Source organism: Bufo gargarizans, chromosome 6 (genome assembly GCF_014858855.1).
Source record: "Bufo gargarizans isolate SCDJY-AF-19 chromosome 6, ASM1485885v1, whole genome shotgun sequence".
Lineage (NCBI taxonomy): Eukaryota > Metazoa > Chordata > Amphibia > Anura > Bufonidae > Bufo > Bufo gargarizans.
The window spans coordinates 124,054,279-124,198,457 of NC_058085.1; the positions used below are offsets into that span (position 1 = coordinate 124,054,279).

The following is a 144,179-nucleotide window of genomic DNA, read 5'->3' on the forward strand; positions in this document are numbered from 1 at the left end:
ATCGCATTTTTTCCTAAAATGGCTGCTGCACGTGTTAGGACATGGAGCAAAGAACGCTGGGAATGAGGGATCACCCATAATGCCATTCATGCAGCCAATCAGCAGCTAGCCAGACCTGTGATGTCACAGCCCTATAGATAGCCTCAGCCATCTTGGATTCAGTTATTTGCCAGTGTACAAGGAGAGATGTCAGCAGACACTAGGGACAGTGGTAGAAAATACTTTATTGTGGTGAAAAATCGATTTACAAGTTCAGGAAAAGATTATTCAAGGTGTAGGGAAAGGATAGGGAGGCATTATCTACACTATAAAAGAACAGAGTGCAATAGGGGAGTGTACAACCTGGGTAATAGGAGCGATTCTATTACACCTTGCTGCACTAATTGGGGATCCAAATTGGTGTTATACTGCAGCTTTTAGGTTGTTTGCACTACATGATGCATCAGTAATTCCAGCCAACCTTGCTTGTTATTGTGGTGTAAGTTCTGTATGATACAGCCATTTACTGGGTGTATTAACCACTTAAGGACCACCGGTTTATACCCCCCTAGTGACCAGGCCCTTTTTTACAAATCGGCACTCCACAACTTTAACGGTTTATTGCTCGGTCATGCAACTTACCACCCAAATTAATTTTACCTCCTTTTCTTCTCACTAATAGAGCTTTCATTTGGTGGTATTTCATTGCTGCTGACATTTTTACTTTTTTTGTTATTAATCGAAATTTAATGAAATTTTTGCTAAAAAATGTCATTTTTCACTTTCAGTTGTAAAATTTTTCAAAAAAATATATTATATTAATTTTTCTCTAAATTTATTGTTCTACATGTCTTTGATAAAAAAAATGTTTGGGTAAAAAAAAAATGGTTTGGGTAAAAGCTATAGCGTTTACAAACTATGGTACAAAAATGTGAATTTCCGCTTTTTGAAGCAGCTCTGACTTTCGGAGCACCTGTCATGTTTCCTGAGGTTCTACAATGCCCAGACAGTAGAAAAACCCCACAAATGACTCCATTTTGGGAAAGTAGACACCCTAAGGTATTCGCTGATAGGCATAGTGAGTTCATAGAACTTTTTATTTTTTGTCACAAGTTAGCGGAAAATGATGATTTATATATTTTTTTTTCCTTACAAAGTCTCATATTCCACTAACTTGTGACAAAAAATAAAAACTTCCATGAACTCACTATGCCCATCACGAAATACCTTGGGGTGTCTTCTTTCCAAAATGGGGTCACTTGTGGGGTAGTTATACTGCCCTGGCATTTTAGGGGCCCTAATGTGTGGGAAGTAGTTTGAAATCAAAATGTGTAAAAAAATGACCTGTGAAATCCTAAAGGTGCTCTTTGGCATGTGGGCCCCTTTGCCCACCAAGGATGCAAAAAAGTGTCACACATCTGGTATCGCCGTACTCAGGAGAAGTTGGGCAATGTGTTTTGGGGTGTCATTTTACATATACCCATGCTGGGTGAGATAAATATCTTGGTCAAATGCCAACTTTGTATAAAAAAATGGGAAAAGTTGTCTTTTGCCGAGATATTTATCTCACCCAGCATGGGTATATGTAAAATGACACCCCAAAACACATTGCCCAACGTCTCCTGAGTACGGCGATACCAGATGTATGACACTTTTTTGCAGCCTAGATGTGCAAATGGGCCCAAATTCCTTTTAGGAGGGCATTTTTAGACATTTGGATCCCATACTTCTTCTCACGCTTTAGGATCCCTAAAATGCCAGGGCAGTATAAATACCCCACACGTGACCCCATTTTGGAAAGTAGACACCCCAAGGTATTAAATAAGGGGCATGGCGAGTTCATAGAATTTTTATTTTTTTGGCACAAGTTAGCGGAAATTGATTTTTTTTTTGTTTTTTTCTCACAAAATCTCCCTTTCCGCTAACTTGGGACAAAAATTTCAATCTTTCTTGGACTCAATATGCCCCTCAGCAAATACCTTGGGGTGTCTTCTTTCCTAAATGGGGTCACATGTGGGGTATTTATATTGCCCTGGCATTTTAGGGGCCCTAAAGAGTGAGAAGGAGTCTGGAATATAAATGTCTAAAACATTTTACGCATTTGGATTCCGTGAGGGGTATGGTGAGATTTTATTTTTTGACACAAGTTAGTGGAATATGAGACTTTGTAAGAAAAAAACAAAAAAACAATTTCCCGCTAACTTGGGCCAAAAAAAATGTCTGAATAGAGCCTTACAGGGGGGTGATCAATGACAGGGGGTGATCATTGATCACCCCCCTGCAAGGCTCCATTTAGACGTCTGTATGTGTTTTGCGGATCCGATCTATGTATCCGTGGATACGTAAAAAACATATGGCCGTCTGAATGGAGCCTTACAGGGGGGTGATCAATGACAGGGGGGTGATCAATGACAGGGGGGTGATCAGGGAGTCTGTATGGGGTGATCACCACCCTGTCATTGATAACCCCCCTGTAAGGCTCCATTCAGACGTCCGTATGTGTTCTGCGGATCCGATCCATGTATCCGTGGATCCGTAAAAAACATATGGACATCTGAATGGAGCCTTACAGGGGGGTGATCAGGGAGTCTATATGGGGTGATCACCCCCCTGTAAGGCTCCATACAGACGTCCGTATGTGTTTTGCGGATCCGATCCATGTATCCGTGGATACGTAAAAAACATATGGCCGTCTGAATGGAGCCTTACAGGGGGGTGATCAATGACAGGGGGGTGATCAGGGAGTCTATATGGGGTGATCACCCCCCTGTCATTGATCACCCCCCTGTAAGGCTCCATTCAGACGTCCGTATGTGTTTTGCGGATCCGATCCGTGGATCCGCAAAACACATACGGACCTCTGAATAAAGCCAGTCTTACAAGGGGGTGATCAATGACAGGGGGGTGATCAGGGAGTCTATATGGGGTGATCACCCCCCTGTAAGGCTCCTTTCAGACGTCCGTATGTGTTTTGCGGATCCGATCCATATCCGTGGATACATAAAAAACATATGGCCATCTGAATGGAGCCTTACAGGGGGTGATCAATGACAGGGGGGTGATCAGGGAGTCTATATGGGGTGATCACCCCCTGTCATTGATCCCCGCCCCCCTGTAAGGCTCCATTTAGATGTCCGTATGTGTTTTGCAGATCCGATCCATGTATCCGTGGATACGTAAAAAGCATATGGCCATCTGAATGGAGCCTTACAGGGGGGTGATCAATGACAGGGGGGTGATCAATGACAGGGTGGTGATCAGGGAGTCTATATGGGGTGATCACCCCCCTGTCATTTATCACCCCCCTGTAAGGCTCCATTCAGACGTGGATCCGCAAAACACATACGGACCTCTGAATGGAGCCAGCCTTACAAGGTGGTCATCAATGACAGGGGGGTGATCAGGGAGTCTATATGGGGTGATCACCCCTCTGTCATTGATCACCCCCCTGTAAGGCTCCATTCAGATGTCCGTATGTGTTTTGCGGATCCGATCCATGTATCCGTGGAGCCGTAAAAAACATATGGCCGTCTGAATGGAGCCTTACAGGGGGGTGATCAATGACAGGGGGGTGATCAATCACAGGGGGGTGATTGGGGAGTCTATATGGGGTGATCAAGGGTTAATAAGGGGTTAATAAGTGACCGGGGGGGGGGGGTGTAGTGTAGTGTAGTGGTGTTTGGTGCTACTTTACAGAGCTACCTGTGTCCTCTGGTGGTCGATCCAAGCAAAAGGGACCACCAGAGGACACAGGCAGCAGGTATATTAGACGCTGTTATCAAAACACAGGAAATCTTGGCTCACGCGAGATGACGCCAATTGGCGTTAGTGTAGCCTGAGAGCGCCGCAGCAATGACGCCTTTCGGCGTTAGGTGTGCGGCAAGTGGTTAATAGGAAAGATACTTACATCCTATCTGCATTGATTTTACATTGTTTTACTTTTTTTGGGGGGTGTATTAATAGGAAAAAAATATGTTATAATTGCCATTCAGCGGTGAAGTTACATTGTACTGCAGCCATTTACAGGGTGTATTTAAAGGAAATATACGTACGTCCTATTAGCCGTTCTGCGGTAAATTGTGATTGTTATATTTATTTTTTAGGTGTGTATTAATAGGAAAAAGAATACGTCTTAATTGCTGTTCTGCAGTGAAGTTACATTGTACTACAGCCATTTACGGGGTGTATTGAAAGGAAATAAACGTACATCCTATATATTAGACGTTCTGGGGTGAATTGTGATTGTTATATTTTTTGGGGGGGTTTATTAATTGGAAAAATGATGTGTGTTAATTGCCGTTCTGCGGGGAAGTTACATTGTACTACAGCCATTTACGCGGTGTATTAAAAGGAAATATACGCACGTCCTATTAGCCTTTCTGCAGTGAATCGGGATTGTTATATTTATTTTTTTTGGGGTGTATTAATAGGAAAAAGAATACCTCTTAATTGCCATTCTGTGGTGAAGTTACATTGTACTACAGCCTTTTTTGGGGTGTATTATTTTAATTTTAATAAATTCTTTTATTATACAGTATGTCAGTCAGGCCCTTCAAAGGGAACGGGCAGTGGCCAAAATATTTCTGTCGCAGGCAGAAGTAGCAGAAGAAGAAGGAAGGGTGTCAGCAGGAGTCGCAGTGAGAGGCCTGAGCTCCTGGTGTCATCTAGCAGTCGTGTCTTGACCAGCAACCCAGGGGTGCTTGAATGGTTGACTCAGTCTTGGACTTTGTCTCAAGTGACCTCAGACAACCCCAACCAAGAGTCAGTGGGTTCCTCTGACACGAAGCTTAGTTTATCCTGTACCCCCAACTGTCCTCAATCTGCCTCTGTCATTTTCTGTTCCTCAGAGCAAGAAGCATTATATGCCGTAGGCTCGGCTCCACTTTTCAGCAAGGATGACCTACTAGAGGACAGCCAGCAACTACTGCCCAGCAAAGTTCTGGAGAAGACATCTGCCGCTTTCTCCAGTAGGACGACGAGTAGTGATGATGGAATTCGCGTGGGAGCAGGTGTTGCGAGCAGTCAGGCTCCTGGCCTTGAGACTCTTGAGGGGGACATCAGTGATGTGCAGACAGTAGCGGATGATGATGATGATGTAGCCGATCGCACTTGGGAGTCGGGTGAAGAAGGGGCTTCATTATCATCATCATCAGGAGAAGAGGGTGGCAGCTTGCGTATGAGGCAGCGGCTGAGCCAGCAGGGTGGTAGCATGGCAATGAGTCAGCAGGGTGGCAGCAGTTGGAGGTCGGGAGCCAAACGTGCCCATGGTAGACCCCTGCTTCGCAGGAGCCTACCTGCCCTGAAAGTAGCAGTGCAGGGGTTCACGGATGCAGCAGTAGCAGGCAGTCAGAGTGGAGTGTTGGGGGGAAAATGCCATAATCGGCGGTGTAACAATTTTTTGTTAGGCCGCCAGAGGAGGTGAACATGGCCTTTTGCCAAATTTGTGGACAGAAGGTGAAGCATGGCCAGGGTGCCAATGTTGGCACCATGGCCCTGTGTCAACACATGCAGAATCACCATAAAGTGGCCTGGGAGAACCGTGGCTCTGATGTGGTGGTCCAGCATACCACAGCAACCGCTACATCACCCAGTGGCACGCACCCATTTTCATGCGGTCAAGGCTCCACCACCTCAGTCAAAGGGAGCTCTCTATCCTTCCCATCATCTGCTGGTCCTGATACTCCTGCTCCTCATCCTCCTACTCCTCGTCCATCATTCTGCCAACAATCGATCACCGAAGCGATTGCCAAGAGACAACAGTATGTGTGCTTTCACCCAACAGCACAGAAGCTGAACGTGCTGCTGGCCAAGTTGCTGTTGCTGCAGTCCCTCCCTTTCCAAGTGGTGGACTCTGCATCTTTCAGAGAACTGATGGTTTGTGCTGAGCAGAGGTGGAGAGCCCCAAGCCATCATTTCTTAGCGATAAAGGCAGTACCAGCCCTGCACACATATGTAGAACAGAAGGTGGGCCAGTCCTTCAGCCTGTCGGTGTCTGCCAAAGTGCACGGCAACGCCGACGTGTGGAGCTGTAACTATAGTCAAGGACAATATGTGTTTTTTTTATGGCCCACTGTGTAAATGTGGTTCCTGCCCAGCCACACCAGCAACTTGGCCAGGTGACGCCGCTTCCGCCTCCACGTTCTCACGCCGTTGGTCTTGCGACAATGTCCACCTCTCCCTCCTCATCCTCCACCGTGTCCTCATCCTCCACTGCAGGGACAATTCACAGGGCTCCTACAGCATACCACATGCGCCTGGGCGAACTGAGTCACATAGGGGAGGAACTGGTCTGCATCCTTCATCAACAAATCAAATCCTGGCTTTCTCATCGACAACTCAATGCATGGCGCACGTGTTCTGGTTGTAAAGCAGTTCCTGAAGTCTTCTCCTCATCTGCAAGATATCCTAAAAATGGCCAGGAAACTTTGCATGCACTTCACCACTCGTACACCACAAAGCATACCCTCCTTGAGCTGCAGCGACAGAACGGCGTCCCCCAACATAGGTTGATATGTGACATTTCCACCCATTGGAATTCCACCCTCCATATGTTGGACCGATTATATGAACAGAGAAAAGACATAAACGATTTCTTGATGATACAGGCGGACAGAGGTACACCCCTTTGTAACTTCGATGTAGCCAGTTGTAGCCAGTTGCAGCTCATGCGTGACACCTGCCGTTTGCTCGGGACGTTTGAGGAGGTCACTTTATTTGTCAGTCGCCAGGACTACGGGATGAACGTCATTCCACTGATTCATGTCCTGGAACAGATAATGCTAAATCTGTCTGGCCAGGAGGAAGAAGACATGGCGACTACATCTCAAGGCCACATAAGCCCTGTGGGTGCTGAACTAGAGGAGGAGTAAGAGGGGGAGGACATTTGAGCACAAGCAATGCGTAGAAAAATGGCTGGTTCTTCTACATAGGTGACAGGAGAGGAGGAGAAGGCGAAGCAGGAGCAGCCGGAGGAGCTACATGGCGATGAGGAAGACAAGGCAAATGACCCAGACACACCATGGAGATGAAGGCAGGGAGTCCCTCTGAGTCACTTGCACAAATGGCCTGATGCTAGCTCAGTTGCTTGCGTAGTGACAGCCGAAGTGTCACCATTTGGCAGAGGGGTGACTACTGGCTCTCCACCATGTTAGACCCTAGCTACTGGTCCAAAATGGGGGCCTTTTTTACTCCCACTGAGAGGGAAGACAAACTGAACTACTATCGAGACATCCTATGTAGTCAGTTGGCTGCTGCCTATGTGCGCCATCGGGGCCTTCTGTGCTTATGTTCCACTGCGATAGCTGCTGGTGTGGGGGGGTCTCCTCATGCTGCTGCCACATCACCACTCTGTGGTCTCCTCATTCTGCTGCCAGGTCACCACTATGTCACTGGGCCGCTGTGGTCTCCTCATGCTGCTGCCACCTCACTACTCTGTCACTGGGCGACTCTGTGGTCTCCTCATGCTGCTGCCACCTAACTACTCTGTCACTGGGCCACTCTGTGGTCTTGTCATGCTGCTGCCAGCTGACCACTATGTCACTGGGCCACTCTGTGGTCTCTTCATGATGATGCCACCTCACCACTATGTCACTGTGCCACTCTGTGGTCTTGTCATGCTGCTGCCATCTCAATACTCTGTCTTTGGGCCACTCTGTGGACTTCTCATGCTGTCCCCACCCTCCCCACTCCATGACTGGGACACTATTTTGCCTTTTTGGCCTGGTTGACATCATCATTTATTTGACCCTTCTTCTTATCTGTCAGAAGGAAGTAAAAATGAGACACACAACGGATCCTGTCTATGTAACAGCTGTAAGGTCTGTATGACATGGTACCTATTTTGCATCAGAATTGGCTTATGATTTGGCAGGCAAAGCAGGAGTGGGTACAAAACACAGAAGATATGCAAATATTCCATTCACGTGTGATCTCTGTTTTGGATCCACTCCTGTTTTTTTTTTTTTTTGCTTTAGAAATACTGATGAATTACTGACCAAATGCTGGCTGAGTGAAGGTCAATGTTCAACAGACAGCATATGTCTTTTGGGGGTTATTGTTCTGACAGACTAGGGGAAGGGCAAAATATTCAGTGACGTCAACACTAGGGATGAGCGCTCGTACAGTATTCAAACAAAGTATTATGCAAATCGACTTCAGATGTTTCATCCGAAGTCGATTCGCTTATCCCTAGTCAACACAAACTTACCGCTGACACATTCTCCACTCTGTCAGGGTGGCTCTACTTGTATAAGGGTTTAATAGAACAGCTTTTGTAGAAGTCTATGTGGAATCAGCTGGCGACGGTGTAAAAGGAGTGCGTTCTTTCACGCTATAATAGGATCTTGGGCCTCTGCATGGTTCTTTATACCTGGTGCTAACATTGACCTGTACGGCTGAGTTAACACTCAAGTTATTTGGTCAGTTATAAGTGAAGTGTGCACTGATTCTAAGAGCGATGCCTGTCACCTGTGTGTCATACTGTAATGTTTCACTACTACAGCAGACTCCCTATGCGTGTTTCTGCAAGGCACAGTGTTCTACACCACTATACAGTGGTATACGGATCGAATTAAATCTATTTGGAAAATTCTGCAAACCGACCGAATAGAATTTTTGAGAAATTTGCTCATCTGTAGTATAAACTACATCATGTCTTGTAGCCTGATTATACGGTACAGGGATTTAACCTAAAGACAGAATCTCTACCTTATGTACTTCCCCCCTCAGCACTGCTACATCTGTGGCTGGCAAAGGTTTGACTGCACGTAGGATGGTGTGCTCCATGCCAAGTTTTTCTTGTTTGCTGTTACAGTGTTTATGCAGTTTTGTAAAGCAATTACAAAGCACAAACGACAAGACCCGGGCACTGCTGTATAGCTTTATTGACATACGCTCAGTGGGTTTTGTGTTTCTTCCATTAACCTTTCAGGGCATCTTCATTTGGTTATTGAGCTGAAAAATAAAAGAATCAATGTTTATAATGACTGGAGACATAGGAGCAGTCAGAACAGTGATATTCACACCTGCCCCTAATCCCTGTCTTATATTGTATATGACATCATAGCTCTGAAGGGGCAGGGGTAATATTCTGAGTCCTTGTCCATTAAGGCGCACTAATCCAGATGTCCTTACAGGACTAATTTCACACTATTAACATAAGCTTTGAGACATGAAAGACAGAGATGACCTAGCTAGTACTTGATCATCTAATCCACTTTTAGGGTAATTACTTCTAATTCTTGTTTGCCCTTTAGAATTTACTGTTGTCAACATCAAAACTCTGGGATTTTATGTAGCACAAAATTTTAAAGAGAAAGTATATGTAAATCACCTGGAAATTACAGGCTGGGGCTGGTAAGGTCTGTCATACACAGATAGCTGCTGACCAATGTATGTTTGGGCGACCACTATTCTCCGTGACCCCACAGCCCCATCTTACTTGGGCATACACCTTAGGTGGTGGCTTATCTCCCTTGAGAACGATCGTACATGTTCAAATCCAACATGCCTGATCCTTGTTTTCTTCCAATATCTGCTGTTGGGGGAAATTCAGATCCTGCCATACACCATAATTGGTAGGTTTGGACAACATTCATCAAATGTTAAATAGGCAGATTTAGCCTCTAATCACTCTGACACCATGACTTTTTCTAGGGTGGTAAATATTAAATTTTTTAGCAGGTCCCTTAACCATAAGCAGACTGTAACGGTCACGTCCACACACACACACAGGGGGAAGGATAGTGACCACTGCGCTCCACCCTCACCCCTGGCCCTGCCTACTTCCCTCGTGAGTCCTGATGATAGGGGACAACTGGACAGCAGTCCCTAGCTTAAAATATGTGCAGGGAAGACAGACAAGACAAAATACAGACTGTAAACGGACAGGGTCAGAACCAAGAGGGCAACACAGTATAGAGGGTTAAGCAAAGAATGGTTAGGAAAAGCCAGGGTGAAATACCAGAAGAGTCGAGAAGTACCACAGGAGTCAACAAAGAGTAGTCAGGTGGGAGCCGAGGTCAAAATACCAGGAGGGATGCAAAGTACAGGAGGAGCAAGCAAAGGATCATCAGGGAACAGGATCAGGTAAGTATTCAGGAGTCAAACAAATCGCCAGGAACCTAAAATTAACAGGTAACCTGTGGCCAGCATAGTAGAAAATAATGATAGATGAGGGTCCTGAATGGAAGACCTTTCTACTAATTCAGAATTCCCTTAGTGGGTACTTTTGAATAGGCTTTCCAAAAATAGACTGCTACTTTATCAGTTTCTGACAGATCTCAATCACTTATTATTGGTCCATCAGGATTCTGTTTTTATTTTGATTGGAAAAGCTAATGGAAAGGTATTGGTTCAAACATGTCTGTCCTTGCAATAGACATAAAGTACCACAAAGCAGAAATAATTCCACTCTATTGAGAGGTGCCTATTGCTTGTATGATTCAATGTCTGTATAGGGCCTCTTGCTGCTTTTAGGCTCTTGGCTATCCATCACAATATTATAAACCTCAGACTGAGGCAACATCATAGCTCGGGTTTCCTTCAACAGTGGCACAGAGTATTATTATTATTATATTTTTTTTTATTTTTTTTTACCCAAGCTCTATATCTAAACAAGTCAGGGTGGCTTGTTGGCACTTATTTTGGTAATCATGTCCCACCTTCTCCTTGCTACATCCCTGCACTGAGGCCTCACCCAGAGGTTTAATCCTGGGCCCCAGTGCAAAATCTGGACAAGGTCCTCCACCTGTGCTTTCTATACTGGTGTCTTCTTATGAGGCAGAGGGGTCTTTAGGGGATTGCTACCTCTGCACCCCCATAGCTAAGCCCCTTACCTCACCTGTCCAATCTTGGATGATAATTGAAATGAAAACATCACTCGCTGCAACCTTTTGGTAATTAATCTGATGAACGGAGTACTTAAAAAGGTTAACAGTGGTTTATTCCTGATAGTGGGTCATTGAGCCCCACTCGCTTGTTAGAGGGCACCACTGAAGACAAAGGAGTGTTACATACATATTGAGGACAGTTGATCTGGACATAATACCCTTCCTCTAGACCCTAACAGACCGTTATTCCTCTATAACCCCAATCTATAGTACAGTATAACTATCAACATGGGCTTTTACTAACAAATTATGTAGACTATGGCCTACTTGTATTAAAACCGGTGCTTAAATGCTAGTCTGGAAAAAATTAAGTGCGTCAAATGTCTCTTAATAAATTTGACTCATTTTTGGACTGTCCCAAAGACAGAAAATAAGATCTATGATGCCTATGAGTAGGGGTAGATGTGCACCAAAATTAGTGCCATTTCCTGGCCTTTGTATTAATAAATCTGTATGAAAATTGTAGACTATGCTCCCCTTGACAAGTACTGAGAAAAGTCATACAATTTTGGCTCAAAAATTGCATCTGATATCATTTGTAACTTTTATGTATTTATTTTTTTACTTGCATTAACCAATTAATATATATGGGCCATTGTCTATTCCATTAGGTTTATGAAATATTGTTGAGTGACAAGTTTAGTCACTTGATTATCCTGTAGCTTTCCTCGAATTTTATGACTGCCACTTTAATCCTAATAAAGTTTTTAATCCCGTCACTGATCTCTATAGGGATTAACTGTTTATAACCCTAAATGCACTCTCACTATACCAGTAACAGTGAAGCAACATTCTACTTTTGTCTACGTGACTGTCTTAGATAAGGAGTGTTACAACCCAAGCTTGTGCTTTTCTTTGGTCGAAGGAAATAATCAATAATATTATACAGCAATTCTTATTTTCACAGTACTTTTATATAATCTAATAACGCAGATCTGGACATTACAAGAACAACTATGTAAGTTTCCTGATGTCCTACAGCTAATTTGTCAAAATGAAGTGCTCATCACAGAGGACAGTTTTCTTTACTTTGAAGTAGATCCTCCACAAGTGTGCCAGTTTCTCCTTGATATCACAAACCATCAGTTGTGAACCTACAGAATGACTAAAATAGCCCATGAATACAATCTAATAGACAGCAGGAAACACACTTTTGTTAGCACGGTGGGACACCTGCACAGTCTGCATAATTTGCCCCTGAATTATCCATAATTTTTGTTGGAATCCAAACTCAAAAGAAAGGAAGGGAAGTAAAAAGACTACACAACTGTACTGTAGAACCACTACATTATGATTAACACTGGGCCTCAAGAAAGTCATGGTGTCCGTTTGGCCTATGTGCTATAGAGGAGTTCACTGGTACTAAAATAGGATCCAAGCAGAACAAAGAAACATCCTGAATCTTTGAAAGATGTAGAATTTGTGGTCAACAGGAGTTGTCAATATATAGCCTGTCCTTATTCAGGAAAGATATAAAATGACCATTTCTCACCTTGTTGCTCCATCCAGGAGACTACGATAGGTTGCAATCTCAGCCTCTAGTCTGTTCTTTAAGCTCAAAAGAAGAGTAAATTCGGAGACCTGGTGGCCAACATCTCGACGTGATTTCTGAAGTAGCGTTTCTATGTTATTAATATTTTCTTGAACTTCTGTTAGCTGCATTGAATTTTGGGCATCAATATTCTCCAACATGGCAACTGCTATATTTTTCTGTCAATACAATAATGTCAATGTATTATTCAGGTAATAGTCAGAGCAATAGAAGAAAATAGAGGTGTTGTTAGGTCTCATGTGCTTGCAGAGCCAAGTTCGCGGAGCATGTATGAGTTCCTGTGGCTGTGTACTATAAAACCATAGGCATTCTGTGTGCTGCAATATGGTGCTTCTATATGACACTACAGAGCTGTTGAAGGGTAGAATAGCTTCAGAATTGCGTATATGATGGAATGTGCCATATTTTTCACTCAGATTCGGTAAAGTAAGATTCCACTGAACTTTATAGGCATAATTTTACAAGACGTTTACAGACATAATAGAAACAGCTTAAAATTGAGGTATTATACTGTACTAAAAATGGAGCAAAGACTGGGGCGTGACAGCTAGAACACCTACAATTTGATATAATTATGTGTATTATGACATGGTTTAATGGAATGACAGATAATAATGTCTCTGTTGATATGAATAAGGGGGGGGAGCAAAAATATAGTAGCACTGATGCATTTCATCATACGATGCAAACAATCTATAAAAGTGAAAATAATAGTATAACTGTAATATAAGTGTAATATAATACAACACTACAGTGTAATAGATTCTATAAAGTCAGTCTCTTGATAGCAGATTATTAGTGGCTAATCTTTATCCCGATTATTTGGATTTCCACTGTCCATGTAATCCATATATATTATATAAAACTAGGAATATATTAAATTAGTGTCCTTTATTTGATGAGAAAGGTAAAACCCTTATATCAAAAAGAGGGTTATAAAAACCTGCGGGTTCGTTTCAGTATGCCGTCCTTATCATGCATTCACCTGTGCACTCAGTCGGTATCTCTTTCTCTGGGCAAGATCATTCAAAATAGCAATGGCAATCCGCTATGCTATGTTTTTACAGCCATTTCAGAGAAAATTGATTCATTACCACGAAGCGCGAGAAACTTCGGCTTTGCGCAAATCAAATTTTCCTGAAATTTGGATCAAAGTCAATTCGTTTGACTTCGATTAGCTCAACGCTACTATTATCTTTATCATTCTCTATGGTTTCTCAATTTGTCTGTAAAAAATGTTGGCTGTCTGTGATTTTGGGATAAGTTGTCCAGAAAAACGAAAAATTCTGGTTGGCAACCCTAGTGTGGGGGCAGACAATGGGATTGCCAGACCTCATTAGAATTGAATAGGTCTAACATGTAATATTACACAAGACATCTGTGCAGGTATAGGACAGTTTTGAGAAAAAAAATTCATGTTTTTCTGACCATGCACAACCCTTTTAAAGGGCTTGTCCAGAATTAGGAAAAAAGAGTTTTCTTGAAAAAGAATCTACTTCCAACAAAAATGCTGCAGATATACGTAAACCACTGACCTTATTGAGTTCAGCCTCGGATTCCATCTCCAGTTCTTGCACCTTTTGTCTGTATTCCTTCAGTTCTTGCTTAAACTTCTCTAAATCACTAGTGTTTATTTGGATCTCCATATTCCACTGCTCCACCTGTTGGATACATGGTTGATTATCTTTTTTACATCACTAAGTAGAGTAATTTAAAGAGAATCCGTCACCACCTTTCTGTCACCCTCCGTGATGAGATGGCAGCGGGAGGAGTGGTATAACCTCGATCACCTGCTGAGTATGGATTGCTTTCTATTAGGGCTCACGCACAGAAATGTATTTTTGTGCGTGTCCGTTCCGTTTTTTTACGGCCCGTATGTGGAACCATTCACTTCAATGTGGCCTCAAAAAAACAGAAATGACCCATGAGTATGGGTTTCATGCCTGTATGTCCATTCTGCAAAAAAATAACATGTCCTATTATTGTCCTCATTACAGACAAGGATAGGGCTGTTCGATTATGGGACAGCTGTTCTGTATCCGTGTTTTGCAGATCCGCAATTTTCAGACCACAAAACAACAACAGTCCTGTGCATGAGCCCTGACTGTGCATAGGGAAAAAGCTATCAATCATTGGCAAATCGTTGCATAAGAAGAGCGCACTGCTGCTCACTACTCTGAGCCACTCGGTACAGAGCAAATATCTGGCATGGAAACGGACCATCAAGCTCCACAGATAGGTACCTCTCCTCTACCCAACCTTCCTGTAGGAATCAGGGAATCGCAACCATAGTGAAGCACTGACTTCCTCCGTACATTAAAATTTTTTTATTATACTCACAAGCAGGATCTTGATTAAAACATATGTATAAAATCACAACGGTGCACAATCACAGGTATCGCCCGACCCGGGTTTCGCTTACGTGCTTTTTCAGGAGAGCACCTTTCTACTTGTGAGTATAAAAAAAAACATTTTTAATGTACGGAGGAAGTCAGTGCTTCACTATGGTTGCGATTGCCTGATTCCTACAGGAAGGTTGGATAGAGGAGAGGTACCCATCTGTGGAGCTTGATGGTTCGTTTCCATGCTAGATATTTGCTCTGTACCGAAAAAAGAGGAGGCTCAGAGGAGTGAGTAGCAGCGCGGTCTACTTACACAACAATTTACTGGATTCTGTGATTTTAACCCACATCACATCGAGGACCTGCAGCGTTATGAGTACAGATACGTATCTAAGCGACTTTTATCATTGCGATCAATCATTGGCAGGTGGGCAGGGCCATCCCAAGGGTGGATGGGGCTCATAAATAAGAGGACTCACAGCATGATACCAGTGCAATATGCCAGTCCTGCAGGGTGAGCGATTGTGAGGTCACAGGGGACAGTTAACAGACCGAGGGTTGCTCTTGGTACTCACAGTTTTTAATATACCCTGGGCAGGCGTACCGCAGTGATAGAGAGGCTGGCACATAGATCCTCTGAGGCACTCTCTGGGTAAAGGGACCAGGCCTGGTAGTAGGTGAGGTGCCCTGGGTGTTGTAGGTTTAGTGTGCCGGTGGCAAGGTCCCTTATGGTTCGTGAGGCCAGTGCCGGTAACGGTGGCACACCGATTTGTTGGAGGAATAATGGGGGTACACACGTTTGTAGTGAACTAGAACTCCTCTTTACTGAACAGTTCAACTATATACAGGCTTTAAACAGTTCCATATGAAAGATCTCAATAACAGGCAGGCTTCACATAAATGGCAGGCAAAATCCTTGCAAGATAACTCAGAGGGAATAAACTCACAGATCAGGCTGTACTTTCTTCAGATCCTGTCTGGCTTTCTCCAAGGCCTGTATGCCTAATAGCTGGCTTTATCCTTGGGTAGGGAAACCTTCCTCTGGTATAAATCCTCTTGCTGTAAATATCCTTCTGCCCTTCAGCTTTCTACTTGGCTGGATAAGATTGGCTCTGCTCTGTACTTTGCAAGATGCAGGATCACTTCAGGAGGAAACTTGTTCCCCTGGATGCAAGCTAGGAACCTGGGCTATCTACAGGGCCGGCATCATAACCCGGCATCCCCGGGCAAGTGCCGGGGCCCAATGCTCCTGGGGGGGCCCACTGAGCTGCTATGAGCGCTTCCATCAATACAGATGGGAGCTCTCACTGCTGTCATTTCCCTTACGCAGTACCCCTTTGGTGGGGCCTCTGAGCTGCAGACACTCAGACACACCCCCTCTACATAGAACACGCCCCCTCTACACAGGACACGGGCTGCCTGAGGAGAGAGACCGCAGGGCTGGAGCTGTGAGTGAGTCTGCACTGTGACTGTCTCTTGTCTGCTGCTTCATTCTATTTAGCTGTGTTACGGTTTCATTAAGCAGTTTGTCTCCATGATACCTGCCCCCCCCCCATATCCTGTCCTATCTCATCCTCATGGGGCCCCTGCTGCCTCCTTTCCTCCCTCATGTATCCAGAGCTCCTGTTTCACCCTCCTATCTCCTGTTGCTGCCCTGCACATACCTCCTGCCACTACTTGTTGTATGAATCCCCCTCAGAGCCCCTTCCACCTACTTGCTGTGTCCACCACTCCTGTCCATCCAGGGCCCCTGTCTCACTCCTCTGCCTCTCATTATGGTGGCATCTGAACAGCATTCACCATAAGGACCTTCTAACGTCACAGGGTCATGTGACTGTGCCCCCCACCCCGTACTGTGCCCCTTTATACCCTGCATCGTGCCCTCTTACCACACCCTGTGCAGTGCCCATAGTCATTCCCTGTACTGTGCCCTCTTATACCCTTTTATCCGGTCACTGTATGGTGGTTTTATCATTGTATGGCGGTGTTATCACTATATGGCGGTGGTATCCAATAACTGCATGGCCATAACTGTATCCCCTTCCATGCCCACACCACTTTTTTTAGACCTGGCATGAGCGGGAAAAGATACAGATTGCGGTGTTAAGGGCCTTTGCGCCACAATCTGTGTCAGAAATACGCCTAATATAGACGTATTTCTATATAATAAATGACCCCCTAATTGTATTATTATTCGGGGTAGGGCTAATATCTTTATATTATATAGATTCTAGTGTATTATACTGTGCCCTCTATTTCCCTGTAGAAAATGATCCTTGGGAAGCACAGTCCTCATCCCTGACCACCAGGACCAGGTAGCGCTCTGTCAGTACATGGCGGCCTCCCCTCTCCGCCACGCTGCTCCGCTGTGTACTGGTGCTTATTCTGACACTAGGGCTGGGTTCACATCCCATTTGTGCCATCCATTTAATGTATACCAAAAATATATGCGTTACCAGATGCCTCAGACTGATGCCGTACAGCGGCGTCTGTTCACCATACAGTTCCATTGTAAAAAAACATATAGGTTAACATATGCATTTTTTACTTGACTCTGCAGGATACAAAAACGTGGAGTGCAGCACATTTGTATGCATCAAACCGATAGGAAAAACGTGATGTGAACACACATTGGGGGGAGGGGGGCGTAATAAAATTAGCTGTGGGGCCCAGTCAGTTCTAGCTACATCACTGCACATCTCCTTCTCTCCTCCAGGCCTGGCTCACTGCTGCAGCGGGCCGCCGGAGAGAAGGAGGGCAGGGAGCTGCGGTTAGTGAATGACAGGATCACCAGCTCCCCTGCAATGATAGGTATGTGAGGGGGCCACGGGGGGGGGGGGGGGGTCATTCATCACACTGTGAGGGCCCCTTACACAGTATAATGACTCCCAGTGCCCCCAGTATAATGATCCCCATTGACCCTCCATTTAGTATAATGACCACCAGAGCCCCCATTAAATATAATGAACCCTCGTGCCCCCTCCATACAGTATAACCCCCAGTGTGGGGGTGACTGGGGGGTCATTATTCTGAATGGAGGGTCACTGTGGGGTCATTATACTGTGAGGGCCCTTTACATAGTATAATGACCCCCAGTGTCCCCCATTTAGTATAATGATCCCCAACGACCCTCCATTCAGTATAATGACCCCCAGAGCCCCCTCCATACAGTATTCCCCCAGTGTGGGGGCTACTGGGGGTCATTATTCTGAATGGGGGCGACTGGGGGTTATTATTCTGAATGCAGGGCCACAGGTGGTCATTATACAGTGTGGGGGGGGGATTGGGGGTTCATTATACTGTGTGAAGGGCCACTAGTAGTCATTATACTGTGTGAAGGGCCACTAGTAATCATTATACTGTATAGGGGCCACTGGGGGTCATTATACCGTGTGGGAGCCACAGGGGGACATGTCAATGTAAAATAATGCCTCATGGGGGCCCACTGGGATTTATCGCCCAAGGGCCCACATGAACCTGGAGCCGGCCCTGGCTATCTAGCTACATGTTAGAAGCTGATCTTCAGCTACTCTCTAGCTAAAGTGTACACTGGCTTCTAACTACACACTAACGCTCCCTGAACTGGACCTGACTATATATACTAGGGGGTTCCCTAGCTCCCTCTACTGCCTAAGAGGAGGAAATACACCCCTAACAGGCCTGGTACACAGGAGATAACATGACAACATACATTAAAATGCACTACAAAATACCATAACCATGTTCCACAAAAGGTGGGGAACAACGTGACCCAATTGACCCTTGAGTAGTGCCCACATTTACGTAGTGAGACACTACACCAGCACTGCTGCTAATAAAAAGTAATCTTCTCAGAAACTACATTTTGGACACATATAACAGAACCCTGGAATCAGCATACCTGCTACCAACTTATACTGCCCTCAGAGAGGTTGTGACAGATTCCCTTGCAAACAGTATACTATTTGTCTGCTTTTCAAGGAGGGCAGGTCTCAACTCAGCAGAGTAAGATAAAGCACTCTACTCAAGTGTATAGAAAACCTTTGGAGGTTACTTAAGATCTCATCAAGATCTGTTGGGATGGGCATAGGGCAGCAGAAGAACAAGAGCCTTCATTTGTTCCATATAATGATATAGAGAATGTGATTAATAGCATTGCTTTTGTTTTTGCAGGTGAAACCAAGCTATGCAATACTGTGCAGTCTAAGAAGGAAATTCAGAAATTACAAGCCAACCTGGACAATCTGAGTCTTTGAGCATGCCCTTGGCAAATAAGATTCAATGTGGATGAATGTAAAGTTATAAATCTGGGTACAAGTAATTTACATACATTATATGTCCTAATAGAAGCATCACTGGGAGGGCCATTTGTAGAGAAGGATTTGGGTGTCCTTGTAGATCGTACACTTGAAGGATCTTAGTTATGAGGAAAAAATAAAAGCATTAAATGGGTTGTCTCATCATCGCTAGGATATTCCCCAATTGTCTTATAGGTGTGGGTCCCACCACTGGACTTCAACTCATTAAGTTTTCCCTTTAAGTGCAGGGATACGGTGTGTTATATAACATCTATCTACTACTAATGTCCTATTTGGACTTATTAACACCTTTTTTCCCCTGCACCTACCAATTTACCTAAAACTTAGCTTTTAATAGTCATAACTAAACTTTTTTATTTGTGCTCCGACACATATTTAGTGATTTAAAATTTTCAGTTTCACTGTCCTTTTTTTTGTCTTTTAGAGCTTATTGTCAGTACTCTTTGCTGACCTTTTAAGCCTCCTACTTAATTTTGACACTCTATTGCCATGCTGAGCTGCGCGCTTGCCCAGGATTATAATGGCATTGTGTCTAATGTCTTCCTCTACACACTGGTTTCAGTGATAACTGTGTTAAAATTCAAGCCTCACGCTGCCCCCCGACATGTTTCGCCGTATCACGGCGTCCTCAGGGGTAAGGGCAGTGTTTGTGCGTGCTTTGCCTCCCTTCCGGCTTATAAGACCTTTGCTAGTGATGCGTTGGTTGTGCGCCTTATTGGGGGCGTGACTGGCGTCTTCACTGGGCTTCTGATTGGATAGGCCATGGGGCTCGCTTTCATGACGAGCTGACTTCGCCCCTTGACGTCAGATGTTTTCCCTTTCTCTCGTTTTAATTGGTGCGGATCATTCTTGAGCGCTGCGCTTGTTTGTGACGTCGGAGCTCTCTCGGCTTCCGTGTTAATGCGCATGTCTTCACACTCTGTTCACGATCCGAACTCCACATTGCGCATGCCCATGGACTTCAACTCCCACGATGTTTCTACACAGCTATTGCCCAGGTAACCGCCGCCATAGCCTATTAGCATTATCATTTGTCATTATGTTTTATGTCTCATTGTTCTCCGACACCATTAGCCGTTTATCCGCAGGTATCCTCCGAATTTTTGTCATATTATCTCCCTCGTTTTGAATCTACTTTCCAACTTATGGATTAATTTTAAATCTAAAAATATCCCCCTTAATTTTACTTATATTTCTGTGCATATCTATATTTGGATGAATTTTCTTGGGGAGTAGACTTGTTTATGATATTTGTCATCATCACTACACTCCAAGATAATGGGGTAGGGATTATGATATAGGAGGTGTATGGCCTTTGAGCTTTTTTGACTTAAATGGTTTTCTTGCCATGTCTCATACCTGACTTTAATTATTCTTTAGATGATTTAGTTTCCAATTATTAACGTACCTGGCTCCATGGCATATTAGTAATGCCCTGCTCTTTATTTCTCCTTTTCGTTATATTCATCTCTTCGGATTTATTTATTTTTCCCTCCTCTATTTTTATTATTCTGTTGTTTACTCTAATTCTTTGTATAGTCCTCCCTTTATACATACCTCATTCTACAGATTGATGGCTCTTTCAGTAGTTTTTTTCTCCTTGCTTTAAATAATTTTTATTGTTATTATTATTGTTTTTATTGTTATTATGATATTTTTGTTTTTTGTAGATTTATTGGGGGATATCTTTATATTTTCAGTATTATTATTATAATGTTATTATTTTTTCTAGATTTCTTGGGGGATACCTTTTATATTTTCGGTCTAGCCTCTGTGAGGCTGCTTATTCTCTATACATTCTGTATCGTATTTTAATATCTATAGTTATTTTTTGTATAAATATTCTTATTTTCTTTCTTCGTTTTCTCAGGTATGAGTGACATCTTATAGGAAAGACGAGAACGTGAACCCCTCATTCAACCCATTTGGGGACAGACTATTCAGCAGGTATATCCATTTAGTTTCCTCTTGTTGGAGTTTCTTGTCTATGTCCCCTTTTCGTGGTCCTGTTTTAACCCTCATGACTCCCCAAACTTTGATTTCTGTATTGTTTTCTTTGTGTTTTTCTCTCATGTGTCTGGCTAGGCTGGTATCCTCACCAGTACTTATACTGCTCAGATGTTTTGATATGCGCCTCCTCAGCTCTTGGATAGTCTTTCCTACATAAAACTTCGGACATTCGCATCTGATGACATAGACTACTCCCTTTGTTTTGCAGTTGATATAGTCCCTAACTTCATAGTTTTTTCCATCCACTGGATTAGTAAATGTCTTCGTAGGTTTCATCCTACTACAGAAGACGCAGTCCCCACATGGGTATGACCCATTGTGGGACAGCCAGGTAGTTTTTTTATTATTACTTCCATGGGGTTGATAGTGACTGTGGACTAGTTTTTCTTTTAAATTTTGTCCTCTTCTGTACGTTATGGCGGGATATTTGGGTATCACTTGTTGTAAATCTACATCATTTCTACATAAAACATAATGACAAATGATAATGCTAATAGGCTATGGCGGCGGTTACCTGGGCAATAGCTGTGTAGAAACATCGTGGGAGTTGAAGTCCATGGGCATGCGCAATGTGGAGTTCGGATCGTGAACAGAGTGTGAAGACATGCGCATTAACACGGAAGCCGAGAGAGCTCCGACGTCACAAACAAGCGCAGCGCTCAAGAATGATCCGCACCAATTAAAACGAGAGAAAGGGAAAACATCTGACGTCAAGGGGCGAAGTCAGCTCGTCATGAAAGCGAGCCCCATGGCCTATCCAATCAGAAGCCCAGTGAAGACGCCAGTCACGCCCCCAATAAGGCGCACAACCAACGCATCACTAGCAAAGGTCTTATAAGCCGGAAGGGAGGCAAAGCACGCACAAACACTGCCCTTACCCCTGAGGACGCCGTGATACGGCGAAACATGTCGGGGGGCAGCGTGAGGCTTGAATTTTAACACAGTTATCACTGAAACCAGTGTGTAGAGGAAGACATTAGACACAATGCCATTATAATCCTGGGCAAGCGCGCAGCTCAGCATGGCAATAGAGTGTCAAAATTAAGTAGGAGGCTTAAGAAGTCAGCAAAGAGTACTGACAATAAGCTCTAAAAGACAAAAAAAGGCCAGTGAAACTGAAAATTTTAAATCACTAAATATGTGTCGGAGCACAAATAAAAAAGTTTAGTTATGACTATTAAAAGCTAAGTTTTAGGTCCCACCACTGGGACCCGCACCTATATCGAGAATGGAGCAACGCAAGGTGGTGACTGGAGGACTCCGGTCCAGCCACCACCAAGCCGGCTCCCCATAGAAGTGAATGGGAGCGTACCGCGCATGAGCGGCCCCCGCTCCCATTAATTTCTACTATGGGGTCGACAAAAATAGCCGAGCCAATGCTATTTTTGCCGGCCCCAGAGAAAATGAATTTAGCGTGGCTGCGCATGCGCAGTGCACCCTCCTTCACTTGCGGGGCTCCGTTCTCCATATACCGTAGTGACCCGCACCTATAGGACAATGGGGGCATATCCTAGCGATATACCCCCATTGTCCATGATGGGACAACCCATTTAAATGTCTTGAGCAGAGACATAATGAACTTAAAAGGGTTTTCAAGGATTTTATATCTGATGACCTATCCTGGGGATAGATAGGTCATCACTATCTGATTGGTGGAAGTCCTGTGAGTGCCGTGGCCTTCTCGCAGCTTACCAAGCACAGCGCTGTGCACTGTATAGCGGCTGTGCTTGTTATCGCACTCAGCCTCATTCACTTGAATGGCACTCAACTGTGCCTAGGCAATGTGACCGATGAACATGTTATCACTGGCCTAGGAGAAGCTGTGAGAAGGCAGCGGTTCTCAAACTGCTGATCAGCAGGGGTCGGACTCCCACTGATCGGATACTGATGACCAGTGTCGGACTCGGGTGCCTAGGGCCCACCAGTAAAATGTATTTTGGCCACCGTATGGATACATTCAAATATAATAAATAATCTAACAAGTTTTTAATATGAAAATAGGCTGGTTGAGGTGCTGTACATCGAATATATGTATGTAGTGCAGTAAGTCTACTGTGTTATATGCCACTTATGCAGGGGGTGAGAGACTAGGGGCCCACCTTGCTCAGGGGCCCACCGGGGGATTCCCCTGTACCCCTGTGGGCCGGTCTGAGCATGCTGATGACCTATCCTGACTATAGATCTAGGAAAATCCATTTAAATAAACGTCAAATATGAAAACATATGGTTAAAAGCTGTTCCATGTAAAATCCCTTCAGAAGACAAAGCAAACTCTCCATCTAAAAAAATAGAGGTTCAATATCCGGAGCCAACAGTTCTTTACCATAAGACCTGTGAATCTGTGCAACAGGAGGTGGTCACAGCAGTCAACATAAGACTAACATAATGGTTATGTAAAAGGTATAGAATTGTTTTTAGGAATATTGATCCATTCTGGTCACCTCCCCTTCCCTTCATCCACATCCAATCCTATCCTCTGGTAGAACTTGATGGACATATGTTTTTTTCAGCCATACTATGCAACCTCCGCAAGGCCGCAACTGAACGTGTCCACAATAAAGCCATCCACAATCTGTCCCCTCCTTACATTCCTATACTACTTTCCTGATACATCCCCACATGTAATCTCCAATTCTCAAATGACCCTTTCCTTTGTTCTCTTCTTGTCTGTTCCTCACACAATTGTCTACAGGATTTTTCACATGCATCTTCCATACTCTGGAACTGAATACCTCAGCACATCAGACTGTCTCCCAACATACAAACCTGCAAAAGCAATCTGAAAATTACCTCTTCAGGAAAGCCTACCATCTGCAGTACCCCAGACCTTGGGGTATCTGCTATTGCATTGTAAATAGGTATGTATTTGTATTGTATATTGTGGCCAGTAAGGAATTGTTGGCACGGAGCTAATTACCCTGTTACTGCCCTTTTGGTAGGAGTGGGCAGGTCCTGCTTCCTGCCAGGAGGTGGAGTTCCTGTTGATAGACAGAGAGGAGTGGAAGCACATGGCAGAGCTCCTGCTTCTGTAAAGCATTCTCCAGAGAGACTAAGTTAAGAGATCCTCAAGCAGATATAGGAATCAGAGAGTAGAGTGAACTGCTAAGACTAGTATAAAAGACGCTGCTGTGAGTTGAGGGACTACGGGTAAGACATCCATCATGAAAGATTACCAATAGGCCAGTTACAATACAAGTCTACATCTGCTAGTGGACATCTACAATTACAAGTGCTACATTGCAGCCATCCTACCTCTATATTGTTACTGGGGCCAGAGAATTGCACTTGGAATCCGCTGATATTTAATGTTCCTGAATTTCTAAGTTGAACTTAGTAAAAGAGACTTCAGGCCTCATTCTTTAAAACTAAAGTACCAATGCACTGATCCCAAGGGAGCGGGTGGTACACCGTGACACAACATTTAATCAGGGCCACTATCACTCTCATCCTCAGCACTTGCTCCTCAGGGGCTTGTTGCACACTTACAATATTTGAGCAGCTTTTACCCTCTCCTACTGTCTCTTTCCCCCTTCACTTGTAGATTATAATCCCTGGTGGCAGGGTCTTCACCCATTATGTATGTGTACCACCTTATCTAATAACTAATGACACTTTAAATAAATATTAATGATAATACCAGGCAGTACAACCTGACAAAAGAGCAGTACATCCAGGCCTCCATCAACATAATGATGATAGGACCTTTATAGCAATTTTATGGCACATCACTAAATCATTAGTCTGATGCAAAAGATTATTTACATGCCTGACATACAAAGATTATACAAATACAATTATACAAATAAAAAACTTATGCATGGATAATCATATAACTATGAATTTAGCATTTGCATGGTAGATTTTTTCATCCATGTAAAAACTGTATGCTGAATTGCCCTTTGTACCATGCATTAAAAGCAGTAATAATGTTTTCTATGTAATTTCACCTCACAGGTTATTTCAGTTTTTTGCCGTTTTGACCATATAAATTGCTATCCGTACACATGAAAAGGAATTTACTAGTTAGCTGATGCCATATGAAATCAGTCATGACTTAAAGGGCATCTGTCAGAGGATTTGATGTGAAGGTATCTCTGTTTGTGCCATGGTCATACACTGGCTGTCAAAAAAAAAAGTCGCCACCTGGATTTAACTAAGCAAATAGGTATGAGCCTCCTATTGGAGAATTACTGCATGGGCGATTATCTTTCAGCTGGCAATAAGTTATTTAACCCCAACTGGTGCAATGAGTTGCTTCTCATTTCTTAGACAATCATGTCAAAAGACACATCTCATGGTCGTGGAAAAGATGTTAATCTGTTTGAGAAGGGTTAAATCATTGGCATGCATCAAGCAGAGAAAATATCTAAGGAGATTGCAGAAACTACTAAAATTGGGTTAAGAACTGTCCAACGCATTAATAAAAACTGGAAGAATAGTGGGGGACCCATTGTATTCGAGGAAGAAATGTGGAAAAAATCCTGAAGGATCGTGATCGGCGATCACTTAAAACGTTTGGTGAAATCAAATCGAAGAAAAACAACAGTAGAACTCAGGGCTATGTTAAATAGTAAAAGTAAGAGTATTTCCACATGCACAATGCAAAGGGAACTAAAGGGATTGGGACTGAACAGCTGTGTAGCCGTAAGAAAACCACTAATACGTGAGGCAAACCAGAAAAAAAGGCTTCAATTTGCTAGGGAGCATGAAGATTGGACTCTGGAGCAAGGGAAGAAGGTCATGTGGTCTGATGAGTCAAGATTTACCCTGTTCCAGAGTGATGGGCACATCAAGGTAAGAAGAGAGGCAGATGAAGTGATGCACCCATCATGCCTAGTGCCTACTGTACAAGCATGTGGGGGCAGTGCTATGATCTGGGGTTGCTGCAGTTGGTCAGGTCGAGGTTCTGCAACAGTATGTGCTTCAAGAATGAGGTCAGCTGACTACCTGAACATACTGAATGACCAGGTTATTCCATCAATGGATTTTTTCTTCCGTGATGGCACGGGCATATTCCAAGATGACAATGCTAGGATTCATCGGGCTCAAAGTGTGAAAGAGTGGTTCAGGAAGCATGAGACATAATTTTCACACATGGATTGGCCACCACAGTGTCCAGACCTTAACCCTCATTGAGAATCTTTGGGATGTGCTGGGGAAGGCTTTGCGCAGCGATCAGACTCTACCATCATCATTGCAAGATCTTGATGAAAAATTAGTGCAACACTGGATGGAAATACATTTTGTGACATTGCAGAAGCTTATCGAAACAATGGCACAGTGAATGCGTGTCGTAATCAAAGCTAAAGGCGGTCCCAATGAAATATTAGAGCGTGTGACCTTTTTTTTTTTTGTGGCAACTTTTTGGGGGGACAGGCAGTGTATGTGCAAATGAGCTTCTAGGAGCAACGGGGGCATTGCCTTTATACCTAGAGGCTCTGATCTCTCTGCAACTGCTGCACTCTCTTGACATTTCCACTGCCTGTCCCTGTTAATCAAAGTGGAGAGGTTGCAGCAGTTGCAGAGAGAGTAGAGCCTCTAGGTGTAACCACAACTTCCCCGGTGCTCCTAGAGGCTTATTTGTTTATATTAAAACCAAATTTTTCTCAGCAATGCAGGCACATATGAACATTGGACCAACACAGATGCCCTCAGCTGTCAAGCTCACATGTAACAGATCAGCCAGTTTCATAGGTACAAATCTGCCCTTTAAGGGTTTCTTTTCTTAATGCAGTCTTGATTTAAGTGCAAACCATACTTTCCAAAGCACTGAGAACCTTAACGCGCTGGCTGGCAAGTCGCTGTATATAAAGTATGGGACATAACCTACCTCGCAGATGCCCCTCTGCTGCCTACTGGGTCCACACTTGTCACCGCTTCCTTCTCCAGTGTTGACATATAGTAAATAGCAAGAAATACCTGCTTAGTCAACGACTGGCTGAGGTCGGTCACCACTGTGGCTAGTGATCTGTTGAGTTTCCTACTATTTTGTGGGTGATGACATATGACCTGGAAGCAGACATTAGCCACTTGGTGTTGATTAGGTATGGTAAAAGGTCAATGAACATCACTTACCTTTTTCTCAAACACATTTTCAGCCTCCAATCTCTGTTTTTCAACCAACTGCTCATATTGTGCCCTCATCTCTTCCATGATTTTACCGAGATCCACAGGTGATGCTACATCTAGCTCCACGTTGACAGCGCCTGTTGTTTTCTTAAGAAACTCATCCATTTCCTGATTGGGGAAATAAATAAGATATACAAACACATCATATATAGTTATATAACGCAAACTTCAGTATTGGGGTGCTCACCTCAACCAAATACCTACTGTAAATGACACCCTGCAGAGGGTGTTTTACTCCTGTAGACTTACCGTAAGTTAACAAAAAGGGCTGTCCTAAAGTGATGCAGGCTAGCTCTTAATATTTAAGTAAGCAAGATGTATCTTCAATAGGTAATACATTTCATACAATATTTGAAACATTGAAGCTTAAATGCAAGCTGGACTATGCATCCATGTATGTCATATGTCACATCTTTACCTGTGGTCCTCAACTGCGAAACCTTTCAAAGCTAATAATAGAACTTTATTACTGAAACTATGATTACTGACCTCCTTGTGGTTCTTCGTAAGGAAGATAAGTTCCTCCTTCAGACCCTCGATTTGCATTTCTAGCTCAGCCTTGGTAATGGTAAGCTGATCAACCACCTTGCGTAATTCAAATAAGTCTTTCTCCCCAGACAGGCGGATTGCTTGTTCATTTTCAAACCTAGAGAGGAAAATTGTGGGAAGAATAAAAATTTTCAGTATTTTTTTGTGTTTCCTGTGTTTTGTGATCTGCCAAGGGACCAGGTACAGAAGTAGACTGTATTCACCTTTTACAGGCGCCACAGCTCCTATATATATATATATATATATATATATTGTAGGGAACTGTACTCACTTGACCAGTGTACGGAGGCAGGGACACCAAAACGTTCAATAAAAGACCTCTCTATTTAGGCTTTTTCATCAAAAGTACAGCCAGTACCTCCGGATCGCAGCCGGGTCAAACAGTTGTAGCACGCTCTGACAGTGTTACTTCACACTGTCTGCCTTTCCTCCAGACTGAGACACACCTAAGATCTAGCAGCAGGATTAAATAGGATCCCTGGACATGAGCAGGCCTTAAGTCCCGGACTGGAACCTGGGGAACAGGCCCCCACTTAACACATTGCCTGTTAGCAGTAAAAGCCGGCCCTGAACTAGCTGAACCAGCTACACTATCTATTTTCTGTGTCCACCAGCTAACTTAGTGGACACCTAGATTAGGGCTTTTACTCCACCAAGGCTGGGCACCTTGGTGGCATATTCCTGCTAAGGCTCCTTTCACACTAGCGTTCGTCGGTCCGCTCGTGAGCTCCGTTTGAAGGAGCTCACGAGCGGACCCGAACGCCTCCGTCCAGCCCTGATGCAGTCTGAATGGAGCGGATCCGCTCAGACTGCATCAGTCTGGCGGCGTTCAGCCTCCGCTCCGCTCGCCCCTGCACGGACAGGCGGACAGCTGAACGCTGCTTGCAGCATTCAGCTGTCCGCCTGGCTGTGCGGAGGCGAGCGGATCCGTTCAGATTTACAATGTAAGTCAATGGGAACGGATCCGCTTGAAGATGTCACCATATGGCTCAATCTTCAAGCGGATCCGTCCCCCATTGACTTTACATTGAAAGTCTGAACGGATCCGCTCAGGCTACTTTCACACTTAGAATTTTTTCTAAGTTATTAATGCAGACGGATCCGTACTGAACGGAGCCTCCGTCTGCATTAATATGATCGGATCCGTTCAGAACGGATCCGATCGAACGCTAGTGTGAAAGTAGCCTAAGCAAGCGGCTTTAGAATGCTTCCTGCAACATTCTGGGTGACACATATCTCCCCTCATAGATGACTCCTGTCACCGCCTCACAATATATATATATATATATATACAGTCATGTGAAAAAATTAGGACACCCTTTGAAAGCATGTGGTTTTTTGTAACATTTTTAATAAAAGGTTATTTCATCTCCGTTTCAACAATACAGAGAGATTAAAGTAATCCGACTAAACAAAGAAAACTGAAGAAAAGTCTTTTCAAGATCTTCTGTAAATGTCATTCTACAAAAATGCCTATTCTAACTGAGGAAAAAGATAGGACACCCTTGCCCCTAATAGCGAGTGTTACCTCCTTTGGCTGAAATAACTGCAGTGAGACGGTTCTTGTAGCCATCTACCAGTCTTCGACATCGGTCTGAGGAAATTTTACCCCACTCCTCAATGCAGAACTTTTTCAGCTGTGAGATGTTTGAGGGGTTTCTTGCACGTACAGCCCTTTTCAAGTCACCCCACAGCATCTCAATGGGATTCAAATCTGGACTTTGACTTGGCCATTCCAGGACTCTCCATTTCTTCTTTTTCAGCCAATCTTTGGTTGATTTACTAGTATGTTTTGGGTCATTGTCATGTTGCATGGTCCAGTTCCGCTTCAGCTTTAATTTTCTAACTGATGGTCTCACATGTTCTTCAAGCACCTTCTGATACACAGTAGAATTCATCGTGGATTCTATGATGGTGAGCTGACCAGGTCCTGCTGCAGCAAAGCAGCCCCAAACCATGACACTTCCACCTCCATGCTTCACAGTTGGTATGAGGTTCTTTTCTTGGAATGCTGTGTTTGGTTTACGCCAAACATGTCCTCTGCTGTTGTGTCCAAATAATTCAATTTTGGACTCATCTGTCCAAAGAACATTATTCCAGAAGTCCTGGTCTTTGTCAACTTTATCTCTGGCAAATGTCAGTCTGGCCTCGATGTTTCTCTTGGAAAGCAAAGGTTTCCTCCTTGCACACCTCCCATGCAAGTTAAACTTGTACAGTCTCTTTCTGATTGTAGAGGCATGTACTTCTACATCAACAGTAGCCAGAGCCTGCTGTAGTTCTCGAGATGACACTTTAGGGTTTTTGGAGACCTCTTTTAGCATCTTGCGGTCTGCTCTTGGGGTGAACTTGCTGGGGCGACCAGTCCTGGGCATGTTGGCAGTTGTTTTGAAAGCCCTCCACTTGTAGACTATCTTCCGGACAGTGGAATGGCTGATTTCAAAATCTTTTGAGATCTTTTTAAATCCCTTCCCAGACTCATAGGCTGCTACAATCTTTTTTCTGAAGTCCTCTGACAGCTCTTTTGCTCTCACCATGGTGCTCACTCTCACTTCAACAGTCAGGAGCACACCAAACTAAATGTCTGAGGTTTAAATAGGGCAAGCCTCATTCAACATGCAGAGTAACGATCTACTAATTATGTGCACCTGGTGTGATATACCTGTGTGAGATCTGAGCCAATTTAAGAGGGAATACATGTGAGGGTGTCCTATCTTTTTCCTCAGTTAGAATAGGCATTTTTGTAGAATGACATTTACAGAAGATCTGGAAAAGACTTTTCTTCAGTTTTCTTTGTTTAGTTGGATTACTTTAATCTCTCTGTATTGTTGAAACGGAGATGAAATAACCTTTTATTAAAAATGTTACAAAAAACCACATGCTTTCAAAGGGTGTCCTAATTTTTTCACATGACTGTATATATATAAATATATATATATATATACACATACAGGTGAAGGTGAAACTCGAAAAATTAGAATATTGTGCAAAGTTAATTTATTTTAGCAAATTAAAAGGTGAAACTAATATATGAGATAGACTCATTACATGCAAAGCGAGATATTTTAAGCCTTGTTTTGGTATAATTTGGATGATTATGGCTTACAGCTTATGAAACCCCAAAGTCACAATTTTGAGGTCCCCTTTGCTCAGGGGGTATGGACTAATTAGATGACTAGAGTGTGACACTTTGAGCCTAGAATATTGAACCTTTTCACAATATTCAAATTTTAAGTTGCATTACTGAAATAAATTAACTTTTGCACGATATTCAAATTTTTTGAGTTTCATATAAGAAGGAACAAGGAGCCGTCATTGACGGAAGATATGTGTCACTGAGGTTCCTGGCCTCTGTGAGGTAAGAACCGGATTTTTCCCTGAAGTGTCAGTTTTGCAGTGGCAGGCTGACACTTTAGCTGTTAGTATTGCTGTAAAGCCGATCCGGGCCGGTTCTTATTGGGAGCAGCCAAAGTGCAGGGTGAGTGGCTGTTCCCCACGGTATCAGGCCGGGTTTTGGTTTGGGATAAAAACCCAGCCAGCAGTCTCAGCTGTGGAGCGCTGTCCGTCTCGGTGTTGGAGCCTGAGCGTTTGGGCAGGGGACTAGGCCTGCTATATTGTTTGGGGACAAAGCACGTGGACTACTGCTTCATCCAAGGACTTAGCTGCAGCCTGGTGTGAACAAACACCAGACTCAAGGTGACTGTTTTTCCTTGAAACTGTTTTTTTGTCACTTTACGTATGTGTGAATAAAACACTGCACTGTTTAAGTTAAAGACGTTGTCATTGCCTCTGTACTGCGTCCGCTAGCCTGTCTACCAGAGCAAATCCCCGCAATATATATATATATACATATATATTATTTGTCAGGGAGACGTACACCATCTAATGATAGACTCACGTTTCCCTATATGGTCTCCACATATAATGAGCTCTCTGCACCTATTTCTATGATCAGTACAAAGAGGAAACAGAACGTTACAGGCAGAACAATGCTCAGGCCTGGAGAGGTGAGTAACCACTGGACTTGCATGCCCCATTTACCAGATGTGCAGCATTAACCCATCCACTGCGCTCCATCAGGGCTCTTAAAATGTACCATTTGACTGTCCTAGAAGACCATGCAGTCTTTTGTTAACATCCTCACTTTCGCAAATCAACGGGTATGCTGACATTAACTCCTTCATTTTACAGACCACCCTGGATTCTAACATTAACTCCTTCATTGTACAGACCACCATGGATTCTAACATTAACTCCTTCATTGTACAGACCACCATGGATTCTAACATTAACTCCTTCACTGTACAGACCACCATGGATTCTGACATTGACTCCTTCATTTTACAGACCACCATGGATTCTGACATTGACTCCTTCATTTTACAGACCACCATGGATTCTAACATTAACTCCTTCATTTTACAGACCACCATGGATTCTAACATTAACTCCTTCACTGTACAGAACACCATGGATTCTGACATTAACTCCTTCATTTTACAGACCACCATGGATTCTAACATTAACTCCTTCATTTTACAGACCACCATGGATTCTGACATTAACTCCTTCACTGTACAGAACACCATGGATTCTGACATTAACTCCTTCATTTTACAGACCACCATGGATTCTAACATTAACTCCTTCATTTTACAGACCACCATGGATTCTGACATTGACTCCTTCATTTTACAGACCACCATGGATTCTGACATTGACTCCTTCATTTTACAGACCACCATGGATTCTGACATTAACTCCTTCATTTTACAGACCACCATGGATTCTGACATTAACTCCTTCATTTTACAGACCACCATGGATTCTGACATTGACTCCTTCATTTTACAGACCACCATGGTTTCTAACATTAACTCCTTCACTGTATAGACCACCATGGATTCTAACATTAACTCCTTCACTGTATAGACCACCATGGATTCTGACATTAACTCCTTCACTGTACAGACCACCATAGATTCTGACATTAACTATTTCATTGTACAGACCACCATGGATTCTGACATTAACTATTTCACTGTACAGACCACCATGGTTTCTGACATTAACTATTTCACTGTACAGACCACCATGGCTTCTGACATTCACACCTACACTGCCCCAGATCACCAAGGATTCTAATATTAACTCCTAAACTGCCCCAGACCACCAGGTATACTGTAATTAAACTCTTCACTGCTGTAGACCACCAAGGATGTTAACATTAATTCTTTTACGGACAATGATCACCAGGTATGCTATCACTAACCCCTTTAAAGCAAGTTATACATACATTAACTCCTTTGCTGCCCTACACTACAGGGTTGCCACCCGTACGGGAATGACCCGGACAGTCCGGGTTTGCAATCTTGTGCCCGGGTACAAGCCTTTCTCAGATCCGGGCACAGGATCAGCTGTGAATGATGGCGGCGGCGGATGGGCACAGGGAGATGAGCGCTTCCATTGTGGAATCGCTCATCGCCATAGTCATCTGTATCGCCGTCCTCGGGACAGCAATACAGACGGCTGTGCTGCGGCAGGGGAGGGAGAGGCATCTCCCTCCCCTGTACCTCTGATAGGCTGCGGGCCTTGTGCCTGCAGTCTATCAGAGGCTGGTGCAGGCGGCGCGATGACGTCATCACGCCGCCTGAGCCGCACAGCACGGTACACAGGTCGGGAAGAGGCCACCTGCATTGCTTCGTTGGAGTAAGTAAAAGTTTTTTTGTTTTGTTTTTCGAGAAGAAAGGCAACTGAAATTGCCACATATGGGGGAAGGGGTGGAAAGAGGCACCTTATACTGGCACATATTTGTGGGGGGAGGAGAAAAGAGGCACTTGAAATTGGCACATATAGGGGAGGGAAGGGGTGGAAAGAGGCACCTTATACTTGCACATGTTGGGGGGGGGGATGAGGCACTTGAAACTGCCACATATGGGGGAAGGGGGGGAAAGAGGCACCTCATACTGGCACATATTGGGGGGGAATGAGGCACTTAAAACTTCCACATATGGGGGAAGGGGAAGAAAGAGGAACCTCATACTGGCACATATTGGGGGGGATAATGAGGCACTTGAAACTGCCACATATGGGGGGGAAGGGGGGAAAGAGGCACCTCATACTGGCACATATTGGGGGGGAGAAAAATGAGGCACTTGATACTGGCACATATAAGGGAAGGGGGGGAGAGACCCTTTATACTGGTACATATGGGGGGGAGAGAAATGAGGCACTTGATACTGGCACATATAAGGAAAGGGGGGGGAAGAGGCACCTTATACTGGCACATATTGGGGGGAGAAAAGAGGCACTTCTTACTGACACATGGGGGGCATCTATGAGGCCACAAAGAAGGGGTATTTTTTATGGGGGGCTCTGCACTGTACTAGTATTATCAGGGGATTTATCTGTTTCTGCAGTATAATATTGGGGAGCACAGCGGTCTAGTATTGGGGGTAGTAGGATGATTTGTCCAGAAGATGGGAGGATGATGGAAAAGTAGTAAACTAAGATTTTTTTTGTTGTTGTTGTCAAACTGCAGAGACGTAAAATGGCGACAAAATGGTAGTCTGGTCTGAAGGTCTGAAAGGAGAAGATGAGGAAAGAGAACATCTACATCAAAGGAGACATCACTGGATGTAAGAGGTATGGGGTGCTGTATTTCTGTAGTGACGGGATCAGGGGCGTAATGATCGCGGTGCGACAGCGACCGGGGTGGAGGCGGAACATGGGCGTCACTGGAGGTGGGACATGGGCGTGGATGGAGGCGGTACATGAGTGGGGCCTGGAAGGGGGCCCTCCCTCTCTTCTGTTCGGGTTTGGCTTGAAGAAAAGGTGGCAACCCTACTACAGGGATGCAGGCATTATACCGTCATTAACACTCTCACTGCTACAGACCATCAAAAATTCTGATATTAACTGCTTTATTGCCCTAAGCCAGTGGTCGGCAAAGTGCGGCTCGCGAGCCACAAGCGGCTCTTTAGACCCTTCAATGCGGCTCTTTACCACGGCGACCCATCCTGCACTACAGAGGAATCAGTGGCGTAACTATCAGGGAAGCAGCTGCTTCGGGCCCGAGCTCAGAAGGGGCCCGGGAGCAGTCACTGTACTTCGTCACCCCGGGCCCCTGTCAGAGCAGCTGACTCCTGCATCGGGTCCAGAGTCCTGCACTTGCACCTCTGACCTGACATCAGTGACATTGCTCCGCCTCTCCCCTCCTTAGTTCTTAGGATGGACAGTGACCAGCAACAGGACGGCCCATCGTGGGTGGAGCTATAATAGCCCCGCCCCTTTTCTGCCCGCGATTCCTGCTGCCTGAAGTTGAACCTTCCCTGCCCAGTGCCCAGCATGCTGAACACCAGTTGGATTGCCACAACTGCACCAGTGATGTGAGTGGCAGGGGAACAGGGGTTATATTCAGCTTTCCCAGACTGTGCACATGTGACCTGCAGTACAGTAGGAAATCTGGTGAATTATATCATGAAATGTCATCCAGCTTCCCTGCTATCCTGCATGGCACAAGTGCAGAGGCATTAGAGTGTGAGGGAGAGGCACAGCAGGAAAGCTGGGTGTCTATATATGTGTATTGTATATGTGTGCGTCCATGTATGTGGTGACTGTGTGTATGACTGCGTCCATGTATATGGTGAGCGCATGTATGACAGCGTCCATGTATATGGTGAGAGTGTGTGTATGAATGCATCTATGTATATGGTGAGCGCATGTATGACAAAGTCCATGTATGTGGAGAGTGCGTGTATGACTGCGTCCATGTATGTGGAGAGTGCGTGTATGACTGCGTCCATGTATGTGGAGAGTGCGTGTATGACTGCGTCCATGTATGTGGTGACTGTGTGTATGACAGCGTCCATGTATGTGGAGAGTGCGTGTATGACTGCGTCCATGTATGTGGAGAGTGCGTGTATGACTGCGTCCATGTATGTGTAGAGTGCGTGTATGACTGCGTCCATGTATGTGGAGAGTGCGTGTATGACTGCGTCCATGTATGTGGAGAGTGTGTGTATGACTGCGTCCATGTATGTGTGGAGAGTGTGTGTATGACTGCATCCATGTATGTGGAGAGTGCGTGTATGACTGCGTCCATGTATGTGGAGAGTGCGTGTATGACTGCGTCCATGTATGTGTGGAGAGTGTGTGTATGACTGCGTCAATGTATGTGGAGAGTGCGTGTATGACTGCGTCAATGTATGTGGAGAGTGCGTGTATGACAGCGTCCATGTATGTGGAGAGTGCGTGTATGACTGCGTCCATGTATGTGGAGAGTGCATGTATGACTGCATCCATGTATGGGTGGAGAGTGCGTGTATGACTGCGTCCATGTATGTGGAGAGTGCGTGTATGACTGCGTCCATGTATGTGGAGAGTGCGTGTATAACTGCGTCCATGTATGTGGAGAGTGCGTGTATGACTGCATCCATGTATGTGAAGAGTGCGTTTATGACTGCGTCCATGTATGTGTAGAGTGTGTCCATGTATGTGGAGAGTGCATGTATGACTGCCTCCATGTACGTGGAGAGTGCGTGTATGACTGCGTCCATGTATGTGGAGAGTGCGTGTATGACTGCGTCCATGTATGTGGAAAGTGTGTCCATGTATGTGGAGAGTGCATGTATGACTGCCTCCATGTACGTGGAGAGTGCATGTATGACTGCTCCATGGATGTGTGGAGAGTGCGTGTATGACTGCGTCCATGTATGGGTGGAGAGTGCGTGTATGACTGCGTCCATGTATTTGGAGAGTGTGTGTATGACTGCGTCCATGTATGTGGAGAGTACGTGTATGACTGCGTCCATGTACGTGGAGAGTGCGTGTATAACTGCGTCCATGTATGTGGAGAGTGCGTGTATGACTGCGTCCATGTATGTGGAGAGTGCATGTATAACTGCGTCCATGTATGTGGAGAGTGCGTGTATGACTGTGTTCATGTATGTGGAGAGTGTGTGTATAACTGCTGTCCATGTATGTGGAGAGTGCGTGTATAACTGCATCCATGTATGTGAAGAGTGCGTGTATGACTGTGTTCATGTATGTGGAGAGTGTGTGTATGACTGCGTCCATGTATGTGGAGAGTGCGTGTATGATTGCGTCCATGTATGTGGAGAGTCCGTGTATGACAGCGTCCATGTATGTGGAGAGTGCGTGTATGACTGCGTCCATGTATGTGGAGAGTGCGTGTATGACTGCATCCATGTATGGGTGGAGAGTGTGTGTATGACTGCGTCCATGTATGTGGAGAGTGTGTCCATGTATGTGGAGAGTGCATGTATGACTGCCTCCATGTACGTGGAGAGTGCGTGTATGACTGCGTCCATGTATGTGGAGAGTGCGTGTATGACTGCGTCCATGTATGTGGAGAGTGTGTCCATGTATGTGGAGAGTGCATGTATGACTGTCTCCATGTACGTGGAGAGTACATGTATGACTGCTCCATAAATGTGTGGAGAGTGCGTGTATGACTGCGTCCATGTATGGGTGGAGAGTGCGTGTTTGACTGCGTCCATGTATTTGAAGAGTGTGTGTATGACTGCGTCCATGTATGTGGAGAGTACGTGTATGACTGCGTCCATGTACGTGGAGAGTGTGTGTATGACTGTGTCCATGTATGTGGAGAGTGCGTGTATGACTGCGTCCATGTATGTGGAGAGTGCGTGTATGACTGTGTCCATGTATGTGGAGAGTGCGTATATGACTGCGTCTATGTATGTGGAGAGTGCGTGTATGACTGCGTCTATGTATGTGGAGAATGCGTGTCTGACTGCGTCCATGTATGTGGAGAGTGCGTGTATGACTGCGTCCATGTATGTGGAGAGTGCGTGTATGACTGTGTCCATGTATGTGGAGAGTACGTGTATGACTGCGTCCATGTACGTGGAGAGTGTGTGTATGACTGCGTCCATGTATGTGGAGAGTGCGTGTATGAGTGCGTCCATGTATGTGGAGAGTGCGTGTATGACTGTGTCCATGTATGTGGAGAGTGTGTGTATGACTGCGTCCATGTATGTGGAGAGTGCGTGTATGACTGCGTCCGTGTATGTGGAGAGTGTGTGCATGACTGCGTCCATGTATGTGGAGAGTGCGTGTATGACTGCGTCCATGTATGTGGAGAGTGCATGTATGACTGCGTCCATGTATGTGGAGAGTGCGTGTATGACTGCGTCCATGTATGTGGAGAGTGCGTGTATGACTGCGTCCATGTATGTGGAGAGTGCGTGTATGACAGCGTCCATGTATGTGGAGAGTGGGTGTATGACTGCGTCCATGTATGTGGAGAGTGGGTGTATGACTGCGTCCATGTATGTGGAGAGTGCGTGTATGACTGTGTCCATGTATGTGGAGAGTGCGTGTATGACTGCATCCATGTATGTGGAGAGTGCGTGTATGACTGCATCCATGTATGTGGAGAGTGCGTGTATGACTGCGTCCATGTATGTGGAGAGTGTGTCCATGTATGTGGAGAGTGCATGTATGACTGCATCCATGTATGTGGAGAGTGCATGTATGACTGCGTCCATGTATGTGGAGAGTGTGTCCATGTATGTGGAGAGTGCGTGTATGACTGCATCCATGTATGTGGAGAGTGCGTGTATGACTGTGTCCATGTATGTGGAGAGTGCGTGTATGACTGTGTCCATGTATGTGGAGAGTGCGTGTATGACTGCGTCCATGTATGTGGAGAGTGCGTGTATGACTGCGTCCATGTATGTGGAGAGTGCGTGTATGACTGCGTCCATGGCTGTAGTATGAAAGGTACAGAGGCTAAAATACTTGTGGATATGTAGAGGTAAATCAGACGGGTCTATTACAATTGCAGCGCAGGTTTTAAAGGGGTTGAGTTGAATATAAACTCCGTCGGCAACTGTAAATGTTAATAAAAAAAATTGTGCTAAAAATGACAGTAAATAAAAAGTCACAAAGTAGCCATATAAGAGGGGTTTGCACAGGAGGAGGCGGTTTTTGAAGAAGTGTGTGTGGGGGAGCCCCATACAAAAATTTGCTGTGGGGCCCAGTCAGTTCTAGTTATGCTTCTGAGAGGAATCGAATCTTGCCTGTGGGACGCATTTGCATTCCACAAAGCAAGAGAGGGCGTGTTCGCTAACTAGTATTAGCGCATGCACTTCTTTTTTTGCGGTGCAGAGGCACAGCCAGAAGCACTCTGTAGCACTCATATCCCGGATCCTGGACCCATTGAAGTGAATGGGTCCATTATGCGGGCTGCACATGGCCGTCTGCAGCCCGCATCATGGACCCATTCACTTCAGCATACGCTTCCTTCCTATATATTTCAGGTTTTAAAAATGTGGCTCTCAAAAGAAATTTCAATCGTGGTTTTTGCTGATATTTGGCTCAGTTGACAAAAAAGTTTGCCCACCACTGCCCTAAGCCATCACGGATGGAGGAAATAACCCACACTACAGTAGACTTTGATACTAGTTGCATACTCTCCAAGTTGGCAGACCACACCACTGCTATAGGAGGGGGCCTGATGTGAACTGCTCCTGTTCCTGACATTTAACCACTGCATTATCCTGCAGTCTCCACTAGGAGGGGAGCTCAATTCTAAGAGATTTCACAGCTTACAAATCCAATGTAACTGTATTAATTCATATTAACTGAGCTCCCCATAGTAGTGACTGCAGGCAGTTTTACTACATACTGTTTGTCTCCTCTACGCTTAGTTTTGTTTTGTAACACGTGCAGCCGCCATTTTAGCAAAATTTGATTCGTTACCACAAAACGCGATAAAATTCAGATTTTAAATAAGTTTTCCTAAACTTCGGACCAACTCCTCCTCCTCATCCTCGTCCCTCCCTCCTTCTCTCTGATAAGGAAGTCAGGTCCACAGGAAGTGACATCAGAGAGAGAGGCAGGGAGGGAGAATTGAAATCATTCTTCCAGCAGCTCCAGGCTCCAGCAGCCTGCCCATGCCCAGCCCAGACTGTGCCCACTGTGCCCTGCCAGTTTTTCAACCTGACCAAGACAGTCCTGACACCAGATAATCACTTACTTTACTTCTAAAAAGGTATAAATATAAAACATTTGAAGTGTGTATGTAACATACAGTGTTTAACCACTTCAACCCCCCTAGCTAAAACACCCTTAATGACCAGGCCACTTTTTACACTTCGGCACTACACTACTTTCACCGTTTATTGCTCGGTCATGCAACTTACCACCCAAATAAATTTTCTTCTCACTAATAGAGCTTTCATTCGGTGGTATTTCATTGCTGCTGACATTTTTACTTTTTTTGTTATAAATCGAAATTTAACTATTTTTTTGCAAAAAAATTACATTTTTCACTTTCAGTTGTAAAATTTTGCAAAAAAAACGACATCCATATATAAAATTTTCGCAAAATTTATTGTTCTACATGTCTTTGATAAAAATAAAAAATTTTGGGCTAAAAATAAATGGTTTGGGTAAAAGTTATAGCGTTTACAAACTATGGTACAAAAATGTGAATTTCCGCTTTTTGAAGCAGCTCTGACTTTCTGAGCACCTGTCATGTTTCCTGAGGTTCTACAATGCCCAAACAGTAGAAAACCCCCACAAATGACCCCATTTCGAAAAATAGACATCCTAAGGTATTCGCTTATGGGCATAGTGAGTTCATAGAACTTTTTATTTTTTGTCACAAGTTAGCGGAAAATTATGATTTTTTTTTTTCTTACAAAGTCTCATATTCCACTAACTTGTGACAAAAAATAAAAACTTCCATGAACTCACTATGCCCATCACAAAATACCTTGGGGTGTCTTCTTTCCAAAATGGGGTCACTTGTGGGGTAGTTATACTGCCCAGGCATTTTAGGGGCCCATATGCGTGAGAAGTAGTTTGCAATCAAAATCTGTAAAAAATGACCGGTGAAATCCGAAAGGTGCTCTTTGGAATGTGTGCCCCTTTGCCCACCTAGGCTGCAAAAAAGTGTCACACATCTGGTATCGCTGTACTCAGGAGAAGTTGGGGAATGTGTTTTGGGGTGTCATTTTACATATACCCATGCTGGGTGAGAGAAATATCTTTGCAAAAGACAACTTTTCCCATTTTTTTATACAAAGTTGGCATTTGACCAAGATATTTATCTCACCCAGCATGGGTATATGTAAAATGACACCCCAAAACACATTCTCCAACTTCTCCTGAGTACGGCGATACCACATGTGTGACACTTTTTTGCAGCCAAGGTGGGCAAAGAGGCACACATTCCAAAGAGCACCTTTCGGATTTCACAGGCCATTTTTTACACATTTTGATTGCAAACTACTTCTCACGCATATGGGTCCCTAAAATGCCAGGGCAGTATAACTACCCAACAAGTGACCCCATTTTGGAAAGAAGACACCCCAAGGTATTCCGTGAGGGGCATGGCGAGTTCCTAGAATTTTTTTATTTTTTTTCACAAGTTAGCGGAAAATTATGATTTTTTATTTATTTATTTTCCTTACAAAGTCTCATATTCCACTAACTTGCGACAAAAAATAAAAAATTCTAGGAACTCGCCATGCCCCTCACGGAATACCTTGGGGTGTCTTCTTTTCAAAATGGGGTCACTTGTTGGGTAGTTATACTGCCCTGGCATTTTAGGGCCCATATGCGTGAGAAGTAGTTTGCAATCAAAATCTGTAAAAAATGACCGGTGAAATCTGAAAGGTGCTCTTTGGAATGTGTGCCCCTTTGCCCACCTAGGCTGCAATAAAGTGTCACACATCTGGTATCGCCGTACTCAGGAGAAGTTGGGGAATGTGTTTTGGGGTGTCATTTTACATATACCGATGCTGGGTGAGAGAAATATCTTGGCTAAAGACAACTTTTACCATTTTTTTATACAAAGTTGGCATTTGACCAAGATATTTATCTCACCCAGCATGGGTATATGTAAAATGACACCCCAAAACACATTCCCCAACTTCTCCTGAGTACGGCAATACCAGATGTGTGACACTTTTTTGCAGCCTAGATGCGCAAAGGTGCCCAAATTCCTTTTAGGAGGGCATTTTTAGACATTTGGATCCCAGACTTCTTCTCATGCTTTAGGGCCCCTAAAAAGCCAGGGCAGTATAAATACTCCACATGTGACCCCACTTTGGAAAGAAGACACCCCAAGGTATTTAATGAGGGGCCTAGCGAGTTCATAGAAAAAAATTTTGGGGCATAAGTTAGCGGAAATAGATTTTTTTTTTTTTCTCACAAAGTCTCACTTTCCGCTAACTTGGGACAAAAATTTCAATCTTTCATGGACTCAATATGCCCCTCAGCGAATACCTTGGGGTGTCTTCTTTCCAAAATGGGGTCATTTGTGGGGTGTTTGTACTGCCCTGGCATTTGAGGGTCTCCGCAATCATTACATGTATGGCCAGCATTAGGAGTTTCTGCTATTCTCCTTATATTGAGCATACAGGTAATGAGATTTTTTATTTCCGTTCAGCCTCTGGGCTGAAAGAAAAAAATGAACGGCACAGATTTCTTCATTCGCATCGATCAATGTAGATGAAAAAATCTCTGCCCCCCAAAAAAAGGAGGGGAAAGGCGTCTGCCAGGACATTGGAGCTCCGCCCAACATCCATACCCACTTAGTTCGTATGCCCTGGCAAACCAGATTTCTCCATTCACATCAATCGATGTGGATGAATAAATCATTGCTGGGATTTTTATTTATTTTGTTATATACAAAGTGTTTGCCAAAGCATAGGAACACCGCACCTCCTCAGCTCATATGCCTCGGCAAACGTATCTTTTACTGCAGAGGAGAAATCTCGTCTTGCAGCACCGCATACACCGACTTGTGTGTAATCTGACAGCAGCGCAATGCTTCTGTCAGAATGCACATCAGTGCTGCAGCTAGTCAATCGGTTGGTCCACCTGGAAGGTAAAAAAAAAAAAAAAAACAGGCCGCAACGCAATAATTTTATTAACTTTTGAACAGAACATATAAACTTAAACTTTTTGTACTGAACAGTAACCTTTTTGCTTACTGGTGATTATTTTTTTATTTTTTTTACCTTTATAGGACAAACCTCTCCTTCCCCATGGAACAATGTGCAAAGCGCAAATCGCCCAAAGATGTGGCGAAGTGCGTTATGCACTTTGTCCCAGGTGAAAGGAGAGGTTTGCAGCAGCTCTGTGTGAATGGGCCCTAATAGCCCTGTGTGCCTGTCCTGGTGAGATGTGATCCCTATGCTAGGTGTACCTGTGTGTGGTACTTCCGGAAACACTCCCCTAAGCATAGGGCAGGGTGGTCAGGGCAGTCAGGACAGAAATAGCGGGTGTCACGCCTTATTCCACTCATGCTACAGACACAACATCTTTTTCGGGGTGACAGTTGGGTTGAGGTACCGGCAACGACATTAGGGAAATGTCGCTCGTGTAGACGGCTAACTACACCAGTGGATGGGGCCACGGAACCTCCTGGGTACAGGAGGTTCTTGATGATCTCTTCCTGAAATTTGAGGAAGGATCTTGTTCTCCCAGCCTTACTGTAGAGAACAAAACTATTATACAGAGCCAATTGAATTAGGTATACAGACACCTTCTTATACCAGCATCTGGTTCTGCGGGACACGAAATACGGAGACAACATCTGGTCATTGAAGTCCACCCCTCCCATGTGAAGGTTATAGTCGTGGACTGAGAGGGGCTTTTCAATGACACGGGTTGCTCGCTCAATTTGGATTGTCGTGTCTGCGTGAATGGAGGAGAGCATGTAAACGTCACGCTTGTCTCTCCATTTCACCGCAAGCAGTTCTTGGTTACACAAGGCAGCCCTCTCCCCCCTTGCAAGGCGGGTGGTAACGAGCCGTTGGGGGACAGCAGCCAATCTGTTCTAGAAACAAATGCCTGAAGAGGGCCACACTTGTGTAGAAATTGTCCACATAAAGATGGTACCCCTTGCCGAATAAGGGTGACACCAAGTCCCAGACTGTCTTCCCACTGCTCCCCAGGTTGTCAGGGCAACCGACCGGCTCCAGGGTCTGATCTTTTCCCTCATAGACACGAAATTTGTGGGTATAGCCTGTGGCTCTTTCACAGAGCTTATACAATTTGACCCCATACCGGGCGCGCTTGCTTGGGATGTATTGTTTGAAGCCAAGGCGCCCGGTAAAATGTATTAGGGACTCGTCTATGCAGATGTTTTGCTCTGGGGTATACAAATCTGCAAATTTCTGGTTGAAATGGTCTATGAGGGGCTGAATTTTGTGGAGCCGGTCAAAAGCTGGGTGGCCTCTGGGACGGGAGGTGGTGTTGTCGCTAAAGTGCAGGAAACGCAGGATGGTCTCAAATCGTGTCCTGGACATAGCAGCAGAGAACATGGGCATGTGATGAATTGGGTTCGTGGACCAATATGACCGCAATTCATGCTTTTTAGTTAGACCCATGTTGAGGAGAAGGCCCAGAAAAATTTTAATTTCGGAAACTTGGACTGGTTTCCACCGGAAAGGCTGGGCATAAAAGCTTCCCGGGTTGGCGGTTATAAATTGTGTGGCATACCGATTTGTTTCTGCCACAACTAAGTCTAAGAGCTACGCAGTCAAGAACAGCTCAAAAAATCCCAGGGCCGAACCGATCTGAGTTGTCTCAATCCGAACTCCAGACTGGGCGGTGAAAGGGGGAACTACAGGTGCGGCTGAAGTTGGGGACTGCCAATCAGGGTTTGCCAGCACCTCAGGGATTCTAGGGGCTCTACGGGCCTGTCTTTGCGGTGGCTGCGACGGGGTAACTACTGCACGTGCCACCGTACCAGCTTCAACTGCCCTTCTGGTGCTCGCCACTTAACCATGTTGTACGGCAGTGCTGGTACTAGGTCCAGGATGGGCTGCGCTGCTGGTGTATGCCTCACCACGTAATCCGACAGCGCCAGCCCCACTCTGCTGCCCTTGAAGTGGATCCTGCGCAACCTGTGGTCTAGCGACACGGGGCCGGGTACGCCTGGTGGTATCAGGGACCTCAACCTCCTCGTCCGAACTTTGGGTCAGAGTGCCACTGCTTTCTACAGGTTCATATTCTGACCCGCTAGATTCATCAGATGAGGGTTCCCATTCCTCATCCGACTGGGTCAGAAGCCTGTAGGCCTCTTCAGAAGAATACCCCATGTTTGACATTTGGGCAACTAAATTTAGGGGTATTCCCTGAGACTACCCAAGAAAAAAAGTAAGCCTGTCTTACAAATGGGAGGCTAGCGAAGTACCGGAGGCCGCTGCGGTTGATAAAAAATATCAAAACTGATTTTTTTATCGCCGCAGCGTGTGTAAAGTGATTGTGCAGTGATCAAAAAAACACATTTTTTGTCACTGCGGTGGGGCGGGCGTGGACGAACGCACGTGTGGGCGACCGATCAGGCCTGATCGGGCTAACACTGCGTTTTGGGTGGAGGGCGAACTAAGGTGACACTAGTAGTAAGGCTGAAGCTCAGCCTGCGTTTGTGGGAGGGGCGAAGGAGGCCTATTTAGCGCGGCCCCACGCTCCCATCACGGACGCCGCGCTCTCACGCCATGCTATTGTCTGCCACGCAGCAGATTCATGTCAATTTTCCTTAGGTTCATCTACGCTATTGTCTGCCACGCAGCAGACTCTTGTCAAGTTTGTCTTTTCCTTAAGATTCATTCACGCTTGTCTGCCACGCAGCAGATTCACGTCAATTTAAATGTTTCTTTCACGTAATCATCTGCCACGCAGCAGATGCCCTTTCCGTCTCGTTTTCATTCCCTGACACGTATCAGGCTTCAGTCGTGGTCTGCCACGTAGCAGCCCATGTTAGTTTTCCGGACATGCATCAGGTTCATCCACCGCCCTGACACGCATCAGGGACAGGTTCTCACGTCTCATGCGCTACTCACTCGCCCCGTCCTAACCCAGGTGCTTCGATGCGCCTCACGAGCTTCGCCTCTAGCCGAGCTTCGCCTCTAGCCACGCAGCTAGCTTACGGGTTCCGGCCGCCTGCAAGGCATCAGGTCATTCAGGGGCACCTCACAGGTGTCAGGCACGGTCAAGCTCGACCCAGCTTTCGCTCCCTGATTCACGTCAGGTTCTACTTTCTTCTGCTTATCTCAAACCTCACCCCATGTTTCTAGGGTCACCCCGGAGGTCTGTTCGGTTCAAAGTTCGCTAGGCGAATTCCTCAAGGTACCAATCCCAGGTCACCTTTTCATCCAGGTCGTTTTTCGTTTACGATTTCATCAGCCAAGTCCAGGTAAGTTTGGTTTCACTACTTCATTCCTTAGGGTCAGGCCAGCATCCGCAGGTCTTTTCCTTCAGGTAGCCGAGGCCAGCGCATCAGGTAGGTTGGGCCTCTTAACCTCTTCCTGGTAACGGATTCGGTCACTCTTCGGTGTCATTCAGAGGGTTTCACAGATTCACTTGCTGGTGTCAGGTGGCTCTATCACCCTTCTTACCTTCCATTTTTCCTTTTCACAGCACAATGTCCCACGCATCGGATATCGCCGAGACTCGCTCCATTCTAGAATCGCCCGGCTCAGCCCATGGAAGCACTCTTTCATGCAGGCAATGGACCATCCCGAAACTCATGGCCGAATTAACCAGGAGAGGCATCCGCTATCCTGCCACAGCCCGCAAAGCTGACTTGTACAGGCTACTGACGGCAAGGCCTATCTCAGCGGCTGAAGAGCAGGTGTCTCTGTCCACGGTCCAGACAGCGCTGGCCCAGCTTCATTCTGCTATCAACACTCTCACCAGTTCAGTGTCCGACATGCAGACTAGGTTGCTAGTGGTGGAAACCAGGCCATCAAGTTCAAGCACTCCCACCTCTCCGGCTCCAGGCCCGTCCGCCATCCATGCCCCAACTCCAAGCCAGGCCCCCAGCTCCTTCACCATTTCCCCATCACATTTCGTTCCCGATAATGTCCGAAAGGATATTTTGGCAGGTAAAGACATTAACTTGGCTTCCATACTTATTTCTACCCACGACTCCGACGAGAACAGGACCATTGCATGTGGAGATATATCAGTGGTTCTCAAGTCCAAAGACGCCCGGTTGCATAAAAAGCTCTCCATTCCAGAGTTCGTGCTGGCCTTCAGCCTTTTCCGAGACATCCTATGCTCGGCCCAACCGCACCGCAGAGAGGAACTTGACACCTACCTCTACAGGGTCACTGATTTGGGACACAAGTACGGAGGTCACGCATTTTTCGACTACCATCGTTCCTTCTCTGCCAAAGCCGCCGCTGCTCTGTCCCAGTTCCGGCACATCACGGATTGGTCCATACTAGACATGGAGCTCTTCTGCAGGCACTTTGCATGCCTCAAAGCTCCCACCTGCGCCAATTGCCAGTCCATCCTGCATTCCTCCGACTGGTGTTCCAACTCAGGGGCCCTGGCCCAAGGCAGACCCTCCGCCTTCCCTTCCACGTCTTCAAGTTCAGGGCAGAACACAGACAAATGGGGCAGGCCCATAGTGTTTTTGGGCAGAAGTCAGGTTTGTAACAATTTCAACTGGTCTGACTGCTATTTCTCAAAATGCAAGGCTTTGCATATTTGCACTATTTGTTTCAGGGCGCACCCCCAGTCATCCTGTCCGCAAAGGTCATCAAAACAGCTATGACTAGCCGGAGTCAACGCTGATCTACTAGCTGCCCTCCTGCTGCATCACCACGATCCTGCCTTCGTGCAGTTTTTGGTCTCCGGTTTCTCACAAAGGTTCCATACAGGGCTAGTTTCCTACCCGCAAACAACTTGGGAGGGTCCCAATCTTCGTTCCGCCTTGGCGGATCCTGAATCAGTAGACTCCCTCATCCAGTCCGAGATCAGCAAGGGTTTCCTCCTGGGTCCATTCATAGTCCCCCCCTTTGACATCTGGAGGGCCAACCCCATTGGCCTGGTCACAAAAAAATTTTCAAAGAAAAAAAGACTGATATTCGATCTTTCTGCTCCTCATGTTTCCAGCACACCTAGCTTAAATTCGCTCATCCCTTCAGAAGACTTCTCTATGCGGTACTCCTCCTTGGACGAGGCCATTCGGTTGATCCTCCAGCTGGGGTCAGGCGCGTGGCTTTCCAAGGCGGACATTGCCGACGCTTTCAAACTGCTTCCGGTCTCACCCCATTTATGGAAATTCTACGGCATCAAGTGGAGGGAACGGTACTATTTCTCAGACAGACTGACGTTTGGATCAAAGAGCAGTCCCTGGCTCTTTGATCAATTAGCCACAGCTCTCCACTGGGTCTTGGTCAACCACGGCGGATGCTCCAGGGTCATCCATTATCTAGATGATTTCCTGTTAATCGAGACCGCAGACCAGGCACCAAATCAGCTCCAGGTACTTCTCGACTTGTTCTCAAAATTAAACATCCCGATTGCCCCAGCAAAAGTCGAAGGTCCATCTTCAGTCATAACATTCCTGGGGATCATCTTGGATACGGGTAAGATGGAAGCCCGTTTGCCTGACGAAAAACTCCTAAAAATCCAAGATTCCATCAGGAGGTCTGTCGCGGCCAGGACCCTCACCAAGGTCGAACTCCAGTCGATTCTGGGGATGTTAAATTTTGCCTCCAAGATCATGCCCCAGGGGCGGGCATTCACCTCCAGACTGCTGCAACTTTTACCTGCTGCCTCGGATCAGGACTCCTTGATCCACCTCGACGCCGCTGCAACGGCCGATCTTCACATGTGGCACCATTTCCTGACCAGCTGGAACGGCATCTCCCTCTTCGTCCCTTCCTGGGACGATAATTCTCCCACCGTGTTTTCCGACGCAGCAGGTTCAAAAGGGTTTGCAGCCATTTTCAAGAACCACTGGTTCGCGGGTCCCTGGCCGCTTCAGATTTCTTCCACCCAGAGTTCCATCAAATCCTCTCCACTGTTAGAAATTTATCCCATCGTGGCAGCTGCCCAGACCTGGGGGGAGGTCTGGAGGAACAAGCCTGTCGTCTTCGTCACGGACAATCAGACAGTGGTAGAAATCCTCAGCAAAGGTCGCTCCTCCTCCCCACAAATTATGCCCTTCGTCCGCAGATTAGTATGCCTTGCCTTAGAATACAACTTTCATTTTTCATGCAGGTTCATACAGGGTTCAGCAAACCCAGCAGCTGATGCCCTCTCCCGTTTCAACTTCCCGTTTTTTTTTCAGGTGATGCCAGACGCCGATCCATCAGGGGTTCCTCCACCCGCCATCGAGACACTGATGATGGATTGAGCAAGCACGTCAGAACTGCCAAGTTACTCATCCATAACTCCCTATCCCTCAATACAGCCAGGAACTACAAGACCGGGTGGGAAACCTTCTCACAATTCTCCATCAGACTGGATCAAACAACTCATCTCATGGCATTCCTGGCTTATTGTCACACAGACCTTCACCTATCTTTCAGCACCATCAAATTGTACCTGGCAGGGGTACAACATTTCCTCACTTTAGAATTTCCAGGCAGCCAGTCCATATTTTCTTCCCAGGCCATCAAATCCACCCTCAGAGGGATCCAAAAGAGCAGCAACAAGCCGGAGTCCCGCAGGAAACCAGTCACCGGGGCAATGTTCAGGGCTTTTTCCACCTCCCTAGACAACGATCCTTTCGGGCCATACAAAAGCATAGTGATCAAAGCTGCCATGTATCTCTGTTTCTACGGGTTCTTATGGCCCGGGGAATTCACTAGCTCTCCAGGACACGCAGGCCCCACTTCAGACCAGCTGGTCTGGCAGCAGACTCATTGCACCCTTTCTCTCCCTTCCACCAAAACTTCCCAGGTAGGAACTCCAGTCAAAATTATCTACTTCCAGACCTTCAATGAATGAATGGTGCCCGGTGGCCGTGTTCAAAAAGCTTCTAGCCATCTCAAAAGTTTCCGCGCCAGGCAGCCCTCTCTTTCCCTTCAACTCCAAAGGTCTCACGACTTCACAGTTCATCCATCACATCAGAACTTTAGCTTCCGGGTTAGGGTTCGATGCCAAGGCCATCTCGGGACATTCGTTTCGCATAGGCGCGGGTTCCGCAGCATCAAGTCACGGGGTCCCAGCACACGTCATCCAGAAAATGGGCAGATGGCAATCCTCCTGCTTCACGCATTACATCCCTAATCCGCGGGCCGAGATCGCCAAAGCTTTCACCAGCTTAGCCCTATGAGCTCCACCCTCACATTTCCTACCCGTTGACTTTTTGCCCCTCATTTAGCTCGCACCCGGCCATGGCTTCCCGCACACCCCAGCCATCTATAGTGGACAGTCATGTCATCCCTTTCCCCTCTGTCCTTCTTCACGGTCTCCCACCGTAGCCAGGACCACAAGTAGTAAGGCTGAAGCTCAGCCTGCGTTTGTAGGAGGGGCGAAGGAGGCCTATTTAGCGCGGCCCCACGCTCCCATCACGGACGCCGCGCTCTCACCCCTCCCTCCCGTCCCCTTCTCACCTCTCTCACCATCAGGCATGCCCCTCATTTAGCTCGCACCCGGCCATGGCTTCCCGCACACCCCAGCCATCTATAGTGGACAGTCATGTCATCCCTTTCCCCTCTGTCCTTCTTCACGGTCTCCCACCGTAGCCAGGACCACAAATACTATTAGGCTAGGTCTACACGATGACATTTGTTGCGTGACAAAAAGTTGCGCGACAGATAGGGCGCAACATTTGTCGCGCAACATTTTGTTGCACTAATGTCGCGTGACAATTTTTATAATGGCATTATCTATGGTGTCGCACTGCAACATGCGACATGCTGCGACTTGAATAGATTTTCTGCGACTGTCGCGTCGCAGTCGCAGCATGTCGCATGTTGCAGTGCGACACCATAGAGTGCTATTATAAAAATTGTCACGCACATTAGTGCAACAAAATGTCGCGCGACAAATGTCGTCGTGTAGACCTAGCCTTATAGATCTGACTGTGATCAGTTTTGATCACTTACAGATACTATAAAAGTACAAATGCTGATTAGCGATACGCTAATCAGCGAATCAGTGACTGCGGTGCGGTGGGCTGGGCGCTAAACAATCGCTAAACTACCTAACCAAGGGGCCTAAACTATCCTAAACCTAACAGTCAATACCAGTGAAAAAAAAAAGTGACAGTTTACACTGATCACTTTTTTCCCTTTCACTAGGTGATTGACAGGGGGCGATCAAGGGGTTAATTGGGGTGATGGAGGGTGATCTGGGGGCTAAGTGAAGTGTTGGTGGGTACTCACAGTGATGCCTGCTCCTCTGCTGAGACCAACAGACGAAAAGGACCAGCAGAGGAGCAGGGAAGCCATATAACACATCATATTTACTAATATGATGTGTTAGCTGGCTTCTGATTCGATTTTTTTAAAATCAGCAACCTGCCAGCAACGATCATTGGCTGGCAGGTTGCTGACGAAATACTCCTTGAACTTTTGCCGGCCCGCGATGTGCATGCGCGGGCCGGCTCTGACCGAAATCTCGCGTCTCGCGCGATGACGCACGGATGCTTCCAGGAGGAATGAATCAACCACCTTTCGGACGCATCCGTGCGTTAGGCGGTCCGTAAGTGGTTAAACAGACTCAATTCTGAATCTGTCAATCAGAAAAAACATTATGTTATGTAGCTGACTGACATTAGCGATGTACATAACAGTGTGTTTTATAACTCCCTGCCTGCCGCTGCCGCTGTTCTCTTAAAATAAAGACGTATAATATGCTAGGCCTCTAGGTGCTATGAGGGCATTGCTGCAGCACCTAGAGGCTTTGTCTATTCACCCTTTGGCAGTGGCACGCCCATGTCCAGTTGATTGACGTCTGAGTTCTCCTCTTCGTCCCGTAAATCCTGCACCTGCGCCGAATACTAAATGAGACGGCGCAGGCGTGGGATCAGGGGCGTAACGATCGCGGTGCGACAGGTGGAGGCAGGACATGGGCGTGGTTGGAGGCAGGACATGGGTGGGGCCTGGAAGGGGGCCCTCCCTCCCTTCTGTTCGGGTTTGGCTTGAAGAAAAGGTGGCAACCCTAAGCTACAGTCCAAACAGACTACAGTATGCTGGCAGAGAGCTACATACCCAGCTAATTACAGCCATACAGCTACTGCCCCAGCAATGTGCAACCAGAGAACTACAGCCCCAGCAATGTGCAACCAGAGAGCTACAGCCCCAGCAATGTGCAACCTTACAGCTACAGCCCCAGCAATGTGCTGCCAGAGAGCTACAGCCCAAGCAATGTGCAGCCAGAGAGCTACAGTCCAAACAGTTTGCTACCAGAGAGCTAATTACAGCCATACAGCTACTGCCCCAGCAATGTGCAGCCAGGGAACTATAGTTCGAACAGTGTGCTGCCAGAGTGCTACAGTCCAAACAGTGTGCTGCCAGAGTGCTACATATCCAGCCGTCTGCGGACATACAGCTACATCTCCAGCATTTTGCAGCAAGAGAGCTATATCCCCAGTGCTGTGTAGCCATACAGCTACAGCCCCATCAATGTGCAGCCAGAGAGCAATTTCCCCAGCGCTGTGTAGCCAGGGAGCTACAGCCCGAACAGTGTGCAGCCAGAGACCTAAAGGATGGAAGGTACTCAGGCACATAAACCTACCATCTACCCTACTGCCCCCTCCTGTCCCCAATTAACACACCGAGACATCTTCTTGGGAAAAGAGCCTTCTCGGCCAATTTATTCAACAACATTAATTATCACTTAACATAAATACGTAATAACACGCATAACATATCAATTACCATAACAATTACCATAACATCTGAACCATTGAATAGGATCCTAGAAGGCAACAGGTAAGCTGTGTTCTCCACCATTCACCTCCACTTGTCATATCGCCTTACCCTCGGCCGCGGTCACCGACCCGAGAGCACCGAATACTCCAAACTGTAATTAGTCTCCCCTGTAGGCCCATCTGCCCAACAGGAGCCCCATGCACAAGCTTACCGAACCTCCTGAGATGCACACTCCACCTTGGCATGCACTTCTTAAACTTATCATTGCCTTCCAGGACCCTCCATTACCACGCCACGAACGACCATAGGAGACACCTCACCTATGGGAGTCCCGCCACACCCGGAGAGCCGTCTCCAGACCCTCCTGAATCCCTAAGGCCCACATGTCAATACCCACCTCATTCAGGTGAACACCATCCGACCAAAGGAACTGAGGCAATGCCGCCTCCAGCTCCCGGTGTCGCACCACAATTCCGCCATGACGCCTCACAAAACGTCCGACCTCCCTATTAAGTTTAGCCCGGGCCTTGTTGAGACGCTCAACCAACCTCGCAAAACGCCAGACTCTCCGAGCCACCACCTCAGACCAAACCACCAACACACCCGGAAAATCCGACCACAAACGCAGGAGGTCCAGCTTCATATCACGAATTACCTCCCTAGTACTGCGCACACCCAGGTCATTCCCTCCAACGTGCAACACAACAATATCAGGTGACCTATCCAACGAGACTGAAGCATGAAATTCAGGAAGCACCCTACCCCACAAAAGGCCCCGTATGCCAATCCAGCGCACTTGCATGTCAGCCGGGTCAAACCCCAATTGCCGTCCGTTCCTCCGCACGTCCGCCCGCAATGCTCCCCAGTACACGTAGGAGTGTCCGAAGATCCAAGCCATACAAGCCGACCCTGTAAACACAGAAAATTAAAACCTAACTCACTGGTCAGCGAAAATACCGTACAAACTACTGAACATCATTCCCCTTGGCACTCACAACATGTGGGTACGAACATACAACTGATAACACCTAGATTCCCATCGGCCAATACGTTTAATGGCCTCCTCCCCCAGGCCCCATCTGGCCGCCTCCGTTGCCGCCCCAATCCTAAAGGAATGGGACGCAAAGTCCTGAGCCGGGTAGCCCGCTGCAACCAAACACTTCCGAAAAACCGCAACAAACTGATACCTCGACAACGCCGACCCATCTACATGCATCAACAACGAACCCATCACCTCCGGCCTAACCACCAATAACTCCTCCACACACCTGACCGGACACAAAACCGACCCAAGCAACGGGCGCAGTATAACAACCACCCCTCTGCCTTCCTGATCCGTCTTAGACTTACGCAACACGCAACGCAAACCCCCCCCAGAAAAACACACATCCTGCCTCAACAAACCTCCCCCACACGACCGATTTCCCGACACCAACTCGGACACCCTGAATGCCCCAAAAAAGGCCAAGGAAAAAGCAGCCCTAAACAAACAAACCTCATAAGGCGTCAAACACACCACACCAACCATCTCCCACAACGACTGCAACACTGCCCACGAAACCGGCCTACGCGTGTCTGGCCGCGCGGCACTACGCCTATAACCCTTCAAAGCTTGCCTAACCAGAAAGCAGTTAGACACATCCATAAGACCCCGCAACCGCAACCAAAAATTGACGGCCGCCACTCGCTTGGAAACCACCGAAACAGACACCCCTGAACTATAAGACAAACCGATAAAATATACCAACAGCATCTGAAAATCCTTCACTACCTCACAACCCCCCACCTGATCCAGCAACTGCTCCCACTGAGACCACACCGAAGAATACGCCAACCACGTACTCCTACTCACGGACCGGCGAATCAACTCAGAGGAGACCCCAAGGCCACGTTCCAGAGCCACTGAGGACATGATAGACCTGTCTCGTCCGCATCCGGCACCAGCCCACTGAAAGCGAGAAAGTGAATCAGCAACGAAACAAGCATTCAACCGCAAGCCACTAAGCACTAAATGGTGAAGCAAGCGCACAACCGGGGGCGAATTAGCAGACTGACTGTTAATCGCCTGAACCACCCCCATGTTGTCACAGCAAAATCTCACTCTCTTATTCCGGAGCACGTCCCCCCACAACTCCACAGACAAAACGATTGGAAACAATTCCAACAAAACCAAATTCCTCAAAAAACCTGCCTCCACCCAAACATCCGGCCAGGCACCTGCGCTCCACTGTCCCGCACAAAAGGCCCCGTAACCACAAGACCCCGACGCATCTGTACACAACTTCAAATCCACACTGGACACAGGAGCCCTCATCCACACCGAACGTCCATTAAAATCCTCCAGAAACCACCAGCAGGTCATCCCGAACCTCAGATGACAATCGCAAAAAATGGAAAGGCCTCCGCACCCCCGCCGTCGCCATGGCCAAGCGCCTACAGAACACCCGGCCCATTGGCAGGATTCTGCATGCAAAATTCAACTTACCCAGAACTGACTGCACACGCCGCAACTGCACCTTTTTAGCCCTCCTCAAGAAAGCAATATCATCGCACAAATCTGCCACCTTCTCCTCCGGCAACCGGCACTCCATGGCCACACTATCTATCACTATACCCAAAAATTTCACGGACGTCGCCGGACCCTCCGTCTTTTCCGGCACCAACGGGACATCCAGATGATGTGTGCAGTAACACCGAACAAACACGCGACCCAGCAGGTCCCAGAAACAAAAAATCGTCAAGATAATGCAAAACGGAAGTCCACCCCGCCTCCTGCTTCACCACCCACTCCAAGAAGGAAGCAAACTTCTCAAACAAAGAACATGAAATTGCACAACCCATCGGCAGACAACAATCAACATAAAAACTGCCCTCCCACTTAAATCCCAACAAATGAAAACTATCCGGATGAATGGGCAACAAACGAAAAGCGGCCTCAATATCCGTCTTCGCCAATAAAGCCCCCTTTCCAAAACGACGCACCCACCGAACCGCCTCATCAAATGAAGTATATGAAACCGAACAAAGCTCCCCAGCAATACCATCATTAACAGAACTACCCTCAGGAAAAGACAAGTGGTGTATGAGCCAAAACTTGCCCGCCTCCTTTTTCGGGACCAAACCCAAAGGCGACACCCACAAACCTGGCAACGGGGATTCCGCAAATGGGCCAGCGACCCTCCCCGCCGAGACCTCCTTACCAATCTTCTCCGCCACCACATCCGGCCTACGCAAAGCCGATGCCAAGTTACGAGGAGCCACCACCGGACTAACCGAAAAACACGGGATCCGAAAACCATCCCTGAAACCAACGAACAACAAAGCCTCTGCAGCCCTATCTGGGTACCTCTCTAACCACGGCAGCATCTCTTCCACCTTCACCGGGGTCACCCCTCTTCTGCCCCCCATCAACCCTTTACCTCGCCCCCGCTTGAAACAGCGTGACAGACTGTGCGCCCCACCGCAGCCGGAACACTCATGCTTGAACCGACAGTCAGCGAGGTATCTGCAATAACCCTCATTGAACTGCCAGCAGCAACCCTTCTTATGCCCGCTACCAGGCTCGGACACCGAGGGACCCCCGGCTGCCCCACGAAAGGACTGATGACCCACCTTCCGAGCCACCATAAGCCACATCCAAAGACTGATATCTTTGTGATCCCAGCGAATACTCGCCCGGACCGCCTTACGCTGACGAAATTGCTCGTCGTACCTCAACCATGCCACACCCCCATACGTCCTATAGGCCTCACCTATGGCATCCATGTAACAGAAAAGAGCGGAACAGTGTTCCGGCGCCTTTTCTCCCACCACACTTGCCAAGATGGCAAAAGCCTGCAGCCAATTTAAATACGTCCGCGGTATCAACTGATACCGACGCTTCTCCTCCTCCTCCTTTTTGGACTCATCAGGCTTAACCCTATCCAAACTAAACTTCTCCAACTGGAGCAAAGAGAATATCTCCACGTACTCGCCCCTCCAGATCTTCTCTTTAACCTCCGCCTTCAAATGAGCCCCCAGCGGCCCCTCAAAACAGACGTACACCTCGCCCTTAGCCGCGTCCGCCAACCGCACCTCGTCCCCGACTTTTCCTTTTTCTCCAACACCGACCGACACCTCCCCAGTCCCCGGAACCGCCAAATCCGTCCCAACGCTACTCGAGCCAGCCCCGCCAGACTGACACCCCACACCACCGGCCGCCACCGGAGCCCATACTGCCGCAGGTGACTCCCGCGCACCCGACCCCAACCTAGACAAAAGCGACACCATCCCCTCTAGCAATTCCCGCGCCAACCCCTGGCCCTGCAAACCCCCCCCCCAGTTGCTCAACAGGAGCTCGTTGCTGACCCGAAGGCCCCTCACCTGACCGGCCCTGAGGTATCCGCCCAGCAGCCACGGTCTGCCCAGACGCTCCCGCCACCGTTGGTCCGCTCAGCTGCGCCGCTGCCGGACCGGCTCCATCCTCGTCCATCCGGCCGTCGTCAGCTTCCCAGTCGTCCTGGCTCACCTCGCCGTCCTCCATGTCCGCCAGCCGTCCAGGTCCACCAGCAGGCGGCCGCTGCCTCTCATCGCCCCTGGCAACCGACGGAAACCGGCTCCGTCCAGGCTCACCAGCAGGGGAACCGGCAGCCGCATCAGAAACATCACTGCCGTCGTCCTGTACTGCAGCACCTCTCAAACCAGCTCCCACAGCAACCTCAGTCTCCTGAACAGACCCGGCTGCAGTACCTGGAACAGCCACCGGTGTCGCTGCTGCGCTCTGCCTGCTCCTCTGCAGTCTCACTGAAGAACGCCGCCGGCCCTGCGACAAGGGCCGCGGCGCAACCCGCACCACTGCTGACCGCACTCCAGGATCCAGGCCCCCACCGACAGACCGTGGGGCCGCACGCTCCTCTCCCCGTCATGGCCGACTCGCCGCCCGCTCCTCAGGTAAGGGACGAGGTCCGGCTCGCTCCCCATCCGACAAGGCCGCAAGGGGAGACACCGCACGACCATAGCTCCTCCCACGCTGTGAATAGGACGAGGTACCCGGAGCAGCCCGGTCCTCTCCCTCTGGTGCCCGACGCCGACCAGGATTCCTCCCGCTGCGGCGGCGAGGCGCCGGGCTCACTGCCCTCACCGCCCGCAACGAAGGGTCCCTGCTGGGGCCGCTGCACCCGTGGGGCAACCTCAGTGCTCAGCCTCTCTGGGGGCACAGACCTCCTAGCCCTGGGCCTCGCAGCAGGGGCAGCCGGTGTGGGGACCAGACCCGCCAAGACAGCCTGCAAACTCTGCTGCAACCAATCCGCCCCATGTCTCTCCGCCGCCGCCTTCACAGCACCCAATAAATCGTCCAAAGCCTCCATAACTCACAGCGCAAAAAACTGTCCAAAAACCTTCCTGCTTCTTCCACCAGCACCGTCTGGTCAACTCCGCCCCCACTCCCCTCATATACTGCCCGGGAAAATACATGACCAAGGCCCCTCCCCACGACTTAACCTTAACTGCCTGGACTTCCCCCCAAGTCAAAGAGCACTACGCCAAGGCTGCGCCTAGCTCCGTTGCTCCCAAGAGTTACAGTCCCAGCAATGTGCAGCCAAAGAGCTACAAACCCAGCCGTGTGCAGCCATACATCTACTGTACATCTCCAGCATTTTGCAGCCAGAGAGTAGTGATGAGCGGCAGGGGCTATATTCAAATTTGCGATTATTTAGCAAATATTTTGTAGAATAGTCATCATATATTCGCGAATTTCGCAAATTTGAGATTTTTTTATTGAATGCGATATATCGGCAATGTAAAAATCGCGTAATGCAAATTCGTAACGCGAAATACAGGCGTAGGTCACTTTGGCTCAATTTTTCAAGCTGGTATAAGTTTCCTGAGACTGGAGAAAATGGTTGGCACGGCAGAACATTAGAATAGCTTTATATGCAGATGGAGTCAAGTGCTCCAATATATTCGCGATTGCGATAATCGGCAGTGATTAGAATATTTTTTTGCACTACCTGCAACTTTGCATTTTAGCAGGTCTGACTACAGATTACTGATTGGTGCACTAAGTATTGTTGTGAACTTGACAATGCCTTCTTCTCATTGGCCTACAAGCAAGAAGCAGAGAGGAATGTGTTCAGATGGAAAAAAAAAGCTGAATATTCGATATAACGAATACATAGCACTATATTCTAAATATTCGTGAATTCTCGAAGTGGCGATATTCGCGATAAAAAAATTCTATTAGAATAGTCGTGCTTAACACTACCAGAGAGTTACATCCCCAGCATTGTGTAGTCCTACAGCTACAGCCCCAGCAATGTGCAGCCATACAGTTACAGCCTAGTAGTGTGCAGCTAGAGAGCTACAGCCCCAGTAGTGTGCAGCTAGAGAGTTACAGCCCCAGTAGTGTGCAGCTAGAGAGTTACAGCCCCAGTAGTGTGCAGCTAGAGAGTTACAGCTCCAGCAATGTGCAGCCATACAGTTACAGGCCCAGTAGTGTGCAACTAGAGAGTTACAGCCCAATAGTGAGCAGCTAGAGAGCTACAGCCCCAATAGTGTGCAGCTAGAGCGTTACAGCCCCTGTAGTGTGCAGCTAGAGAGCTACAGCCCCAGTAGTGTGCAGCTAGAGAGTTACAGCCCAATAGTGTGCAGCTAGAGAGCTACAGCCCCAGTAGTGTGCAGCTAGAGAGTTACAGCCCCAGTAGTGTGCAGCTAGAGAGTTACAGCCCCAGTAGTGTGCAGCTAGAGAGTTACAGCCCAGTAGTGTGCACCTAGAGAGTTACAGCCCCAGTAGTGTGCACCTAGAGAGTTACAGACCCAGTAGTGTGCAGCTAGAGCATTACAGCCCCAGAAGTGTGCAGCTAGAGAGCTACAGCCCCAGTAGTGTGCAGCTAGAGATTTACAGCCCAGTAGTATGCAGCTAGAGAGCTACAGCCCCAGTAGTGTGCAGCTAGAGAGTTACAGCCCCAGTAGTGTGCAGCTAGAGAGTTACAGCCCCAGTAGTGTGCAGCTAGAGAGTTATAGCCCCAGTAGTGTGCAGTGAAACACGGTGCAGACTAAAATCGGAGGTAAACCTGCGCACCACTGCTTGTCATCTGAGTGGCACCTACCAGTCCGTTAACAACTATAAAAGAGGCACCACATTTTTTTTTCAAAGAATCGTTTCTTACTTTGTTTTGAAGTCATCTCCTGCCAACCGTGCATTATCAATTTGAAGGAAAATACTAGCATTTTCTGTGGTGGCATCTTGGATCTAAAGAAAAGTTAATATAGCCATAAATAAATCATACAAAACACCTAACTCCACTGAAAAAAGCAAAATGTACAGTAAGAATGGTACAGCGGCCATTAATATGGTGTCTTCACTGAACTGATACAGGACATGCGGAGAGGATTACGTGCCACTTAGCGGACAACAAGCAGTAGATAATACCCAAGGGAAGATGGCATATACCGTATTTTTCACCCTATAAGATGCACTTTTCCCCCCAAAGTGGAGGGCAAATGTCAGTAAGTCTTATGGGGCGAATACTCATGACTGCCTCCCTTAGGGAAACGCTCATTAGTATAGGAGGACCGGGAAGCAGTGAATGCAGCACTCCCCGGGCTCTGTACTCACCACTTCCTGGTCTTCCTCGGCCGCTCGCTGGCGGTGGCAGCTGCCAGAGCAGGACAGTAAGTAGATTTTTTTAAAATCTGATCTCAGCATTGGGTCATTCACATGGAGGTCTGATCTTAGGTCTGATTGGAGGACTTATGGAGGTCTGATTGGGGGGCATTCACTTGGAGGTCTTAGCTGAGGTTTGACTGGGGGACTTTTAAAGATCTGATTTGTGGTCATTCACAGGGAGGTCTGATCTGAAGTCTGATTGGGGGACATTAAGGTCTGAGGTCTGACTGGGGTTCTTTCACATGGGGGTCTGATCTGAGGTCTGATTGGGGGAATTATTGAGGTCTAATGTGAGGTCTGATTGGGGGTCATTCACATGGAGGTCTGATCTAAAGTCTGATTGGGGGACTTAATAACATTGGGGGTCTGTTCTGAGGTCTGATTAAAACCTTTTTTTTTTCTTATTTTCCTTTATTTAAACATCCATCTTATAGGGCGAAAAACACGGTATATGGTTATAGTTAATATTTAATACTGAATCACTAACGAGTATGTAATCTGAGTAGTGGTATTGCCTGAAGGCAAATCCTCATATTTGAGTGAATTTAGAATATAGTTTATGTATGTCATTTAATAAAAAGGACTTTGTTAAAATAATTTTAACTGAGGAAAAAATAGTAACTCTTTTAATATGTATTATGGTTAGCACTGTTATCTTGCAGCGCTGGGGTTCTAGGTTAGAATCTGACCAAGGACACCATCTGCATGGAGTTTGTATGTTCTTGTATTTGTTTGGGTTTCTTCAATTAACTCTAGTTTTCTCCCACATAGGGGACTTAGATTGTGTGCCCTGTTGGGGACAGTGTAATGCAAGTGTCTGTAAAGTGCTGTGGAATATGTAAGTGAGTTGAGTAAATAAATGATCTAATAACGGGGTTGTCCGGGCTTTTACTATTGATAACCTATCCTCAGGATAGGTCATCAATATCAGATTGTTTGTGGTCTGATACCCAACACCCTGCCGATCTGATATTGATGACCTATCCTGAGGATAGGTCATCAATAGTAAAAGCCCCGACAACTTCTTTAAGCATAATAATGTATTTAACCATTTATCAAGATCTATGTGCATGAGCATCATATAGAAGACATGGATATGATGGACAGATATGTCCTATAAAACATAAAAAATTATTTTACCTGTTTTCTTAGTTCCTCAATAGTTTCAAAGTAATGCTTGTAATCTCTTTCCGAGCTTCCGCTGTTCTTGCTGTACCACTCCCTAATTTGTCCATCTAGCTTGGCATTAGCCTTCTCCAAGGAGCGCACTTGGTTTATATAGCTGGCCAAACGGTCATTCAGGTTCTGCATGGTCTCCTTTTCATTCCCCATGATTTGAATACTTCCATATTGTACATATCTTCCTGTGACATTTTTCGAAATTTGGGTGCCCAGTCCTCCTGCCCCAGCATAGACACTGGAGGCATAGCTGCCTCCTGATACCCTGTGGTAAGCTCCATCACTGATACTGCCAGTTTTGACAGAGGTCACCTTCTTGAAAGAAACTTGGTTGTACATTGTGCAGACCGATCACAGTAGACCCTCAGCTCTTCTCTTTTCTATACAAAAAAATAAATGACACTTAACTTTTTGTGCTTAATAACCAGTGTTAAAAGTCCACTTTTATGTTTGGTTAGTGATAAGTAAGCCTACCTCACTGACCCCGATACCATCTCCTGGAGGTCATTGCTCTGTTCTGACAAACTGACTCATCTTCAAACTTCGTTCAATTTGGTAATGAAATTTGAAAGGTCCCAAGACCTAATTGACAACTTGAATAATCTTTACCTACATAATGAACGTCTCATTGTAATTGCTAAATTATTAACCAAATTCAATGACTTTGACTGAAATTCCTAAAGTGGTTGTCTAGTTTCAAAATCCTACTGTAACTTCATGTATCCTATTAGGAAATTTTTAGTTAGCACAGAGGGCTCCTCGGTTTAGGCTTCTCATCTCTTGGCCAGGGTGAAGAGTGGTTACCAAGAATGTGTCTTGCTCTGGAAGACCTGTCATGTCTCACATTATGCAGACAACCTATTGACTTCAATGAACACAGTGTAATGCTTCACTTTGCCTGTGTTGGCGCTCTGGCAAAGCTGAGCACTTGTTTACAGTTGATCTCTGAGTGTCCCAGCAAGACAACCACTTTAAAATATCAGAATTAAAGAGGATGTCTGTGTGGGAACACTAATTCTCAAATGCTCTATTATGAGTTAATAGAAGTAGTGGCATCCCTAGAAATGAGGGGTCCAATATCAAGATGATAATGGGCCCCAATTATGGTTCCAGGTTTTAATGTGGCATTTTTTATTTTTTTCCTTCTGTGCCCAAGAATTTCATAGCATAAGCATGGTCTGCCCCCATGGTATATGGTCTTTGAACAGTAGGTTACTCTCTGTTTGGGAGTCTCTTCTATTAATTTGAGCAAGAAGCACCTACATAGAGCATTTCTAATGTTGGGGGATCTGGCATAATGTATTATATGGACAGACTATCGATTTCAGTAGGTACTGTTTAATGCTTCGCTTCTCCTGTGGTGATGCTACATGGGAATTGAAGCTTGCAGCTGGGTTGCCCATCATATTACATTTAATGGCTGGGGTCTCAGCTGGACATCATTTGTTGACTATAGTAAACGTTTCTTGCTTCTAGTGGTAATACAAACTCCATTAGTAGGCAAAGGCACAAGAGTGTGACAACTTTCCTGGTGTGCATCTAGTGGTTTGATACATGGTGTTCAGTCATTAAAAAGTAACTAAACCTTTCTACAACTTTCCTTACAAATGTCATACATGCCTAAAAATATAATATACTGTAATATACTTTATTAACCAGTAATACAGTTTTCCTGCTCAAATAGGCACCCAATGTCCTGGGTGCCTATCACATCTTAAAAACATTATTTTAGTACAGCACTGACATGTTAAGACACGATAGGCACCCAGGACTTTGGGTGCCTATTTAAGCACGAAAACTAATTAATAAAATGTATTTAGAGGCTATTTAGAACATTTTAAGGACGTTTGTAGAAAAGTTTAGTTACTCTTTGAAAGTGTTTTCCACTATTTTATGTTTGCTCAATGATGTGTGACCCATGTGCTATCAATGGGGTTGTGTCTGCTACTTTAGCTCACTTAACCACCTCAGCTCCACTAGCTTAAACCCCCTTAATGACCAGACCACTTTTTACAATTCTGCACTACACTACTTTCACGGTTTATTGCTCGGTCATACAACTTACCACCCAAATTAATTTTACCTCCTTTTCTTCTCACTAATACAGATTTCATTTGGTGGTATTTCATTGCTGCTGACATTTTTACTTTTTTTGTTATAAATCGAAATTTACCAAAATTTTTGCAAAAAAATGACATTTTTCACTTTCAGTTGTAATTTTTTATTAAAAAACTACATTTCTATATAAATTTTTCTCTAAATTTATTGTTCTACATGTCTTTGATAAATTTTTTTTAATAAGTGTATATTTATTGGTTTGCGCAAAAGTTATAGCGTTTACAAACTATGGTGCAAAAATGTGAATTTCCGCATTTTGAAGCAGCTCTGACTTTCTGAGCACCTGTCAGGTTTCCTGAGGTTCTACAATGCCCAGACAGTACAAACACCCCACAAATGACCCCATTTCGGAAAGTAGACACCCTAAGGTATTCACTGATGGGCATAGTGAGTTCATAGAACTTTTTATTTTTTGTCACAAGTTAGCGGAAAATGCTGATTTTTTTTTTCTTACAAAGTCTCATATTCCACTAACTTGTGACAAAAAATGAAAACTTCCATGAACTCACTATGCCCATCACGAAATACCTTGGGGTGTCTTCTTTTAAAAATGGGGTCACTTGTGGGGTTTTTATACTGCCCTGGCATTTTAGGGGACCTAAAGCGTGAGAAGAAGTCTGGAATCCAAATGCATCAAAAATGCCCTGTGAAATCCTAAAGGTGCTCTTTGGAATGTGGGCCCCTTTGCGCATCTTGGCTGCAAAAAAAGTGTAACACATTTGGTATCGCCGTACTCAGAAGAAGTAGGGCAATGTGTTTTGGGGTGTCTTTTTACATATACCCATGCTGGGTGAAAGAAATATCTCTCTAAAAGTCAACTTTTCCCATTTTTTTATACAAAGTTGTCATTTTAGAGAGATATTTCTCTCACCCAGCATGGGTATATGTAAAAAGACACCCCAAAACACATTGCCCAACTTCTCCTGAGTACGGCGATACCACATGTGTTACACTTTTTTGCAGCCTAGGTGGGCAAAGGGGCCCAAATTCCAATGAGTACCTTTTTAGGAGGGCATTTTTAGGCATTTGGATTCCAGACTTCTTCTCACGCTTTAGGGCCCCTAAATTGCCAGGGCAGTATAAATACCTCACATGTGACCCCATTTTGGAAAGAAGACACCACAAGGTATTCCGTGAGGGGCATGGCGAGTTCATAGAAGTTTCTTTTTTTTTGGCACAAGTTAGCGGAAATTTATTTTTGTTTGTTTTTTCTCACAAAGTCTCCTTTTCCGCTAACTTGTGACAAAAAGACTCAGTATGCCCCTCAGCAAATACCTTGGGGTGTCTTCTTTCCGAAATGGGGTCACATGAGGGGTATTTATACTGCCCTGGCATTTTAGGGGCCCAAAATCGTGAGAAGAAGTCTGGAATATAAATGTCTAAAAATGTTTATGCATTTGGATTCCGTGAGGGGTATGGTGAGTTCATGTGAGATTTTATTTTTTTGTCACAAGTTAGTGGAATATGAGACTTTGTAAGAAAAAAATAAAAAATAAAAAATCAATTTCTGATAACTTTTGACAAAAAAAAATCTTCTATGAACTTGCTATGCCCCTCAAAAGTGATCTTTTTATAGCGCTGCAGCGATTTTACGGTGTTTTTGCAGTGATCAGAAAAAAAAAATTCTGTCACTGTGGTGGGGAGGACTGAATGCAAGTGTGCGCACAAGATCAGGCCTGATCGGGCGAACACTGCGTTTTTTGTAGAGCCTATAGAACATGTCCTATTCTTGTCCGCAATTGTTGCGGACAAGAAAAGGCATTTTCTATATAGTTCTGGCAATGCGTGGATCTGCAAAATGCGGAAAGCACATTGCCAGTGTCCGTGTTTTGCGGATCCGCGGTGTCCGTGTTTTGCGAATCAGGGACAGGGGGGTGATCAGGGAGTCTATATGGGGTGATCACCCCCCTGTCATTGATCACCCCCCTGTAAGGCTCCATTCAGAAGTCTGTATGTGTTTTGCGGATCCGCGGACCCATGGATCGGATCCGCTAAACACATACGGACGTCTGAATGGAGCCTTACAGGGGGGTGATCAATGACAGGGGGGTGATCAGGGAGTCTATATGGGGTGATCACCCCCCTGTAAGGCTCCATTCAGACGTCCGTATGTGTTTTGCGGATCCGATCCATGGATCCGCAAAACACATACGGATGTCTGAATGGAGCCTTACAGGGGGGTGATCAATGACAGGGGGGTGATAAGGAAGTCTAATATGGGGTGATCAGGGGTTAATAAGTGACAGGGGGTGTAGTGTAGTGGTGTTTGGTGCTACTTATTACAGAGCTGCATGTGTCCTCTGGTGGTCAATCCAAGCAAAAGGGACCACCAGAGGAGCAGGTAGCAGGTATATTAGACGCTGTTATCAAAACAGCATCTAATATACCTTTTTAGGGGTTAAAAAAATCGCATCTACAGCCTGCCAGCGAACGATCGCCGCTGGCAGGCTGTAGATCTATTTGCTTAACTGCAGTTCCTGTGAATGCGCGTGCCTGTGTGCACGCATTCACAGGAAATCTCGCGTCTCTTTTAAAGGTTTACACTCTTCCTCTGGGTAGGTCATCAATATCAAATGGGTGGTGTTCTGATACCCAGCACCTTCACAGATTAGTTGTTTTTGGTAAATGAAAAACAGCTGAAAGAAAAGCAGAGGGTTCTGTCCACTGCGTAGTTTCTGACATTGGGGTGCTGCAGCTCAGCTCCCATTCACATAGGTATGGCCACTGCACAGTGGACAGAGCCGTCTGTTTCAGGTTCCATCCACTGTTTTGTTTCTGGCACCGGCAACTGCTAAATACAGATGATCTTTGGGGGTGCTGAGTGTCAGATCCCTACCAATCTCATATTAATGACCTACCTGGAATAAAAAACCCCTTTAAGTGTGGATTTGGTATTGAGAAATTCCAGGGTGTTTTTGCCTACGATTATTTTGCCACACAGTTGTATTCTCTTAGTCATTGTTGCCCAATAGTTGATTTTTATCGGATTTATGATTCAATCTATAGTTAAAGGGATTCTGCAGTTTTTTTAAACTGATGAGCTATCCTCTGGATAGGCGGGGGTCCGACACCCAGGACCCCCGCTGATAAACTGTTTGAGAAGGCAGCAGCGCTGGCAGTAGCGCCACAGCCTTCTTGCTGTTTACCGCAGGCCCAGGGACTTCACAACTAGTATCACTGAGCGGGGCTAAGCTCTGTTCATTTGAATGGAGCTTAGCCCCGCCCAGGCCATTGATACTAGTCATGACATCACTGGGCTTGCGGTAAACAGTGAGAAGGCCGCGGCACTACTGCCAGCGCTGTTGCCTTCTTAAAAAGCTGATCGGCAGGGGTCCCCGCCAATCAGATGCTGATGATCTATCCAGAGGATAGATCATCAGTTTAAAAAAAACAGCAGAACGCCTTTAAGCATTTTTTTGTGAACTTCTATGTTTAATCTTTATTAAAGAAGAAAAAACATGACACAGCTTGTTTATGATGTATTTATTTATTGAGTGTCAACATTATTATTAAAGAGAGTATGTCATGTGGAAAATCAATTTTCAAAGTAAACATACCTCCATGTAGGGTAGAGGACACAAAGTATAATCATATCTTTCAAGTAAAAATCCAGCCCTCTTATCCTGAGAAATGCTTCTTTTTAAGCAAATACACTTTTCAGTGCACCATGGGTGGGGCTGCTCCATTAGGTGCACTTGGCTTTCTTTTACATCATCATTACAAGCCCTGAAACTTTAGGAACTGTCAATAAGAGGGAGAGGTGCTGGTCGAGTTATAGCAGAACAATGGTGGAACAAACGAATAGGCCTCACCCATGGTGTACCAAAAACCTTGTTTGCATAAAAGTTTTTCTCAGGATCAGAAGACATTTTCACAAGATAGATATATTTATGTTTCAGGACACATACCCTACATGGCGGTATGTTTACTTTTAAACCAATTTTAGAGATGACAGACTCCCTTTAAGAGTGGAATTCATCTTCTTATTTATATACACTTGGTAGTTTCTCCTCAACCTCCCTAACTTCGGTGGCCACCACCTTTCCGTCAATCACCTCTTCTACAATAGTCTTTATCTTTCGGCTTCTGTTAAGTTCTAGAAAGAGAAGAATAAGAAATAGTGGATGTACAAATTATGAATGCCTAAAAACAAGCTTTAATCTATGCCTTTTATATGTAAATATATAAATCAATTGTAAAATGTAACATAAAATAATGATAAACTAAGAATAATAAAACATAGAAGTTTATGCTCAGCAGCACTTCATGTGTAGAAAGTTCCAAGATTTAATCAAATTGGGGAACAGCTATGGGTTGGAGCAATGGTGTTACAGCTCAAATAAGGTTAAGCAGTGTCAAACTTGGCTCCTTGGGGCCACCAGAAGAAATTATTTTCGGGCCCAAGAGCTACTTTATATCATGAATAAAGTCTGTAGAGGGGGGATATTAATTACCAATATTTATGAAAATATCAATAATTAATATCCATAAATAAGACCAATAATCTAGTGATGACTCCACCTATTTATACCTTAAGTAAAGAATAATACTTTCACTTTGCCTTACGCTAATCACTAAACTACCTACAAGCGCCTAACTGAGCTAGCTACCGTTAATAACCACACGTTACACAGTAGGTATAATACAAATAATACAAGATATTTATTATTAACCTACAGTACACAATACTCACAATACAGCACTAAATACACTATTCAATCCCAAGTTCCATCCACAAACGAACTAATAAGCAGCCCACCTACACACAATAGCAGCCCACCCCACCTGGCTCTAACACTATCCTTAAGGGAAAGGTGGCACTGCAGGGGTGAATGCAGACCACAGACACAGGGTTGTAGGGATAAATACAGGCAGGGATACACCAGGGGTTGTAGGGGTTAATGGTAGGACAGCAGGGATAGGGGTATATCAGAGATAGGAGTATATAATAGGGGTAGGTTGGGGCTACAGGTAGTTGGTGGGATGGGGCAAATAGGGGTAAATGAGGGTACGTTGGTGGGATAGGGTTGATAAGGGTTGGTGTAGGGTAAAATCGTTGGTGGTATAGGGAGGGTTGATGAATAGGGGTAGGGGCTACCGGTATAGGGTAGGTACTCGTTGGTGGGATAGGGTAATATGGGGAAGTAATATGGGGAAGTAGGGGTTAATCGTTGGTGGGGTAGTGGATACTCAGCCCATCCAGGGAATGCTCGTTGTCCAGGGGGGGAGCCTCTTGAGGGGGGTGGCTCGGCTCTTCTCCCTAGTGCAGGGGCCGCACTACCGCACCACCATCAGGGACACGTGGGACGGCACAGTGAGATGACTGCGATCACTGCGCCAGCCTGCGCATCCCTGCACGAGTGCGTCAGGGCCGTGTCACTTCCTGACAGGAGGGAATAGTCTTTGATCTCCCGCCTGTAACACTTTGCATTCCGGGCAGCGCGATAGTAATCGCGCTGCCGGAATGCACATAATAGAAGGAGGGGAATGACCGGACTCTTGTCCGGTCATTCTGATGCATTTAACCAGATGGCATCAGTGTGAATGCTTGGGGCACATTCACACTGATGCCTCTGGTTTCAGGTGACATCAAATGGGGCCTATGGACTATGAGGGGACTCTAATTTATAAGGGGGCATATGTATAAGGGGGCACATCACATAAATATAAAAGGGCCATGTAAGGGGGCACATATTCCCCACAGGGGCCACAATGAGTCCCTGTGGACTACTAAGGGAAGATATGCGCAGATGCTGGGCACATCTGCGCACATCATCCTATAATGTGCCTGTTAATGCATGCATATATATTATACATGCATGCACGTGTTTGCATGTATGTATATATATATATATATATATACATATATCTCAACCCTTCCTCAACAAAGTCTAATAGGTTTTGAATCTATAGTGGCAAAATATCGCCAAATGCAGCTTCAAATGTTTTTTTTTTTCTCCTGGACCTTTGGGACCCACTATGGCTCTACAGACTGGTTCAACCAGCGGAGCCTCTGCTACTCTGGTCAGCCAGTTTGACTCTGTCTGCTAATGTGAAGGATCCCTTGGAATCTTCTTCCTGTCCTCCTTTCCCTTTTTTGGTTGTGATCATAGTGAGTTATTAAGCTGAATTCTGTCTTCTGGGTCGGGGAAACCCCACTGTTGCAGAGACTAAAGGGTATTAGATCCCTGGTGTTGGCCTAAAAACAGAATCAGAATGCGCCCACTTCATAGAGGAGAACATAAGCTTTGGAAGCAGCTGAATGCACTTCATTTGTCCCTTTTTGTTCTTGGGCATCTAAGCCTCACCCAGAGAGACGTGGCAGTGGCTACTTATCTCTTCTTACTTAGAACACATGCATGCTCAGCTGAATAATATGCATATTATTACCTTTTAGTCTCTCTTCTTCATCAAATGTTGTTATTATGCTGGTAATGAAAGACAAATATGGAAAACATATATTATTATTATTATTATTAAGTTTTTTTTTAAATGTATTGTGACATGCAGCAGATATAGGCACTGGTATTACAGTACTTCAATCCCATTGAGTTCAACATTTAATACCTGTAAAGCCCAATTGGTAACGACTAGAGGTGACCCAATTTCTTGGAATTCATTTGGGTAAAAAATCAGTCAATGAAATTTGATTCTACCTGTATAAGAAGTACCCAATTGCCTAGCCTTGACTTCTCTAGTCTTGCGTCTTTGCCATGTGCTTCAGTAGCACAGGAGAGAGGATTGTCAGAAGTTCTCCTCTGCAATGCACAGGCTAGTGAAGCGCACGGCAAAAGCACGACACTAGAAGTCAGGGCCAGATGTGATGACGTTTACACTGCCTGGCCGTGTCAATCAAAGTGCAGAGGGCATGGCAGCAGCAGGGATGATGCAGCCTCTAAGAGTAACGACAACGCCTCCTTTGCTCCTAGAGGCTCATTTGCATATATTAAAAGCTTTTTACTCAGAAAAAAAAAGCCACAGATGGTAGCTTGTGCTGATTTGTGCACATGCAATGATTCTTGTGACAGAAGCATTTTAAGCCGAATACAGGTGCATTAACCATTTGTACCATTGGAAGTGCATAGTGGAATATATGTGCTGCTGGTGATGCTGGGAAATATGCCTATAAAACACTTATGAACTATAGAAGCTTTGCAACAGGATTTTGAACAAAAGAGGCTAGTTCCTACACTGAGAAAAAGAGCTCTGTCTCTTGAAATTTTCTTTGTTCAGTCCAAGGCCTGAAGTTATGAATGGCTCCATCAGCCCTGACTCTTAGGCCTCTTTCACACGGGCGTTGCGGGGAAATGTGCAGGTGCGTTGCGGGAACACGTGCTATTTTTCCGCGCGAGGGCAAAACATTGTAATGCGTTTTGCACTCGCGTGAGAAAAATCAGGCATGTTTGGTACCCAAACCCAAACTTCTTCACAGAAGTTCGGGCTTGGGATCGGTGTTCTGTAGATTTTATTATTTTCCCTTATAACATGGTTATAAGGGAAAATAATAGCATTCTGGATACAGAATGCATAGTGCAATAGGGCTGGAGGGGTTAAAAAAAAATTATAATAATTTACCTCACCTTAGTCCACTTGATCGCAAAGCCGGCATCTTCTTCTGTTTTCATCTTAGCTGTGTGGAGGAACAGGACCTGTGGTGATGTCACTCCGGTCATCACATGATCCATCACATGATCTTTTACCATGGTGATGGATCATGTGATGACCGGAGTGACATCACCCCACAGGTCCTGTTTCTCCACACAGCTAAGATGAAGACAGAAGGAAATGTCGACTTCGCGATCAGGTGGACTAAGGTGAGTTAAATTATTTATTTTTTTAACCCTTCCAGCACTATTGTACTATGTACTCTGTATTCAGAATGCTATTATTTTCCCTTATAACCATGTTATAAGGGAAAATAATAATGATCGGGTCTCCATCCAGATCGTCTCCTAGCAACCGTGCGTGAAAATCGCACCGCATCCGCACTTGCTTGCGGATGCTTGTGATTTTCACGCAACCCCATTCATTTCTATGAGGCCTGCGTTCCGTGAAAAGCACACAAAATACTCATGTGAACAGCCCCATAGAAATGAATGGGTCGGTATTCAGTGTGGGTGCAATGCGTTCAACTCACGCATCGCATCCGCGCGGAATACTCGCCCGTGTGAAAGGGGCCTTAAGGTGGATTTTTACGGGGCGAGGAAAAGCCAATTGTCGGGAAGGAAGTGTTCCTTCTTGACAGTCGGACGCTCACAGCGATCACCTCCACAGTATAAGAACGAGCGATCGCTCATCCTCATACAGCTGCATTGATTCTAGGCAGCAGATCGCTGAATAGATAGCATCATGTGCTGCCCAGAAATGATGATTTACTTGCAAGCACTAATGACAATTTCACAGTGGATATACCTTTAGACGGGCAGATTGTCGTGAATGAGCATTTGCAGGAACGTTCATTCCTGATGATCTGCCGAATATAGTCCCATCTAAATCTACCATAAGACAAATAGTACGCTGTCCCTATGCTATCCCTAATGATAAAACTTGACTTTCCGCCAAGTAATTCAACCTACCTAACTAAATAGATCTTCTTCACAATCCTCACACTGTCTTTAAGGTGCCTGGCGTATGTGTGTTAAAAATGTCTGAGACACACTCTACCACATCAGTGGTGAACTTGCAATTTTACACTATTCGTCTGAAGTGAATTGCCAAAACTTTGGATTCATTTTGAAGAATTTTTGTGAAATTTGTGATGAATCGGATTCCATAAAAATCTATTCGCTCATCTCTAGTAAAAACCAAGGAAAAAAACAACCTTGAAGAACTTCAGGATATGAAAGAATGGTATTAGTTTGAAAACCTCCTGGCTCATGATGACCTTGTGCTCAGTGGAAAGTCACCTAACATACTTCTCTTTGGAGAGTAGTGAATTCTACAAGTTTTGTCAGTCATATCTCACCTTGTTTCCTCCCCTTCAAGTAGACGACGGTAAGTGGCTATTTCCATTTCCAGGCGGATCTTTATATTCAGAAGAAACTCATACTCTTGAGATTGGCGTCCTATGTCTGTTCGGATCTGTAGCAACTGCGCTTCAGTGCTGGTGATCAATCCCTGTATTTGGGCCAGTCTAGCTGCATACTGAGCATTAATATTTTCAAGAGTGGCACTTAAAGCATTTTTCTATGGAAGAAAGATATCAGATGTTAACAGTTTGAATAATATCCTTGGGAAGATCAATGGAGATCCAAAAGATTATAATACATTCCAGTAGAGATTCAATTTTTTTATACTGGGCTGGATTTCAACATTCCTGATCCTTTGTTCCATTGGCAGATGTGTCTGACAGTGACTTACAGTATGTGTCTCTTCCTATTGAAACTGCGTGATTGGCAGAGTTGAGTATGCAAGTGTATGGGAAGGTTTAGAAGAATATCTGCAAGCCAAATGAGCATTCAGCAGACAGTTATTGTATGTGTATGGACAGTTTTTTTATGACTGTAGAACATCTCTATTAAATTCACAATCAAGTCAAGCTACATTACATAACACACATCTACATATACTCTAGAAGAAATAGGTTTCACATCACAGAGTCACAAACAGATATGAGCAAATCACTGAAAAGTTTATCCGGATTTGCTTCGGCAGAATAGGTCGACCAATTTGATTCAGGTCTGAATCGATTCTTCCTGAATTAAAAAGAGCTTGTTTGACACTCTGCGGTCTCTTAGGATAGTTTTGGATTTACCTCAAATTTCGGAATTTCGAGTCAAATCTGATTTAACATTGATTTGCGGATCTTTGGTCACTAAATCTCAAAACTTATATAGTAGACTAGGCATGGGAGCTGGCTTTATAGTGTTAAATAATAGTATATAACAAGTGTTAAAAGATTTTCAGAAAGAACCATATATGCCAATTAGGGGTGTAGCTATAGTGGAAGCAGGGGAAGCAGCTGCTATGGGGCCCAAACTCAGAAGGGGCCCGTCTAGGAGGAGGACTAAAAGATTTTATTGTCAGAGCCCCTTCATTAGAATTATCTATTTAGTATTATATACAGTGGCAGTATATACAGGGTAGGCCATTTATATGGATACACCTTAATAAAATGGGAATGGTTGGTGACATTAACTTCCTGTTTGTGGCACATTAGTATATGTGAGGGGGAAACTTTTTAAGATGGGTGGTGACCATGGTGGCCATTTTGAAGTCGGCCATTTTGAATCCAACTTTAGTTTTTTCAATAGTAAGAGGGTCATGTGACACATCAAACTTATTGGGAATTTCACAAGAAAAACAATGGTGTGCTTGGTTTTAACGTAACTTTATTCTTTTATGAGTTATTTTCAAGTTTCTAGCCACTTAAAAATTGTGTTCAATGTGCTGGCCATTGTGTTGGATTGTCAATGCAACCCTCTTCTCTCACTCTTCACACACTGATAGCAACACCGCAGGAGAAATGCTAGCACAGGCTTCCAGTATCCATAGTTTCAGGTGCTGCACAGCATATGCTGTGAAGATACGAGATGTGCAGCACCTAAAACTACGGATACTGGAAGCCTGTGCTAGCATTTCTCCTGCGGTGTTGCTATCAGTGTGTGAAGAGTGGGAGAAGAGGGTTGCATTGACAATCCAACACAATGGGCAGCACATTGAACACATTTTATAAGTGGTCAGAAACTTGTAAATAACTCATGAAAGAATAAAGTTACATTAAAACCAAGCACACCATTGTTTTTCTTGTGAAATTCCCAATAAGTTTGATATGCCACATGACCCTCTTCCTATTGAAAAAACAAAAGTTGGATTCAAAATGGCCGACTTCAAAATGGCCACCATGGTCACCACCCATCTTGAAAGGTTTCCCCCCTCACATATACTAATGTGTCACAAACAGGAAGTCAATATCACCAACCATTCCCATTTTATTAAGGTGTATTCATATAAATGGCCCACCCTGTACATTGAAATGACATACAGTATATATGTGTACTAACAGAGTGGCTACCGGGCTTTGTCTGAGACAACAATATTGACTAGCCACAAAAGTGGGGGTTGCACGGGAGGAGAGGTTGTGAAGAAATTCCTGGGGGAAGAGGGGTGCCATTCAAAAATCTGCTCCAGGACGATACACTGCCTCAACAGAACCAAGTTCCACAGTGCATCATTAAATAATGTCCCAGTAGCACAAAATACCTCCTTAGAAGCTGCCCCTCTGTGGTATTCAGTGCCAGCTACTCCATTTGCCTCAGGATGGTAATACAATTAAATTCAGGAGGGCACCTGCAGCCACCAAACAGGTACACGATAACATTACACTTTCAACATTAATTAACTCTGGGAGTGTCAGATCATTACTTGCCCGGCTGGCGGCAATGAGGAGAGCTCAAGCGTCCCTCTGGGCATTAGCCCACTGAGAGGTTTCCCTGTAGGGTCTATGGAGCTAAAAGCAATCCTAATGCTATGACCCGTACCTTGCTCAATTCCGACTGTAGCTCGATTTCCAGACCTTGTACGCTGCGTTGCATCTCTGTAATTGTGACCTTGGTTGTCTCCAGTTCAGTTGAATCGGTTACAATCTGAACATTTACACTTTCAAACTAAAAAAAAAATCAACAAAACAACAATGCACATTAAAGAGAATAACAAATATTTCTCAATAAGTCTTTGTGGATGAAGTTGATATGAAACATGATCTCCTGTATTTGGATGTTAAATTTGAGTCTTCTATGTACAGTATGCACTGTGACTGTGCTACTGCCGCTGAGGGCATGAGGACCTGGTTAGTCACATGAGTTTAACTGTGTTTGGCAGACAATCTAGAAATGAACTAGAAGTTTCATAATACTAAATGCAGTGACCCAGGGGATCACTGCTATAAGGTAATTGTTTTTCAAGAGTTAAATGTTGTAATTTAATGTTCCCCAAGAATAGAGTACCTGTAAACTGTTTTTGTTATCTAATGTTGTGTAAAGGTATTTATTATGGTAATGCCTTGTAATGTGCTAGCATATTTCTGTATGGATCGTTCAGGTTAATGATCCTGACTCAGCCCCTCTAGGAAATTAGAGGAGGGACTAAGGTAAGCCTCTAGCTCAGTCTAGAGTTAGCTGAGGAAGTGAGAGAAGCTACATATGCTCACTGCATAGAAAACGAGGCCAAATTTCCAGATAACCTTCATCTCTGAACAAGAAAGTCATTGCTATCCAATACTTAAAGAGACAGAGAGAACAAAGATCTGAGAAGATCCAGAATCTACCGTACATGAGTCAGTCAATAAGGTATTTGCTGTTTAAGGTTGATAATGAATTTACTGCAGTGAGAGGAACATTGCTGAAACACCCTTCATTCTTTGACACAGTCCTGGCCAACCATGTCTCAAACTTGTATTCCTTAGATGGGATTTACATCCACTATTGCAGAAATAATATTGACAGCCTTAGATTCTGTACGCAGAGAGAAAAACTTTGGAGAGAGAGAGCGAAGAAGTACTATAATCCCTATGCTGGTGTATATCCATATATTGTTATGTGGGAAGATTTCTACTAAAACTCCCATTCTGCACATTAGTAAAAAGAGACTTGAGGAAGAACCAGGATGAAAAGCCACAGGAGACAGAAAGGATGATAAAATAAACATAATATCCTAATTTTCTCAACTCCTAGGGCTATGTTCTAAGTTCTGCTATGTGGACTGCTGGTTAACTGTTTCTCAAGTAGATTTTTAAGCTCTAGCAAATACTGCTTTAAAGGGGTGTTCCCATCTTAGACAATGGGGGCATATCGCTAGGATATGCCCCCATTGTCTGATAGGTGTGGGTCCCACCGCTGGGACCCGCACCTATATTGAGAATGGAGCGGGGAGCGCTGTGGCTGGAGGACCCCAAGCGCTAATCCCCGCCTCTCCCATAGAAGTGAATGGGAGCGTGCCGCGCATGCGCGACCCATGGTCCTATTCATTTCTATGGGGCAGACTGCAATAGCCGAGCCAGGGTTCGGCTATTTTCGGCGGCCCCTAGAAATGAATGGAAAGCGGCTGCACATGCGCAGTGAGCTCTCCTTCACTTTCGGGGCTCCGTTCGATATAGGTGAGGGACCTGCACCTATAAGACAGTGGAGGCATATCCTAGCGATATGCCCCCATTGTCTGAAATGAGAAAACCCCTTTAATATAAGAAGGGTAGTGGTAGCTTCTCTTAAAACAATCCATCTATCAGCAGTTTTAAAAATCTTATAGATCCCCCTTTAGCAAAGGAGAGGACTTTGAGGTGGCCTATGAACTTCATGGAATCTGTTCTCCTGCCAACTAAGGGCAAGTCCAGCCCTGAATGTATTATTTTTAGGTCCTCTTAAAGTATGGATAACTTATTGTGTTGGGTAGTAGTGATGAGCTGCATAGGCAATATTAGTTTTTGCGATATTTCGCAAATTTTTGGCCTGATATTTGCCATAAATTAGCAAATTCTAGAATTCGTGATCTCCAGTCAATATTTTCTTTATTGCAAAAATCGGCAATGTAATATGCGCATATTGCGTGCGCAATACAGGCGTGGGTCACTTTTGCTACATTTTTCAAGCTGCTAGAAGTTTTCTGAGACTGGAGAAAATGCACAATACAGCAATTCCTATCACACTACCTAACACCCGTCACTGGAACCTATCGGCTACACTATATCAGGATATAACCTACACTGACTATCTCCCACTAACTATCTGTATTATATACAGTATATAAGCTAACTAACTATCTAATGTAATGACACAGCAAAGCACAGAGCACAGCAATAACACTGCTGTCTCTCTCAGAACTGCAAAAATACTGCAGAAAATGGCTGCTGGGGAGGTTCTTATATAGTAAGGGGTAGGCAACTTTCCTATTGGTTGCTAAGGATGTTGCTAAGCTCAGACAAAGATATTGCAGCCTTCTCATTGGCAGGAGGGTACTGATGAAAAAAAATCAAGAATATTCGCAAATACAAAGATATAGCACTATTTTCTACACCTTCGCGAATTCTCGAAGTGCCGATATTCGCGATAATAATTAGCAATTAGAATATTCACGATCAACACTTTTGGGTAGCTGCTGCATACAAACTTACCTGGCTTTCATAATGTTCCTTTGTCTCTTTCCTTGTCTTTTCCACAACACTTTCACATTCTACTCGCATATCATTCAATATCTTGGCCAGATCCACACCAGGAGCTGCATCCACTTGTACATTGACTGCTCCACCAACATGACTGCGGAGAACACGAATCTCCTGTACACAGAGAAACAACATATTTTACAAATTAAATGACATTTCCCGCTCCAGAACATTTATAACAACCGAGGAACCTATATGCAGATAAGTGCATGACCTGTTAATTATGCACCATTTTTACACTCTGTGCTTGCTATCAGAAAAAAACAAGCCGCTAATGTTTTACATTTGGAGACCCTATCCTGATTATGTCTTACACCAGGGTATGTTCTGGTGCACTTAAAAAACGATGCACCTTTGATAGCACTGAGTCAAGACCAGTTTTTATCTTCTAGATTAAAGGGTTTAAGCTAAAACTGTAAAGTTATGCCTACGTTTTCAGTCATTGACCGCAAGCAAAAACTTTTAAAGTGGTAAATTACTGAAAATAAGGGGGGCGATTAACTAATTAAAATGTGTTAGAATTCTAGTACTTTGCACAATATTTAATACGTTTTAGGGTGGGTGCACATCACGTTTTTCCCATCTTTTTAACGTATACAAAAAAAAATGCCATACAGAATGATACCATACAGTGGCATTTGTTCACCATAGAGTTCCATTGTAAAAAAAAATGCATGCGGTTTTTATACCATTGTAAAAAAAAATATACATTTTTTTTTTACCGGACTGTGCAATATACGTTGTGTGCTGTATTTTTGTATCCCTTTTTTTGTAATGTATACGTCAAACTGAGGCATAAAACGTGATGGAAACCCACCGTTTTTTGACTTATCTAGGAAGAGGGTGGCTTAATAGGAAAAGGGGTGAGGTTTATGAGAAAGCAGCATGGTTTTAGATGCAACAATATGCACCAAAGTTCTGGAGCGAAGTAAAGGTGCATTTACACACGCAGAGTTATGGCCGATTGTCGGGAAAGAATCTTTCATTTCTGATAGTCAGCTGCTCATTCAATGGTGGTGAAGCGCTGCATTTATATGCAGCAATCACCTCCACAGTATGAGAATGAGGAATTGGTATTGCGATCTCTCATCCTCATACAGCTGATTGTTTCTGGGCATCAGATGACTGTTTAGACCAGGGATGGCCAACTTGCAGCTCTTCAGCTGCTGTAAAACTACAACTCCCACCATGCCCTGCTGTGGGCTGATAGCTTTAGGCAGTGTGGGCAACCTGGTAGTTAAAGATTTGCAACAGCTGGAGAGCCTCAGGTTGGCCATCCCTGGTTTAGACAGCACTATCTACCGCCCAGAAACGATAATTTATGTGCCTGCATGAAGGATCATTTCACCTGATTGGGTGATCTGCGACACCTTTACACAGGTAGATTGCAGGGAACGAGTGTTTGCAGCAATGTTCGTTCCTGATAATCTGCCCGATTATCTGGATGTGTAAATCCACCTTAAAGGGAACCTGTCACCGGTTTTATGGTGTCCTAACTAAGGGCAACATAACTAAGTGACTGATTCTCCTTGCAAAATGCTGGGTCACCTACTTTAATTGACCCAGTCAATCTGCCAACATCTTGTATTGAAAAGCTCCAGCTGATAATGATGAGTCATGAATATTCATGAGCTCCTGACTCTCCCCGCCCACCGGCTGCAGATTGACAGTTTTTTTTCCATATAAATCAGCAGCAGGTGGGCAGGGGAGTGGCTATAGCTCTGAATTAAATATACACTGGACTCAATGACATCACGCTGGACTCAAATCAGCTCCTTAGCATGCGGCATGCGGCATCTTTGTGTGTATATTATGAGGTAACCATCTGTCACACCAGTAAGTGAATACATCTAAGGTACTTTTTAGTAGTTAATAATTGTATATAATTAGTTAGATTATGATCAAATATCCACATGACAGGTTCCCTTTAAGCCAACTTGGCGATGGACAAAAGATTTTGTTGGGTACGTTCTTTTTGTAAAGGGTCTGCTGCCAGGTGAAGTTCTGAGCCGCAAAAAAAAAATTTAAAAATAAGAAGGTACAACACCAGTGGCATGTAGCGCTCGCAGCAAATAGTTTTTTTGTTCAAACATTAAGCAAAGTCTCTATCCCAGTCTAATCCCACCCATTGACCTCAATCCAATACGAATGTCCCCTTAGTGCCATGTCACAATAGTGATGCTCCTTAGTGCTCCTCAGAGAGTATGATGCCCCATTAGTGCCTTCCCTCCCAGTATTATGCCCCCTTAATGTCCAATATGCAGTATGATGCTCCTAAGATACTGCTAAGTGGTCTGCTCTTATTTAAATGTCCCTTAAGTGCCCCCTCACAGAATAAATCATCCTTAAATGGTCCCCACACCAAATGATGCCCTCTTAATGCCTGCCACACAATATTATGTCCCCTTAAGTGGCTTCCTCATATTACTGCCCTCTCAAGTGCTTCCTAACAGTGATCAGGACCCCCACATATTATAATGCCTTCGTAAATGCCCCTTCACAGATATGGTCTCTTCAGTGCCCCCATAAGTCCCACCCCAAAATTCTGCAGCATGTGACCCCCATGGAGCGATTCCTCGCATTACCCGCACGTTAAATACTCACCTTTTTCACGTTCCCCAGTGTCAGCACCCTGCTTATCCAACAGTGATCTAGTGCTGGCAAGTGTAACGCAATGATGTCATTGAGCCTGCTGCGCTGAACCATAGACAGAGCAGACATTGCTCTATGCTCTCTGTGGCAGGTGCAATGACATCATCACATCACTACTGCCAGCATTCAATCATGAGCGGCAGGGGAACAGTAAAGAATGGACTGTCTTGAGATCACAAATACATTTGAAGTGGTGGCAATAGAAAATAGGAGACATGAAACTGAGCCTCTGGATGCAACAAAGTGCAAAGGGACTGCCCTTGTTGCACCAAGGGATTAATAAAAAAACTGCTATTTTCTCAACATTGCGGCCACTCATGGAGATGAGACCAACAACATTATGCTCAGCTGACAAGTGTACATCTCGTTTATCAGCTGGACTAATGCTGAAGTATGTGGTGACAGATTCCCTTTAACCTGCCCCAATGTATACAAAGAAGTTACAAAGCTCATTATATAATCATTAAGCTTTATTAAGAAAAAATGTAAATGGACTTAAAGGGGTTATCCCATGACTAATGTAAAAAATAAAAACCAGACATCATATGGTACATGATAATCTCTTCCTAACAAACCTAGAACCAGCCCTGAACCTCACATGGATCCAGAGATCTCCCCATTCATTGCTCTGCTAGATATATATCAAGCTGACAGCTCAAGAGGAGTGTCTTTTCTGCAGCTAAGGGGGCGTGTCCATGATCTCCCTATCACAGCCAAGGGGCGTGTCCATGCTCTCCCTATCACACCTCAGGAGGCAGTTGAAGGATGAAACTGAGCATGTGCAACCTTTTTTAGTGAGCAGGACAAAGAAATACGAAAAAAACTAACTGCAGGTGGCACCATGCAGATATGTTTTATTGAATAACTCAGTGGCTATGCTAATTTTTTAATTACATGCAATTGCAAAGGACTCAGATCCAGGTGCTTGTTTGAAAGCTGTAGAATATTTTTGGTGGAACAACCCTTTTAACCGTGAGAGCTTTAAATGGTTTAAATGGTTAGATAAAATTCTATAAATTGATTCAGACCATAACTCGCTGTATTATGTCAAGGGAATCGGAAATTAAATGAAACTAGCAGAAGGACTTTGCATGGGTATATTTTATCTATTTCATTTAATGTTTACGTGTTAAAAGATATCGACAGTATCCCCCATAACAGTGACCTCTACAGCACCCTGCCCCTTTAACAGTAAGCTCCACAGACCCCCACCCATTAACACTGACCCCCGCACAGTGCCCCGCCACTTTAAAATGGGACCTCCACAGCAGCACATCCCCTTAACTTTGACCTTCACAGCAGTCTGCCTCTTTAATGACATGTGTCGCGCAACATTTTGTCTCAACAATTTTTATAATGATAGTCTATGGTGTTGCACAGCTACATGTGACATTCTGCGACTGCGACATCCAAGATGGATTTTTATGTGACTGTCACATCGCAGTTGCAGCATGTCACATGTCGCAGTGCAACACCATAGACTATCATTATAAAAATTGTCACGCAACATTGGTGCGACACATGTAGCAGTGTAGTTGTGCCCTATGTGTCGTGCGACTTATTGTAACGCCACACATGTCGTCGGGTAGCCCTAGCCTAAAGCTGACCTACAGCAGTGAAGAAAAATGGCTGGGTTGTTATGGAAACCTGGAGTAAAACTGTGTGTATGTGGAGACTAAGGGCCTGCGAGCTTCTATTGGCTGATAAGGGACATGTGACCGTGTGTATGGCAGTTGGTATATGAAGAGAGAGACTTGCAGGCTTGTATTGGCTAATGCAGATCATTTTTCTGGGAATATCTCAGGAACGGTACTTCCTAGAGAGCTGAGACCCCCACAAGATTTCCTTCCAGGTAGCAAGAGATGCGTATACCAAGTTTAGTTGCAATTTTATATTAAATAAAAGTGACTTTCACAGTGGCCGCCCCTTTAACGGTGACCGTCCCTTTAACAGTGACTTTCACAATGGCCGCCCCTTTAACAGTGACTTTCACAGTGGCTGCCCCTTTAACGGTGACCGCCCCTTTAACAGTGACTTTCACAGTGGCCGCCCCTTTAATGTTGACCACCCCTTTAACAGTGACTTCCACGGTGGCTGCCTTTTTAACAGTGACTTTCACAGTGGCCGCCCCTTTAACAGTGACTTCGGTGACCGCCCCTTTACCAATGTGACTTTCACAATGGCCTACCCTTTAATGGTGACCGCCCCTTAAACAATAATGTCCTTATAACACAAACTCACCTCTTCGTGGTTCTTCTTGAGATAGGTCAACTCTTCTTGCAGTGACTCAATCTGAAGCTCAAGGTCGCCTCTAGTCAAACTGAGGTCATCAATAACTTTACGCAGCCCCATGATGTCATTTTCCACCCCAAACCTCAGAGCCTGCTCAGTTTCAAACCTAAAAAGTATGAAAATCATAGGTTAACCAAAACCTTTACTGCCATCAAACATTTAGTATCATTGAAATGGAGAACTCTTGAAAAAATAGTATTGTTGGAAACCTCACAGCTAATGGAACTGGATTGACCTTTTGAGAGCCATATCTGTTTGTTTGCCCTATGATGCACAGTTAGCACATAGGCAGATTTGTGCATAAAGTAGGAAGTGGCCACTGGATTAGCTCACTTTAATGTGCCAGACAAACAAGCCACACCATCAGCTGATTGCCATGAGTACTTTACAGGAGTTTTCCTTTAATTTTGTAGATTAGATTTCATGCTTCATGTGGCACGGCATGACTGGGACTTTAACCAGTGCAGTGACGTCAAGTGAGCTGGTGCTTCACATGCCAATTGTAACGTAATCTGACAATCTAACGTAATCTGCAACCATTTGATGGAAACTGTACTCATCATTTATTTATAGTAGATTCAGCTCATAATTTATTAGATATTGTCAGCTCTGTAGTATTCTAGAATTTTGATAGGACTTGTATTCCTAGATATAATGTATTTAATGTTTGTCCCCCTAACATTGCATCAAGAGTACTCTCCCTCTATGCAAGCTAAAGGCCCATACACATAGCCAATGCCATGTTACCTATCTGTGTTGTCCAGATTATAATCCAGTACCCACAGCCTGCCATGGGTCCACGGTGACTTTAATGATCCACTATGTATAAAGACATAGGAATTTTTTGTGTAACTAAGGGTGAATTTAAACGTCCAGACAATCGGGCAGTTTATTGGGAACAAACATTCCTGTGAACCCCCGTTCCCGACAATCTGCCCATGTAACGGTGCCGCAGATCACTCGCTCGTTCATCAGGTAACACTATATTTTGTGCAGGCACGCCTATTATCGTTTCTGGGCAGCAGATTGTGCTGTATAAATTGTGATCTGCTGCCCAGAAACAATGCAGCTGTATGAGGTTAGGTGATTGCAATAGCGATCCCTCTCCCTCATATTGTGGGGGTGATCGCTGCAGGTAGATACATCGGTCACCTCCACTGAACGAGCAGCCGGCTGTCGGAAAGGAACACTCCCTTCACAACAATCGGATTTAGCTCTGCGCATGTACCTGCACCGTAAGACACAGAATATTCCATAGATGTCTGGTCTGAGAAGTTTCCACCTCTGGAACCTCCAATTGTCAAGAGGATAGAGGTCTCCTGACCTCATTTCCACAAGGCAAGTAGGCCAGTGATGACTGCATCCAGACAGAGGAAGGATGAAGAGATGACCCTGCAAGCTTATGGGAAACAAGTGTATTCATCTGTTTCTGTAACTTTTATGCATGGCCACCTCCACCTAGTGCAGTGATGGCTAACTCCAGAACTGAGGTGAAAACTATGACTCCTAGCATGCTCCATTCATTTCTATGGAGCTCTGAGAACAGCCAAGCAACTGTGCATCTTGGGAGTTGTAGTTTTATCACAGCTGGAGTGCCGGAGGTTAGCCATCACAGACCTAGTGAGACCCCAGTCTCTCGATACATCAGGTTTTGTGGAAATGCCTTAAATGTTGAAGATGGGGAACCCGATCAAAACTAGAAAACTGCACAAGCTGCATCTGGATCCAATATCATGAGAAATAGAGAAGACTTGCTTACTTCAGTCTGAAGTCATCAGCTGCCAATTTAGCATTGTCTATCTGCAGCACAATTCGAGCATTGTCCAAGGTAGCATCCAGTATCTAGAAGAAGGCAATAAACATTCAATTCCTTGTAACCATAAGATGTTATTTCACTACATTGGATACACCTGGGTTTGGTCAAAAATAACAAATGACAATTTAAATTATATAATGAGAAGGAATGAGTCATTTTACCCACATTATTTGCAGAAAAGTATGTTTGTAGGTTTAATGGGATTGCCTGCTTCGATGCCTATCAAATGGGATGTTTCCTGTAGGCAATCCCTCACCATATACCTTAGGGTAGCTTTACACCTCCATTTATCAGATCCGGCAGGCTGTTCTGGCAAAAAAAACAGCCTGTTGGAGTTCACTATAATGGGATCCAGCCACTTTAAGATGAAATGACAGCTTTTGGCCAGACAAAAACATAGGGCCAGATTTATCATTAGCTCAGGTCAGAATAATGGAGTGAAAAAGTCCCAAAAAAATGCGCAAACGATAAAACTGCGCACAAATTAGCGAATTTTTTCTGCTCTGCACTATGCTCGCCAGTTTTCTGAAAGTGGGTGTGTTTTCTTATGTAAATGAATCTCTAGACAGATTTACTATTGGGACTATTTAAAAAGTGGCAATTTCACTCCAGTGAGGACCATGCTTATCTTATGCGACTTTTTAATAGAACATGCGACTTTTTCATAAAAACGTGCGACTTTTTCATAAAAACGTGCGACTTTTGTAAAACTGCTTACTGACGGATAAACTGCTACCGTCAAACCACATTTATTACAGTCTTAAAGGGCCGATCATAAATCTGACTTGGCTAAAACTGACTTTAGCCATATGTGAAAGTGGAGTGAGCTGTCAGAGTAATGGTAACTCTGGCCCATTGTATGCAATGGTTTTAGTCTGGCAGAAAACCGGCACTTATGCCGTAAAGCAGCTGGAACCCCACTGGATCCCATTATAATCATCGGGAGCCAACGGTGAACAGTGGTATCCGCCTGTGAACTCCAGCAGGTGTGAACCTACCCTTAGGGCATGTGGACATTGTTGATGACCTCCATCTGTGACCCACAGTAGAAAGGCCTGACTCTCTGACAGACCTGGCCCATTAATGTATTATGAGTTTGGCTATTCATATGAATAGATGCCATGCAGTACTACAGATGACATGTATGACCAGCTACATAAATCTCTGGTGACCATCTGTAATGGAAGGAGTATCAGGTGATCACTGGGATGGATTTACTTTTAAAGGAGTGGTTAAGGTTAGACAAAGCCTGTAATATGGATTTGACTATAAAACTGACATAATAAAAAGTATTCAAAGATGGTTTGCAAAGGCTAGAGTCAATATCACCATTAATAACATTGATTGACTTCAGCACCAAGCAAACCCAGGCAGATACCAGATGAAGCACACTCTTGTCAATCAAAGGTCGTGGTAGACATAGGGACTCCCAATTGTTGCCCATAGTTCCATAATACATTTGCAGACAGTCCTGACTAGGATCAACAAATTAAAGGGGTTGTATCATATAAGGCAAAAAGGGATGCTTTATTTCAGAAACAACGCCATTTTGGCCCATGGGTTGTGTCTGGTAGTGCAGCCCGACCCCAAGTTAATGGAGTACTAGTAACAGCTTATGGACATAACTGAAAAAAAAAAGTTTCTTGTCTTACATAATACACTGCACTTCACTAATCATAATCCTGAGAATATTTAAATTTTCGGGGTCAGGATTTCTGCCAAAAAACATCATCTTAAAACAGTAAATCGAATTATTTTATTTGAAACTACAGTATTATAGTTTCATTGGTTGATCTGATGAAAGCATCTCTTGGAGCTGAGAAAGTGTGGAGACCAGTAATGACAATGCCAAAGAAGAAGTGTATCTGTGTGATATCTGAAATATTGGCAGGCAGCTAATTGCAGTGCAGAGCCCGTATCGTTGATGCAAATATAAATGAAACCGTGCCACTTCTGACAACGCTTTCTTACTTTCCCACTGTGCTATTTGTGGCAGGGCCGGGGTGAGGTGTAGACGGGAGCGTTAATATTTCTCACATTTTCCTTTACCTGAAAGGTTTCCTCACACAATGATCTTTTCACCGGGCTGTTCCCTCCCTTAATTGCTCTGCGCTTTGAATTCTACTTCCTTGTGTTTGATCATATATCAAAGTGCTGCCTATCCACCCCATGGGCCATGTGTTACTCATGTAATGCTGCTTCTGTACCATGTCATTTTATATGGGAAAACACCATCGTCATCAGCGAATTATCCTCAGGTATTGTATATGAAAAGTCATGTTGGAGTGTCATTGACGTAACCATTAATTCCCTTGCGTAAGTAGTCAGGTCTAATTAGCTTATAGGAGTATTCCAGGATTTTAATATTGATAGCCTAACCTCAGGAGAATAACTTTAAGAATTGGAGAACACCTTCAAGAATTGGTGGACTGTAACTTCCATCTCATATAAAACAGTAAAGGGGTTGTCCTAAAATAAATAGCATTTTAACAGGTTCCCAAAGCCTGTTTCCACTATAGAAAGAATCATACTTGCCTGCCCCAGCTTGCTGGCTTCTTTGGGTCCATCTTCTTATCTGTGGCTTGTTTATTTCCGCCATGGCATGAACATGGTCACTTTCTCTGCTGCAGCCAACCACTGGCTTCAGTGATAACGTGCGTCTCCTGTGGAAGAGTCATCGCTGAAGCCAGTCATGCCCAGGCAGGAGAGGAAGAAAACATGCTGTGGGCCAGAAGATGGACATAGACAAGACCTTTTAAGGGGTTTTCACCCTGTTAATACATTACCCCTGAAAATAAATAAGGTTAAATGACAAATGTTGTCTGTCTGTAGCCACCACTAAACTAAAGGGAGCTCTGGCGCTTAACATATTGAGGGAAATTTATTAAAAGGAACCTGTCACCATGTAAATGAAGTGTAAACTGCAGGCAGTATCTTAAAGAGCAGAAGGAGCTGAGCAGATTGATGTATAATTTTATAGTCAGTGTAGTTTATGACTCCTATACTTAGGAGTCATGTGGGTGATTCTATTCACTGATTGTCAGCTATCTCTGTGTGCTTAGTCATGAAGAGCTAGCTATCAAACACTGATAGGACATGACTCCTGAATATAGAAAGATCAGAGGTTTTAAATGAATTCATTATAATCTACGCTGACTATAAAACTATATATCAATCTGCTCAGCTTCTCCTGCTCTATAATAGGCTGCCTGCAGATTTCACTGCATTTTCATGGTGACAGGTTCCCTTTGAATCGACATTTTGCACATGCCTTTTAATAATGGTGGTGTATCTTGGGCAGTCGGAGTGCCAGAACTGAAATCTATGTGTGCCAGGAGCAAAATCATACCAGTTTTCTAGTGAGTGGCACCCTCTAACTACCTCGTGCCACCCACTAAAACATAAAAACTATAAATCTAAAAAATAAAACCATATGCAGTAAGCTCCTAGACACCTAGCGGCAGCAACTCAACTTTTATCTGTGTTTATGGTAAGGCTTCTTTCACACCTGCGGTGGGGTGTTCCAGCCGGCGGGTCCGTCAGACAATGCCAGGAACTGGCCCGACAAAGACCACTGTGTCATTACAGTTTCTATATTCAATGGGGCCGATGCACATTCTGGTACCTTCCGACAATGCCCGATCCAGAGAGCTCTGGTAGGGTGTTCTCTGCCGGAACAGCATTCCGCAACTCCTGCCGGCAGTGTGAAATTAGCCTCAGAATAGAAAGTCTCCAAACTGGATACTCGAGAAACCAAACAGAGAAAAAAAATCTTGCTCAGTCCAAATCCAATAATCAGCTCAAAATTGGGATTAGATATATATATATATATATATATATATATATTTTTTTTTTATAAAAATAATAAGTTTACTGTGTTGGATTAGTCAAGTCTCTCTTCTATGGTTTTTAAGAATGATTGATTTTAGTAGATGATAGATGAGTGTGGCAGTAATGTACACACATTTCCTTGTTTGTGTGAAAGATACTTATAATAGAGCAGGTAAAGGTCATACAATTGTGAATGACTTAAGCTTCAAACCTTCTCTAGCTAAGTTCATTTATAGTGATTTATGCCATGCACTGGACTGCATGTGGGTCAAAGGTTTGTACAGGTGTGTACAGGAAGCTACCAGGTGACTTCATCAGCAGCTTTACTAACCATATAAGGTTACAGAAGATTGAAGAAGAGGGTGTGACTCTTGGGTGTACAGGGACACAGGTCATATAATACATTTTCCCTGTATTTCTAATCTGGTTGATTTTAATTCTTCATGAGATAAATCGGCCAATTGTAAAGGAGCTTTCCAGGGCTCTCACTAGTGCTGCACCTCAACCATAGCTAAGCCCCCAATTCAATGAGGCTGAACCAGCACCAGACAGAGGCACCTGGATTAGGAACGTAAGTGAAGAGCTGTGGCACTCCCATGAGTATTGTGCCCTACTCCATTCAACTGGTCGGTGGTGGTTCCTGCCTCTACTGCATACACAAGAATAGGCCATCCATGGGAAAACCTGGAAACTTTAAATTATGCACTTATTCTGCCACATCATTGGGGCATTTGGGTTTATCACTGTAAGACATTTAAATGCAAAGTATTTGCATGAGTCTAAAATGACTTTCTAAGAAATTGGATAACTGTATTTCGTTGCCCTGTATTTACATGGGGAAAGACAACAAAGTTAAATCAAATCATATCAAATTGTGGACTCTATATAGCAACATAGTATAGTAAATATCCATCTCTCCTTTATCCATATTCTGCTTTAATATGTTATAGCCAGTATCCATAAACTAGGGCAATTATTTTATACAATATGGATCTTCTATAACAGCTAGGATATTGTCCTGACCCATATTATTACTACTACATTTTATGGCATCACTTTTAATTGTGTGTCGTGTGCCATACCCTTCTAATCTGTTCTGATTGGCAAATATTGCTTGTAGCCAACGGGTTTATTGCTGATAAACATGCCCTAATATTCCTGCAATAGATTCTTTATTTATAACACAAGTCTGTGCCAAAATTTCAGCTTCGTCATGGAGTGGTTATTTTCATATTGTGAGTTGCCTCCATTTGGATCTTGTCCAAACTATTGCCATATCTTGCCTATCTCTTTCAGCCACATGCAAAGACCAAGCCTTGAGTAAGGCCAAGAATAGAGTCATGTTCCACTTAAGAAGTTTTTCCGCTTGTATTAGCAGAGGCACTGTATATCTAAGGGACTGGTGATGGTATATATTGAGAGGAAGCGCAACAAACACAGGCCTAGGGTAGTCAAAGGAATCATTGCCTATAAAAGTATAGTTACTCCCTCACAATAGTTGCATAGTATAGTATGTTGTCATGTAGTTTTTAGTGTCCAGATAACCACTACAGAATATACCTTCATTTTTATCTACATATATAAGTACTTTGGAAGAATTCACCCGCCAGTATTTTACCGATTCCGATTATTGGTGTATTATTGTCATAGCGCTATATATATATATATATATATATATATATTTATATATATTTATATATCATGTATCCACCACAAATTATAATCACTCTTTTATTTGGTGTATGTTTTGAGATGTATTCCCTAATGTCAGTAGGGTGGTAAGTCCCTGAGCATCAGCTTTACCAATGACCTTTGAGAAGCTGGTTCTATGTTTTACTATGTTGAGCTGGTATCTAAAACACTCATGGTTGTTGACAATGGAACAAAATGACCAGATCTGTTCTGAACAGGACCATTCAAATCAATGAGGTTGCACTTAAAATGGTGGTGTAAGATCACACAAACAAGACACTAATGTAATCTTCTTAGATATATCTACTGTATGACATGAAAGAGTGGATTTTAAGTTAAATGTGAATTTACGGTATCTGTACTATTAAAATGATCCCACTGTAAAATCATTCTGAGAGTTAGAACATATGTGTGTGTGTACACTACTACTGTATGACAAACCAACCATCCAATACTGGAAACATTTTTATGGCCAGACCTTAAAGTCTATTACCACTATATGACAGCATATGCATAAAGAGGTTGTAACGCATGAAAGAAAAAAAGTGGTGCGGTATTTTTCCAGAACCTTGTCTATAGGCTGTGTCTAGTATTGTTGCTCATAACCATTCACTTGAATAGAGATGAGTTGCAATATAATACTGGGCCAAACATCAAGAGGGGCATTATATCTGGAAAAAATAACCAACCCTGTTTTCTAATCCCATGCAAAGCCTTTAGTAAGCCATCTGCTCATTCTTTCCAGGCGAGATCCTTACTAATTACAGTATTATTTTAAACTCCATTCTACTACCAACAGCTCAGTAGCATTCTCAGTGATTAATTGCTTAATTAATAATTTATGGCGTTTATTCAGGAACTACTGGCAGTATTATGCCAAAATCAACATGACAGACATGAAAAGACTTTCTTTGTTAAACCCTATGTACCTTTTGTTTCTCATTTTTCAAGAGATAGGCGGCTGGAACATGTTTGCATTTTATGAGCCATAAATATCATTTTTTTTTTAAATGTCATGATTGTTTCATTCATTTTAAAATGGAATTATATGAAAGTTTAATATCTCACCTGGGTTTTCAGCTGTTCAATCGTTTGGTAATAATTATTGTAGTCAGCCTCCACAATGCCAGAGTTTTTGCTGTACCACTGCTTAATCATCAGCTCTAGCTCTCCATTTTCCTTTTCCAGGGATCGTACTTTGTCCAAGTAAGAAGCTAAACGATCGTTCAAGTTCTGCATTGTCTGCTTCTCATTTCCAGCCAGTAGGACATCACTGTTGGTGGTAATCTGAAGGCTGCTACCCAAGGAACCACCAAAGCCTGAACTGGTTGAGATTTTGGTTCCATATCCACCGGCACCACCATAAACACTTCCAGCATATCTTGTGGATGCTGATTTGATATAGCTTCCTGAAGAATATACTGGAGATCTGTCTATAGAAGCTGTTCTCTTGTAACTGACTGCACCGTAAGACATGGTGAGGCTTAACTTGACAGATAGTCTATACAGACTTGAGAAATGACTGATGCCTGGAAAAAAGTTACTGTGTGTATAATTCCTTATATCCAAGAACTACAGCTCCTCCTCCTCCATAAAAGCACAGTATACCTCCATTGCTGATAAGAGAGGCATGAAAAGCTAAGCAAATAAAACCTTTGAATCCTATAAAGCTCATGCCTTCAGGTTCATTTGCGGAACTTAGAAAGTCATCTCACCTTGTTGTGTGTCTACAAATCTTCAGTAGTTGACTTAAATAAATTCTGCTTGGTGCTTGCCCTGCATAGGCCATGTATTTCATTGTTTAATTCTTAGAATGAAAATTGAGGAAAAATGAGGAAGTGACCAGACTGCAAATATAGAAGAAGTCAATCTTTGTTTCCGTCATTTGTTCCACAAGCATTCAGTCAATATAGCTATGAGAACCGTCATGGCTCAAAGCTCTTATAGACCTGTTAGGTTTGGTTTTAGAATTAGAGCTGAACACATTCATAACATATACTCCTTAAAGGGGTTGTACAAAATTAGAAAAACACGGCTGGTTTATTACAAAATCATTCCCCACTTGCCCATGGGCTCTGTCAGGTATTGTAGCTCAGCTAACAGTCAAGTTAATGGTGCAGTGCCAAACACAGCTAATGGACTATGATGGCATTTTTTTCTGGAAGAAAGTAGCCACAATATTCTAAACCATTTAATTTTGAATGGTTTAACTGCCTTTATTTTATAACATCATGTCATCATTGCAAATATTACTAAAACTGGGATATGTACTATTTTGCAGTTGCTCCTCTGGACACAGAATCATATGACAATTATAATGGAACAGTGAGCCCCCTATACCTCTAGCAAGCTGGTGAGTGGAGGAGTCCCAACTGACATTGTCCCTAACCGATGTCAAGAGCAGTGGGAAGCTAGAGAGGACACATTTCATAAAGAAGTCTTTGGCCCTACAGAAGTAATTAGAGGGAAGCAAAGAGGTGTCAGGCAGGAAGTACAGTACAGGGCTGGAGAAACGGAGAAAGAGGAAGTGTGGTGAGAGGATAGAGAGAGAGACTTGGGCAGAGCGAAAAGTAAGGGAGAAGAAAAAGAGAGAAAAGAGTGGGAGGAGATGTCCACTGCCAAGGGCAGCCACTCTGGAGAGTTGAGATGGCAGCAGAGTACTGGGCCAAAAAAACCTGTTTATGGATCATGTGTATAGCAACAGGCTCCCATATAGCCTTGAGTAACGAGCGGACTGTTGTGCAGCTATTCCCTCTCTTTATACTACCTCTCCTCTAAAGATAGCTGCAGGGCTCCAACCACTTCCAGCCATAAAAAAACTGCCAGGCAGTAGTGCTTCAGGATGAGCTGCTCATAGGCAGACTGAAAAAGAACAAAAGAAGGCACTTTTCCATTGTCCACTTATTAATCATTACTGTGTGTCACCATTTAGGCACTATTATGGTATGAGGAACTCTTCCTCACATGTTTACTAATATTGTTTGAGACAGGTGCTATGCAATTGCCTTACATCTGAATCTAGTTGATTTTATCAACTTTCTTAGCCTGGTTGATTTAGTGAGCAGTATTTTATTAGTTAGCCCTCCATCAAATCTTAAGAGTTTCTATACTTCTTTGCCAGCATAGCAAGAGTTCTGTGCATTTGTTACGCGATTCTTGCATTATAGTTTAGTCTGTTTGTATTTTATCAGCATATTTTAGAACCTATGGTTTTGCTGTTTTTCAATGCTACTTGCAAAGTAGTTTTTTTGTGGATTATAATTTCTGTTTGCTACTTGGATTTGTCTTGGCTGTCTTATGGGGTTATACTGCAGAGCCCTGCTGTGTCTTTTTTCTCCTTACTGTCATTCACTACCTTTACCAGAATCTATTTACCATCCTTCATCTGCTACATTTACCGACCTCAATCTCTTTCATCCATTTCTATCACCATTTGGTTCCTTTTATCTCACTTCATCAGTGATTTACTGTATGTCTGTGTTTCTGTCTACAAGTGTTAATGCATGCTTCATATATTTTGCTTGCAAATGTCTAATTGGTATGCAATTCTGCCCTTATGTAAATCACGTGAGTATCTGAGGACCATTGTTACAGACACTACCTGTATAGCCGATTATTCTGTGTATTTCACTATATCTATTAGTTCTTAAATACAGCAGTTACAGTAATGGAGCAGCAACAATCATAGCACTATGGGTAGCAGCTGGGCAAGGAGTTTGTATAAGTGTTGGGAACAGGTGAGGAGAGTGCTGGAAAAACATGAAGCCATATGTTAGCAAAATCTATAAAGACAAGCCATTGCTGGAACAAGTATTCCTGGTTGTCTGAGTTGGATGGAGAAGTTGAAACATGAGCCTGAATAACTCCAATCAAAATATCACCTGTGCATATGCAAGATTTTTATTTTTATGTATCTAAAAACATTTCCCTACTTAGAGATCATTTTTAAAGTGTAGAATTAAAGGGTTTTTCAAGACTTTAAAACTGATGACCTATCTGCAGGATAGGTCATCAGTATCTGATTGGTGTAGGTCTGACACCTGGGATACCAATCAGCTGTTCGAGAAGGCAGCGGCACTCACAGTAGCACTGTGGCCTTCTCTCAGCTTTTCCTAGACCATTGATCTGAGTCTGATACCAAGGACAGCCGTTATACAATGTATGGAGCCGTGCTTGGTAAGCTGTGAGAAGGCCACAGTGCTCACAAGAGCACCAGTGCCTTCTCAAACAGCTGATCGGCAAGAGCCCCGGGTTTCGGACCCCCACCGATCAAATACTGATGACCTATCCTGAGGATGGGTCATCAGTTATAAAGTCTTGGAAAACCCTTTTAGTTATTATGAAGATAAGAAAACAAGATAACAATGTCACAATGTTCAGGAAGGGAGAGAGACACTCATTAAACCTTTGTACTGGACCGACTAATGTGTTAAAATGGCCATTTTGCTATATTCAGAAACCAATAATATTAATATTGTCATTTGTAGTGTAGCAACCTACTGATAGTCCCATGGTACTGATATGAAAGGGTAAGGTTTTAAGTGACCAAAGGTGAAGAAAATGTATCCAGTCGCATGATAATATGATTAACACAGCCTGTTCTTGCTTCTCAGCCCTGTGAAAACAGATGCAACCGGCCCCAATAACGCTTTGGCTTCAGAAAACATAAGAGATAAACAGATGGAGGATCTTATGATCTTACTGGATAATAATAAGCAATTCCTTTGCTCCTGGTATTGATAGTATGTTTTGAATCCTCCCAAGACTCTATACTATAACTTAATGCCCTAATGATCCCTTGAAGACATATGTTTTTCAAGGATCAGGTGAAATGGTCCCCCTCCTAATCATCTCTTTTTTTCTTCACCTCTTCTTACTATTTCTTTATTTCTCTCTGTTTAGTATAGTAAAATTCTATTGCACTTTTTTTTTTGCAACGTTTTTGTTAACTTATGATGTTACCACCAATGTATTGATGCTTGGCTATGCTTTACGTTCTTCAACTTTCATCATTAGCCTCTGTTATAGGAACTCAGTGAAACTGACCTTTCTCTTGTTTTGTCTTTTATTGTTGTAAAACTAAAAAAAATATTGACCAAAAATCAGAATAGAAAAAAATCTTTCAGGACTAAAACTATCGTAAATTTAACTTTTTTCCAATGTATGTGTTAGATCATGTGGATTATTCATTTTTTTATAGGACTCTGGGCAAACTAAAAAGTACACAAGTGGGCAAAGAATAGAAAACAATGACTTTGTTCTCCATATATGTGTCTGATCTTGTATAGACTAATAATTCGCTGATAAAGAGTGATTAGTCATATAGAAGCTTTGATGTTCAACCTTGAGATAACAACTCAAATTTTAATTTTTTTTATAGGAACCATAAAAAAATACATAGCTTTGTTCCTTAATTGCTGTGAAACAAGTGTCAGCTTAACACATTCCAAGACTAACAAAAATATTTCATTACATATCAGTTCCAGAGAAGGCATTAAAAACTATTCCCAGCCACCCACCCACACTACATTAAACACGTAGTAATTCGAACCCAGACACTGAATATTCTGAATATCATATTCTTTTACAGTAGATCTGCTTTGTACTAGAAACCAGAAAAGATGTCCATGGTTGGCTTTTAAAGAAGGCAAAAGGAACAATTGTCCAGAGGCCTCCAGCACAACAACCTAGAGAGCTCTACCTTCCAGGTTCCTCAAGCGCTTTCAAGTCACTTGCAGCACCAAGAGTATGAAAACTTAGCCTACCTCCAATAACACAAATGTTTACTATGTGGTAGAAGAAACAGAAAATGTGGGATTTTACTAGTTATACGACGTAAAGTCATGATTTTAGTAAGACACGGAGGCGAGCATTGCTATTCTCTTTCTTTGCTAAAATTATAGCAGCAAATACACAGGAAGAGAAAAAAGTGCCCCGGTAACCAAGGCAACAAGCCACTCCCCCGGACCAGCCGGTATAAGAACCAGCTCCACCACACAGTCCTCCTCTTTCTTTGTACCCATCACAGCGAACAGGAAAAACCAACAACTGGAAACTGCGGAATTCCAATCATCTTGGCAGACACTTGACCGCATCAACCGGAAACTGAACAGTCCTGGCGTGGTTTGTCAACGTAGAACTAATCGCCAGGTAGCGAAAACGAAGGAACTTCTGGAACTGCAAATCCTGGAGGTATCAACCTAAGAGGCAAAAAGACAAGACGCGGTGAATCGACACCGTCCTACTACGGAAGGAACCTCTCAGGCATGCAACTGGCAATACAGACAATATCATCAATAACCACAACTTATCATGCATAGAAGTACTTACCATACGCAAGACAAAACAAGGGTGGGAGCAGAAAAAACAGGGAGGGGCAATACTCTCCTCCGTGTCTTACTAAAATCATGACTTTACGTCGTATAACTAGTAAAATCCCACAATTTTAGAACAGACACGGAGGCTTCGTATTGCAAGTTCAAAGCTGCATGACCACCGCAGAAAACGCATGAGGAGACGGGCGGAAGTAGAAATCCCGGAAGGTGGATTCTCGCGACCAATCGGCCGCCCTGAGGATATCCTGCAACCGAGCCCCAGAAGTCAACATAGAAGTGGCCGAAGCGCTACGCGTAGAATGAACCGTAAAGGTGGAAGTGTCTACCCCTGCGAGAGAAAGAATCCACTTGACCCAACGGGCCAAAGTGGTGGTAGACACAGGGGCAAAAGGAGTGCGATAGGAGAGGAAAAGATTCGGACAGGTGGGGGAGCGGTGCGCCTGAGTCCTAATCTCATACTCGCGAAGGCATGCGACTGGACACAAGTCAGGCCTAGCCGCAAAAGTCAGGTAAGAGACAGAACGAGAGGAAGTCTTCGTGTGCCTGGAAACTATAAAGGATACCCCATTGGGCGTGAACGACCTAGCCGCAAGGTCCAGAGCCTGGACGTCGCAAACCCGCCTGCAAGACACCAAACACAGGAGGGAGACAAGCTTGGCCGAAAGTTGGCGCAAGGAAAGATCTGTGTTAGAAGGCCAGGATGAAAAAAGTGACAGAACCAATTAAACGTCCCAGGTAGAAGTATACTTAGGCTTAGGGGGACGAGACAGCCGTGCACCCTTAAGAAGACGGCACACTAGGGGATGTTGTCCAGCCGGACGACCATCGAAACCCTGGTGGGCTGATGAAATTGCAGACCGATACACTTTGATGGTCCGGTAGGCCCGGCCCTCCTCGAACAAAGCCGTCAAGAAACTAAGGACGACTGGAACAGATGCTGATACGGGATCCAAGTCCCTTCCCATGCACCAACTAGCCCAAGCCTTCCAGGCGGAACGATATGCGCGTCTAGTGCCGGGGGCCCAAGCGCTGGCCAGTAGGCGTCTAGTCGAGACCGGAAGTCCCTGGAGTTCCCCGGAGACCCCGGGATCCTCCAGGCAAGGAGAGACAGGGAGCCCCCCGTCAAAAGGGGGTGAGACTGACCGAGGGGGCCTAAGATCAAGTCCGGAAGGGCCGGCAATAACCTGGTTATATCCACCGTCAACTCCAGGCGCTGAGGGAACCACGCCTGAGACCTCCAAAACGGGGCCACCAAAACCAACTCGGCGAACTGGCGTCTGACCTGAAGGAGAACTCTGGGAATGAGGGCAAAGGGAGGGAAAGCATAAAGGAGTGCGTTGGACCAATCTTGGAGGAACGCGTCCACTGCTTCCGCCGCTGGATCCGGCCTCCAGCTGTAGAACAGCGGAAGTTGGGTATTGAGCCGGGAGGCAAACAGGTCGACAGACGGAGGGCCCCACAGAGAGCAGATACCCCAGAAGACTTCTACCTTGAGGTTCCAATCGCTTAAGTCCGCCCAATGGCGAGAGCTCCAATCTGCCTCGGTGTTGTGGAGGCCCGGAAGGTAGTCCGCACGGACGACCAGATTCTTGGAAAAGCAATAGTTCCAAAAATCCTTCGCCAAACGCGCTAGCAAGGCGGAGCGAGTGCCGCCCAAGTGGTTGACATACCTCACAGCGGACACGTTGTCCATACGGAGGCGAATGCAAGCATTCACCTTGTCGCTCGTAAAACTCCGGATCGCAAAGGATCCGGCTAGCAATTCCAGGGCATTGATATGGAGGTTGGACTCCTCCTGAGACCATAGGACCCCCGTGGACACCCCGTCGCAGTGGGCACCCCATCCGAGTAGGCTGGCATCGGAGTCCAAGGTGAACTCCGGGTGAGAGCCAAAAATGGCCCTGCCGTTCCAGGCCGACAGGTTGTGGATCCACCAAGACAGCTCATCTCGTGTCTCGGCATCCAACGAGATGACATCTGCATAGGAGGCACCCCCCCGAAGGTGGGCGATCTTCAAGCGCTGAAGGGCCCAATAGTGGAGGGGCGCTGGGAAGACCGCCTGGATGGATGCCGAAAGGAGGCCGATTATGCGGGCCAGATGGCGCAGAGAAACATGGGGCGCCGTAAAGTACGCCGCAACTCCTTGCGAATTGCGCGCACCTTCTCCAAGGGAAGGCTGAGAGACTCGGACTCCGAATCCACCAGGAAACCCAAGAAGGTCCCGCAGGAGATGGATGCCCTCCATTTTGAAGTGCCGGTAGCGCACTAGAGCGTTCAGGGCGCGGAGGCTGATAACCGGGCGCATCTGACCTCCCTTTTTCTCGACCAGAAAGATGTTGCTTACTACCCCTGGGGAAGAGGTGAGAGCACGCTCCACGGCTCCTTTTTCGCATAGGGTGGAGAGTTCCTCCTGGACCAAAGCGCAGTCCGCTGCGGAAAGAACAATTGGGTGGGGGCGCGGAATGTGGTCTGGAGAAGCAATTAGCTCTATCTGGAAGCCCCGGACCGTGGAGAGGATCCAACTGTCCGATGTAATGGTCTGCCAGGCAGGGAAAAAATGTTGGAGTCTGCCCCCTACAGGTGGATTGAAAGAAACATGAGGAAACGGCAATCTTACCATACGGGCGTCTAGATCCGGGAGTGCCTCTGAAACCTCGGGAACGCCATGGTCTTCCACGGGAAGGGAAGAACGGGGTTTGTTGGCATGAGTCCTGGTAGGAGGATCCTTGGAAACCATGTGGTTGGGAGAAGGAGCCTCGGCCCCCGGTACGGGCCTGGTAGGAAGAACGGCCGGACAGGCGGCCCCTGACACTGCCCGCCCTGGAAGAGACCCGTCCCTGAAAAAAAAAACCCTCCTCATGGAGGATTGCGCCTTATCCAAGGCTGTGAAGGCACCTACGTAGCGACATAGATCTTTAATAAACGAGTTCCCGAATAAGAGGCCCTGGGCATCCTTGCCCGATTCAGTGCAGGAGAGATTTGCCAATTTGGGTTCTATTTTAAATAAGATGGCTTTTCGCCTCTTGATGGACAGAGATGTATTGACGCTACCTGCAATACAAATCGCCCGTTGCACCCAACCCCGGAGATCATCCGGATCCACTTGCCTATTTTCCGCTCTTGCAGACTCCGCCAGGTCAAATAATTTTGCCTGGGGCCCAAAGATATCGAGCAGCTTGTCCTGGCAAGCTTTCAACGCAGAATCCAGGCCTTTACGTGGATTCCAGCCCAGTTTGGCAAGGAATTGTGTCATTTTGGGATCCACGGTAGGGGTATCGCACACTTTATTAGGGATGATTGGTCTAGGTCACTCAGCCTTAAGCTTATTACGCGCCGCTTTGCTAAGCGGACGACGGACCCAATTTTCCAGGTAGCTGGATACGTGCTCCGCAGGGAGCCATTCCACCGACCTGGATGGTGTAAGGCGTCAGGGTCAAAAAGCGGGTCCCCAAAAGGGTCTAAAAGCGCACCTTCCTTAACAACAGAAAGGTCGCCCGGTGCGCCAGAAGGGCGTACGGCTAGAGGCAGAGGGTCAGAGGGACTCGGGCCCTCCGTTTCTGTGGCGTCCCCAGAATCGTGAGTGTTCTCATCCTCAGCCTCCTCACTAGACCCGATTTCTGAGTCGGAGTCGCTCTCAAATTGCGCTCTGGCGCATTTCCACTGCCGCGCCCATTCCGCCTGGCGTGGTAAGGCTCTTTTGCGTGCCCGCGGCACACTATCCTGTGGGTGAGACAAGTCACCGGTCATAAGGGTTCCAGAGGCCTGAGTATCCTGTTGGGTCTCATTCACTGCAGTGGATGAGGTAAGCCCAGAGGGAGTTATTGGCAAATGGAGATAACATTTAAGAATTTAAATTTTTTGAGCCAATTTTACATTTGAATCCATTTTTTCCAGTAACAAAGCAAGGGTTAACAGCCAGAAAAAACTCAATATTTATTGCCCCGATTCTGTAGTTTGCAGAAACACCCCATACATGGACGTAAACTACTGTACGGGCACACAGTAGGGCGTAGAGGGAAAGGTGCGCCATGTGGTTTTTGGAAGGCAGATTTTGCTGGACTGGTTTATTTAGACCATATCCCATTTGAAGCCCCCCTGATGCACCCCAAGAGTAGAAACTCTGGTTTTTGGTTGCTCTATTTTACATTTTTGTGAGGCAAGGTTATCAAATATAGAAATTCTGAAATTTCATCTCCATTTGCCATAAACTGTTGAGGAACACCTAAAGGGTTAATAAAGCTTGTAAAATCAGTTTTGAATACCTTGAGGGGTGTAGTTTCTTAGATGGTGCCAAAAAAAGGCCATCAAAATCTGCATTCCAGAAACCATACAGCGTTCCTTTCCTTCTGCGCCCTGCAGTTTACGACCACATATGGGGTGTTTCTGTAAACTGCAGAATCAGGGTAATAAATATTAAGTTTTGTTTGGCTGTTAACCCTTGCTTTGTCAGGATCGCAGGATGGTGATTGGTGGTGTATTATCCAAATAACCCGGAAACGCAGCAAACCGCAGGTCTGAATTGACCCCGTGCATTGTACCAGGGTGCCTGCTCAATAATTAAGTAACGGGACATCATGACGTACCGGTACATCATGTGTCCCCAAGAGGTTAATAGCAATTATGGTGTGTTAAAAAAAAGTAGCAAACATGGATGTGCAACTTTTTTAGGCCAGAAACGTGGTATGAGGGAAATGATAAATTTTCCCATTGTCTTAGCTTTGATGCCCCTGCTTCTTCCACTGCTAACCAGAACAGATCCAATGGCCAAGCATTTATGTTTATTGACATTGGTAGAGAGGGATAAGCAGCAGCTAGACACCTCCGGCTTCACCTAGTATTCAATGAATTAGGTATGTTAAAATTCCAAATGTATCATCCATGTTTCCCTTATAATCTATATTGGGAAAAACTTGGTCTCTGCACACAATTATCTAATGTGTTTAACCAGCTTCATTATGGCACTGTTAGGGAAAACACGAAAGTCCAGCAGTAAGGATACCAACTTATACAGAATAAGGGTAATAGTAAAGAAATCAAAAAGTCCAGCAGTTGTACCCTGTTCAATGATTAGATAACTCAATTTAACGAGAATAAACTAACTTATACATAGTCATTAGGGTGGGCCATGACACAGTTAGACACACTATGTGAGTGGTGGGGAGGATGTCCCTACCACTACTGCCCTACTCTGGTCCTCTGCCCAGGGACGTCCCCTAGTGGTGGGGACTCCCTGTCCTCGTGCCTAGCCTCACCTCCTGTCTAACCCTGATGAGGTGACAGGTGGAGAGAAACTAGTGTCAGAGTGGACCCCCAACGGATGACCAGCACAGGTAACAAAGAAAGGAAAGAAGGTGTCCACTGTATACAGCCCTCATGACGGATCGCCAGGAGGTACAGGGTCCAACTAGTGGGTAAAATACGCAGACAAACACAAGCACATAAACACACTGATAAGATAGTTTTATGATGTAAATATGATACACTACAACTCCGACACGTTTCACCCACCGAGTGGGATCATCAGGGGGTAATACGAGGTAGGTATAATACAGACAAGGGGCCAATAATGATAAATAGAATAGGCCTCGTCCGATAATGATGCGTAATTTAAAATTGCGTTTGGAAATTACGTAAAGACAACAGACCCATATTTAATATACAGGAGAATAGATAAATGTGTGCCAAATGGCGAAGTACATACGGTCACTTGACAGAGGAATTGACGATGGGGTATGACCAATGCACGCAAAGTGCAAATCTCTGCAAGGAATAACAGAGATATGGACATAAATGGAGGTGAAAACTAGCCATGGGAGTGCACATCCAATACTTAATAAATACCTGAAGTCACAGAGGGCACCAAGTCACAAAGTGATAAATTGTGAGAGTGCTCATGGGAGGGCATCAGGGGTAATAGCCCTGAACATTCATAGGTAAAACTGTAAGAAAAAGGATGGTCACCATACTAATATTGTTTATATCCCCTCAGATATAAGGAATGGAAATAGAAACAACTCAAGTACCTGAGAGTGACTGCCAATGCAGAGCGGTCCCGCAGAGTATGGCTCCTACAATATGGAGCTACCCAACATCTAGTGCCTGGAATGTAATGAAGGCTGTGATTTTAAACCTGTGGACTGACTTTCAAGAGGATATGAAGGTAACAACAATGTGTACTTACATGACACCACCGTCGATGTGGAAAAAGGGTCTGAGGCAAAGTAATAAGTTCACCCCCCCTATTTAAATACCCAGCCCGCCAATTAGTGGGGGGCAGCAAGCCCCAGGTGGAGAGGCATCCACAGAGCTGCTGGCTCCCAATCGCCGTTGCGCGTGCGTTCCACAGTGGAACGCACGCCAAGATACATTTGTTCAGACAGCCGCTGGCCGGATATCCGGCATGTGAAACGCAGCTAACCAAGTGCTGCATAGGCTAGCGTGAGGCATAGACACTTCCGGGCACCTGCCTGACAGGATGTCCGGCGTATGGAGCGCATAACACAAGCGCACACTTAATCCCTCAGTTGTGTTAACCCTATAGGCAGCCGGGCAAACTGATTAGGGAGGTGTAGTCAGGTAGTAGATGTTGACTAAGAGGGAATGTCTAAGAGTAATAGAGCTGACATTGACCCAGTGTGGAGTAGGACGCAATGAAAAATAAAAAATAATAAATAAAAACAATGGGCAAGATGATGGGAAAGGTTCGGGCTGGAGGAGGGAGAAAAAAAGGGGGGGGGGGAGAGAGAAATTGTGCGAAAAATGTATATATCAAGTAATAAAAAATATATATATATTCTCAGATGTGAAGCTGGTCACCTTCCCGATAGCAAGGTGCCAGAATGTCGATGTGTATAAATAAAGGGCCACACCGCAATAAATATTACATTCGGGTACTTCGCGTACCCAGGCTAAGTAACAGGGAATACATAATATTGTCACTGATGGCCACAATTGCTAAAGGGACAACCCCCCTAACAGGGCAATCCCTGTACTAGGCCAAGACTGCAGCAAGACAGGATAAATTCAGTGATGGGGATAAATTAGGTATTGTGATAATAAATAAGTACCCCCGAGGGGGGGGGGAGAGAGAGAGAGAGAGAAGGAAAAACGGAGGAAGTATAGGCGGGCGCCAGTGAAGAAGCGAAGACAGTCCGTTTTCAAAGAAAACATGAAAACGTGAGTCGCTCATTGAGTCCCCGGGGAGATTGTGAACGGAACCTATGTATCCACTCGCTCTCCTTTTGTAAAATTTGCCTGTCCCAGTCGCCCCCTCGTGGGGAGGGGGACACCAGCTCAAGGACAGTGAAACGGAGAACTGAGGGATCTCCCCCATGACAATCATTGACATGGGTGGCCACCGGTGTTGGCTCCTTCTTATTGACATTGTTGATATGTTCAAGAATTCTTCTCCTGAACTCGCGTATGGTCTTTCCCACATAGTCCATGGGGCATGGACACTGGCATAGCTATACCAATCCTTTAGACACGCAATTGATGAAATCGCGAACCTGATAGGAGTGACCCGTGGCAGAGCAAGTAATAGTTTTTGCAGTCGAACCGTATTGGCAGGCCTTACATCTACCACATTTAAAGACCCCCATGGGTTTGCGATCTAACCAGGAACCACTTTTAGCTGATGGTGAAAAGTGGCTGCAGACGAGTCGGTCCTTCAGGCTCCTACCCCGTCTATAGGAGACCGAAGGATATTTACTCACAATATCCAAAAGGTCAGAGTCCATATGCAATATAGGCCAATATTTTTTAAGAACTTCCCTGATTTCGCGATTAGCAGTGTCAAAGTTGGCAATGATCCGTGCCGGTTGGGGACAGTCACTGGTTCTACATCTTGGGACCAAGAGTTCAGTTCGAGGTTTACTTACTGCGTGTTGAAACGCCTCCTGAAGAACTCTTCTGGGGTACCCCCTTGCCAAAAGTCTCTCCTGCAAACTCCCGGCCTCATTGAAAAATGATGTATTGTTGGAGCAGTTCCTCCTAATCCTGAGGTATTGACCTCTGGGTATACCTCGTTTAAGAGGAACAGGATGGTAACTGCTCCAATGAAGCAGGGAGTTTGTGGCAGTGCTTTTCCTGTAAATGTTCGTGGATAGAGAGTCCCCTACTTTGGTTACCCTCACATCCAGGAAGGTAATGGAATCCGGGTCCATCTCATAGGTGAACTTAAGGCCCACCTGGTTCTGATTAAGATCTGATACAAACCGTTTGAAACTAGGGGGATCACCCTTCCAGACAACGAACACGTCGTCTATATAACGTGTCCAAAATTCGATATTGTCCGCTCACCAGACGACGTGGTTGGGAAACACGTGGGTGTCCTCCCACCAGCCCAGGAAGAGGTTGGCATAGGAGGGGCACAAGGGCTGCCCATTGCCGTCCCCCTGAGCTGGTGGTAGAACCGTGCATCAAATAGAAAAAAGTTATGATTGAGGGTGAACTTCAATAGCTCCAGGATGAAGGCATTGTGCGGAAAACAATGGATACCCCTAGTTCTAAGGTAATGGTCAACGGCTCTAAGACCCTGATCATGCGGTTTAGAACTGTACAATGCCTCGATGTCAATGCTGCCCAGTAAGCAGTCTGGATCAAGGCTCAAGGTATTGATCTTATTGAGAAAGTCCATCGTGTCCCTCGTGTAGGCCGGGAGGGACACGACGAACTCCCGCAGAATCTGGTCCAGATAAATACCACAGTTCTGTGTTAGGCTATTGACGCCTGAAACGATTGGGCAACCTTTAAGGGGAGATGTCCCTTTATGTATTTTGGGGAGGCCATAGAATGTGGCTATGAGTAGTTTCGCCGGTAGTAAGAAATCATGTTCAGCTGCACTTATGACCTTATTGAGTACACCCTTACTTAAGATATTCTTTAATTCTCCCACGTACAATTGGGTCGGGTTGGTAGATAAAATCTCATACCCCCCTCTGTCCTTCAACAGATCCAGACACATGTTTTTATATATATCACAATCCAGGATGACTAGGTTGCCACCCTTATCGGATGGCTTAATGACGATGATATCATCCTTTTCGAGTGACCTGAGTGCCCGCATCTCTGTGGCAGACAGGTTGAAAGTCTTGTGTCTCACATGTCCCAACTGATCGAGGTCCCGAGTGACCAACTGTAGAAATATGTCGATGTGCTCAGAGCTAGATGGAGGTGGCATTCTAGTGCTTCTGGGCCGTAATGTAGTAAATGGGCCTGTTCCGGGGGTTCTACTCTGCTCACTGCTAAGATCAATAAGATTTTGATGGTCACCATAGTCACCTTCATCTAGCCCTAGTCTATGGCATGTATCTCTATTAGAGTTCTTGAAGAACTTATGCCACTTAAGCCTTCTACAGAAGAGGTGGAGGTCCTTAGTCCAGGTAAAGAGACTGAAGTCTGTGGTGGGTACAAACGACAGTCCCCTCCTAAGGACCCCCACCTCCTCCGCGTGAAGGATCCGGGCCGACAGGTTGACAATTTGAAGGTCATCCATTGGCCTCTGTCCTAGCGATTCCGATCCCGGAGCTGATATGGGATCCCACCTTTCTCTAAAAAAGAGGAAGATGCAGAGGAAGTGGGAAAAGGCGGCTGTTGTGGCACGGCGTTGGAAACAGGACCTGAGTCAGTGGATACATAGGTTCGGTTCACAATCTCCCCGGGGACTCAATGAGCGACTCACGTTTTCATGTTTTCTTTGAAAACGGACTGTCTTCGCTTCTTCACTGGCGCCCGCCTATACTCCCTCCGTTTTTCCTTCTCTCTCTCTCCTCCCCCCCTCGGGGGTACTTATTTATTATCACAATACCTCATTTATCCCCATCACTGAATTTATCCTGTCTTGCTGCAGTCTTGGCCTAGTACAGGGATTGCCCTGTTAGGGGGGTTGTCCCTTTAGCAATTGTGGCAATCAGTGACAATATTATGTATTCCCTGTTACTTAGCCTGGGTACGCGAAGTACCCGAATGTAATATTTATTGCGGTGTGGCCCTTTATTTATACACATAGACATTGTGGCACCTTGTTATCGGGAAGGTGACCAGCTTCACATCTGAGAATATATTTTTTTTTATTACTTGATATATACATTTTTCGCACAATTTCTCTCCCCCCCCCCCCCCCTTTTTCTCCCTCCTCCAGCCCGAACCTATCCCATCATCTTGCCCGTTGTTTTTATTTATTATTTTTTATTTTTCATTGCGTCCTACTCCACACTGGGTCAATGTCAGCTCTATTACTCTTAGACATTCCCTCTTAGTCAACATCTACAACCTGACTACACCTGCCTAATCAGTTTGCCCGGCTGCCTATAGGGTTAACACAACTGAGGGATTAAGTGTGCGCTTGTGTTATGCGCTCCATACGCCGGACATCCTGTCAGGCAGGTGCCCGGAAGTGTCTATTCCGGCATGCGTTCCACGCTGGAACGCACGCCTCACGCTAGCCTATGCAGCACTTGGTTAGCTGCGTTTCACATGCCGGATATCCGGCCGGCGGCTGTCTGAACGGATGTATCTCGGCGTGCGTTCCACTGTGGAACGCACGCGCAATGGCGATTGGGAGCCAGCAGCTCTGTGGATGCCTCTCCACCAGCCCCCCACTAATTGGCGGGCTGGGTATTTAAATAGGGGGGGTGAACTTATTACTTTGCCTCAGACCCTTTTTCCACATCGACGGTGGTGCCATGTGAGTACACATTGTTGTTACCTTCATATCCTCTTGAAAGTCAGTCCACAGGTTTAACATCACAGCCTTCATTACATTCCAGGCACTAGATGTTGGGTAGCTCCATATTGTAGGAGCCATACTCTGCGGGACCGCTCTGCATTGGCAGTCACTCTCAGGTACTTGAGTTGTTTCTATTTCCATTCCTTATATCTGAGGGGATATAAACAATATTAGTATGGTGACCATCCTTTTTCTTACAGTTTTACCTATGAATGTTCAGGGCTATTACCCCTGATGCCCTCCCATGAGCACTCTCACAATTTATCACTTTGTGACTTGGTGCCCGCTGTGACTTCAGGTATTTATTAAGTATTGGATGTGCACTCCCATGGCTAGTTTTCACCTCCATTTATGTCCATATCTCTGTTATTCCTTGCAGAGATTTGCACTTTGCGTGCATTGGTCATACCCCATCGTCAATTCCTCTGTCAAGTGACCGTATGTACTTCGCCATTTGGCACACATTTATCTATTCTCCTGTATATTAAATATGGGTCTGTTGCCTTTATGTAATTTCCAAACGCAATTTTAAATTACGCATCATTATCGGACGAGGCCTATTCTATTTATCATTATTGGCCCCTTGTCTGTATTATACCTACCTCGTATTACCCCCTGATAATCCCACTCGGTGGGTGAAACGCGTCAGTGTTGTAGTGTATCATATTTACATCATAAAACTATCTTATCAGTGTGTTTACGTGCGTGTGTTTGTCAGCGTATTTTACCCACTAGGTGGACCCTGTACCTCCTGGCGACCCGTCACGAGTGCTGTATACAGTGGACACCTTCTTTCCTTTCTTTGTTACCTGTGCTGGTCATCCGTTGGGGGGCCACTCTGACACTAGTTTCTCTCCACCTGTCACCTCATCAGGGTTAGACAGGAGGTGAGGCTAGGCACGAGGACAGGGAGTCCCCACCACTAGGGGACGTCCCTGGGCAGAGGACCAGAGTAGGGCAGTATTGGTAGGGACATCCTCCCCACCACTCACATAGTGTGTCTAACTGTGTCATGGCCCACCCTAATGACTATGTATAAGTTAGTTTCTGAGCCCCAGTGAAAATTCTCTAAGAGGACTCCCCCATCTGCTATATGACATGTGTAATAATGTTTTTTTGCTATGTAACAGGACTGTGGTCCTTTTCAGGCACAGTGGCCTAGATAAGACTGGTCTATAGCTATGCTCCTGGCTTTCACCATCAGTTTCAATAAGTGGCGTGTAATATTGTATTTCCCCTGGAGGGAAAATGTGAAAACAATGACAATATCCTTTATTGATAACATCCAATTGCCTAAATTTTTAGCAACAAAATACATTATGATCAGTTAGGCATCAGGGAAGCTGCTACGCAAAAGCAGTTCACCCATTTAGATGAACTTGCAGGGACATTGTACGTGCCTACATTTCACATTTTCATTGCTCTCAAAGCTGCCAGTCCTGGGATAGGGGCCAAATCACTTATCACTGGAACACAACTCATAAAAAATATAATAAGCATTGTGTCCCTATGTTTTACTAGATGATAACGAAAGCAATTATATTTATGACATCAGAATGTGAATGTGAATAGATCTGGCTCACCGACAGATTGTAACGATGCGTAGTGATAACATTAGGGACAATGACTATCGATTGAATGTTCATCAACTCTAGTGGAGTTCTCAAAACATATGGCAGATAAGTAAAAGCCATGTATATGTCTTTGTTTTCAACAGATTATGTTACAGTATATTACAGTAATTGTACATATACATGCATTAAGGGGCTTGTCTCGTAGAGACAATACGTGGACATATTATATGCCTATGTTATATCATCTGCCACTCTTCTCACCTCCCTGCACCTGCTCAGGTGACCTGGTTCCTCTGAAGTTGTCTGCATCTTTCCCAATGGCAGGAGATGGCCTATTTCCTGCTAACAAGTCCCCTTCCTGTACTCTGTCTGCCCTGGTCTTGGCCTGTCCCTGACTACAGTTTTCCCTGATCCCTTGGTGTTCCTTGTCAGTGTCTCTGACTCCACTGGGTCAGCTGTCAACCACACGAAAAACAACAAGAGGTAGCGGCCCACTGGTTCCCCTGGCTGCATAGTCCAGATCTCTGTACAGGGGTTAAAGGGGACCAGGGGACTGCCAGGATAACACCCTTAGGATTAGCCTAAAGTCAAATCTGTTGGTTGACATGCAGTTCCACACCCACTTCATATGATCCAATTTTCAGAAGGGCCACAATGTAATACTACATTTCTCTGTGTGAAATTGTATGGTAAGGCAAGACTTCCCTGGTAAGTTTGTCTGGGATGCCAAAAGCCAGACCTTTTGATCAGTTTTTCCCAGTGGTACCTGTGTGAAAAACACAAACAAATCAGAGGATGCAGGTCAGCTCTATGGTGGTACAATAAGACACATATGTGCTTACCCGATCAGATTGTGCTATTATATAAGCACACAGCTAATTTCAGCCATTGACTGGAGATGATGCCAATGCCATGCTGGCTGACCTAGACATGGGTCTACAGAATGCAGAAGAGGTCCTTCATGACAAAGATATCCTCCATTCAAGATCTTTTTATTAGGTCTCATTAAAAGTAACATGTTTCAGGGCCTCAAGGGCCCCTTTTTTTTAATTTATCTTTCTTGCTGGAAAAAGGGATGCTTAAGACCCTAACATTTGCTCATTTTAATGAGACATAATAAAAAGAACTTCATTGAGTATATTCAAAGGTTCAGCTTCAATTATACAGGAGCCTGTGCAGCATGCCAGGGCTCCCTATAGAGGATGCACACGTGAGCGTACTAGTGATAAGGTGCCGAGGATAGTAGTACTCACGGTTTAGTTGTCCCTTGGGGCCGGCAGTACAATGGATGGGAAGACAGCACGAAATTCTCCTGGGCACTCTCTGTTGCAGGGAACACCAGCCAGATGTTGGTTCAGGTGCCCTTAATGGTAATTGGTGTAAGGTGCTTTTGTGGCTAGGCCCCTGGTTTGTGGCGCCAGCACCATTAGGTGCAAATGTTGGTGGTAGTAGTTGAAATGATTATATAGAAAAAGGGAGACTAGAGCTTTTAACAAACTCTCAGTTCTTCACTGAAGCTGTTCCACAGATCATCAAGGTATGCAACAATAATTTACATAAAGGGAGCTTTCACAGTGATTCACATTAGTTCTCAGAAGTTGCATAAGGAATCGTCCTCTATAACCATCAGTCTTTCTCTCTCTTATTTCTCCCGTTTGAAGGGATGAACTATCTCTGTTGTACTGTATAATGCTGTACTTCTGTATCCTCTTCTAGGAATAGTATACTCAGACAAATGGCCCTTTTTCTTTAATTATGGTGGGTAGCTTGTAGCTTTGAATCTCTCCACCTGATGGAGTCTGATAAATTACAGTTACCTTCCATTGTCAATGTCCTCATTCCCTCTCTGGGTTGCCTGGAGATACTGTAATATTTTCCCTTTTATGGGCTGGTGCATGGAACTAACTATGGAGCTTTTATATCTCTGCAAAATGGCTGCTGAGGTTCAGCTTGTCTTCAGACATCACACACTCGCCTTCTTCTTCCTGCACTGTGCACTGAGTGGGGGGGAGAGTTAGCTTTCAGAGGCTTGTTAGAACCTCCTCCTCCCTATGTAACTTTATGAGAACAGATTTACAAGCACAGTTTACATGAAACACAATCACAACATTAAGCAGTGTGTTTCAGAACACTGCATCCCCCCTTCTTTAATGTAAGTCGCTCTCGATGCACTCTTGCCACGATGATGCATCACCTGAAAAATACAAAAAAGAGCATGCATGCATATACACAATACCAATAACCCCTTACTGCGTTTTTTCTTCTTTGGCTGCAAGAGAATCGGGTTAGGCATATATATCAGGAAAATCACAATATAGAATGGGTGACGAGGGCCGTAGTTTCTGTTGTAAAAGGGGAACTGGGGCGCTGACCTGGCACAGTGAACAGTAAACACCAGGATAGCCCATAATGTTAAACAAAAAGGGAAACTTCTCAGGAGGCTCACATGGTATGAGTCCGTTCCCTGGGCATGAAGCATATTGGTTGAAGAACATCATGGAGGGCTTTAGTGCGTCAAAGTCCTTTTCCGGGCACGACTTGAACGTTGCAAAATAGAGTCTTTAGAGAGTCCTTAGAGCAAGGCAAATAATCAAGGCAATGAGTCTCTTACTCTGGCTCTGTAGCTCCAAATGACATAAGAATGCAATCACAGTTGAACTGGAAAAGCTGGAAGTCTCCTCCTCAGCTGCTGCTGTAGGAACTCCCTATAACAGGCAAGCGGCTGACCTTTAGTAATCCGATCGGATCTCTGAAGTGGCTAATGCTCTATAGGCCTTGGTTCAAGGTCACTTGGTACATCTTGAGCTTCTGAGGATACTTCACGAGGTACTTCTTCTGTCTGAAGTGGGGCTGTATTAGTCTTGGGGGAACAAGAAAGTTAAGTCCTGGCATAAGAAACCACTGTAGGGGATCTGATTCCAATAATAGTTTTTCAATAGACTGTGTTGGTTCCTCTGGATCAGATGATTTTTCAGACACTTGCTCTGTGGATGGAGTTTCTTCTTGGATTGGAGCTTCTTCTCTCAAACACCGCTTGAGACGGTTGCGATGCACTCTTTGTGGTGATCTGTTCTCTTTGGTGATTTCGTAGATATCAGTCTCAGGATTGGGAATAGCTGTGATGACGTAGGGCTCTCTTTCCCATTTACTATCCAGTTTACTAGTCCGATGATTATTTTTCAGCCACACATGGTTACCAATTTGTAAAGGTTCTGCTTTTGCAGACTGATCATAGTCTTTCTGTTGCTTTTGGCATACATTGGATTTGGACAATCTCTTGTGCATCAGCTAGGCGTTTTTGATGTTCACTGACCCAATCTGTTTGTGGTAAAGGATTGATGGAATCTAGAACTTGTACATCCAAGCTGAGATCTACAGGTAATCTTCCTTGATGGCCAAACATAAGGTAATATGGAGTGTATCCAGTAGAACAATGGATGGTGTTATAAATATACATCAATTGTGGTAGTAGAGTTGGCCAATCAGTTCTTTTAGCAGGTGGTTCAGCTCTCAACATCTCAATCAAGGTTTGGTTCATTTTCTCGCAAAGTCCGTTACCTTGAGGATGGTACTTTGTTGTTCTTATCTTCTGACAATTGTGAAGTGAACATAGTTCATGGAAGAGTTGGGATTCAAAGGCAGATCCTTGATCTGTGAGAAACTTTTCAGGGAATCTATAGGGCAACAGGAAATTCTTCCAGAAAATGTTTGCAGTGTTTTTTTATGTCAAGTTTTTAACAGGTACAGCTACTACAAATTTGGTGTAGTGATCAATGATTGTCATGGCGTAGGTATATTCTGAGCGACTTGGTTCTAGCTTTATGTGATCAATGGCCACTATTTCTAGAGGTGTTTTGGTTACAATGGGATGTAATGGTTTTCTTTGGTCATGTCTCTCATTTCTTCCAATGGCACAAGTGGAACATTATCGACACCAATTTTCAATATCTTCTCTCATTCCAACCCAAAAAAATCTTTGGATGGTAGCTCCTGTTTTTTTTACACCAAAGTGTCCTGACCTATCATGGTACATTTCAAGGACAATTCTGGCATCTCAGCATGGTACGATAATTTGATACAGCCGATCATTGTTGATGGGATCTAGGGTTCTTCTCATTATTAGTCCCTTTTGCATGAAGAGTTGCTTTCTGTGTCTCTATAGCTTGAGCAGCTCTGGATCTATATTCTTTCTGTGGATTCTTTCTGGTGTTTTTCCACTAGTGAAGAAATATTATAGCTCACCTAATACTCTGCTCTCTGTTTGCAACTTTATCCACCTTTCTTTCTCAACTTGGGGTTCTGGATTTCTCTGCTGTTGGAAGTTGAGGACTTCTTTACCTTGGCCATTGATGGTGATAACATCCTGTTGAGCAAAATGTTTGTAGAAAGCCGGCATCTCTACTTCTTCCCAAATGTCTTCCTGTTCAGTAGGGTCTTCTCTGGTAGGCAGACGGCATAAGGCATCTGCATTTTCATTTGACTTGCCTGTTCTGTACTTGACTATGAAGTTGTAGTTGGCAAGACGTAAAGCCCACCTTTGTTCTAAGCCTCCTAACTTGGCTGTGTTGAGGTGCGCCAGTGGGTTGTTATCAGTATAGGCCACAAATGGTGTTGCTGCGAGACAGCCTACACAAGTGCAAGGAATACCAGCTTGAAGGAACTGTAGTTCTGGTCATTTCTCTCGGCACCTCTAAGAGATCTGCTAGCACAAACAATTACTCTCGCCTTACCTTCTTGCAGTTGAGACAGGACAGCTCCCAGGCCTTTCTTAGTGGCATCAGTGTAGAGATGGAATGGCTGTTGGTAATCTGGATAGCCTAAGACAGGTGGTTCGGTCAACTTTTTCTTCAGGAGTTGGAAAGCGATATCTCTGTCTTTATTCTATTCGATTGGTATCTGGGCTTTCTGCTACTTCTTGGGATGTCCTCTCAGGAGTTCTTGTATAGGCTCAGCAATCTGGGCAAAGTGAGGGATAAAACGTCTGTAGTATCCTGCAAAACTAAGAAAACTTCTCACCTCTTTTACTGTGGTAGGAGTAGGCCAATTCTGGACTGCGGCTATCTTCTCTGGATCTGGCTTGACACCTTCAGAACTGACAATATGTCCCAGGTACTTGACTTCTGGTTTCAATAGGTAGCACTTAGAGGGTTTGATCTTGAGTCTGTGCTTGAGGAGGACTTGAAAAACTTCTGCAAGATGTTTTAAGTGGTCTTCATAGGATTTAGAGTAGATTATGACATCACCTAGGTATAACAAGACAGTTTTAAAGTTCTTGTGGTCTAAACAGCTTTCCATTAATCTTTGGAAAGTTCCAGGTGCATTGCAAAGTCCAAACGGCATATCGTTAAATTCAAATAGGCTCATGGGGTAGTAAATGCAGTTTTTTCACGATCTTTAGGAGCCATGGGTACCCGCCAGTACCCACTGGTTAAATCCAGAGTAGAAAAGTAAGCTGAGGATCCTTATGCTGTAAAGGACTATCAAGGTAATTTAGTTAATCTTCCTGTAGTCCACACAGAACCGAATGTTACCATCTTTCTTTCGGACAAGGAATCAAGGTGCAGCCCATGGAATATGGCTGTCTTTGATTATGTTTGAATCTTTCATCTCCTGGATAATTTTTTTCACAGATTGGTACATAGTTGATGGTATAGGCTGGTACCTTTCTTTAACCACTTCACATCCGGGCCATTTGCCCCCTTCCTGACCAGGCCTAATTTTACAAATCTGACATATCTCACTTTATGTGGTAATAACTTTGAAACGCTTTTACTTATCCAAGCCATTCAAAGACTGTTTTCTCGTGACACATTGTATTTCATGATAGTCATAAATGTGAGTCAATATATTTCACCTTAATGTATAAAAAAATCCCAAATTTGCCCAAAAATTTTAAAAATTTGCAATTTTCAAAATTTCTATTTGTCTGCTTTTAAAACAGAAAGCGATACCTCATAAAATATTTATTACTTAACATTCCCTATATGTCTACTTTATGTTGGCATCATTTTGGAACTGTCATTTTATTTTTTTAGGACGTTAGAAGGCTTAGAATCATTAGAAAATTTTGAAGCAATTTTTAAACTTTTTAATAAAATTGCCAAAACCCACTTTTTAAGGACCAGTTCAGGTCTGAAGTCACTTTGTGGGGCTTACATAGTGGATAACCCCATAAATGACCCCATTGTAGAAACTCAACACCTCAAGTTACTTAAAACTGATTTTACAAATGTTGTTAACCCTTTAGGCGTTCCATAAGAATTAAAGGAAAATGGAGATCAAATTTTTAAATTTCACTTTGTCGGCAGATTTTCCATTTTAAGCCATTTGTTTCTTTAACACATCGAGGGTTAACAGCTAAACAAAACTCAATATTTACTACCCTGATTCTGAAGTTTACAGAAACACCCCACATGTGGTCATAAACTGATGTAAGGGCGCACGGCAGGGAGCAGAAGAAAAGGAGCGCTGCATGTCTTTTTGAAGGCAGATTTTGCTGAACTGGTTTTTAGATGCCATGTCCCATTTGAAGCCCCCCTGATGCACCCTTACAATAGAAACTCCTAAAAAATGACCCCATTTTGGAAACTAGGGGATAAGGTGCCAGTTTTATTGGTACTATTTTTGGGTACATATGATTTTTTGATCATTCATTATAACACTTTATGGGGCAAGGTGACCAAAAAATTGTTTGTTTTAGCACAGTTTTTATTTATTTATTTTTACAGCGTTCACCTGAGGGGTTAGGTCATGTGACATTTTTATAGAACAGATCATTACAGACGTGGCGATACCTAATATGTATACTTTTTCTTATTTATTTAAGTTTTACACAATAATATCATTTTTGAAACAAATTTTTTTTTTAATGTGTCCATGTTCTGAGAGCTATATATATATATTTTTTTGAGCGATTTTCTCATGTAGGGGCTCATTTTTTGCGGAATAAGGTGAGGGTTTTATTGGTACCATTTTGTGGGACATACGATTTTTGAACACTTCGTGTTGCACTTTTTGTGATGTAAGGTGACAAAAATGGCTTTTTGATATATTTATAGAGCCGACCGTCACAGACGCGGCAATACCAATACCAAATATGTCTATTTTATTTTATTTTTCTATTTTTAACATTTTCTTTTTATTCCTTACTTGGGGATTATTTTTTTACATGTGAAACCTTTTTTTTATTTTTTTATTTTAACACTTTCTTTTTTTATTTTTTTATTTTACACTTTTCGTCCCCCATGAGGTCATACAAGACCTCTGGGGGACATTTAACTTCACTTTTTTTTTTTTTTTTCACTATTGATTTTTCCTGTAACTGGCGCTGACATAGTAACCCCAGTTACAGGGTAAATACACCCCCCAGAGAGGCTGTACAGCACTATACAGCGCTGTACAGCCTCAGTGCAGGTCTGATCGAGGTCTGTGAAAGACCCGACAGCTCCTGCACTCTCCGGCCCAGGCGGTTACATGACCGCCGGGCCGGAACAGCATAGCGCTTCCTGCACTGTATACACAGCACTCGGTAAGCACTGTGTATACAGCGATCTAGAAGGCAGGAACACCTGGAAACTGTCCCTGCCTTCTCTAAGGGTTGCCCTGCTTTCACTGACAGTGGGCAACCCGATCTGCAGCTGCGATCTCTGAATGGATGTTTCAGAACTTCCATTCAGAGATTAACCGTCCGCCCAAGGACGTTTATAGTCAATGGGCGGTCGGGAAGTGGTTAAAGGATAACTGTCATATTTTCATAAAAAAATCTATTTTAGCATATGTTACTGCTGCAGCAGCATTATGCATAAAGCATTCTTTAGTTTCTTCACTTACCATGGTTTTCCTTGAGTTTTCCCCTAAGTTATAGCTGTTTTGAATCCTACATTATGAGGATGCAAGCAGCGTTTTGGTGTCCGCATCCAGAGCGGAATGGAGCCAAACTGATGCATTCTGAACGGATCCTTATCTATTCAGAATGCATTGGGGCTGAACTGATCCGTTTTGAACCGTTTGTGAGATCCCTGAAACGGATCTCACAAACGGAATTCAAAACGCCAGTGTGAAAGTAGCCTAACTCAGGTATACATGCCTAGCTCTAATAAACTAGCAAATAAAATAAAAATATGACAGTCATCCTTTAATTGGAGGGTGTGAACCAGTAGGGATGGTGCTTGATTACACTGACCTCTCCATAATCTGAAGGATGTTTACTAAAGGCTTGATGATGTTCCTTTACGACTTTTAAGACTCCTTTAATTTGTTCCCCAGGAGTAGAGAAGTATCTCCCACATTGAGTTCTGTCCACTATGATGTATTTGGAGTATAATCTTGAATATTCAACTTCTGAGCAGACTGTTTAGTCGTAGCTGCATGTACACTGATAACATCTTGAAAAGTGACTTGTAACAACTGAGCAACCGGGCAGTGCTTGGTCAAAGTTATACTGCTATTACTGAAAGGGGTTCTGCACTTTGTTTAAACTGATGACCTATCCTCTGGATAGACCATCAGCATCTGACCGGCGGGGGTCCGACACTAGTATCAACTTGCCTGGGCAGGGCTAAGCTCTGTTCACTTGAATTGAGCTTAGCCCTGCCCAGGCAAGTTGATACTAGTCGTGACGTCACTGGGCCGGCGGTAAACAGTGAGAAGGCCGCGCCGCTGCTGGAGCGCCGCTGCCTTCTCAAACAGAGGATAGGTCATCAGTTTAAACATAGTGAGTCATTGGCCAACAAGCAACTTAAGCAGGGAGGAATCATGACTTAAGATGGAAAAAAATGACGAATATTCTAAAAAACTAATATATAGCACTATATTCAACATAGTGCTATATATTCTTTTTTTAGAATATTCGTCCTTTTTTTCCATCTGAAGTCATGATTCCTCCCTGCTTAAGAATATTCTAAAAACAAATATATAGCTCTATATTCTATAGTGCTATACATTCGTTTTTGACCCACGCCTGTATTGAGTGCGCAATATTCGCATATTACGCGATCAATACCTTGCCGATTTCCGCATAAAAAAATAAGAATGTAGAATATAACGAATATAAGAATTCGCAAATATATGGCGAATATTCTACAAAAAATCATAAATTCTAATATGACCCCTGCCGCTCATCACTAGTGCTCTGTAAGGCAGATTATGCTCCCAAACAGTCCCGCTTAAGGTTACTACTAGAGTTGAGCGGACACCTGGATGTTCGGGTTTGGCCGAACTTGAAAAAAAAGTTCAGGTTTGGGACCCGAACTTGACCCCGAACCCGAACCCCATTGAAGTCATTGGGGACCCGAACTTTTGGGCACTAAAATGGCTCTAAAATAGTCCTGGAAAGGGCTAGAGGGCTGCAAAAATTTAAAATAACAATCTGGATCTAGGAGTAGGAGGTTGAGGAGGCGGTGGATGGGTGGATGTGGCGGTGTAGGTTGACGTGGCGGTGTAGGTGGAAGCGGCGGTGAAGGAGGAATAGGTAGCCAGCACTGATTTGTGTTATTTTTTATTTTTAAATTGGGGTATCCCCCAAAATATTGGGACATATAACAAAATAAAACAAAGAATAAGTGCACAGGAGTACAAGAATGGATGGTTGAGGCTGGTATAAATGTCTATTCTGCACAAGGTACGGACAAGTCCTGTGGGATCCATGCCTGGTTCATTTTAATAAGCGTAGGCTTGTCCACATTGGCTGCGGCCTGTTATAATGCTCTCTGCCGTGCTAAACACACGTTCACACTATACACTGGCTGCAGGGCAGGTCAGCACCTTTAAGGCTGACAAAGCTTTTCCACATTTGGGCCATGCTAACCCTGCCTTCTCAGGTGCTGGTGGTGCCCCAGCTGCGTTGGCGACCTCTTCCTCCTCCTCTGCCTTCGCCTTGTGCTTCCACTGTGCCCCCGCTGTCAGGTGGGAATGCTATCATCAGCGTGCGCTTGTAGTCGCACATCTTCCAATCAGTAACAGATGTTTTCACTAAATTTAGTTCCCTGTCAGCAATGCAGAGCAGGGATTCATTCACAGCAAAAGGGGGTTCATGTCAACGAGCAATAGAACAGAGGATTTTGAGAGATTTAGGCCCCTGTCACCCAGGCACAGCAGAGCTTCATTCACGGCAAAAGGGGGTTCATGTCACCCAGCAATACAACAAAGGATTTTGAGAGATTTAGGCCCCTGTCACCCAGGCACAGCAGGGGTTTATTCACGGAAAAAGGAGGTTCTTGTCACCCAGCAATACAACAGATGATTTCGAGAGATTTAGGCCCCTGTCAGCCAGGCACAGCAGCTGTCATATATAGAGATATAGCAGAGCTGAGTGTGCTGGGACAGCTGTCATATAGAGATATAGCAGTGCTGGGTGTGTTTGGGCAGCTGTCATATGCATAGATGTAGCAGAGCTGGGTTTGCTGGGGCAGCTATCATATATAGAGATATAGCAGAGCTGAGTGTGCTGGGACAGCTGTCATATAGAGATATATCTGCTATATCTGAGATACTGCTATATCTGTATATGACAGCTGTCCCAGCACACTCAGCTCTGCTATATCTCTATATATGAGCAGCTGTCATGTGTATAGATGTACACTTAGCCAGCTATAACAGTAGAAGTCTCATATTTTTTCGGTCAGCAGCAAGGCAGCTGGTATGGTCTTGTGGTTAGCTGTTTTGCCTCTGAAGCAGAAGGTCGTGGGTTCGAATCCCAGTAGAAACTTTTCTGAAATACAAGCACTGACTCCATATAAGGACATACAGGGAGAGGCTGCATCGCATCGCTGACATGGAGATAAGTAGAAGTGTTTATTATTTTTTTATTTAATACCCGACTGTTACTGCTATGGGGGAGCGGGAGGCACCTGATACTGGCACCTGGGGTGGGGGAAGCGGGAGGCACTTGATACTGGCACATGGGGGGAGAGGCACCTGATACTGGCACATGGGGGGGAGAGGGGTTGGCACCTGATACTGGGCACCTGATACTGGCACCTGGGGGGGAGGGGGGGTTGGCACCTGATACTGGCACATGGGGGGGAGAGGCACCTGATACTGGCACCTGGTGGGGAGGGGGGGTTGGCACCTGATACTGGTACATGGGGGGGAGAGGCACCTGATACTGGCACATGGGGGGGAGAGGGGTTGGCACCTGATACTGGGCACCTGATACTGGCACCTGGGGGGGAGGGGGGGTTGGCACCTGATACTGGCACATGGGGGAGCGGGAGGCACCTGATACTGGCACCTGATACTGGCACCTGGGGTGGGGGAAGCGGGAGGCACTTGATACTGGCACATGGGGGGAGAGGCACCTGATACTGGCACATGGGGGGGAGAGGGGTTGGCACCTGATACTGGGCACCTGATACTGGCACCTGGGGGGGAGGGGGGGTTGGCACCTGATACTGGCACATGGGGGGGAGAGGCACCTGATACTGGCACCTGGTGGGGAGGGGGGGGGGGGTTGGCACCTGATACTGGCACATGGGGGGGAGAGGCACCTGATACTGGCACATGGGGGGGGGAGGGGTTGGCACCTGATACTGGGCACCTGATACTGGCACCTGGGGGGGGAGGGGGGGTTGGCACCTGATACTGGCACATGGGGGGGAGAGGCACCTGATACTGGCACATGGGGAGGGGGGAGGCACTTGATTCTGGCACATGGGGGGAGGGGGGTTGGCACCTGATACTGGCACATGGGGGAGAAGCACCTGATACTGGCACCTGGGGGGGAGGGGGGGTTGGCACCTGATACTGGCACATGGGGAGAGAAGCACCTGATACTGGCACCTGTGGGGGAGGGGGGTTGGCACCTGATACTGGCATATGGGGGGGGAGAGAGGCACCTGATACTGGCACATGGGGAGGGGGAGGCACTTGATACTGGCACATTGGGGGAGGGGGTTGGCACCTGATACTGGCACCTGGGGGGAGGGGGGGTTGGCACCTGATACCGGCACATGGGGGGGAGAGGCACCTGATACTGGCACATGGGGAGGAGAGGGGTTGGCACCTGATACTGGCATATGGGGGGGGAGAGAGGCACTTGATACTGGCGCTTTTTTTGTGGGGGGGAGGTGGCACTATGATACTGAGACATGGGGGGGAGGCACCTGATACAGGTACCTGGAGGGGGGAGGGGGGTTGGCACCTGATACTGGCACATGGGGGGGGGAAAGGCACTGGATACTGGCACATGGGGAGGGGGGAGGGAGAGAGGCACTTGATACTGGCACTTTTTTCTGCAGGGGGAGATGGCACTATGATACTGGGACATGGGGGGAGGAGAGAGGCACTTGATACTGGCATGTGGGGGGGGGGGTTGGCACTATGATACTGGCACATGGCGGGGGAAAGGCACTTGTTACTGGCACTTTTTGGGGGGGAGATGGCACTATGATAATGGGACATGGGGAGAAAGAGAGAGGCACTTGATACTGGCACATGGGGGGGTTTGGCACTATGATACTGGCACATGGGGGGGAGAGAGGCACTTGATACTGGCACTTTTTTGGGGGGGAGATGGCACTATGATAATGGGACATGTGTGGGGGGGGAGGCATTTGATACTGGCACATGATGGGGGGGCATCTATGGGGACACTTACTGGCACATTATTAGGGGGCATTATGGGGGACACTAGGCCGGCAGCCTATCAGAGGCCGGACACTGAGGGGCATCTACTGGGGCACTATATATGGGGCATTTTATACTGGTACATTATGGGGGGCACTAGCAGGAAGGGGGGAGAGGAGCACTATGGGGGAATTTACTGGGGGCACTATATAGGGATATTTTATACTGGCACATTATGGGGGCACTATAGGGACATTAGCTCAACTGGAGGCATTACAAGGGGGTATTTTTGCACTGTCACATTATAAGGAGAATTATTACTACTGGGAGGGGCATTATGGTGGGCGTTATTACTCCCCCATGGTATGACCCCCTAGTAGCAGCACCATCCTCTCCCTGCTCTGCTATCCCTCTGCCCCTTCTCCAAATCCTTATTATGAAATCTTTCTCATTAGAACAAAACACAACATCAGCTCCGCCGAGCCCCCGGCCAAAGTGTTGAAGTGGTGTCCGAGATCCCCAAGGGCCAAGCCAAGTAATTGTAAGTTTTCATGTGAAATATGTTTATGTTATACACATATAGCCTACACTGTGCCCCACAATGTACAGTATACCGCTATACTGTGCCCCACAATGTACAGTATACCGCTACACTGTGCCCCACAATATACAGTATACCTCTACACTGTGCCCCACAATGTACAGTATACTGCTACACTGTGCCCCACAATGTACAGTATACCTCTACACTGTGGCCCACAATGTACAGTATACCTCTATACTGTGCCCCACAATGTACAGTATACCTCTACACTGTGGCCCACAATGTACAGTATACCTCTATACTGTGCCCCACAATGTACAGTATACCTCTACACTGTGCCCCACAATGTACAGTATTCCTCTACACTGTGCCCCACAATGTACAGTATACCTCTATACTGTGCCCCACAATGTACAGTATACCTCTACACTGTGCCCCACAATGTACAGTATACCGCTACATTGTGCCACACAATATACAGTATACCGCTACACTGTGCCCCACAATATACAGTATACCGCTACACTGTGCCAAAGGAGTGGGTTTACACAGGAGGAGGGAGGTGCGAAGCGTGCTGAGGGGGGCCCTTAAAAATATTTGCTGTGGGGCCCAGTCAGTTCTAGTTACGCCCCTGGGGGTACATGTCACCCAGCAATAGAACAGAGGATTTTGAGAGATTTAGGCCCCTGTCAGCAATGCAGAGCAGGGGTTCATTCACAGCAAAAGGGGGTACATGTCACCCAGCAATACAACAGAGAATTTTGAGAGATTTAGGCCCATGTTACCCAGGCACATAAGGGGTTAATGCAAGGCAAAATGGGCTTCATGTCACCCAGCAATAGAACAGAGGATTTTGAGAGATTTAGGCCCCTGTCACCAAGGCACAGCAGGGGTTCATTCACGGCAAAAGAGGGTTCATGTCACACAGCAATAGAACAGAGGATTTTGAGAGATTTAGGCCCATGTCACCCAGGCACAGCAGGGGTTCATTCACGGCAAAAAGGGCTTCATGTCACCCAGCAATACAACAGAGGATTTTGAGAGATTTAGGCCCCTGTCACCCAGGCAGAGCAGGGGTTCATTCACGGCAAAAGGGGGTTCATGTCACCCAGCAATAAAACAGAGGATTTTGAGAGATTTAGGCCCCTGTCACCCAGGCACAGCAGGGGTTCATTCACGGCAAAAGGGGGTTCATGTCACCCAGCAATACAACAGAGGATTTTGAGAGATTTAGGCCCCTGTCACCCAGGCACAGCAGGGGTTCATTCACAGCAAAAGGGGGTTCATGTCACCCAACAATACAACAGAGGATTTTGAGAGATTTAGGCCCCTGTCACCCAGGCACAGCAGGGGTACATTCACGGCAAAAGGGGGTACATGTCACCCAGCAATAGAACAGAGGATTTTGAGAGATTTAGGCCCATGTCACCCAGGCACAGCAGGGGTTCATTCATGCCAAAAGGGGGTTCATGTCACCCAGCAATACAACAGAGGATTTTGAGAGATTTAGGCCGCTGTCAGCAATGCAGAGCAGGGGTTCATTCACAGCAAAAGGGGGTTCATGTCACCCAGCAATAAAATAGAGGATTTTGAGAGATTTAGGCCCCTGTCACCCAGGCACAGCAGGGGTACTTTCACAGCAAAAGGGGGTTCATGTCACCCAGCAATACAACAGAGGATTTTGAGAGATTTAGGCCCCTGTCACCCAGGCACAGCAGGGGTTTGTGTACGCCAAAAATGGTAAAATGTCACCCGACAATTGAAAATAAGAATTTTTTCAATTTAGGGCACTAAAATTGCCACATTTTTTAATTAAAATGGCTCTAAAATAGTCCTTGAAAAGGCTAGAGGGATGTAAAAGGCAATAAAATGTGCTTAAGAGCATGGCAACTGCTCTGCAAACAAATGTGGATAGGGAAAATGAAATAAAATAACTAAAAATTACAAATTATTAACCTGGAACTCAGAGAATGAGGTGGATATGGAGTCGGAGGTTGAGGAGACGGTGAATGTGGTGTTGTAGGTGGAGGCAGCAATGGAGGAGGAACAGGTAGCCAACAATGTTTTTTCTTATTTTTTATTGGGTAGGTAGCTCCCAAAATATTGGGATATATAAAAAAAGAAAACAAAGAATCATTGCACTTGACTTGAGTACAAGAATGTATGTTTGATGATGGTATAAATGTCTATTCTGCACACGGTACAGACAAGTCTTGTGGGATCCAAGCCTCGTTCATTTTAATGAACGTGAGCTTGTCCACGTTGGCTGTGGACAGGCGGCTGTGTCTGTAATGACGCCTCCTGCAGTGTTAAATACACGTTCAGAGAGTACACTGGCTGCAGGGCAGGCCAGCACCTCCAAGGCATACAGGGCAAGCTCTGGCCATGTGGACAACTTGGAGACCCAGAAGTTGAATGGGGCAGAACCATCAGTCAGTACATGTAGTCGTGTGCACAGGTACTGTTACACCATGTTGTTCAAATGCTGCCTCCTGCTAGCACGCTCCATATCAGCAGTTGGGGCCGGTTGTTGCGGCAAGGTGACAAAGCTTTTCCAGGCTGCCCAGAGGTAAGGACAAGCTGTCCTCTGTGGGAGGCTTATCGTCTGCGTCCTCCATATCCCCTCAGCCACGCACCAGTGATGGGCCCGAGCTGCGCTGGATGCCACCCCGCTGTTAACATGCTTCATCCCCATCCTCCTCCTCATCCTCCTCCTCCTTGTCCACCAGTAGTGGGCCCTGGCTGGCCAAATTTGTACCTGACCTCTGCTGTTGCAAAAATCCTCTTTCTGAGCCACTTCTAAAATACTGGACTGAAAGTGTTAGAGATGACCCCTCTTCCTCGTCCCGGGCCACATCCTCTTCCATCATCACCCTAAGTGTTTTCTCAAGGAGACATAGAAGTGGTATTGTAATGCTAATAACAGCGTCATTGCCACTGGCCATGTTGGTGGAGTACTCGAAACAGCGCAACAGGGCACACAGGTCTCGCATGGAGGCCCAGTCATTGGTGGTGAAGTGGTGCTGTTAAGCAATGCGACTCACCCGTGCGTGCTGCAGCTGAAACTCCACTATGGCCTACTGCTGCTCGCACAGTCTCTCCAGCATGTGCAAGGGGAGTTCCACCTGGTGGGCACGTCGCATATGAGATGGTGGGCGGGAAGGCGAAGTTATGCTGCAACGCTGACAGATGAGCAGCAGCAGGATGAGAACCCCAAAAGCACACACAGACGGCCCGCACTTTATGCAGCAGCTCAGACATGTCGGGGTAGTTGTGAATGAATTTCTGCACCACCAAATTCAGCACATGCGCCAGGCAAGGGATGTGCGTCAAACCGGCTAGTCCCAGAGCTGCAACGAGATTTCGCCCATTATCGTACACCCATTGAGGCCCACTGGCAGCAACCACTCGTCGGTCTGTTGTTCTATACCCCGTCAAACTCCTGCACAGTGTGGGGCCTGTCCCCCAAACACATCAGTTTCAGAACGGCCTGCTGACAGTTACACCTGGCTGTGCTGAAGTTGGTGGTGAAGGTCTGTCACTGACTGGATGAGGAGGTGGAAGAAGAGGAGGAAGAAGCAGAGTAGGAAGAGGAGGCAACAGGACGCAAAGAATGATGCCCTGCGATCCTTGGCGGCTGAAGGACATGCTCCAAACAGCTCTCCGCCTGGGGCCCAGCCGTCACTACATTTACCCAGTGTGCAGTTAGGGAGATATAGCACCCCTGGCCGTGCTTACTGGTCCACGTATCTGTGGTTAGGTGGACCTTGCCACAGATGGTGTTGCGCAGTGCACACTTGATTTTATCCGATACTTGGTTGTGCACGGCTCTCCTGGAGAAATAGTGGCGGCTGGGAACGACATACTGTGGGACAGCAAGCGACATGAGCTGTTTGAAGCTGTCCATCTCCACCAGCCTGGCTGGCATTCAGGGCCAGGGATCGAGGGTGGCTAGGTGGGAATTTACGCTTTCTCTCAAAGGTTTGTGAGATGGAGAGCTGAACGCTTCCGTGTGACATGGTGGAGATGCTTGGTGACGGAGGTGGTGTTGTTGGTGGCACATCCTCTGTTTGCTAGGCGGCAGGTGCCAACGTTCCTCCAGAGGCGGAGGAAGAGGCCGAGGCAGCAGCAGAAGAGGGAGCAGGAGGGGCCTGAGCCCTTTCTTGGTTTTGAAGGTGTTTACTCCACTGCAGCCTGTGTCTCGCATGTAAGATGCCTGGTCATGCAGGTTGTGCTAAGGTTCAGAACGTTAATGCCTCGCTTCAGGCTCTGATGGCACAGCGTGCAAACCACTCGGGTCTTGTCGTCAGCACATTGTGTGAAGAAGTGCCATGCCAGGGAACTCCTTGAAGCTGCCTTTGGTGTGCTCAGTCCCTGGTGACGGTGGCCAGTAGCAGACAAACTGTTTTGGCGACGGCTGCTCTGCTTTTGCACCCTGCTCCCACTTTTGCTACGCTGTTGGCTCGGTCTCACCACTGCCTCTTCCTCCGAACTCTGAAAGTCAATGGCACGACCTTCATTCCATGTGGGGTCTAGGACCTCATAGTCCCCTGCATCGTCTTCCACCCAGTCTTCCTCCCTGACCTCTTTTTCGGTCTGCACACTGCAGAAAGACGCAGCAGTTGGCACCTGTGTTTCGTCATCATCAGAGACGTGCTGAGGTGGTATTTCCATGTCCTCATCAGGAAACATAAGTGGTTGTGCGTCAGTGCATTCTATGTCTTCCACCCCTGGGGAAGGGCTAGGTGGATGCCCTTGGGAACCCCTGCCAGCAGAGTCTTCAAACAGCATAAGAGACTGCTGCATGACTTGAGACTCAGACAAGTTCCCCGATGTGCACAGGGGTGATGTGACAGATTGATGGGCATGTGTTTCAGGCACCACCTGTGCGCTTTCTGCAGAAGACTGGGTGGGAGATAATGTGAACGTGCTGGATCCACTGTTGGCCACCCAATTGACTAGCGCCTGTACTTGCTCAGGCCTTACCATCCTTAGAACGGCATTAGGCCCGACCAAATATCGCTGTAGATTCTGGCGGCTACTAGGACCTGAGGTAGTAGGTTCAGTAGGACGTGTAGCTGTGGCAGAACGGCCACGTCCTCTCTCTGCACTAGAGGCTCCATCAACACCACCACCACGACCATGACCGCGTCCCTTATTAGAGGTTTGCCTCATAGTTATTGTTTACAAAGCAAAGTAAAATATGGTTAAGTCTGTTAAAAAAAAAAAACGCCAATAAAACCCCTGATGTAGGGTATTGCACTAATTTTTTTTTTAACTCTATATGACAGCGGTATTTGTGGCCTAAATGTGACACTCACTTATGCACGTCTTATCCCAGATGTACAGTATATCAGAGGCTTTTTTCACCCCAGTAACCGAAAAGGCGTATTTCTGACCTAAATGTGACACTCACTTATGCACGTGTACTCAGAGATTTGCAGTATATCAGAGGGTTTTTTCACCCCAGTATGACAAAGCAGGATTTCTGGCCTTAATGTGACAATCACTTATGCATCTGTAATCACAGATGTGCAATATATCAGAGGGTTTTTTCACCCTAACCAAAAAGTTGGATTTCTGTCCTAAATGTGACAGTGACTTATGCACGTGTAATCACAGATGTGCAGTATATCAGAGGGTTCTTTCACCCCAGTAAGAAAAAAGCTTTATTTCTGGCCTTAATGTGACAATCACTTATGCATGTGTAATCACAGATGTGCAGTATATCAGAGTTTTTTTTCACCCTAACCAAAAAGCTGTATTTCTATCCTAAATGTGACAGTGACTTATGCACTTGGTGAATTTGGTGCTGTTCTCCCCTTCACTGCCCAGGGAGCGTCAAAACTGTGAGTAAAGAACTAACTGTTATTATTCCTCGGTACACCGTCACTTAACAAGTTATCCCCCTGCGGTTCCGGCTTGCAGCAGCGTTAGTATTGGCACAATTGTATTAAGTTATTTTGCATAAGAGGTTTGGCTTCTCTTTTCCCTCTTTATAGGGAGTGTGGCCTCACAGCAATAGTGCAGCACAACTAATAAAGAGACTTCAGGCGGCCATTTTAGATCCAATGCAAAAGTCCATTCACTGAGAGCAAGCAGTGATAGTGACACAGAAATATGCGATATTTTAACACTGCGGTTGAATAACAGGTGACTAGTACGCATGTCCAGGAAACTCTCAATATATTTGGACAGTTCTGCAGCTCAATAAAAGCATTTAAAGTTTGCACTGTATTAAAGCACATTAACAGTCTCTCAGGCAAACAAGTGGGGCTTCTTCTCATAAGGCAATAGCACACAGTTATATTGCACTAATCCTGTTCGTAGTGACGCCAGTTCATGCAGCATGCCGGGGCTCCCTATGGAGGATGTGCAATGAGCTGGACCGGGATATGCACTCTGACACCAAATTATGCAATAGCTGGGTCAGGTGTAGGTGATAGTCTATAGTTTTGTTTGTGACGCCAATTTTAGCGTGCGCAGGGTACTATTGCAGGGCCCTTTTAGGATGTTATAACTCACGTACCAGGTTAGGAATGCCAGAGTGGTGTAATGTCTCTGTATGGTAGTAGTAACGGTGTCAACGGTGTCTCCTACCTGGGTACGGCTGGACTCCTGGATGCTGGCTTACTTGCAATAAATTGATTGTAGTGCTAGAAGGAGTAATAGAGGAATTTGCAGCAGAAATTGAGATCCAGACCTTGGGTAAAGTTCAAACTGGTCTTTACTGGTTGTAACTTTCATCCAAGCAAGATACAGCTTTAGCCGTCTTAGGTCCCAGCAGGTATTGGCAATGGTTGGCAGGAAATTATCTTTTGCTCTCTCATGTGCCTGGAGATTTGCAGTAAAGGACGTCTGCTTGATAGCTCTGTAATGTGGCAGGAATTTGGCTTCTGCACTGTCTATCTTCTGTCTGGGGACTGACTAGCTGAGGAGGAATATGGCTTCTCCTGGGTTTCTGGACAGTACTCATAACTATTGTCTCAGGGTATGCTTCTTCCTGGAACTGGAGTTGTCTGCTTGCTTCTTCCAGCTGAGGCTGCAAGGCTCAGGCTGTGGATGATGATCAATTGTTTTAGCTGAGACAAGATCCTGGCTTGATTCTCTATATCTGAGAGCTCCTACATGCACACCCTACCCCTAGCAGGGGGTGGGTTACACACCAACTCTAACTTCCTTCTCTCCCCATGAGGCAGGATATGGGCGCTGCCAACTTTGCTCACAGAGGGGGGAGCTGAACTGGAATGTACTATTCCAGTCTAGAAACACTAAACTGAATTAACTCCTTGCTAACACATTGCTGCCACCTTCTGGTGAACATAGAAATTACAGCAATATACATGTAACAAGGCTTACAATGCACATTTGTGAGAATATTATGTGAAATTATACAAGATGACAAAGTAAATACTCTTAAAAGGTTGTAGTGGGGTGAAAGAGTTTCGTAACACAACTCTGGGGTGTTAAAGATGCACATGTGAGCGTACTAGTGATAAGGTGCCGAGTAGAGTAGTACTCACGGTTTAGTTGTCCCTTGGGGCCAGCAGTGTAGTGGATGGAAAGACGGCAAGAAATCCTCCGGGGCACTCTCTGTTGCAAGGAACACCAGTCAGATGTTGGTTGAGGTTCCCTCGATGGTAATTGGCGTAATGTGCTTTTGCGGCTGGGCCCCTGGTTCGTGACGCCAGCACCATTAGGTGCAAATGTTGGTGGTAGTAGTTGAAATTATGATATAGAATAAGGGAGACTGGAGCTTTTAACAAACTACCAGTACTTTACTGAAACTGTTCCACAGATCATCAAGGTATGCAACAGTCATTTACATAAAGGGAGCTTTCACAGTGATTCACATTAGTTCCCAGAAGTTGCATAAGGAATCGTCCTCTATAACAATCAGTCTTTCTCTCTCTTATTTCTCCAGGTTTGAGGGATGAACTATCTTGGTTGTACTGTATAATGCTGTACTTCTGTATCCTCTTCTAGGAATACTATACTCAGACAAATGGCCCTTTTTCTTTAATTATGGTGGGTAGCTTGTAGCTTTGAATCTCTCCACCTGATGCAAAGGATACTAGAGCCTGATAAATGACAGTTACCTTCCTTTGTCAATGTCCTCATTCCCTCTCTGGGTTGCTTGGAGATACTGCAATATTTTCCCTTTTATGGGCTGGTGCATGGAACTAACTATGGAGCTATTATATCTCTGCAAAATGGCTGCTGAGGTTCAGCTTGTCCTCAGACATCACACACTCACCTTCCTCTTCCTATACTGTGCAGTGAGTGAGGGGGGAGTTAGCTTTCAGAGGCTTGTTAGAACCTCCCCCTCCCTATGCAACTTTATGAGAACAGATTTACAAGCACAGTTTACATGAAACACAATCACAACATTAAGCAGTGTGTTTCAGGACACTGCACCTGGGCCAAACACAATTATTAGTATGCTATATACATTTATATATGTATTATACAGTGGCTCAGTGGTTAGCACTGGTGCCTTGCAGCACTGAGGTTCTAGGTTCGAATGGAGTTTGTATGTTCTCCCCATGTTTACATGGGTTTCCTCCGGGTACTCCGGTTTCTTCCCATACGCCAAAGACAAACTCATAGAGAACTTAGATTGTGAGCCTATTGGGGATGCTAATGACTGTAAAGCACAGCGGAATATAGTAGTGCTATATAAGTGCATAAAATAAATAAATACATGATGTTCATACATTGCCATTACATTGATGTAACACTGGAGGACATTTAGTCAGGGGTACTCATAGTTACAATCAGAGACTTCACGAAGAGCTATTTACAACTCCTAGTTGAAGTATAGAGGTGAGCAGGAAAGGATAAAGATCTTTTCATTTAAATCAAATGCAGAAATTTAGACCTAAGGGATTGCTAGGCCAAATGGCGTCTCCATGACCATTACAGCAATGGATAGTGTTTTCTATCCAGAAGAGTCATTGTTTGTTTCCACTGGATTTACAGTTTACAGTAAAGGTTACTATTGTATGTGACCCAGGCCTACACAGAAGTGCCTGGACAGGTAATTTTCCCTCCATATTCCAAATGTACAATGGCCATCATTAAAACACTAAATGTTGTAGTAGCCAATTAGATGTTCTCCACTTGTTAGTCAATGAGTAAAAATGGTATAAGAAGGAAAGCTAACTGGAGATTAGGTGTGAATGAACTGAGGTAACATCATTTTGGGTATTAGTAGGTTCATTCATCATAAGAGCAATAATTGTTGCTGTATATGGGCCTGATAATCGAAATTCTGGAAAAGAACAGAGGATTGTCATCAGCCTAATTGATTATTTTCAATGTCCCATTTTTCTTCTTTAGGGGTTCATTCATAATGAGTGAGCTCTTCTGCACTGATGCTAACCCAAGCTAGATCATGGGAACTGCTCAATGTCTCATGTATTGTAAAGCTGTAAATGACTCATGTATTGTAGAGCAGGTTATGTGCCCAAATGATATTGTTTTATAGTTTGAAACTGTACATCATCAAAGAAGCCGAATCGTGATAAAAGTCAAGCCTCAAGATTTATAGATGGAAAATTATTCTCAGTAATAATCTTATTTTTCTACATAATATGATCCTATCCATTCCAAGCATAAATGTGCCCCATAGCTATCAGTTGTGGATATCTGCTCTGCCGCCTGGTACAAGATCATTATTTGAGCTTGTTTTGCTGGATTTAAAGGACGTTTGGAAAATGCTGTTCTGCACACAACTGCAAAATGGTTCGCTTTGCCACATTTGTTGCATGTCTGTCCTAAAGCTGGACATTTTTGACACCAGTAACAATTTTATAGATTCTGGGTTTGGTAGATTGAGATTATATATATGGAAGTGATCACCCTTTCCCATTGTAATGGCCTGAATATCTGCTATTTCTATGGCACAAGGCATTTAGAGAAGTTCATGTAGGGAGTAATCTTGGTAAGTAATCTGCAGCCTTTGGTGTCTTACAATAGAAGATGTGCAGGATACAGTTACTTGCATTAAAATTTAATTATTAACATCTGAAAAATCACATCCCTTTGACAGTTCTCTTTAGCGTGTCACAAATGTGTCCATGGATTCTTCTGGAAGCTCCTTGGCAATCCTAAACTTGTATTACTGATATCTGATGGTTTTGCTTGGGGTTGAAGTACATGGCATGATATTTGGGCCGATTATCGGGAACAAGCATTCCTAGGAATGCTCATTCCAGATAATCTGTATGATTAAGGGCTCTTTCACATGAGCCTGTCCCTTGCGGGAATCATGCTCCGTGTGAGAGAGGGATTGTGCGGTCTGGACTTACAGAAGTGCAGGGCATTATCATGATTGATAATGCTATCTGCCTATGTGTGACCTTTCTGTATCATAATCATACTGACAGCTTTATAGCAGTATGATTCCGGTACAGAAAGGCAGAGACACACATCATGATAATGCCCTGTGCTTTTGTAAGTTCAGAACGCATGATACCTCTCTCACACTGAACGTGATTCCTGCAAGGGAAACATTCATGTGAAAGATTCCTCAAGGGGCCTCAGATCACCTGATGAACAAGAGAAATGCTTGTTCATTGGGTGAAATGATCGGAGGTGCAGATATCTCAATCATCGTTCCTGGGCAGCAGATCATGCTGTCAAAATGGCACTCTGCTGCCCAGGAGCAATTATTTTGTATGGGGACGAGTGGTAGCAGTAGTGATTGCAGGGCAAGGACTTTTTGTTTATATTTTTTACACTGCCTGCAATGGGCAGTAAAAAAATGTCCATTGTTTCTAGACAGTTATCAAACTTATTCAGCCATTTTCTCCAGCTGAGACAGGTATCAGTTGTGTCAAATGTTGGGAACATATGCAGATAGTCTGCCATTTTAGGTCTGCTCAGCAATGTAGTAGAGAATGTACAGTAATTGTGTTGTAGTAGTAAAATGCAGATTTCCAGGTAATGTCCTTGTATGTGGCTATGTGTGCTGCACACACCTAGGTATATGATTCATGCAGAATGACAGTCAATACTTCTTATTCTACACCTCGTAATCAGTTGTGGTATCTTCATGAAATATAGGCACTCAGGAAAAAAATCAAAGAGCATGTTTTTTTATTACAACCTTGAGTATGCGATCAGGGCAAGGCCTAGATACATGTAGGCTTTTGGGCAACACTAGCTATTTTTGCTAAAATAGCCCGTGCTGCATGTAATCCTTATGAACCTTGGTATCCGCCTTGGTTTATCTGGAGGATATATATAGCTCTGTGGATGTTACCTACCCACATTTTCCTTCTCCATAGCACTTTTTTATCCTATGGCTTTCAAATCATGTTGGAATATATACAGTGCCTTGCAAAAGTATTCACAACCTTGACTTTTTTCATGTTTTGTTACATTACAGCCTTAAGTTCAATGTTTTGTTAATCTGAATTTTATGTGATGGATCAGAACACAATAGTCAAGTTGGTGAAGTGAAATGAGATAAATATATAAATAAAACTATTGTTTACAAATAGAAAACAGAAAATTGGCATATGTATTTGTTAGGAAGCCCATAAAAAGCTCTGGTGCAAACACCTGTGTGCAATCTAAATGTCACATGATCTGTTATTACATATGCACACCTTTTTTTTTTAAGGCCCCAGAGCATAAGGCCTAAGCAAGAGGCATCACTAACCATACATTGCCATGAAGGCCAGGGAACTATCCAAACAAGTAAGGGACAATGTTGTTGAGAAGTACAAATCAGGGTTAGGTTATAAAAAAAATCCAAATCTATCCTAACCAAATGGAAAGAACACAACAGCAAACCTGCCAATAGACGGCTGCCTACCAAAACTCACAGATCAGGCAAGGAGGGCATTAATCAGAGAGGCAGCACAGAGACCTAGGGTAACCCTGGAGGATCTGCAGAGTTCCACAGCAGAGACTGGAGTATCTGTACATAGGACGACAATAAGCCGTACGCTCCATAGAGTTGGGCTTTATGGCTTTATTCCGTGAGGGGTATGGTGAGTTGGTGAGATTTTATTTTTTGACACAAGTTAGTGGAATATGAGACTTTGTAAGAAAAAAATATATATATCTATTTCCGCTAACTTGTGCCCAAAAAATGTCTGAATGGAGCCTTACAGGGGGGTGATCAATGACAGGGGGGTGATCAAGGAGTCTATATGGGGTGATCACCACCCTGTCATTGATCACCCCCCTGTAAGGCTCCATTCAGACGTCCGTATGTGTTTTATGGATCCACGGATCCATGGATCGGATCCGCAAAACACATACGGACGTCTGAATGGAGCCTTACAGGGGAGTGATCAATGACAGGGGGGTGATCACCCCATATAGACTCCCTGATCACCCCCTGTCAGGCTCCATTCAAACGTCCGTATGTGTTTTACGAATCCATGGATCAGATCCGCAAAACACATACAGACGTCTGAATGGAGCCTTACAGGGGGGTGATCAATGACAGGTAAGTGATCAGGGAGTCTATATGGGGTGATCACCCCCCTGTCATTGATCACCCCCCTGTAAGGCCCCATTCAGACGTCCGTATGTGTTTTGCGGATCCGATCCATGGATGCTTGGATCCGTAAAACACATACGGACGTCTGAATGGAGCCTTACAGGGGGTGATCATCCCATATAGACTCCCTGATTACCCCCCTGTAAGGCTCCATTCAGACGTCCGTATGTGTTTGCGGATCCGATCCATGGATGCGTGGATCCATAAAACACATACGGACGTCTGAATAGAGCCTTACAGGGGGGTGATCAATGATAGGGGGGTGATCAATGACAGGGGGTGATCAGGGAGTGTATATGGGGTGATCACCCCCCTGTCATTGATCACCCCCCTGTAAGGCTCCATTCAGACGTCCGTATGTGTTTTGCGGATCCGATCCATGGATGCGTGGATCCGTACAACACATACAGACGTCTGAATGGAGCCTTACAGGGGGGTGATCATCCCATATAGACTCCCTGATCACCGCCCTGTGCGCGCGTTCACAGAAAATCTCACCTCTCGTGAGGGAACGCGCCGCCGTGTCCACTCGGAATAACAGGGCTGACGCCAGGACGCAATCCTGCATACGGCGGTCCTGAGCTGGTTTAAGGGGTTGCTCAGGATCTTCAGCCTAAGCACAGCTGTGTGGTAAGAAACATGCTGCTGAGCCACGCCTCCTGGGTATCCTGTTTCTCCCTGCAGCAGTTGTGTACTGGGGGAGATTAGTAGTGGGCTGATTGCTCATCTGCTCTATTATTGAGTGCTAGTGTTTCTGACTAATGCCGAATGCCGAGTCATAGCCATGGCGCTCTATTTAAACCCCTTCCTGGACATACACCAGTGATAGTTTCTGACTCACTAGCTGTGTTCCTGGTTGCTCTGACCCCGGCTTGTCTTCTGACCACTCTCTGTTGCTCGTTTGGTACTGCATTGTCTGCCTGGTTCTGATCTCGGCTCGTCTTCTGACCACTCTCTGTCGCTCGTTTGGTACTGCATTGTCCGCCTGGTTCTGATCTCGGCTTGTCTTCTGACCACTCTTTATCTGTCGTTTGGTACTGCATTGTCCGCCTGATTCTGATCTCGGCTTGTCTTCTGACCACTCTCTGTTTCTCGTTTGGTACTGCATAGCTTGTCTGGTTCTTGTCTCGTCTTTAATTGTTCTGTTCTTTAAATCATTCTGTTGTAGTATATGACTTTGCAAACATCTGTATTGAGGTTTTTAAATATTTTGTGTTAGTAAGGGTCACAGAGAATATGGCAAAGTAAACCAGTAAGTTGCGGTAAGAAAACTCTGTCAGAGTATAACTATTTGGAGAGATAATTAGTGGGCACTAACAGTGCATAATGTCCTTACCTACTATACGGCCAATTGAAAATGGTCATTATGGCCAACTAAAGAAGTATAGTGAAAAGAAACACAGATAACTGACAAATATGACAAACAGGGGAAGTAGACGAAAGAGAAACTAAGGAGGAGGGGGCCTTCCATCGGATGGCAGGCACCATGAGCGGTATTTGGCCAATTGTAGATCACAGTATGCAGTGTTCCACCATATGGCTCAGCAAATGAACTAATAGCTAAACAGTATTGAGGTAGTAGAAACAAAAGTGTGTATACAACATTATGTATAGACCTGTACCCTTTCGGTACCACTATTTAATCATATTGGGGTGGTGCTGGACAAACCATGTGGGGGGAGGCTGGGTGGCGTTGGAAAGGGATTTCTTATGAGGTGGCAGACTCAAGGTAGGCACTCACCAGCATGTATAGGTAGATTCTTAAATAAATAACAGATGTCTGTTAGGAGGAGCAGGAAGGAAGTAATCCACCCATGTAGTATATGACTTTATAACTATAGGAATGGATAGAAGTCTATTTTCAACAAGTTTGCACAGCAGTCTAATGACATCAATGGTAATTAAATACTTCCTACTCTGCTACGGACGTTTACTGTAAAGTACCTTACTCATCCAGGCATCAAGTCTGCACAAGGCACAGCAATACAACACAAGATAAAGTGTAGTAAAACCCAACTTCACTTACAAAAACAATTTCTCTGACATCTAATAATATTAAAATACTGTATAGCTTTATCCTAAGGATTTTCTCCTCTCCTTTGTAGCCAGGTTTTGTCAAACTTAAAGGCAAAACTGGGAACATAAGTCCTCCATCCTTTGATAGATGTGGGTCCCAAGCATGTGAAATGTGCCATAATTACCTATTGTGATTATACCCTTGTAGCTGACTAAAGAGGTGTGGGCCCTCGCTGACCATGGAGCTTTGGACACTGTCCTGAATGGTCAGCCTTTTCTGGATTTAGGTTATCTTTAAACATAAGCAGAAGTTTAAACCTTAAAAAAATAATTATTTCAATGGTTTGGGGATATTTTCTCCCATTAAAGGGGTTGTCTACATTTTCACACAGGCAGTCCCTTAATATGAGCATCAGAGCATTTCATCCTCCAATGTTCTTATTTGCAGGGCAAATTATTTTTTAGGAGCTCTGGTGACATGCCAGGCTCTCCATAGGGACTGCTAGGTGAAGGCTTCCCCTCAGCAGTGAGCCTGGTGACGTCACTGGCCCTAATGGATGGGCTTTAGTGCTGCCCTAGCCTGTAAAATGGCAATGGTAGCGCTAAAGCCTGCCCATCAGAGCCAGTTACGTTACCAGCAACATTGCTAGGTGGAAGCCTTTGCCTAACAGTGTAAAAATATAAACAAAAAAGCTCAAGTAATGCTCCGATGCTCATGTCAGGGTGGTTGGAAGGGTGAAAATGGAAGTATATCCGGGTTTGGCTCTGAACCGGACAACCCCTTTAAGCTTTTACATACTTCCCTAGATTCCAACGTGTTTTTTCCTCCTTGCTTCCTATGCTTTGCTGCAGCAACAGTTATCCCCTATCCACAGGAGATCAGTATCTGATCATTTGGGGTCCTACTGCTAGAACCGATCCATAGTATAGGGTCTTATTTTCTCAGAAGAATGGAGCCACTAGTCGAACAATCGTTTTTTTCTCAATGGGACTGCCAGAGATAGCTGAGTAAAGCGCTGGTGGTTGCCACCTTGGCTAACCATAAATTATCCATGCCTGAACTAACATTCAGGAATGGAGGGGGTTACAAGTAAAATAAAAACCAAGGAGGACTAAAAGGAGTGATGCAAATTGTTGAGGGTATGGAGATGTAAAAGTTAAAATTGGTCACAGGCCCTATTTAAATGGGTGGTCTCATAAAGACAAGCCCCTATTCTCTTTGGGCATATGGAAGCCATGGGGTGACTTTATCCTAGACCCTATCTATGAGCCATAACAAAGAGATGCGCTATAAGAGGGGCTCTGGTACTAGTAGTCTAGAGCCATCCATTGATTACATTAAATGTAATGTATTATAAACATTCTTTAAATCAAGTTTTTATGTTGAAATTTTTTTGTTGTAGTTTTTTTGTGTTTCCATGTTACTATTCATAATTTTTTTATATAATCTTACAAAATTCATACTCGCCACTAGTCCTAAAATATGTCAACACTTTCTGTGTTTTGAGAGCAGCTGCGTTGGCTACACACACACACACATATTCACCTGAAGTGGCCACTGTAGGGGCGGCGCAGGGCTTGTGGCAGTTTGCCACTAGTGTTGAGCGCGAATATTCGAATTATTAATAATTATTGCGAATATCGCAACTTTGAGAATTCGCGAATATTTCGAATATAGCGCTATACATTTGTTTTTTTCGAATATTTTCCATGCTTCTTGCTTGTGGACCAATGAGTTATTGGCCCACATGCAACTTAAGCAGGAAGGATTCATGACTTCAGATGGAAAAAATTTATATTCTTTTTTATTTTTTTATTTATATTTTTATTGTAAATTTCAAAATATAACAGAAGGTAACAGGATACCAAGGTATAGGCTCGCCGGCCACGCCAAAGTAATTTTAAGTACGGAGTGAGTACATGACAGATATAGAGATGTTGCATAAATGTATAAGTAGCACGTGGAGACAGTCAATAACAGTCCAGCGAGAGGTACAAGATAGTTAGGGCGCACATGAAACTGGAGAAGTGAGGGTGACGGTGACATTGTCACGGAAGGTGTACAGGAAACAAGACAATGCAAAAATGAATATATGACTCACTGGATCCAAAACTAAGGAACAAAAGGGAGACCCCTGCATAAGACCTGGCACTCTCCCTGACTCTGCTCAGCCTATGCAAACACCCCAATGGTGAATGATCGCATATCCTCGAACCTCGACTATATAACACCTGAACACCCTACAATAGTGAGGGGACACGACCACCGGCTCCCTACACTAGACACGGAGGGAGTCAGGGTCAACTGGGATCCAGCAAACATAAAATCACAAACATAAAAATGTACAACACTTAACTTGTAGCAGACTGGGAAATGGATCAGCATGCACACACACTCCGGGAAGTTGTATAAACCGCACACTAATGCATTATGGGGAGGAATTTAAAGGGATGCAATCAGTCCAACTACAAGACAGCTGAGAGAGGCTAACGAGATGAGGAACTGAAAACCAAAACAAAGAAGCTCAAGGAGGAGGTTCTGAAAGGCATCTGTCAGAGCTTCTCAGATGTCTGGTTGTGACAGTACCCCTCCCTCTACGAGTGGACTCCGGACACTCAGAGCCCACCTTCTCAGGATGGGACCTATGGAAAGCCCTGATGAGACGAGTGGCCTTAATGTCCGTCACTGGGACCCACATCCTCTCCTCAGAACCATAACCCTCCCAATGAACGAGGTACTTGTCATGGAACCATGAACCAGACGTACAACAAGAGATAGGTGGAAATAAGAAGGCTTTATTGAAAATAAAGCTGTAAGGCAAAAGTCCAAGCGGATGGCTAAACCGAAGCAGGGTCTTGCGAAGCCAGAAGTCAGGAACCAGAAGGGTAGTCAGACGAAGCCTGGATCAGGAACCAGCAGGGTAGTCAGACGAAGCCAGGATCAGGAACCAGAAGGGTAGTCAGACGAAGCCAGGATCAGGAACCAGAAGCAGCAGCAGTCTTAGAAGCATGTGAACACAGGAGGACCAAGCAGGGAACTGAAGCCACAGACCTCCTATATATATGAGCTAGGCATCCAGCTCCTCCCAGTGGGAAGGAGAAGCCGCAGGGTGGGAGGCTACAAGAAACCCAGAAACCAAGATGGCCGCCAGCACATATCAAACGAAGGAGAACAGCAAGAAGGTAAGACCATGACAGTACCTCCCCCTCAAGGGCCCCTCCTCCGCGGAGTAAAGAACGGTTTCTGAGGGAAGCGTGCGTGGAAGGCTCGGAGCAAGGCAGGAGCATGGACATCTGCGGAGGGAACCCAGGAACGCTCCTCTGGACCATAACCACGCCAATGGACCAAAAACTGCACCCGGCCGCGGACCAGGCGTGAGTCCAGGATATTGCTCACCTCATACTCCTCACGATTGCCCACTTGGACCGGACGAGGCCGAGGAACCAAGGAAGTGAAACGATTACACACCAGTGGCTTCAACAGGGAGACATGAAACACGTTGGAGATCCGCATGCCAGGAGGAAGCGCGAGGGCATAGGCTACCGGGTTTACCCTGCGAAGCACTCGGAAGGGACCAACAAAGCGAGGCGCCAGCTTGGGAGTGGGCACTCGAAGGTTGAGGTTGCGGGTGGACAACCATACGCGGTCTCCGACCTGGTAGGAAGGAGCGGGCGCTCGTCTGCGATCAGCCTGGAGTCTCTGGCGCTGCGCAGAGACCTCAAGGGACCTCTGGATCTGTACCCAAGAAGCACGTAGGACGGAAAGGTGATTCTCCACAGCCGGAATATCCTGGGGAGAGAATACCTCCGGTAACACGGCAGGTTGGAACCCATAATTGGCCATGAAGGGAGACGTCCCAGAGGAAGAGTTCACCGCCATGTTCCTGGCAAACTCAGCCCAAGGCAGGAGGTCAACCCAATTGTCTTGGTGATCGGAGACATAGCAACTAAGGAATTGCTCCAAGGCCTGATTGGATCGTTCTGCGGCCCCATTGGACTGAGGGTGGTAGGCCGAGGAGAAAGAGAGATGAATCCCCAACTGGGAGCAAAAGGCGCGCCAGAACCTGGACACAAACTGACTCCCCCGATCCGACACAATCTCCTTGGGCAAACCGTGCAACCGGAAGACCTCCCTGGCAAAAAACGAGGCCAACTCTTGTGCAGAGGGTAACTTCTTGAGAGGAACACAGTGGCACATTTTGGAAAACCGATCCACAATCATGAGAATGACCGTATGGCCTCGGGATGCAGGGAGGTCCACAATGAAATCCATCCCCAGGTGTGACCATGGACGCTCCCCGGTGGCTATGGGTTGCAAAAGGCCCAACGGAAGGTGCCGAGGGGACTTACTCTGGGCACAAACGGAGCATGCCGCTACATATGCGGCGATGTCGGAACGTAGAGAAGGCCACCAGAACAGACGTGAAACAGCCCAGGACAGCTGATTCTTTCCAGGATGCCCCGCGGCCTTGGAGTTATGGTAGGTTCGCAACAACCGAGTGCGCAACTCCTCAGGCACAAAACATCTGCCGTTGGGTCTCCCAGAGGGAGCACCAGATTGAGCCGCCAAAATCTGCTCACCCAGGGGAGAGGTCAGGCTGGTGCGAATAGCGGCCAGGATCTGATTCGGAGGTATGACCGAAGTCGGAATCGACTCCTCCCCGGACAGCTCGGAGTACTGCCGTGATAAGGCATCCGCTCTGATGTTCTTGGAACCGGGTAGGTAGGAGACCACGTAATTAAAACGTGACAAGAACAGAGCCCATCTGGCCTGACGTGGTGTCAATCTCTTGGCCTCAGAGAGGTAGGTCAGATTCTTGTGGTCCGTCAGGATGAGAACCGGAACCACCGAGCCCTCGAGCAAGTGCCTCCATTCTTTAAGGGCCTGCACGATGGCCAATAACTCCCTGTCACCAATCTGATAGTTGCACTCCGCGGAAGACAGTTTCCGGGAGTAAAACCCACAAGGAAGCAGAGGACCCTCTGGTGTTCTACGCTGAGACAGGAGGGCGCCTACTCCCGTCTCAGACGCGTCCACCTCGAGGACAAAAGGCAACCCAGGGTTGGGATGCGACAGAATCGGAGCCGACACAAAGGCGGACTTTAGAGCTTCAAAAGCTCGGATGGCCTCGAGCGGCCAGACCTGGGGATTACTGCCCTTCCTGGTCAGATCCGTGAGAGGCTTGGCTAGCATGGAAAAGTCCCTGATGAACTTCCGATAATAATTGGCGAAGCTCAAAAAGCGCTGCAGGGCACGAAGCCCACTGGGCTGGGGCCACTGTAAGACAGCCGAAACCTTCTCAGGATCCATGGAGAACCCCTCAGCGGAAATGATGTAACCTAAGAAGGTTACCTGGGATCGGTGAAATTCGCATTTCTCAAGCTTACCGAACAGCTTGTTCTCTCGTAAGCGTTGCAACACTCGTCTGACATCCAGAATGTGGGCCTCCATGGATTCAGAATATACCAAGATGTCATCCAAATAGACCACCACACACTGCTGCAACAGGTCACGGAAAACATCGTTGATGAATTCCTGGAAGACTGCGGGCGCATTGCACAACCCAAAGGGCATAACCAAGGATTCATAATGACCGGTCCTGGTGTTAAACGCGGTCTTCCACTCATCGCCCGCCTTGATCCTTACCAGGTTATATGCCGCCCTCAGGTCGAGTTTGGTAAAGACCGTGGCCCCTTTGAGGCGATCGAACAGCTCGGAAATCAAGGGTATCTTGATCGTGATGCGATTGAGACCCCTGTAGTCGATGCAAGGCCTCAACTCACCGCCCTTCTTTTTCACAAAGAAAAATCCAGCCCCTGCCGGGGACGAGGATTTGCGAATGTGTCCGCGTGAAAGCGCCTCCCTCACGTACTCCTCCATGGCCTCATTCTCCGCTACCGACAGTGGATAGACTTTGCCACGAGGAGGAACGGCACCAGATTGTAACTCTATGGCACAATCGTATGGGCGGTGCGGAGGTAGGGCAACCGCACGCACCTTATCGAATACATCCCGGTACTCCTCGTATTTAGGAGGCAACAGAGAGTCCGAGGAAGTACACAGCAACTTGACAGGCCCATGGATGCAACTAGCCCCACACTGCGGTGACCATGAGAGGATCTCGGCCGATCTCCAATCGAAAGTCGGATTATGCTTCTGGAGCCAGGGGTACCCCAAGACCACCGAGTAGTGTGGAGACGAAATAACCTGGAGACAGACCGACTCTCTGTGAACGGCACCAATGGCCATCCCCACTGGAAGGGTCTCCTGAGTCACGTGTGGCGGCAGAAGGGGTCTGCCGTCTATCGCCTCAAGAGCCAGTGGGGAACCTCGAGGCTGCAGAGGAATGGAATTGGCGGCAGCGAACACACTATCAATGAACAAACCACCAGCACCAGAGTCCACCAACGCCTGGGTCGTCACCGAGCCCCCGACCCAGGAGAGGACAACAGTAATCAGTGGTTTGTCAACACGGGAAACCGGGGACGAGGAGACTCCACCCAAGATCTGCCCCCGACAGGATCTCAGGTGCGAGCGTTTCCCGGACGGTTCGGGCATGCCAACCGAAAATGCCCACCGAGACCACAGTACATGCATCGGCCCTCGCATCTCCAGAGTACCCTCTCCCCCTCGGACAGGCGAGCAAACCCCAGCTGCATGGGTTCACCCCCAGACAAGTCATCCCCAGGAGGCGTGGGAGGAGAGGGAGGCACGGGTGGGACAGCAAACGTAGGCGCCAATCTGTTAGAAAACCTCCGCAGGCTCTCCTTAAAGGAAGGTCTCTCCCTGAGTCTGGTGTCAATCAAAATCAGGAAAGAAATAAGGGACTCGAGCTCCACTGGTAGGTTCTTAGATGCAACCTCATCCTTCAAGGCATCCGAGAGACCATGAGAGAAAGCAGCGACCAGAGCCTCATTATTCCAGCCCACCTCTGCTGCCAGGGTACGAAACTCAATGGCGTATTCAGCTACGGATCGTGAACCCTGTCTGATGGACATAAGGAGCTTCGCAGCAGAGGCAGCACGAGCCAGCACATCGAATACCTTCCGAAGAGAAGCAACAAAACCGGAAAACTCGGCAACCACCGGATTGTTGTTCTCCCATAAAGGGCTGGCCCAGGCCAAGGCCTTGTCCGAGAGCAGCGAGATCAAGAAGCCCACCTTTGATCTCTCAGTAGGAAAGGCATGTGGCAGCAACTCAAAATAAATGCCCACCTGGTTAAGGAAACCTCGGCACTGAGTTGGCTCTCCCCCAAATCGCTGTGGAAGGGGGGCAGAACCGGTCATACCCCGAAACACCGCAGGCGCAGCAACAGGTGTCGGGGTAGACTCTGGCGCAACAACCGGAGCGGCAGTAGGAGCGGGCCCAGGAGCGACAACCGACCCATCGGCAACGGAAGCTAAATGAGCCGTGCGTTCAAGCAGGGTTTGCAACGCCACAGCGAACCGACCCAACAGGTGATCCTGCTGATCAAGTCTGGCAACCAGCGTAGGTAGCGAGGATGGCCCTGTACCGTCAGAATTCATGGCTTGGTCCTAATGTCATGGAACCATGAACCAGACGTACAACAAGAGATAGGTGGAAATAAGAAGGCTTTATTGAAAATAAAGCTGTAAGGCAAAAGTCCAAGCGGATGGCTAAACCGAAGCAGGGTCTTGCGAAGCCAGAAGTCAGGAACCAGAAGGGTAGTCAGACGAAGCCTGGATCAGGAACCAGCAGGGTAGTCAGACGAAGCCAGGATCAGGAACCAGAAGGGTAGTCAGACGAAGCCAGGATCAGGAACCAGAAGCAGCAGCAGTCTTAGAAGCATGTGAACACAGGAGGACCAAGCAGGGAACTGAAGCCACAGACCTCCTATATATATGAGCTAGGCATCCAGCTCCTCCCAGTGGGAAGGAGAAGCCGCAGGGTGGGAGGCTACAAGAAACCCAGAAACCAAGATGGCCGCCAGCACATGTCAAACGAAGGAGAACAGCAAGAAGGTAAGACCATGACAGTACTGGAGAGAACCGCGGACAACACGAGAATCCACAATCCTAGAGACCTGAAATTCAAGATTACCATCAACCATAATCGGAGGAGGAGGCAAAGGCAAGGGTACAATGGGTTGAACATAAGGTTTTAATAAGGACTTATGAA

At 45.3% G+C, this 144,179-nt stretch overlaps 2 protein-coding genes across 3 annotated transcripts; both read right to left on the reverse strand.

Moving 5' to 3' along the window:
* Positions 1-8,837: 8,837 nt before the first annotated feature.
* Positions 8,838-61,575, reverse strand: LOC122940325 (keratin, type I cytoskeletal 19-like). 2 transcript variants are annotated; one of them, XM_044296946.1, is made up of 7 exons: positions 61,163-61,575; positions 59,523-59,605; positions 27,689-27,845; positions 27,146-27,307; positions 13,956-14,081; positions 12,361-12,578; positions 8,838-8,931 (listed from the first exon to the last, which is right to left on the reverse strand). In XM_044296946.1, exons 1-7 carry the CDS (start codon positions 61,538-61,540, stop codon positions 8,916-8,918), a joined length of 1,140 nt encoding a protein of 379 aa, XP_044152881.1. In that variant the 5' UTR covers positions 61,541-61,575; the 3' UTR covers positions 8,838-8,915. The 2 variants fall into 2 exon arrangements, with proteins under 2 accessions (XP_044152881.1, XP_044152882.1); XM_044296947.1 differs by lacking the exon at positions 8,838-8,931 and having other exon boundaries at positions 12,357-12,578.
* A 5,362-nt stretch (positions 61,576-66,937) lies between these two features.
* Positions 66,938-91,450, reverse strand: LOC122940322 (keratin, type I cytoskeletal 19-like). The gene is made up of 8 exons (XM_044296944.1): positions 90,823-91,450; positions 84,175-84,257; positions 82,365-82,521; positions 77,424-77,585; positions 74,800-74,925; positions 72,285-72,505; positions 69,710-69,747; positions 66,938-67,415 (listed from the first exon to the last, which is right to left on the reverse strand). The coding sequence occupies exons 1-8, from the start codon at positions 91,228-91,230 to the stop codon at positions 67,303-67,305; spliced, it is 1,308 nt and encodes a 435-aa protein (XP_044152879.1). The 5' UTR covers positions 91,231-91,450; the 3' UTR covers positions 66,938-67,302.
* Positions 91,451-144,179: the final 52,729 nt, after the last annotated feature.

Excerpts from the sequence above, each read along its gene's own strand:
- LOC122940325 (XM_044296946.1), bottom strand. The coding sequence starts at position 61,540 with ATGTACAACCAAGTTTCTTTCAAGAAGGTGACCTCTGTCAAAACTGGC. Across the intron at positions 27,846-59,522 it reads GGAGATGACTTCAAAACAAA|GTTTGAAAATGAACAAGCAA; the intron begins GTAAGAAACGAT and ends TTTCCTCTCTAG. Across the intron at positions 27,308-27,688 it reads TTACGAAGAACCACAAGGAG|GAAATGGATGAGTTTCTTAA; the intron begins GTCAGTAATCAT and ends TTCCCCAATCAG.
- LOC122940322 (XM_044296944.1), bottom strand. The coding sequence starts at position 91,230 with ATGTCTTACGGTGCAGTCAGTTACAAGAGAACAGCTTCTATAGACAGA. Across the intron at positions 84,258-90,822 it reads TTGAACAGCTGAAAACCCAG|ATACTGGATGCTACCTTGGA; the intron begins GTGAGATATTAA and ends GCCTTCTTCTAG. Across the intron at positions 69,748-72,284 it reads CTTGAAGGGGAGGAAACAAG|CATAATAACAACATTTGATG; the intron begins GTGAGATATGAC and ends TTTCATTACCAG.